Consider the following 144,179-nt stretch of genomic DNA (forward strand, 5'->3'; position numbering starts at 1 on the left):
CGGGAAATATAAAATGGACCTCCCGTTCTTTCCACGGTTTGAGGAGATTAACATGATAAATTTGATTTTCTTTCTGACGTCCAAGCTGTCGGATCTTTTAATTGACTTTACCAATCGCTCGAATAACCTCAAATGGACCCTGCCATTTAGCAAACAACTTAGATTCCGATGAGGGAAGCAACAACAACACTTTGTCTCCAGGCCGAAAGTTCCTGATTCTTGCATTTTTATTGTAGCTTTGCTGCTGCTTCTGCTGTGCCGCTTTGAGATTATCATACGCCAATCGACCGACTAATTCTAAGCGATCGCGTAACTGTAACACATATTTTACTACATTTTTAGACTCTTTTGACTGTTCTTCCCAACCTTCTTTTATGAGATCCAAGATACCCCGCGGCTGCCGGCCATACAAGAGCTCAAACGGGGAAAATCACGTTGAAGATTGTGGTACCTCACGAACTGCAAAAAGCAAGTAGGGAAGCAGTTTGGCCCAATTGCGTTTTTCTTGATCTACAAAGCGGCGCAACATACTTTTTAAAGTCTGATTAAATCGTTCAACAAGCCCATCCGTTTGAGGATGAAAAACTGAGGTTCGAATTGAACGAATTTTTAATAATTTGTATAATTGCTGAATACAGCCAGACATAAAATTAGTGCCCTGATTAGTGAGAATTTCTTTCGGGATTCCCACCCTAGAGAATATTTTTACCAATTCATTTGCTACTACTTCTGCATTCATAGAGCGTAAGGGAACAGCTTCTGGATATCGTGTTGCGTAGTCCACTACTACCAAAATATATCGATACCCTGACTCTGCTCCCTCCAGAGGGCCTACTAAATCTACACCAATCCTCTCAAACGGTACTCCAATAATGGGCAGTGGGACCAGAGGTGCAGGGCGAACTAACTTCGGGGCAGCTAATTGACATTCTGGACACTCAGATACATACTTCCGCACAAGACCGTAAACCCCTGGCCAAAAAAACTGGGCCAGAATTCGTTCCTGGGTCTTTTCAGTTCCTAAATGACCTGAAAATGGAATGTCATGAGCTAATCTCATGACTTCCGACTGAAAAGGCCCAGGAACCAATAACTGTTTTACGAGTTGTCCCGTCCCGGGAGCCCGGGTTATTCTATATAATAAGTGCCCAGATACAGAAAAATGCGGAAATACCACTGGTTGTCCTTCCTGCATATCCTTCCCCTCAACATATCTAACCCGTTTCCAAGCATATTGTAACGTGGGATCATTTTGTTGTTCATATCCCAGGTCAATATCTCGGTTCCAATGGTTAGGTACACTGAGAGGAGTGTCTTGTATTATGTGACCTTCCACATCATTAACCTCGCAGCCCCGGTCACACTGAACACCTACTCCCTTACCCTGCCGTTTACGAGATTGATTTACCTGAGAGTCAAACCCCTCCCCTTGTCGTCTCAGAGTTCCCTCATATTTTTCCACCCGGCGCTCTCTTTTTGTTTTTCTGGGGCGGATTTTAGGGTTAAACAGGTCGGTTTGCAACGGGAAAATCTCGCCAATTGTTTTCTCCCATTGCTTAGATTGTCCCCTGGTAGAAACTAAGACCATTTCCCAACCTAAAATACGATCAAAAAACAGCCAGTCTCTTCCCAGGAGAACAGGGTATGGCAAACATTGTGCTACAGCCACTTTAACGTAAGCTGAATAACCATCAACAGTAAGTTTAACTTTAGTGGTGGGATAAACCAGAGTTTCTCCATGGATACAGGAAATAGCCACTTTACCCTGTGGCTCCCAGGTTACCCCCTCCAAGAGAGCTTGTCGAATCAATGTTTGTGCACCCCCAGAGTCCGCAAATGCGTAAGAACTCTTGTCCCCGACCTGTACTCTTAATTGATAAGGGCCCTCCTGACATTCCCCAATGTTCTTACCTGTTACCGCTGACCAGGATCTTTTTGCCAGGTCCACCTCCATCATCGGACAATCCCTGGCAATATGTCCGGGCTCATTACACCTGTAACACACTGGGGTAGAAGGCACCAACGGAGTTTGTTTGTCCTGTGAGTCAGTGACCGACAGGTTAGGGGGTTTGCCTCTCGCCCAAGATGGGGCTAACCTCGGCCTCCATGGTCTAAAGGTCTGGTTACCTCCTCTGGGCTTCATTGATTGGTTGGTCCGGGTTATTTTAGGGGCAGGAGTGGGGTCAGGGACGGCGCCTTCGTTCGTGTCTTCATATGCCTCTGCCAGGATGATGGCTTTCTCGAGAGTGGTAGGTTGATTACGTTTAACCCACTCCCGGTTTCCTGGCGGTAGTATAGACGCGAACTGTTCTATTGCGATCTTCTTCACCAGTTCTTGAGGGGTGTGTTCTTCTGGCTGCAGCCACCGGGTGCATTGAGCCAGGAGATACTGTCCCGCAACCCGGGGCCGCACCCCCTCGGACAGCTGGTATTCCCGGAAGCGGCGCCGGTATGTTTCTTCTGTGATCCCGAGGCATGAGAGAATAGCTTCTTTTACTTTGGCATAATCCGCTGCCTCTGTGGCCATTAATGCCCTATACGCTGCTTGAGCTTCCCCTGTCAAACAAGGTGCCAGCTTCATGGCCCAGTGTTCCTTGGGCCACCCTGCTGCTTCTGCCACTCTCTCAAAGGTGACTAGGAAAGCCTTGGGATCATCTTCCGGAGTCATCTTTTGTAACTTCGGTTGTGTTGCAAACATCCGGGCAACCGCTGTTTCCGATGCTGGTGTCGAAATTTTCTCCACCAGCTGTCCAAAGAACTGGGCGAACTGTTCCTGGCGCCGTATTTCCCTCTCCTCTCGCTTCTCCTCCTGCTCCCTAAACATTGCCAAGACTGTAGCTGGATCCATCTCCCACAATGACACCACGTGTGAGGCGTGTGAGTAATAATGGAATTTCCAGACAGTCATTTACGTGTAAAAATTGTTTACTTTATTAATATTTACACGGAAAAAAAATAAATAAACAAACAAAAGAAGGATGTGAGGGAGGGAGTGCTGGAGAAACAAAACAAAAGGAACAGAAGCTTCTTAGTCCTCTTCTTGATATGCTGAATAAAAAAAAGAAAAGAATCAGAACCAAGAGAACAACGTTAGTAAAGCTTCCGTCCGTGAAAATAAAAACAGAGAGAACCCGGCACTGCTTCTCTCCCTTCAGCCTTTCCTCCGCCTACACTTTGTGGGACCAACCCCGGACACAGTAGCACGTTCCCTTTAGTATGCAAAGCCCCGCCCCGGTAGTCAGTGGAACACCAATTCCAACTAACAGGTGTCCTTGAACCTCACGTGACTCCAGTGGCTGGAATTTACATACTCGTACTTCCGCCCCTCACCAAGGTGCCGCCCCTCATAAAGAGGACTTTCGTCATGGTCACGAGATCTTGGTAAGGGAAGTCCCGAGTTGGTTTGATGCCTTCTACTGTCGGGAGGCTGAATTTCAGACCGAAACCCCTTTGACTCATCACACTCTGCTACACTTAATTATATCCAATATTATTCAGTTTCCTTCAATTGTAGTAAATGTAACTATTAACATTTTGGGTAACTAAGGGAAAATTGATTAATGATATTGATCATATCAATTACTTTATTACTTGATTACACTGTTAAATGCCATCTCGCTATTCTAGCTTGGCTTTTCAAATGGAAATATCACATTGTATTGAATATTGGTATTGCGAAATATACAGTATGCTATTATTGCTGCTTTATATATATTAGGATGATATGACTATTGGAATATATTGGTATACTATAGGCCTATATTGAACGGTACGCAATGAACCCATATATTCTTTACATTTTTTAGTGTTCTTTATAGAAAGCCAACTTAAGGACCTTGTTTTTGTATTCGGCATTACACATTTCATTACAAATACAACAGAACCTACTGCCAGTATTGTTCTTCAAACTACTTCCAACTTAAACAGTATAGACTATCAACTCGACTCCCCCTCAATGTGAGCACTAACACCCACCTGAAATACACTTCCACAACCACAAAGACCCACTCCATCACTAAATTAGCACCCTTAAATCCAGTCAACAAAACTTGTTCTTGTAATCAATATCACAGTGTGTGTTGATGCTGTGGAGTACTGGCACTTTTGAAATCCCATTACAAGCCTGTAAGCAGGAAAGCGTTTTGTGGTTAATAATATCATTTGCATTTATTCATTGATTATTGAACTTTTTTTTTTACTCAGAGCATCAGAAGGAAAGCTCTTGAGTGGAGCTGGCTGATTAGCAAGACGTTCCAAGTTAACAGCAGGAATTCTCACATTACTAAGAAATCTGCTTCAATTTCACCACCCAGCCCTCGTGCACAAGAACAATGTTTGATTAAAACAAGGTACCAGCAGGGGATTCACCAGCTTATTGGGTACAAGATTCACTTCCCCCTGCCCACTGGTTTTAGACATCAGTAGATGATTACATTAGATAGATTGCTTGGGATCTTATGGACAATCAGATCCCCAGTTTGGTGTGCTGTATACCACAACATGTCAAAACAAACCCCATTCATGACATCAAATGCACAGTTTCTCTACAGTATTTTGTTCCCAGTTTTAGTTAGGGCATCATTACCTGCATATCTCAGACACCTCTCGGAGTCACAATCAGACACATACCTCAGCCACCTAACAGTATTCTCTTCAGAAACCCTTTCCCATCTTCAGTGAAAGTGCCAATGGACTAAAAGGTTTCTTAGAAACAAAAACACTTATAGTTGGAATTGGCCTCTTGTATACTAACCATAAAGTAGCATATACTAGAGAAAGGACAGCCAACATCTGTGTATTGGTTAAATAGATCTCGTAGCATGTAAATTGGTGCTTGGTCACTTAACACTACTCTCTCATAATCCATCCTAAATCCCATTAGCAAGGAATGCCATTTTGATCACATTTGTACAATTGCTTTGCGAATTGTCTGTTTGGGATGTATGGCACATTTTCTCAATAGTCCAAAGAGCATGCAGGACAATTCTTGAGATCAAAAACAATATCATTATAAAAAATAAAATGTAAAAAACAGTGCTTGATTTTGGTGCTCGACCTCGCCTTTTGGGACACTTGGTGCTGCCTGGAAAAGTGTGATTGTCTTTCATTCGACAATTAAGCAGGGAAGCAGTTTGACTGTGAACACCCTAGGCAGGCTGAATATGTGAACAAGAAGTAAGCTAGTGGCTAAGTATCTGTGATGTAACGATTCCTGAAATATACACTGGTAGGTAATAAGAAATCATCTCTTAAAAGACCAAGTAGGGCTATCATACTGCCACCCAAAACTACAAAATCGTGTGTACAAGATGACATTTTTCAGACTTTTGCTATGCAAAGTCACGACATATGAAAGAAAGAACAGTAACCCTAATGCATTAATGTAATGGGACATGCAATGCTGTGTAGGCTTTTGATGTTTTGATTCAGAGTGGTTTGCAATTACAATAATATCATTCAGGCTAAGCCACCTGGAGTGCTTATTGTTGGCTTGATAATCCATGTAATTTGTTTCAGATAGCCCATCGCAGAGCTTCTCTTTGAACAAAAAAAACAGAAAATTAGTTTTTGGTATCAAAAAAAGCAGGGAAAACCTTGCCATATGTAGCACACACTTAAATGGTTGTCTTTCCATTAAAATAATAAATGTACTTATTCTGCAAAAGAGATCCATGAATTTAAAAAAAAATAACAGGAATTAGCTTTACTTGTCAGTTATGTTGAGCACTTCTGGGTTGTGTTGATCCAGTATCGAGTTACCTGTCACTGAGCTTATCTGGATCTGCCAAGGACTGCACAGAACTCAGCACCCTACTCAGGGCAGGAGGCAGTCAGTTCAGTGCGAGGCACCTTTTTCAGACAAGCACAAGGCAAGTTAAAAGCCAGGTAAAAACAGATGTAGAAAACAACTCATAAAGCATTATTTCAATGAGCTGTAAGGGTACCAACAAATTTGAGCACGTCTGTATATATATATATATATATATATATATATATATATATATATATATATATATATATATATATATATATATGTTGCTCCTTTAAGTGACCACTGAACCCAAAAGAAAGGTTTATGGGAGCTCAATCTAGCTGGCAGATAGTGGGTGTTTTGCATCTTTGCATTTTGCAATTAACTATTCGACTATGTTTGTAAGTGACTGTTATTGAGCTATTGGACAAGGATTTACTACAAATTATCCTAACAACGTACATGAGAAAATTTAAGAATGAGTGGCCATTTAACCCATCTATGCTCATTTCTCATGGATGATTGATTTCAAATCTTTGTCAAGTTGAGGCTTAAATAATCCATGTGATTCAGGATCAACAACTTGGCTAGGTAAGTCATTCCACACCATCACCATTCTCTTTGTAAAGGAGTGTCTCCTTCCCTTTGTCCTAGTCTCCACTTAATATCCAACTGCATCCCTCTAGATTCACAATTTAGTCATCTTGCAGCCTTGTTATGTCAAATCTGTGCTGTCGGCTGCCCATAGTGACTGCTACACCCTATTGACAGTGTTATGGCAGGGTTTTTAACTGGTGTTCTTTCTTACAGGCATACCCAGTGGTAATCAGGGAGATATGCTTATAATACTGCACAACGCTAATGAGCCTGCCTGCTGATTTAGATGTTCCTTGAATTTAAATGAGAATGTGTGGCTGTTTGTTTTTGGTAAACGCAGAGGAAACATAGCAAGGCTTAGGTGAGAGTCCAATTAGCTGAAAGGAGCTCTTGTGGGTTTTAATGTTATATCTGAAACCACAACCACCACCAAATCCCCTCTCTTTTTAAAACATCTGCAAAATAGTTCCACTGAAAAAAAAAAAAAAATCAATCGTCTTGAGGCATGGACAATCTAATCCAGAGTAGAAATACAGGGATGCTTTTGGACAAAAATATACTTGGTTATCAGTTTTGTATTTTTCTTATTTAGCAGACAACACAGGCCTCATCTACACAGCGATGTTGTCCCTTCTTCTAGCGCATCTTGAAGTTGACTTCGATACTCTAAAAGGTCTGACCTACTATACGACTCATGAAATTGTATGCTAACTTTGTGGATCCCTGGAGTTTCCACAGTTTTGAATAAATACCTCTTTGAAGCATGGGATTGTTAAAGTCCGTCACTATTTGTAGTTTTACACAAATGAGTCTCTCAACACAATTTACACAAGGTAATATTAATAACTACTTATATTTATCTCAACTTCCTTCTGACTAAAAAAAATAAAACATTTCCTGTCCGGAAATGTGTCTTAATTTCTCAATTGCCCACCTCCAATATCAATTTAACACACTGAGTTCTTAAACAGTTGTTTATGCTACAGATTAAGTGAACTCCAAAACTGTGCCTGTGTTGATATTGTACATAGAAATAAGAAGAAATTAACCAAAAGCTTATTTAAAAAAAAAAAAAAGTACCACATTTATTAAGGTCTCAATGTATGTATAATGTTTTATTTATTTTTGTAAAAGTTAAATTAAACTGTAAACAAGTTTAAGCGACTTGCTCAGAGACACACAGTGAGTGAGCCAGGATTTGAACTGGGGACCTCCTTGTTACAAGCCCCTTTACTTTAACCACTGGGCCACACAGCCTCCTATATATTTTGAGAGGTCTGGAGTGTCTAAGTGCAATGTCTCAATAATACACACTTGATTCGCTTTGCATTGGCAAGCATATTTAAAATTCCAATCTGGACTCACTAGCTTTGCAAAAGTCCTTAATTTCCCGGCAGAGCACTTAAGTACCACAGTGGGGTTCTTCCGTAGATGAGCAAGATTATTATTTCCCAAAGATAATTCTGCAGATGAGACTTCAAGCATGCAGGCTCTATTCATGTTCCATAGAGACGGGGCACATGCTGTGGTGGGAATCAAATACACAGTACAGGATAATGTAATTATCATGCAATCTCATTTATATATTTCCATCATGCAGCTTTCCTGGCTTGTTTAAAACATAATGGAGCCAGGTGCGGGTTATTAATTTGTCCAGGAGGATTGAGACAGAATACATAATTTTATTTAACATTGTGTAATCAAAGAAACTACAAAATGATATTGCAAGTGTCTATCGGAAGCCATAATAGCAGTTCAGTAGATTTCAAAATGACTTTCAGTTTTTGGAAAACTACAAAGCGGTATGTAATTCAATATGCTAATGTAACAATATTCAGCAGGTTTCATTCGTCTTTATGAAGAAAAATGTGTTAATTCTATAGGGTGATGCAAAACTTTTGGCCATAGCTGTACATTTGATCACCTTCGCAGGGGATTTCAAATGTGCAGCTTATACATTTAGTCTGGTAAAGTGTAGCATTATGTAATCTTAGCAAACCTTCTAGTTTAAATTACTTGAACGCAGGACTTTGTGGAGTTTGACACTATTTATTAACGTTTTTGGCACAAAACGAAGCAAAAATATCACACATAACTGACTGAAATAATACATAGATAAATACTGAACGTACATGTGAAAACAGTAGAAGTTGGTGGTGTATCTGTAGAAAGCAAGGTCACAGGGGTGTATGGGTCTACTTTCTAGGGTGTAGGTTTTTGACGCCATAAAATAAACATTTTCCATGGTTTGCCCAAGTGTAGTCAGGGAGAGGAGTCATGAATCTCCAAAATGTCATTTTAATAATATTCTTGTTATTAGAATTGTGAATGTAACATTTCTGAAACCCAAGTCCAGGACCAATTTGCCTGACAAAGAATCAAAGTTTACTATAAATCATTTTAAGATAAAATGTTTAAAAAAGCAGTTGAAAAACCGTGCCGAGTAGCTGGGCGGTTATTACGTTGAAGGAAGTTGTTCTGTTTGTGTCTTTTTTTTTTTTTTTTTTTACAGTATGTAGATTTTACTTTGGCCAAGGGAAATTGCTTTATTTTTCAGGAAGGTCCACATGTATTAGAAAAAAGCCCTGGGCTGCCTACACCCCTGTGCCTCCTTACAGATACCAAAAACCAGACTCTGCTCTTCATACTTTCTATACACACCAGCCATTCAATTACACAGGAAAATACAGAAAAAATTGTACAGTGCCCATAAGTATTGTACAGTGGCTCATTAAAAGGACGAGGCAAAACAATGCACTACATTTGACATCACAAAATACAGGTAGCAAGATAAATCACGTGACTTAACTCATTCAAACAAGTATTCAAACCTTGTGGTTCAAGATAATCAATCATTTAGCGGTCAGAATTTACTGGTATTAGTTAAGCAGATAAATAACTTGTACACTTTGTTTCACGTAACCCCGATCAGCATTACCTTACATTAGATACAACATTATGCAGTCCCAAGTATTGTATGAATCAGGGTCTGTAAACTACAGTCGATAACAATGACATATTACAATGACAATATATATATATATATATATATATATATATATATATATATATATATATATATATATATATATTTACCAGTAGTTCAAGCTAAACATGAACGATAATACATTTAGAAAAGAATATGTTATTCATATCTTTGTATTGAAATTTACTTCAAATGTTGTATTTTTTTTACCCAATTTACCCATTGCTGTGTAATATGTAGTTCCTGTGAAAATTCCCATTTCTGAAAGAATAGTGTAAATATACATATTTTTTATCACTGAAAAATATATACAGCAAACATTTTTCTTATTGACGCACTACCTGTTACACTGGTTTTAGGAAGCTGGCAGCCGTTTTTTCTTTCTGGTAAATGATTGAACACACAGCATAGAGCTGCACAATTTCTTTAAAATATCTGCAACGGAAATATTTCTGCTAAAGATCACTCTATCCGGTACAAGAAGAGGAAATTTCACGTGTCTGTTGTTATTATAAATATTAGGTTTCAAATCATGAAATGTCTTTAAATACCTATTTTTAGACTGAAATAAGCCATTTTGTTTTTACCGGGAACAAACACATCCCTAGCTATGACCTCCTTTCTGGCAGGCAACTTCTCAAACCATTTCCAACATTTTTTCACCAGTTTAGATATATTTTCTTAACTGTTCTGAAAAGGTCAGGCTCAAAACTTCTTTTCAACAACAATTTTTAGACAATTGGTGTCCTTAAAGCAAACCACAGGCCTACAATCTAAGCTGAGCACATCCACCTATTTTCTCTATTCACCAGATAACAGTAAATAGCTTCAAATTACATTTCTTCATATTTTGTCTACTGTCCTCTGTATGATTCCAAGTGGTTCTTATCACAGTGACTCAAATACAGTTTTGAAATCCATTTTTTGATATACTGTACTTTTTTTAATGCAGAGATTCAGGGTTTTTCAATTAGGAGAACAATTTACATTTGCACATGTCAATTATTGTGGTGTGCTCGAATGAGAGCTACTGTATACGGTAATGCCCACTACAGTAAATACTCTTCATACAGTACCAGTATATTAAAATGGCTATGCAGCGAACTTCACGCAAATCTTATACTAAACTGAAAGTCCTCTTGTTTGATGAAGAAAAGGGAAACCATGCAGCAGAATGGGAAGTCTGCAAGGACGTCAATACTCTAAGTACCTTACTGTAAATTAGTCCTGCTAATCTCTTTTCTCAAGCACTCCCTGCTCTCTAGTGTCACCTGGGCCAGACGAAAACAACGCTAATATAGTAGAGGAGGTTATGAAACTGTCGCCATTAAGGCGCAACAAAGGAGTCGGCAGCCAAAAGCAGAGGCGCTAAAGCCAACATGGCGGACGCCGGGCTGCAGTTTCACAACCGTCTCTGCACAAACCTGCCAATCAGAGCACATTAACCATTCCACTTTCAAGCTCCCTCCCGTCCTTTGGGGGGTGCTCAGAGACGTGGCTGAGGCAGGTGTTGTTGTAGCGGGAGGCACGCAGGGAGAGCAGGCTGCTCTGGTGGTGTCTCCGGGGCCGCAGGTAACCTTGAAGGTGGACCCGGAACTTGTGGTGGAGGGAGGCGTAGATGAAAGGGTTGTAGCAGGAGGAGCTCATGGCCACCAGGTGGCAGGAGACCTGGATGACGTTGATGCAGTGTTTGTTTAGGATGCTGAAATCCACGTCGAGATCTCGGATCAGGTTGAGGATCTGAAATGAACAAGAATCATACCATTTTACCTGATAGCCAAATAAAATTCCCCTTAACTCACTTTGTTTGTTTTTTTTCTCCCCTTCTTACTGCTTAAATTAGTCTTCCTTTTTTTATTTAACTTACATGACTGTTTCGCTTTTTTTTTTATTCCCGTGGCCGTCCTTCTAGCCAAAGTTTTAACAGTGCATTAAAACACAAAACATCAGCCTATTCGAAATACAAAACTATAGCGGCTGTTAATCTATCATGCTGTACACCATCACCATCCCCATCCCGATTAGATAAAAAAAAAATAAGCAAGGAAAGAACCAAAAGATCTTCTGCACAATAAAAATGAGGACCAGCGATGATATTGCTAATGAGAAAAACCTCAGTCCTTTACACTTCATTTTTACTACACATGTGGGTGTTCCAAATCGTTTTCATTTTTCATATTTGAATAGCCAGCTTCTAGCAGGGACGTTATGATGTTACTATCATAAGTAAATGGCTAATTACAGTACATGTGATATAAACACAGTGGTTCTTTGGGGGTAACTCAAGAACAATCAATTTGTTAGTAAAGACACAAACAACTTGGAACACCAGGCCTCTGTGAGTATGTCTCTCCGCACTCATTGCATGTTTTTATGCTACCCACTTCGAACCAATGTGTCTCATCTCTATGATATTTAATTTTTTATTTAGTGTGCCCAATTATTTTACCCCTGATTTTCTCCCCAATTTGTAATATCCAATAATTTTTTCCCTAAACCCCAGCAATTCCCCACAAAGCTCAGGATAACTGAAGGTTCAGTGGGCGTCCTCTGATCCCACGACCGAGCCAGCTTCCTCTTTTGCACCCAGGAACTCGAGAGCTGATGTCAGCGAGCTGCCGACCCCTGGAGGACAAAGGCCAACCCTGCAGGTGTCCGCTTTTAAGCTCATTGGGTACTTAACCAGCAGGGTTCACTGTAGCCGATGTAACACTCGCTTCGGAATCCCCAGCGAAGGCTGGCGACTCCGCACAGCCAGGACACGAAACTGCACTGTATGACTCACCCTGAATACCATTGAATATGTTTTTTAAGTTACAGATTGTTTACCTGCAGAGGGAGCCAGCAGAGGGCGAAGGCCAAAACAGAAGTGACCAAGAGCATGAAAGTCTTGCGTTTCTTCTTGTTCCATTTGGCCTGGTTCTGCTCCACAGCTCCTGGTAGGCAGTGGTGCTTGAGATGAACTGTGATGGCGCAGTAAGATACAGTGACGGAGAGCAGGGGGATCATGTAGGACATGAGAAGCATCAGACAGGAGTAGAGCACCCTTAGCTTCTCTGAGCCCATCCAGAACTCCTCACACACAACCAAGTCATGGCCAATCTGGTGCAGATCCAGGTAGCTGATGTGAACCGATGGAGGAGCAGCCAGAACCAGAGAAAGCACCCAGATGCCTAACACAACCATCCCACAACACTTAAGTGTGATCCGGCGACGAATGGGGTATGCCACCACCACGTAGCGGTCCACGGCGATGGCGGTCAAGGACAAGACTGACACGTAGACAGTGGCAGCCTGCATGAGCGCGACAAAGTGGCACATGAAACGGCCAAAGAGCCAGCCACGAGCCTCAAAGCCGTAGGACACTGTGAAAGGCACACAACACAGGCACATGAGCAGATCAGCAGCAGACAGGTTCCCGATGAAGAAGTTGGTGGCGTTGTGTAGCTTTTTATCGGCCACAATGCAGGCCAACAGGAAGGCGTTGCCTATGCAGGCCACGGTCAACAGGAGGCAGTAGAGAGGAATGAAGAGCGGCTTGAAGCGCAGGAGAAGCTGGTGGCCAGAAAACATGTCAGACGGGTCACTGTAGTTGCGTGGGTCAACTGTAGCGTCCACACTAGCAAGACTCCAGTTACCCTCCTCTCCCAGGTAAGCTTCCATCCCTGCTTGTTTGGTTTCCAGTTCCTCTGCAGAAACAAGAAGAATTGGGTTTGGCCTGTTTGAAAAGTCACACCATTACTATGAGATGAGAACCACCAAGAAAAGGACAGATGAGCCTGTTTTTAGCTTGTGTGAAAATTAACAATACTTTTTACAAAGTACTGTACTGTACCACTTTGCAATTGTGTGCAGTTTAATGCAACCCTTAACGCATCACTTTACCCTCCATGTTGGTGGTCTTAAAATCTTCCTAGACCCTAAAAACTGATATTTCATATGTTAAAGTGTCTTGGAGTCTCAGAGCAAGAACCTGTAAATTTCGATGACAATGTTAGAATTGCAGAAACGTCCTGCGCATGGGATTTAACAAGCACACAAACTGCCAGCTTTCGTTTTCCTTATCGATTCATTCTTTTTAATTAACATGCAACTTGTTTGACTCCTGTCTCTGACTCTAACTGATAGCAAAATAAGTCGATGACATATTTGACAGGTGATAAGGGCCTCGCCAATGTGGTAAGGCAATTAAAGGCAAATAGAATGTTAAGATATATTGCAGAACGCGTGCAATACTAGAGACATCATAGAGAGTTTAATTATTGCTAAGTATTAAGACTCGGTATTTCCACTAAACCTCTGCTACACAATTCATTTTGCACTGTCAATCAAGACATTTTAGTTAATTTAGCAGTTAACATTCTGGATAACGAAAATACGGTGAGATCTTTTTTTTATTCATTTAAATTCTGATTTCGATTTCGTTCTTTAAAAAGTTATTGCAGTGGTACATGTTCCAGGTGTTTTTCCTTTGTTATCCGGAATGTTAAATTGAATGAAAATGTATAAACTTGATTGGTAGCAGAGAATTAATGGAGGATTAGTGTCCACACTAAGTCTTAATGCTTTTTGCAAGGTCTATGCTTAATAAAACTCCACATTTCCCTTTGTTTAATCTTTTTGGGGTCTAACTTGTAATGGCTTGGTATCTCAGCCCATTGAATAGAACGGAGAGGCACAGTCTGGGCATAAAGGATGGAGATATCATATCAAAAGAAAATGTGTTGGTAATGTTAAACTAGTTTGCTGGAGGTGACTTTGGCATTTGTAGATTTTTTAAGGTAACTTTAGGTTAATACCAGTGGCACATATTGTATCTAAACAATAACGTTCAATGTAGAATGTAATGTATTTGGAACTAATAAATGGTAAACGTTAACATTTGAAAGATGGTTGCGTTTCATCCTTATAGCATAACAAAGTTTCTAATTCTATGATTACCTTAATTAATAAACCTTACAGAGGCAAGCCACTAATGGTTCAAAGACAAACGTTTTACCATTCAATTAAAGAGCAAGCTCTACAAACAAATGCATCCTCCTCGAAACAGGGGTTTAACCCAGTGATATCTCACTTTAGCCAGTATATCTTCAATTGATTACAATGCAGGAAAAAATCCCTATAACTACATAAGGGTTTAACATGGATTTGGTTGCTGGTATCATTTTAGTAACACATTTTCAGTAACACTTTACATGGTGTCTCTAAGTTCTGTGTATTTACAGTTGTAGTTTAGATGTGTACTTACACATAATTATAATGTTATTATGCATAATGTGGTGTGGTAGCAGAGGGAAAATACAGCAGTCTAAGATTGTCAAGAACATTGTTTCTATTTGAAAGTGCTAAAACTGAGGCTAAGCACTCGGTTTCCTCATCAGAGTGGTAACAGAACACCAGAGTTGTAATGAGATAATTGGACATTGATTGTTATTCAATTAAGAACTGTGTAAAAAATAGGTCATTTTTGTGTGTGTCAGAGAGCAAGAGGAAGTGGTGGAGAGAGTGGGGTGTTATACTGTGAGTAAACAAGAATTGGTGTGTTAAAATACAGGGAATCGGCTTTAAAAAGTGTATAGGCTGTGTGGTCCAGTGGTTAAAGAAAAGGGCTTGTAACCAGGAGGTCCCTGGTTCAAATCCCACCTCAGCCACTGACTCATCGTGTGACCCTGAGCAAGTCACTTAACCTCCTTGTGCTCCGTCTTTCAGGTGAGAAGTAGTTGTAAGTGACTCTGCAGCTGATGCATAGTTCACACACTCTAGTCTCTGTAAGTCGCCTTGGTTAAAGGCGTCTGCTAGATAAACAAATAATAATAATAATAATCTTGAAGTGAATAGTCAGCACTCGCATATCCAACCCTATAAACTTTTGACTTCAGTGATGTTTTAAACGAGTGTGACGCATATCTGATTATTTTATTTTGGCCCGTTCTAACCCTTGTCCACTTTTCAGGGAACACAAAAAAGTCAAAAATGTCAAAAATACACCGCTGAAAGGACTATGTTTTAAAATAAGTAGGCTTCCATTTAGATGTACTGTAATTGGTTTTGTTGGTGCAGTACTATATTTTCAACAGAAGTAGTATTTTAATTCAGAACGATATGATTCTGAAAATATCACTTGACAAGAGACGACACGTGTATTCTGTATGATATAACACTAATCCTAACCCTTTTCAGATACAATTGTAATTAGATGTAGGTTAAATGTTTACGTCCACTCGTCACTTGATTGGTCAGTGTTGTGACGTACTTCCACCCTTCCTGTTTGGGAAAGGGTTCGAAAAAAAAAAAAAAATCAGGGGGAGCTCTGATTGGCAGCCAATGCGGGTCGGCTAAATGAACAAGGAACGCAGTATCGGGGGCAGCAGGGTTTTGAACCCGGGTTGAGTGGAAACGAGGTAATAGCTAACCATGAAATATAGATATATTGACCAATACATTGAACTCCATTGGCTTTTATAAGCTTGGCTGGAGAAAGACTTTGATGCTTTGAAACTGATAATAAAACCGTAAAAGGTCAGCAGCTGAATGCAATACAAAAATGGTTTTAAGTGAGTTCTGACTAGACTGAAATTGGTGGCCTGTAACACTTTTTTTGTTATCTCTTTTTCTTTTCAGATTTACCAATTCCCAGTGTGATCATCTAGGCCAGTGATTTTCAACCCCGGTCCTAGGGGGACCCCTGTGTCTTCTGGTTTTCATTCCAACTGAGCGCTCAATTACTCAACTAAGCCCTTATTTGAATTCATAATTAGCTTAATTAGACATTTTTAATTGTTATCAGCTCCTAAAAAAGATTGCAAATTTCAAGTTATTTATAACATATAGTTTAAACCATACCATTGAGCTGAGCTAGAGTAATCCCATACTATTGTGTTTTAGCTCCTCACCCAGCAAATGTCTTTTTTTTCATGTTCTCCTTAACTAGTTCTGTGCCAGTGTCAAATTCCAACACCCTACATAAGCTACAGCATGTGTGCATTTGCCCCAAGCGACTTTATATCAGACCTGTATACACGTAGAGCTGTTCAGATTGGTGAAATTTAGAACATACAGATTATATAGAGGGTTTTTAAGCTGCATTTTTGTAATCACAAATGCTGGTATGGTACAGCAAGCGCTTGTAAGCTAGCAATAACATTTGTATATGAGTTAGCATCTCATGGGAGGAATATAATCACACACAACCACCTTAAGCGATTAACCTTGTCAGACTAAGACAGGTGGGGAATAACACTTTGATCTCTGTAATGCATTAGGGGGAAAGCGGGTGGCAAAACTGTATTATTATTATTATTATTATTTATTTCTTAGCAGACGCCCTTATCCAGGGCGACTTACAATTGTTACAAGATATCACATTATACATTATTTCACGTTATACAGATATCACATTATTTTTACATACAATTACCCATTTATACAGTTGGGTTTTTACTGGAGCAATCTAGGTAAAGTACCTTGCTCAAGGGTACAACAGCAGTGTCCCCCACTGGGGATTGAACCCACATCCCTCTGGTCAAGAGTCCACAGTCCTAACCACAACGATACCCATTCATGTATCCATGCATCCACCCATGTAGTTCTTTAGCTGCGCAGTGCATTTACAATCACTCATTAATTAAACGTACAGCATCTTCAATTTTAACGGAGAGTGGGATTTTAACGACTTGTAATTTTGCTTTTTAATTAGACTAATATATGTTAATTTATGTTTATTGGTTTTATGTTGCTTGCCACTTTGCCTAACATTAGAAGTCAAACAGTTCTGATATCAAAGTCTGTATTAGAAGGTTATTAATGTTACTGTCCACACTTCCATTACATTGTACAATGCTGAAGAATGAATAAACTATTAAATAAAATGTATTATTCTGTACTCCACAAAGCAGCATTTCTGTCCATCACTGGTTGTCCGTTATCCCTGTTAAGTAATGATGTTAAGGGTCAAACTGCACTGTCTGCAAAAAAGCAAGAAAAAAACCCAGAATTTATTTCTAACAGGATTGGATGGATCACCCTTTTTCTTAAGAGGGAGTAGTTCAATCTCCATGCCTCAAGCCTGCCCTGGACTGGAGGGAACATTCTATCTCCAAGCATCAAAACTAAAATGCCATTATTGTAGCAGTAGCTTAAAATATTTGAATTGTAATTTCTCTTTTCGCAGGAATACTCCCAAAACGTATATTAAAAATCAGTATTAGTTTGAAGTCTCTTTAAATATGCTTTGAGATGTATATAATCTACCACTTACATTATTAAATATGCATTTTTGACATCCACTTTTGCATGAATAATGCCATGTCCTCCACAATAGACTCCTGAAAAATGTGATCTTTTGATAACACACAAGATAGCGGCATATGAAAATGACAAAACAAGACTTGACATTCAATGGTACTTTAAACCTAAATGACTACAATGAAAAACAGAACAATGCTAGGAAATATCCTCCACAATGAAGCATTTGCCGCATTTCACAATGTGTATGCAAAAACGGTCTGGATTCCCCCCCCCAACCCTTACTTAACTGTGTTGAAAATGCCCCTTCATTTCATTTAAATAGCCCAGTTTTAGGAGCTCGCAAAATGAAATTAAATGTCACTTGAGGAAAAAATATAAAACAGCCATAATTACAGAAAATGCAATTGTCCGTTTGACTATACTAAATTAATCAAGTCATGCCTTATCATTACAACACTATGGAGAACGTTCATACAAACTCAAATATTTACCATAGACCAATGGAAATATCTGCATCAATTCTGTATTCATACAAAGAATGGGTTGAACAATGACATTTTCAAAACAAACGATCACAGTAATTGCAACTCTCTCCCTGGTTCATAGTTCCTTATGGTCGTTGCTCAGTACCCTTGAAGTGATATAACAAGGGCTGTTGTTTTATTTGTTGTATGTACTGTATAGTCTACATGTGTCCCTTTTGAGATGCATTTAACTAAAACATGTTTGATGGGGATGAATCAATACAGTAAGTGGTGCTGAAAGCTTACTGAGATGCATCAGTAACATTACCGTATAGGAGACATGAATCAACAAGATACATGTTGCAGCTAATGCACTGTAATCCTGGATCACAGGATCAATGTAAACAGGACAAAGCTAAGTCAATCAAGCTGTCCATACAGTTAAATTAATATAGCTAGATAGCTAGCTCGTTAGACAGACAGACAGACAGACAGGCAGGCAGACAGACACTTGTATTGCATATGTTTACTATTTAGATATGCTAAAGCTTAAAGCAGAGTTGCCGAATTAGTTACCAGGTTGGTACAAAACATTCAGACGTCAATACAGTTTTGTAAAATAAAATAAAAACAAAACAGGTTTTAAAAACACTTCAAGAATATATCCCTATATAAACACTCTGTTTGAAAGCTATTTTTATTATTAATCTTATATTACATTGTTGCTTTAAAAAAAGAACCACATTTAAGAAATCCATCGAGGAGTACAAAGAAGAAAGAAAAAAGAAAGATGGAAAGAGAATGAAAGAGTAGAATTAAGGAACAATTCTAAAAAATAAATGGAAGAAAAAAGAAAGAAAAAGAAAGGAATGTATGGAATAAATCAAGAAAAAAAAGAAATCCAAACAGTACATCAAGGAATAGAAAGAAAGAAAGGAAGAAAGAAAGAAAGAAAAAAAGAAAAAGTTGCTGTACCTGGAGTCGACAGTCAGACAGGTGTATTATGTTCTGTGCTGGACTCTCCTCTGAGCTTCTCAGCAGTTTCACACTTGATGCTTTTCTCAACACTGCCAGACTGAGCACTCACTTTTAATGGTTTCTGCTCAGCATCAGGACCAGTGAGACAGCTCAGGCACACTGAGGCAGCCAATCCGCTCTAGCCTTCGACACACAGCATCCCACCCAAACCTGACATGACTGGACGCTTTTCCTTCAGTCTTCTCTCAGTAGAAAGCAATGTTACAATTATATCAAGTCCAGGAGCACACTTTCTCTTAGGGGCTGAGGAAGCAAGTTCAGTCTCCATGCCTCAAGCCTGCCCTGGACTGGAAGAAGCACCCTTTCTCTTTGGGGGAGAGGGATCAAAGTGATTAGGTCTTAAAGGGTCTCTAGTTAAATTTGACCCTGCTTTCACTATACACTGGTTTACTACACTATGTGGAGCTGGGCTTTTCGAATCTATCCTATTGGCTGGCAGAATCCTCCCAGAAATGAATGGCACTCTGGATAAGTTTATTGTGGACGGCCTGCCAGAGAAACTACTGTAGCTATCTTTAGTAAAACTGCCCCATTCATCATAGTACAGACACCATAGGGCCATCCCCAACTGTCATGTTTGTAGAGTGTGAAGCAAGCATGTAACTGCTAAGAAAACATTAACAAGACAGACAGACACACAGTATTAAAACCAAGGACTGAGGGGAAAAAAACAGAGGTTACAGAATTCAAAACTAAAGAGCATTGTTTTTAATGAAGCACCAGCCGCTTATTATAAAATGTGAATCATTTCAAGTCCTCTATAGTTTTTGTAGTTATTAATAAAAAAGAACATCATGTTTTATGTGAAGAGGAAAAGGTTCCATCAGACTTTTTTTAAATCAATGAATCGACTTAATGATGACTTGGACTAGACATTGGATGGGATCAGCAATGTCACAAAATGGAAATTTATACCAAAAAAAAAAAAAAAAAAGTCTCGTTTCAAAGAAGACGTCAGGATATGGTAACACTACAGTATGTAAAGTGTACTTTCAGAGCAGTCAGACTTAACTGTGGTCAGGCTATAAGGGGGCGTTAAGCTTATACATTTTAATAAGTCAAGAGGATGTGATGACCAGAAGCAGTCCAAACCTGCAGATAACGGAATTCCTCGGAAATTGCAGAATTTGCAGGCTCCCCCAGAATTCGTAGTCTTCCACAGATCCGCCATATTCTATTATAGCAAAAATGTTTGCTATAATAAATTACACGTACCTAACCAATACATTATTTGATATGATTATGTTTACATGATTCATGTTATTATAAGCCTTTAATAATACAAATACTAAACACATAAGATTGTTAAGTGCACCTTTAATTTGAATGTAGAAGTTCTTACTTTACAGAATGATTTTTGAGATACACTGCCACTGCAATCCCGTGTTTATTGAATTCATAACACATGTGGCAGACTGATAAATTGATTAAAAGGAAAAGGAAAAATGCAAAGCATATATCAGATAAATCGTGGCAGTTTTGTGTTTTGCAATTTAGTTCACATGATTCATAATTAAATATACAGACTTCTTTTGAGACCACCAAGCTACTCAAATCCACAATTGTCCACACTGCAGAACAGCACTTTCTCTAACCACTGAGCTACTCAAACCCATTACCTTCAAAAACAAACTGTTTTGATACTTTTCCCTCGAGATACGGTCACATCCATTAATGTAGATTCGCACAGCACGGATTACCGTAATACAATTTCGGCATGAAAAAAAAAATCAATTTACACATTAAGTTGTCCTGAAGAGCAAAAGACGCACAGGTTGAATGACAGCTCCTCCCCTACTCCTGCCAGGACAGTTTTCTGATGATCCAAAGATTTTCTTCATGTCATCTGCTGCAGTTATTTTCTGTTTCATTAATTTGACATTAGCAGAATGTTTTTTTCCAAGATGGCATTTGAAATTTAACAGTTTCTCTCCCATCCTATTCAGAGAGCTCTTTTTGTGAAAGTGTTGATGATACCCGATTCAGTTCTGAATTATTTTCAAACTCTACATATTCACTAGAGTGGTTCCAATTTGACTCATAGGATGCACTACTTCTGATCCCAGGAAAATAGAACCACAAACAAGCAGCAGAACATTGCTCAACATTTCAATTATTATGACAGGCCATTAAACTCTTTCAGTCTGATCCCAAGTGACAACAGTAAAGTAATAAAAAAAAAAATCCAATCTTTCATTAGCAAAACACAGTTTTAGCAAGTTCCTAATCACTTTTCAGAATTTGTATATTCAGATGAGGGCTGTCAAGCGATTCCAAAAAAAATGAATCTAAAAAAAAAAAAAAATTCTTGGTTTTAAATTGCATATTTAATTATACAATTACTGCATCCATCTCATTCAAATTTGTTTTATTAATGATATTATTATGACTATTATTATTATAAATATTATTATTAACATCATCCAAAAAACAGTGTATCAGAAAAAGCCTGTTTTCTTATTTCAGGATTCATTTTGTTGGCTTCCCTTTATGGTTTTGTATTTATTTACACAGAATTATACAGAGAAACACCAGCATTTGCTGTTAAATTGTTTGACCCAACTGCTCAAATCACAACAGAGTCACTTAATTACTCACCTTTACTGCATTTCAAATTAAACTGTATATTTTTTTCTTAGTTTCCTTTAAAAGGGTATTCAATAATTTTTATATCTTAAAATATCTAACGGTTATATGTTCCTTAATTGTAAACAATATATTTTAAAATAAATTTGACAATAGAAACAGCATTTAAAAGTCGGCAGCTATCCACTTTGCAACAGCATTGGTTATACAGGGTGTCCCACTGAAAGTAGCCCAGAAAGTAATACAAACATTACAATGCACACATAAATAATAAATAAATAAATAAATAATCCCATGATGGAGCAGCACAGGCATGTACAAGAATTCTCGTATAATTGACAGAACTGATGCTATACCCCATTTTTGTATTTCCTCTTCCCTAATGTGTATTTTCATTTGAATTTCTTTTCAAAAAGATGTTTAAAATTATATACTGTATATATATATATATATATATATATATATATATATATATATATATATATATATATATATATATATATATATATATATTTAGCTCAAAGAGCCAGCTGCCCTAACGTTTCGATATGTTGTACATATCTTTCTCAAGGGATATATATATATATATATATATATATATATATATATATATATATATATATATATATATATATATATTTTTTTTTTTATGTAGATTAGGTTTCATCAATTAACTCCAGGGCTAAAGACATTTAAATATATGAATATTTTATTGACCTTATGTCCACCAAGTTAATGGAGCTGACATAATGTGCCCAGTTTATGTGCTGAAGCACTGCAGATCCTCCCAGAGCAGGTAGCTTAAATACTTGCAAAGCATTTCTTACATAGACTAGTGGTGTTAGTCATCAGCTTCCACAATACAGAGATCCTGACAGCAGAAGGGCACCAGTTAATTCTAACAGTCACTCCAATGTCGTGGTGTGAAAACCAAGTTCCTCTACAGCCCAATTTACCCCGAGAGCTTATGCCAGAGGTGTGAATTGAATGGACTGCAACACTTTAGCAAACAGGCCTTCACTTCAGCGTGAAGCTTCAAAAAGGGCATTTGTCATGCAGCTTGTGAAGTACAAAACAAACTCCACAGAAATGTACAGTAAAACTTGCCTTAGCGACCATCTCTGAAGAGAGACCACCTGTCACGATCAACTTAGAGACCACACAAGGTTTTTCCCTTATAATTTAACTGTGAAGCGACCAGCGAGCACAATTTCTTACTCCCAGACATAAAAACAAACTTGTAGGAGAAACTGATCTCCGTTTATCAGTCTGTGTTTCTTTGAAGTTTCCAGCAAAAGATTTTTTCTTTTGCTCGTTACCATTTCTGCATTATACGGCTTTCATACTCAACGTGAACTGTAACCGGAACTTGAACAAACAGGAGCTTGAACTTGAAAGGAAGACGTGAACGAAAGGTGTACAGTACTGTAAGTTAAAGTTTAAAGCTAAAAGAAGTCAACATGGAAGCAAAAAAAAGCAAACCCAAAGTGTTTCTTACTCTTGAGCAACGTCTTAAAGCAATATCACAGCTAGTAGAAGGCATTACCAGTTGTCTGTCAAGCCAGTACCAGCTGCCAAACAGTTCCCTTTCAATTCGAAGACGACCACCAAAACATTACTTATGGGATATGCCTCCTATTGGTAGGTATTTACTGAGCTCTTTATATCAGAGCTGCCGATATGCCCCTTCCTGGGGTGACGTCCTCGATCTCGCCTACTGAGGGATTAAATAAAGGAATCTGCTGTCCCTATGGGCAACGCATCTTCCTGGAGTGGTGAACTGGGCAACAGACCTCCTTTCCAGGGAGGGTGCACATCCGTCAAAGTGGCAGGCGGTGGAGCGCATTTGGGAACGATTCGGGAAGACGCAGCTCGATCTCTTCGCCTCAGTGGAGATGACACACTGCCCCCGGTGGTTATTTTTCCACCGCTTAAGCGGCCCACTAGGCGTGGACGCCCGAGCCCACGAGTGGCCCAGGACGATCCTCTACACATTCTCTCCGATACCGTTGCTTCTGGCCTTTCTAGAGAAGGTCCGGTTAGAGAAGGGGACAGTTCTCCTAGTGGCCCCCAGGTGGCCCAGTAGAATTGGGTCTTTGACCCTGTGCCAGCTCTTACAAGGAACCCAGGGAGATCCCGCTTCACCTGGATCTCCTCAGTCTGGCGAGAAGGCACTCTCTGGCATCCGGAACCGAGCAGGTTCCAATTACGGCCCCTGAACCCACCAAGAGATTTTAAATACAGTACTGTATACTGTATGTAAAGTTAATTTTTTTTTAAAAATGACAGTGTAGTAGGATGGACACTAATATATAATATAAAGTGATTTTCACTCACAGTTTCAGTGCTCTTTTCAGATAAGCAAAGACCTGACCCCCAGCTCAAAAAAAAAAAATGGTATTCATATGATCAAATGCCACCCTTATCTTCAAAACAACCAAATAGATATACAGTATTAGGTAGACAGATAGAATAATATGAGTCAGAATATATTACCACACAATAATATGTCTCGAGTTGGTTTTGAGCTGTAATGCCGGGGAGCAGAAGTATTAGTATATTTAATTAATGTCTCAAAGAGAATCACAGATAAGAGTTCAATAAACCAGCTGAACTCAGACATTATTTTACTGCCAGATTAGATCAAGGCATACGGTCTTGGCATTATTTTCACTGTCCATCCTGCTACTTGTTAAGATGAATGCTGACGTACAGCCGAGGCAGAGGACCTGACTGAGGCCATGTTCCAGCCTCCACCTGGGAAAGAGAATTGGCTACCTGCTGCTGGTAAACCACACAACAAATGCAGGCAAGTACAGGACAAAATATATAGGACTGTAAATTTAGGAATATAAAGCCCATGTCATGAAATGCATACCCTCGTATGAATGAGCAGTTACATTTAAAATCCCTTGTATTACGCCCATCAAGGTAAAGCAAATAATACTGAGCAGGATCAAATCTACTTTAAGCTGTTTCACATATATATATATATATATTATCAACTATAAGCATAATCTATACATTGGTTATAAAATCAGACCATCTAAATATACAATCTTCTGGTTTTAGCTGTATTCCCCCCCTTCCCCCAGCTATAAGGAAAATGAGTCAGTATTCATGTGGGTTGTGTAAGCTGCACTCAAGTACACTGTATCGTATATAATGTGAATCCTGTGTATAGGGGCAAGAATGAGATGACAAAGGATTTACTGAAGGTAGGGCTTGTCTGAGTCTCCTAGCACCACAGCTGTGTTTGAATTTATAGCTACCAAGCTGTTTGAACTGTTATTTTGTAGTATATTCCCATTCTTTCTTTGTTCAACTTTTCTACTCAATATTGTTTTTCTCCCTACCGATCTAATTGGCAAATTTGCAACATACTTGTATTATTCTAATTGGTTAGACTGTCCCGCAGTCTCTTTTAACATTGCTTTGAAAATGCATCTTTTCTTGGCATGCATTCTTCAATTATTTGCTACGGAACAAGCAGCCTTTTATAGTGTATGTGTTTTTTTTTTTTTTTTTTAATTAATGATGCTCTTAATAGCTGCCAGGAATGTGTATATAACCATTTGCACAAATTATATCTTATGTGGCAGGTGGGAGATAGAAATACAACAAAGGCATTGCCAAACCGTGACATTACAAAAAGCTTGGGGCAGTAAACATTAAAAAACGCCTTCATAAGAAGGCATTACTGTTTGGCAGCTGACAGCATTGAGAAGGTAATTGATAGTCTTCAGTGCACATAGGAGGTCATCTACCCAGTTCCAAGTCAGGGTTTAATTGCAATTAAATGTGTCTTGAGATATTACTATGGCATCACATAGCTCATTGAAATGAATAGAGGGACAATCCGTGCCATTATGAAATATATATACAGTCATGTGTAAATGTATTAAACACCCCATTGCTTCTGTAGTTGATTGGACTTCATTATTGACAAACATATCAATTGTACAAAACAGAGTCTGTGGATACAACTTCAAGAATAAAACAGAATCAAATTACACCAGAGATTTTGAGACAGTACACAGGCACAATGCCCCAGGAATGCCACGAGATGACACAAATTAATGACACTTGATTTAAAACCGATTGTTATTGATGGACCCTTCACGCGGATGCTGGACCCTGCTCTTTCAGTGGACTACAATGGGTGCTTCAGACAAAAAAAATTAAAAGTTCTATGATAATAGAGATCATGCCATTACTGTGGTGTGTTCTTCGGTAATTATGGAACTCTCTCGTTCAAATAAAGCATTATTGACCGAGTTCCATTGTCACACTGTACTGTAGTATACTCATATTGTACAGTATCCAAACAATAGCTCTTCAAACGGTAGGCTCTCGACGTTTGTGTCTTTTTAGTTGTGCAGTATTCTGCCACTAGAAGAGCATGCTGCATTATTTTTAACCTCTGCCTAGTGTGGTAAAATCCCTGCAATCAATCAGGAGAGTGCATTATTTATTGCAGAGCTGAATTACATGCATTGCATTTACAAACATTTGCACCACAGAACCATAAGGCTTCTGTTTGGATTAAGAATGCATTAAACATAACAAATTGCTGTTTGATCAAAGGACCTGGGCAATAAAATACTAGGACGTTCCATTCCTTAACTCTATAGTTCGATCATTGTCATCCACCAGGAATCCTTTCAACCAGTTTAGCCCTCCCTAGCCAGTTCCCTGATTCAAAAGACAGATCAGATACCACAGTACTATATTTCATTTCTACTTAATGCAATATACATCATATTATTAGATTACAATAGGAACAGTCCTTAACAAAATGAAAGCTGATGTTGGAATGAACTTACCGAATGAACTTTTGTAACCAGGAGGTCCCCGGTTCAAATCCCACCTCAGCCACTGACTCATTGTGTGACCCTGAGCAAGTCACTTAACCTCCTTGTGCTCCGTCTTTCGGGTGAGATGTAGTTGTAAGTGAGTCTGCAGCTGATGCATAGTTCACATGCCCTAGTCTCTGTAAGTCGCCTTGGATAAAGGCGTCTGCTAAATAAACAAATAATAATAATAATAATGAACTTAAGTGAAAGCTTATCGTCTGAGCTGCCTGCTTTTATTCACAATTGTTATTGACCCAGATTAGGCTCTGTAATACATTTCTGAATAGTAATACATCTGTACAAAGACATTTTACAGAAATACACCCAATTTAGGGGAGGTGCTCAAACCCATTATTCGGATCAAGCTCTCGACAGAAATTCGATTCTGACAATCAGACGAAGGTCGTTGGTGTTGATGGGCCAAATTTACCATTCAAAGCGAAACAAGTGAAGTAACAGCTGCTTGGATTTGTGTTGATTGCTGTTTCACAAAGTCTCATATCACAAAGTATCAAAATCAAAACCAATGACCCTCACCGGATTGTCAGCACCTTAACCCGAATAAATCTGGTTTGTGGAGCACTAATATTTAGTTTTACAGAGGCAACAGGACTACACATATTCCAAATGATGTCACATACTTATCCCAGAGTTCAGATTAAGAGATACACATTTCATCTCTCTCAACTTGAAAATCAAAGATAATACATGTTTCAGCCAATAGGTATCTACAAGAGGATAAAATAACATACAATTACAGTGGTCATAACAGCCTGCATTTAAAGCATTTAGAATACCATCTTTTAACAAATTCAAATACATATACTGAGAATAAACTACGAACCTTCTTTAAAACAGCTAACCATGAAGACATTCTCCACTTTACACCTGGGTGCTTGACAGCCGGCAAACTACCGGCTCCTGTATTGCCAATCTTGCTGGTGTCTGCATCAGCTCAATGGGCGTCTGGGCCAGTAGTGGCCTTCGTAGTGCAGTGAGGAGAAACAGTCGCTGATGATTTTGCCTCCCTAACCAGCGGGAGTACCAGTGTCAATATCATTCTTACTCCCTGTGGAATCTCCAGCGAATATCGGCAACTTTTTACAGCCAGGATGCTCCCCTGCTCAACCCTGGCTGTATGACTCACCCTGCACACCATGTAGTCATGCCTTTACCTGTGAGCCCTTCGGGACACTTTGCAGGCTATTTTCATTCAACTTCTCTTGACTGTTTCACTGACACTAAACTTTATTTACTGCATACAAAACAAGGAAAAGGTTATTTAAATAATTCATGAGTTTCATGGGCACCCTCACAAGCACTTCAAAATTAATGAATGCAAGTGTAACACAGAGGTTTGCTTCTTACTTCTTATTGTAAGCATGATAAAATGAGGTTTATCATGCTTACAATAAGACAATTAGAGAATTAGCAATGTAAATATGAAGGTGTACAAATGAATGTTCTGAGTAATTGCTTTTAAGAAATTTGAAGTTGTTGGGTATTAATTAAATGGAATAAAACACGTTAATTACTCAACACAAAACAATGCGGTCCCTTGGTTTCCCTTGTCTACACAATCATTGAGTAGCAATCAATACCAAGCTGGCAGTGTAATTTAATAGAGAACCTGCTGTGATCAAACTAACTAATATATAAGCGTTATTGGTCTAACCTTTCTTTTATCCATATGATCGCATTGAAATATATTTTTTTCCATAGTTTTTACAAATATCTGCAGTGCATTGTGGGATTGTAATCCTGGGCAAGGTGTTACCTCTGATTAAACTCGACAAAGAAATACCGGTAACACTTTACATAAAGTGTCTCGAATTACTGTGTCTTTACATAGTAGTTACTTAGTAAATACATGTGTACTTACACATAATTACAATGCATAGTTACAATACTTAACATGTACATTTGTGTGCACGATATAACACTTTTCTGATCCAGTTGTGTACATGCATATATTGTGCAAAAAGATTTACACATGAAGTACATTGTAACTATGCATAATAACATAATGCAGAAGTTAATTGCGATTGGGGGGGGGGGCAGCTTTTCTTGTTTTGAGATCAACACATTAATAAATAGGAGTGTTTTGATTTATTTAATATCTGCTGACAAATACTTCTTAAAGACAATTACTCTGAAAATATGAGCGAGCATCAGCACACCCATAATCCCTCCATTGAATAAAATAAACTAATAAATAGGTGACATCAATGCAGTATCTCTCCTGGAGTGTCAATCCTGAAGCAATTAAACCAATTCGTCACTTCCATTGCTAGAGCTGAAAGATGCTGCCAGCACCTTTCATGTGTGAGTAATTCCTCGGATAATGCACTCAGATTTGAAATCTCTCACTATAAGTACTGAAAGAACTGCCCCTAAAAGACAACATCTTAAATGACAAAGAAGCAGTCGGGTTACAGTGGTGATGTACAAGGGCAGCTACAATGGTATGAGGCCAGCATTAGTGTAACAGAAGTGTCTATTTTTTAAGATTAGTATCAGAATTGTAATTTCAAATATAGATTGCTGGCAATCTCCTGCAGTGCGCTAATACTGTATCCCAACATTTGTTTCAGATCCAGTACACTGCTGGTAATGTTGGGCTCTTAATGGTTCTGCTAGGATAAAAAACACGACATACAGCAATTCTGTCTTGGGCTGGATAGCATGACATATTGTGCTTTATGCTACGAATATTGACTTGTTATAAATAAAGTAATCTATGACTTTTTACAAGGCATTGCTATAGCATCTTCTAAGTTGTCTCCAATCACCTTCCTGGCAAATGCCGTTGAAAATAAAAAGTAAAATTATATTAACACGGTCATGAAAAGAAAGCCTGGAAAATATATGCAGTATGTTTATAAAGAAAAAACACTCGCTGGTTTCTATTAGCAGATGATAAGAAAATGCTCTTTACTGTATTTTTGTTTTTTTTAATAGGAGAGAAAAAAAAGCCTTGCTGAAATGTTTCTCAGCATGTACAGGAGAGAATGCTACAGAGAGCTGCAGAGTGGCACAGTCTTTGTAGTGCAAGAACTGTATAATAACAGTATCATTAAAAATGCAGGTTTAAGAAACAAATACAGCGCTTCTAGTACCACGCACTGTTGCTTGCTTGTGTCGACTGTCTTCTTATTATTCATATTTTGTTAATGCTGTGCTCATGAAAGGTAAAAGGTAAAGCATAATGGCACTGGCACTACAGATATGGCTAAATGTTTTTTCATCACACTGTATATATATATATATATATATATATAAATGAACTAATTTTGCTTCCTAAAGTCAAATGAAACTTGCTGAATAATGTTATGTTAACATATTGAATTACACACCGCTTTGCAGTTTTCCATATACTTAACCAAAAACTGACAAATTGAAAACATTTTGAAATCTAACATGAAATACTGTACGACTATTCTGGCTTCAAGTATATTTTTGTGATGTCATTCTGTAGTATACTTTGATTACATGACATTAAATTAAAAGATCTAAATTATGATCATATACGTTTTTTTGTTTTTGTTTTGTTTTGTTTTGTTTATTCTATGTGATGCAAAACTTCTGGCCATAACTTTTGAGCCAGGCACCATGAGAGCTTCCCCTCACAGATTTGTAGACAGTGCAACGCACCTCATCTGTGATCTAAATAACCCATGTCTGCCATTCAGTCCTCAGCCTCTCTCAAATCTCCTGGCTCTGGCTCTCCCACAGGTTTGGGATGCAGAATCTCCAGGGACTTTCTCCTCACAGAGCTACAGAGAACCCTAGCAGCCAGGTGCCTGGTGAGGTCTTGAGCCCTGGGCGTAAATACTGGTTAGACAGTAGCAGGGAGCAAACATGACCTTTTTAATGTGATGATAATGCCTCCCCGACCTGGAAAAGAATACAGGAGCTGGCAAGCATTCAACTGATTTGCAAGACCGGAGCTTGCAGGCTGACAATTAATCCAATCCTTCCTTCAGGGAGAATGCGTTACATGAATTTGTGCTTTTCAGCTTCATTTGTTCTCTGGGCTGGGATGGAAAGTCTATAATATTCTGATAATGGGTTTTAGATTCACTGTATTTGGGGAAGGTGTTATTGATCGCTCGCTTTAAACACCTTCAGAAAGGTTTTTTTTTAGCTTCTTTACACGTCTGTCTCTCCTTGTGCTGCAGAAATAACAGGCTTTGCAACAGTGATAGGAAAAAGTTGTCTCAGCCCCAAATGATCTTTAATGACAAAGCAAGATTTGACACTTCAAATGGTTCTGTACTGAGAGCAGAGAGCACCACAAGAGCATCTACAGTGGTGTGAGGCTGCCATTGGTAGAATGGTGTAATCAAAATGGTACAAGAACACACTGGAGTAGCAAAATGCCCAGGGCTCCAGATAAGGTTGTGGATCATTGAGTAAATTACTCTCCAATTTAGACACAGGGTAAAATGTATTTTGGGTGAGTAAAATGCAATATCATCTTGAAGTCACGAGTACTTCCAATAAATACGTTACATACTTTAATGTAAAGTTATGGGATATGCATAAACTACAGCCTTACATTTTAACTGTAATGTTTATTAGAGGGGAGGCACGGTGGCGTAGTGGTTTGCGCTGCTGCCTCACAGAGCCAGGGTCCTAGGTTCGAATTCAGCCATGGTACTGTCTGTGTGGAGTTTGCATGTTCTCCCCGTGTTCGCGTGGGTTTACTTCAGGTACTCCGGTTTCCTCCCACAGTCCAAAGACATGCTGTCTAGGTTGATTGGTCACTATGAATTGCCCTCTGTATGAATGTGAGAGTGAGTGTGTGTGTGGTGCCCTGCACACATTGTCTTGCTACAGCAATATAAAGCATCCCGATTCTCTCCAACCACATAGTAAAAACAGTTAAGGCATAGTAATGCATATTTAAGCCTTGTAAATCCCAGACAGGTATGGTAAAGCATATTAAAAACATGTCAAATCACAATAAACAATGTTAAATGCATAGTATATATAACCATGGGGAAAACCATGGGAAAACTTCCAAATTACTGTGCAAATTTATCGTGATAAACTTTTATAAGGGAGTGCAAAAATAAAGCATGTTGTTTTTTTTTTTAATAACTTTTCTGTTTTCTAAGAAGCAATCATAGTACACAATTCTGAACTGCACAGGTCAGACAATAACATATCAAATATTAACATTTCAGCAAGCAGCTGCAAATATATGATTATCATGGATGTTGCTTGTAACTCTATAGCCGTTTCTGATTTCAAAATGAACATTTTTCAGGCTTATACTGAAGGTATTGCTTTATCTATTATAGATAAAGCTATCTATTTTTTTCCCCATTTTATATTTTGCTAACTTCTTGTTATCTTTAAATTCTTACATCTCTGGCTACTACAGACAAAACAATCAAATAGTTTTTTTCTTTGTCAGAAACAATCAAAATCCACTTACTGTAAAACCCAATAGAAACCATTCCACACAATCATCAGGCTACCAAACATTGAATACACTACTAGAATTTCAAGAAGTCATATTATTAAATGAATCAGAGGGGCTATTGTTGCAGTGAGCTAATCTACTTTGCTTAATCGACTTTAGTCTAAATCAACTTTATAATACATGGGCTTAGGTCACGAGAGAAAGGAGTCTGATGGTTTCAACCTATCCCCCAGTGGACATTAGTCCTTATCACAAAACCACCACATAGTTCAGCATTATTGGCCATAAGCATGTGTCCAAAACACAAATGCAAAAGAGACAGGCTTGTCTGCATTCATAGTTATAGAGCCTTGAATAATTGTGTAACAGGGTAAATCACACAAGTGAGCGTCTTACGACTATGCAAGACAGTCCTCAGGTGTGGTTATAGAGCTTTGAAACCTTGTCAGTGGAAGGCAGAATGGGGTGCAGATGCGGCCCACACACATAAACTTATAAGCTTGTAGCTTATAAATTCAAACACAAAACATGTTTTTAGAAATGCTTTTTAAATTTTTTTTTATTGACCAAACACAGTTTTGCTCAAGAGTCAACTTCTCAGTGTTTTGGTATGTTTAAAATACCTTTGTCAAGGGAAAGTGTGCTTGAAAACAAACAGTGAAGGTACTTGCAGGCTTTTGATGCCATGGCAACGGCACTCACTTATTTCTCTTTAAATCTATTAATGTGCTTGGGATGTCATTTCTTACATAGTTGATGATGTAACAATCTACTATTTCTTTCTACTTAAACCTTCGCGCTTTATGGTATTGAGTCTATTTACACACACACACACACATTATATATAATTTAAATTATATATATTTATATTTTGTACCAGTAATATATATGCATTGTGCTTATGCAGATCCATACTGTATTGTAATAAATTAAAACATATAGTATCCTCTTGCTGTAATTCTGTAAGGGTTGTAACATTTGTGTCTCTTAAATAATTGTTTTATGTATTGCATTTGATGGGAGTAAAAACGCATATCTAATTGCAGTAGCATTCGTAGCATTACGCAACATGAAAGGAAAAACTTGGAGGAATAATTTATTCAAATGTAAAAATAAGCTTCATATTCTTATGTTTCATTCATAAAAGAAGCAATTGTTTTTTTTGGACTCATTATTCATTCGCCTACTTGGTTTATTGAAATGAGCCCAGCTGCAATTCTCACTCCCTAACTCAAGACGCACTTAATATGATGAGCTGTAATTAGTCCCCTAAAAACACTGAGTGCTTATTTATCTTGCCTGTTCCTTGTATCATTGCTAATTGGGGTTTGCACATGCTCAGTTCCAATGGCGGAGGAAGAGAAAGATGGGCCATGAAAGAAGCAGCTTTTCCACTCCCCTACTTGAATTGCATTTTGCATGCATCTTTACTTCGAATATTACACTCTTTTTAATCACAAGCTAACAAGTTTAATCACCAGTCCCTCCAGGATTCAACCGAAATTATCTCACACAGAAAATAGTTTTTTTCCCCCCCAATCGGAAATACAAGCATGTTAATTTCTTTTTGTTTATTTTGGTACCCAGAAGCACCCGTTAACAGCTTCAGCCTAAACTACAGGATGAATCGTACTGCACACTGAATATAACTGCAAAAGACTGCTGAGCAGTACCCCCCAAAACCTTCCATGAAGACAGTAGGAAACCGTTTTGCAACATTGAGAGACCACTAGGCTAAAGTACAAGTGGTCGCCGAGTTTGATAAAGAGAAGTCAACTATATAAAACAGTGCCTCAAACCAGCCTCAGTGCAAAGACAATTATGAGGAAAGAAAAAAAAATACAGTAGGAAGCTAACTTTAATACAACCATTTAAAAAAACAAAACACGTTTGGAAGGTTCTGTGACCTGGGGTCACACGTTCAATGGCAGCAGGTGTTCAGGGAGGTCAGAGATAGGAGAATCGCCACCAATCAGGGGTTCAGCTTGCCACACGAGTGGTACCCATTTGCAATATTGTTGGCATAAACCAAGGGACAAGATGTTGCAACCACCAGGGGATCAAGAGTGGGAAGCTGTGTCTGGTTGGGATTGATGGCTGGTGCACCGGGTGCTGGGCCAGATTAATTAATACGCAAATTAAACTATAGCGTAGGGCCACCAACAGAATTGGGGCCAATGCGAGGTCACTGTTTGTTTGAGACATTTTTACAAAAACCGTATGTGGGCGGGCTCACACACACAGGAAGAGAGGCTCACAGAAGCTTGCTTTGAGTTAATTTTTTTCTTTTATGACGGCTAGGCATTTATTTCTTGATTACAGCATACCTGGTCTCCGAGTCTCTCACGCAAGCCTGCTAATGTACAGTACCAAACGCCCCACGCCCTCTACCTCCTGGGAGAGATCCGTCCCTAGTTCTACGTAAGTCTATAGGATAAAATGTATGAAATCATGCTCAATTTACGTACTGATTTATTTCAGTTTTAGGGCCAATTTAAAAACCTGTCCTGTCTCAAATAGTATGCCTTTACATTTTAGAAACTTAATTTGGGGGTTGGAATTCTAGAACAAAAGGCAGGTAAATGTAAAATCTGTGTTTTCACAAAATAAATATTTATTTTGTCAGCTAAATCTGAAGCTAACATGCAAATGAGCCCCCCCCCCCCCCCCAAGCTTCCCTTACACTCCTAGAACCAATCTCTCCTCTTCTCTGCATACAATGTCAAAATTATTATTATTATTTTTTTTTTTTTTACACATTTCAGAACTTTGAAGAATGTGTTTGTTCACATTTATGTATTTTTAGCGAAATCCAGACTTTTTTCGGACTAAATCTTTCTTTTCTTTTATTATTTGTCACAGTCTGAGTATCACTATGCTGCTCAGCTGTAGTTGTACCACTGGCTGGTAAAACAGCACGCTTTTACCTGCCTGGTATAGAGCCTCTGCTTACTATAAACCGTGAATTCAAGAACCCGCAAATCCTGTGTGAGCCTCTTTAATTTTCCCATAAATGCTACAATGTGAACGTAACATCTGCAAATATAAATTTAGGATATTATCATTGTAAATGTAAATGTTTCCCCAAAACTTTTGGACTACTTTAGGGCCCTCTGATTGCATGAGCCCCTTTGCAGTTAAAAATGTTCCAAAAAATTACAAAGTAGCCTGTCCTCAAATGAGGACAATGGCACTTACTGGATTAATGATTATGGGTTATGTTGCTCCAATATTAAATTGTCATTCTTTTTTAAATGTTGCTTCTATCTGGCTTTGAGCTTGTGCAATACATATAAGGGTTATAGGTAGAATGAAACGTAATTCTCTCACCTGGATAGTATTGATGTTATTTGGTTCCCAATTGCAGTTTACATTCTTCAAACTTGAAAAAAAGGGTTTTAATTCTGCATGGTTCAAAGCAATATGTTCTCAACTAAGACCATTACAATATGCTTCTAGTTAGTTTCATACAATGGCTTTTTTCACCATTAATGTCAGACTTAAGGTCTAATGTGATTATTAGTCCCACATTCAACACCTGTGCAAGCTTCCCTACAATGGAAAAAAAAAATAAAAAATCAGGCTCATTGCATCGCGTTAGCAGTGGCAATCAACTTAACTAGCCCATCACAATGCAATTGTCAGTAGGGTGTAGATTGTAGAAGGTAAGACAAATAATCAAATTAGTCTCACTTTCTAATCCAGGAGTGTCCAATCAGTCCTGGAGGTCCATTCCATGCCAGGTTTAACAGGTAACATGATAAAATTAACTACTTCAGGATCTGGATGGAGGTTTAATTGGTTCAATTAAACAATTCAGAACATGTTTGGAACAAAGACCAGGACTGGAAGGGCCAACCACTGTTCTAATCTTTAGTCAGGGGTATCCAACCCCTGGTCATGGAGAGCCCCAATCCTGCAGGTTTTATAGGTCTTGACTAATTGTATGAGTTTCTTTAAATAGACAATGTAAAACTGAGCACTACTGACAACTACCTGTATGCAGGAACAGTGCATCAAGGGCAGCAGTGTGGAGTAGTGGTTAGGGCACTGGACTCTTGACCGGAGGGTCGTGGGTTCAATCCCAAGTGGGGGCACGCTGCTGCTGAGCAAGGTACTTCACTTAGATTGCTCCAATAAAAACCTAACTGTATAGATGGGTATTTGTATGTAAAAAAAAATAAATGTGTAAAAAAAAAATGTAATTGTATTTAAAAATAATGTGATATCTGGTAACAATTGTAAGTCGCCCTGGATAAGGGTGTCTGTTAAGAAATAAATAATAATAATCAAGAACCTTGAATGGCCATTATAAGAATGCTCAGCTGTATTAGTAAAAATAAAGGAATCAACAGTTAAATCATTTTTATTAGAAAATTATTGTACATCCGTACATGCATAACCTTTGGCAGGTAACTTGGAGGACCAAGTGAAGGAGTTATGAACATTTATGAATTCGTATTCCTCCATGAAAACACCTTGCAGTTACAAGACATCAACGCAATGACTTTTAACACTACTGACAGTGTTATCTTCAGTTATCTCTGTCCCATGTTAACTCTGTCCAAGGCAGTATTCCATTTCAAAATTGACCCTCTCTTACCAGACCACTGCATACTTCTTTCTATCTCTCTCCAACCAGAGAAGCGGGTTGTGTACAGTATAACAGGATGGAGACTCAGAGCGAACTGGCAGCCGCAAACACTGCAACACACTTTTCAAAAGAGCGAGGCTTCTCTGAAAGTGCTTTTTAAAACTCTTTTACAGAATCTGTAGCAGTAGTGCATCAAACAAAAATTGCCCTTTGAAAAAGGCTTGCTTTGGTGCACTTTGCCACAGTAGATCAAGGAGGTTGTGTTCATAGCTGTGCACTGACGATTGAGAAATAGGACTGAATCTAATTCTCTTCTTGCCTTTACCCTTCAGTTAGAGAACATCGGAGGAGACGCAGGGTGGTTAGACACCCTGCAAAATGGCAGATAGGAGAGGAAAGGTCATTTCTTTAGGGTAGCTACATTTGTTCTGTTCGTGAGATATTTAGCATCATTGGTTATCCATGAATGGTGATGACATCCAAGGTTGACAGTCCATTGATAACCATTATAATGGACCTTGCACAATACATGATCACTCTTTTGCTATGCAGAAGGATGATAGTTTTCTTGACCACAGTTAATATGAGGTACTATTGAGGACCCAGGTTGGAGCAGAATACCCAGCTTCTACACCCATCATAAATTATCCATGAATAAGTAAATAGGTTATTTAGATAACAAAATAGGTTAATAAATACATTCACTGCTTTAGCAGCTTGGGAAACTCTTAACAAGTAACCAAATAATGACCTACAGGTAAGTACAGGAGAACCCCAGAGTTATGAACACGGACTTAAGAGCTGGCCTGTCACTTTCAGCTAGAATTATGCAAATCATTCAGCCATGTGTGCAATGCAATCAGATATGTGCTTTCATAAGCGGCGTGCTGGTGATAAAGAAGACAAGATTACTATACAAACAACATTTTTACTAGGAGCATTTTAGTTTTAAACTGACCCCCTCTTTTTATTCAATCCAATAGAGGCTGAATGACTAAGCAAGCTGCATGAATGCATTTTGTTTGAAAAAAAATGTAATACACGCACTATGTTAACCCAGGTTTTCCTGGGCATTTGAAATCTGTGTTTTTGCTACTTACAATTTTAAAATGTAGTCTTTTTCCATTTATACTAACTCTTTAATGTCTTTAGAACCTTACTAATATGAGCATTGCATTAGTGTGCTGTATCCTTGTATTATTCACCAGCTCGAGGCACTAGGTGTACACATTGAAAAACCATTGAAAACTCACTTATGGACATTTCAGACTTAAGACTCTCCATTCCCAAGGTATTCATAACTCTCTGGTTCTACTGTAATAAGTGTTGATCAGTGACAGAGAGATGGAGGACATGAAAAATATGGCCAGATTGCACTTCCTTATATCGGAGATCACTTTTCACATTTAGGCAGAGCAGAAAAACTCTTCAGGAAGAGGAAGAGAACGGTGGAGCATCATGATTGCTAAACTGGCACAAATATACAGAACCTAAATGCGACTGTTTCTCTGCAGCCCTGTTGTAAGGTCAGTTGCGTGACAGTATGGTGTTTACAGTGGAGAAGGTTCTGCTCTCTTGTCGTTTCCTTCTGAAAGGAAACCTGGCCATATTTTTCATGTCCTCCTTCACGCCGTTGCTGACCAGTACATAGAGTATAGGGTCCACCACACTGTTGAGGATGGACATGGCCAGAGACACTGTGAAGTATTGGTAGACCTGAATCTCGAAGGGACAGGAGTTGGCCTGATCCTGGTAGAACACAACAGTCCTCAGTAACAGGATGACGTGGTACGGAGTGAAGCAGAAAGCGAAGATGATGATGACTGCGATGGAGAGCAGCTTCACTTTGCGTTTCCCCCGGTCCTCCACACTGATGCTTTTCTGCACACCCTGGAACATCTTGAAGTAGCAGAACGTGAGGAGAAGCAGAGGTATGAAAAAACCAAAAGCCACCCGGATGAAGTTCACGCGGGCCACGTGGACCGTGAGGGGGTAGCTCTCGTAGCATCCTTCCTGGAATTCGAAATCATCATCAAGCAACGCAGCTACAGCGTGAGTCCCCATCACAGCCAGGACGACTACAGCACTTAAAATGCAAGCGTACCTGCACTTCCGAAAGACTTTCGCATGAAGAGGATATCTGACAGCCAAGCAGCGGTCTACAGAGATGCAGCAGAGCAGACCAATGCTGACGTACATGTTGGAATAGAAGAGGAAGCCTGCAATCAAACAGGCAGGCCTCCCCAGTGTCCATACATGGTCATTGTGATAGTAGTGGATCCAGAGAGGCATGGTCAAGGTATACAGGAGATCTGAGATGGACAGGTTCAGCAGGTAGATCCCAATGACATTATGGCGACGTACCTGCTGGATGATAGGTCCCAGGGTGATCAAGTTGACTATCAGGCTGATGACAAAGACTACAATGTAGATGGCCATCAGAGGATCGCTGCCTCGTTTGAAATTGATCCCGCAGTTTGGGATGGTGGTGTTCATTCTGCCTGACTGTTGAGAAGTCCTACATGAAGGTTTGTGATGTTTTACAGATAGAAGCTGGAGTGAAAAAAAAAAAAAGTTAAAGGCTCATTTGTGTTGCGTGAAAGTGGAATTGAGACAGCTTGTAGACATTATGCAGTTAATCGATTAAGATGTGATAATTAATTGAATGTATTTGTTAATGAGACTATTTTACTTTGACTGTTTTATTATTGTAGAATCCCAGCGTTTCATTTCCAGATTATGTAATAGTTATATAGTTTCAGTTTAACTGCCAAAAAAATACAAAAACTCCCTCAAGCCTAACAATGGCAAACAACAAAATACCACAACAGAACAAAACCACGTCAGTACCAAAACTACATCTGTTTATAAAAAAATCACTTCCAATCTACATTCAATGCTATACCAAGAAACCACAGACACATGGAATTTTTTATTTTTTTTGTATTGAAACTGAACCATGGAAATAAACGTTAACCCACTTCAGCACTGTATGGGGGGGGGGGGGGGGGGGGGCACAAAAACAATCTAGTCTATTACTATAAATTGAGTCTCAACAAGTTGTATCCAGTAATCATTGTCAAAAGGTACCTTTGTGGAAATTCACACTTTATTCCAAGAACTAGGCCCCGTTTCCACTGCACGACGGTTCAGACTACAGTTGCCCCTGGCAACAAAACAGGGTGTTTTCACTGCTCACCCGAGCGGCTGAGCGTGGTTCTCTGGTCAGATTTTTCAATTTCATCTTCCATTGCTCGGTCTACTTTGTTTTAAATGCAGTTTTTCTTTAGAATAAAACTCAATCCCACAAACCCCCAATAACTTTTGACGCAAGGAACAAATTACCGAGGTTGGCCAGTTTTGGAAAAAAAGCATTGAAACGTCATTTGATTTTGACAACTAGCTGGAGGCACTTTTGTTTTTACATATATTTATACTCTACCAACAAGGACTACAGCTGTAACCAAAAGCTTAGCATCACCTAGAATTTTTGGATTGAGACAATTAGGGCTTCTGATTTTCGGTGCTTTAACCTGACTTTTCTACTCTGCTTTAAGAATTCAACTGATACCCGCTAAGCCATTTGTGTATCTCAAATCACAACTGAGAAGCATGTTAATAGTAAAATTGATTTAATTTACTTTTTTTTTTTCTCTGTGAAACAACTAAATTGGCTTTTAAATTGTCCGAGCCCTCATTTTTGATTAACAAGCAGAACGTAAAAACGAGATCGTAACATGTTAATAAGTGACTAATCTTTATTAAAGCTATAATGAAAAATAAAGTATTTTATGCTGGACACAATATTACAATCATTCTGTGTGACATTAATAAAGAGGAGCTGCTTCTGCTTTGAAATGAAAAAGTAAGTCTTACCATTTAAAAGCCAATTTAGTTGTTTCAAAGAAAACCCCTGCAAATTAATTGTAATATTATTATTAGGGGGCCAAGCAACAAAGTTGTTGGAACCCTATTGAAATTGTTAGGATTATTATTATTAGGCTTCCAAGCCAAAAATGGACAGGGCTGGGCTTTTTGTGTATTTATGTGGCAACATAATTTAGGTGAAAACATGTGAATGCATTTATTGTATTAAAGGAGAACTAAACCAAAAAAAAAAAAAAAAAAAAACAGGTCCTCAAAACATCACGGGTGTCGAATCATTTTGAGGTATTTATCACATCGCATAAACCAGGTTTATCCTGTCACTAAATCATAAATGTCAGTGTGTCCTTGAAGTGGCCAGTCAGAGACGCAGACAGACCTCTGCATTTACCACGCGATTAAGATTACAGCATATGCAGATTTATGAAAAATCAAAATGATAGGACAGACAGTAAAGTCTCCATACACCACAAAATGAATGATGATACACTCACATACTTTTTGCAAAAGAAACTCCTTTGAAAGTTGCATTACACACTTTCCCATGACAAAGGTATGTTATAGATACTGAAATGTTGGAAAGTAGGCTCTTTTGAGCATATATATATATATATATATATATATATATATATAGATAGATATATATATATATATATATATATATATATATATAGAGAGAGAGAGAGAGAGAGAGAGAGATCCTTATATATTTGTATATCTTTCTGTGTATATATATATAGATAGATACATAGAAAGATATAGATAGATAGACAGACAGACAGACAGACAGACAGATATATAGATAGATAGATAGATAGATAAATAGATAGATAGATAGATAGATAGATAAAAAATACAAGCTTTAAACAGAACATAGTACTGGTACATGTATACTACTTACCAAGTTATGCTCAATACAGCATTCCCACGAAAATGCACAACTTCTTAATTGCTGTATATAAAAAAAGCAGGATTGTGTCACAAAAGTACAGGCTAATACTGTACAGCATAAAAAGAAAGCACAAATAAATAATAATGATCGAATTCTTTGCGTCTCTTTACCTCAAAACCATTGGCGCCGATTGATCTTGTTTAAAGTTCATTGGAGGTCTGACCGGACTTATGTTAAGGAGCACAGTTTAGTAAATAGTGGTAGCAAGTGAAATCTATTTGTATCACTGTAAAGAACGTGGATGGGTGGAGTCATGTAAAAATAAAAAAAAAACACACACGCAATGGGGGGTGGGGTCATTATCTGTAAAAACATTTTCTGTCTACAGAGGAAGTGCACCTCTGATAACGTATCTCTGTGTATCTTTATATAAACTAATAAGTGAACCTCAGGAAGCAGCGATAACTCCTCAACATGTTTAAACCGTGTGCTCATTCTGCTGCATTTCATTGCTTTTTCTTTGCTGTTTTCTGTGTTACAGTACCAGCTCTAACAAGCTTGTCCTTCCTCTGAAGGGCTTTAGTTTGGTTGGCATAGCACCAATAAATATTTGTACAGGTGTTACTATTTTGTGAAGCTACAGTAGTACAATGCTCCCACCTTTAAGGGTGACACGTAATAATATTGAATATGGCGATGTGTTCTTGGCTCTCATTTTGCCAATAATGCTGCCAGTACTCTAGCATTTATTATAAGGTGGAACAGTTTAAAACACGGCTACAAGGCTACAGTTTAAAACACTGTTATCACACAATTGTGAGCTTTTAGTGGGATTATTTTTACAGCTTTTATTATTGGTCAGATTTAACCCCTCCCCTTCCGAATTTCCCTAAAAAGGGGCATTTTTTAAACACATCACCTGTTAACAACCACCTTACAAAGATAATAAATGATATATTTTCTTAAATGTTTTGGTAAGTCACAGTAAGGTATGTATAAACGAATAAAAGCAGCTAAAACTGTTCAGCAAATGTACAATCTCTACTTTGGGATTATCGATTCGTTACTGAGGAATGTAAACACTTTGCAGCAATACTGTTGTGTTAGTGCCGCCCTGGCTGCTCTTGTTGACAGTGGTATAGATAGTATCTACCGCCCCGCCTGTTGTTATATATGTATCTCTATGTGTGGTGTGGCATGCGTGGGTGAGACACTGTAATATTGAACCGAGAACCTTTCCAATGAATAACACAGAAAACCCCTAATACAGCAAAGAAAGTCCATTTTTTTTTTTTTTTTTTGTAAGTTTTTTCCCCTCAGACACTAAAAGGCAATCTGTGAGCTCACTGCTTCAGATAAAGGGTTAGATGTTCTCTAAGTTTAGAACAGGGGTGGCGACAGTTAACCCTTCCACTCCTGGTCTAAATTGTTTAATTGAACAAATTAAACCCCTTCTAGACCCCCTTCTTAAACCTGGAGTGAAATGGCCCTCCAGGACTGGACTGGATACCCTTGGTTTAGACCAGGGCTTCTCAAACTCGGTCCTGGGGACCCCCTGCGGCTGCTGGTTTTCAGTCCAACTGAGATCTAATTAAGCAAATGATTTGTTTAATTAAGGGTCTAGTTAATTGAGAGCTCAGTTGAAATGAAAACCAGAAGATACAGGGGGTCCCCAGGAACAGGGTTCGAGAAGTCCTGCTGTAGTGACTCAGCCTCCCTTTATCTGCTATCAAGAAGCCAGTTTGTCTGACACTTGACCAGGGACTCCTATCTGTTCACCTGTACAGGAAAGCCACACTGGACATATTCAGTTTGCTGGAGGTGTCTGGCATACGTAGAGCTGCTAACTTAGGGTTAACATGATTGGAGAGATAAAGCATGTGCTGAAATGTATGGGAAAGGAAAATATTGTAAAACAATTTACCATGGAACCTTGCAAAGGAGAGTAGTTAGGGGTTGGTTGCATTTGAATGGAATAACAGCTGAATGGCTAATTTCTATTGATAATTAATAAGATAACAAAAACAATATTGTCACCGATAAATACCTGGCATAGAGGCATACAAAGACACACACAGAGAATCCTCAAATACCTCCAGGATCATCGGTGAATCAGTCTGAGTGCTCTCTCCAGGGATTCAGGTAATCTGATCAATTGCTTATCTGTTAATACTAGTGGCACGTATTGTATCTAAACAATAACATTCAATGTAGAATGCAATGTAGGTATTTGGAACTAATAAATATTAAACATTGTTAATCATATGTTGAAATATGGTCTGGTGTCATCTTTATAGTGTAACAAAGTAGTTAATTCCATGTTTACCTTAATTCCTAAATCTTACACAAGTAAAGACTGATATATAGAACCCAATAAACTCAATATTGGAAAACATAACCCCTCAGAATCACTCCCATCTTGAATATGAAAAAAGCAAATACAATGACATTAGAAGCTATTTACATCAACAGCAGTTCCTGTGGAAAAGATACTGTCAAACATGGAAGGAAACCAGATCAAATAGATTTAGCCTGTCTCATTTCAGTAATTACCAAAAACAGGACATCTACAAAATAAACGCTGCTATTTCAGGAATGCTGCTGACCTGGTACAATTATACCGAGATCCATCTGCCAGTTAGATGTACTGCAACAAAATAAATAAATAAAAACTGCACAGAAACAGTTGCACCAAGGACAAAACATACTTAACTGCCTTTACCAAATAATATTCAACAACATTTATTTTACCCTGATTTTCTCCCCAGTTTAGAATGTCTAATTATACTTCCACAACATCTCTGGAGAATTAAAAGGTCAATCATCCCATGACCAAGCCAATTTCCGCTTTACACCCAGAAGAGCGGATGTTGGCAAGCTACTGGCCTCTGGAAGACAAAGGCTAGCAGATGTTCACTTTAAGTTCACCAAGCACCTGGCCAGTAGGGACTGCTGTAGCATGGTGAGGAGAAACAGTCCCTAAAGATATTGCCTCTCAACCATGGTGGTGTCGATTCGACTCCCATGCGAAGATTGACGACTTTACACAGCCAGGACGCAAACCTCCTCCCTGACTTAAGGCCTTGAAATGGTTTTGTACTGTGATGCACAATTGTAAGAGGCTTCCATTAGTGTAATAGTGCCACAGTGGGAACACATTTTGACACACCAGTGGTATCATAATAGTAGGAACAGGCAATGCCACTCAGTGGGCTAAATATATTATTATTTAGTCATTTAGCGGACCCTTTTTATCCAAAGCGATAAAGCGAGACTAGGGAGTGGACTCTGCATCACAACTGCTGCTGCAGAGTCACTTACAACAGGACCTCGGTTTTACTTCTCATCCGAAGTACGGAGCACAAGGAGGTTAAGTGACTTGCTCAGGATCACGCACAGTGAGTCAGTGGCTGAGCTGGGACTGAACCTAGAATCTCTGGTAACAAGCCCCTTTCTTTAACCACTGGACCACCAAGCCTCCAAATATATCAGGACTACTTTACATTTCTTATTGCTTGACCACTGTCTTCTTGAGTTAGGAGTATTTATTTAATTTTTTTAACTTTTCTGTCTGGTAATGTATAGTGATGCAAACAGCAAGTGTTTTTGCCATTAAAATAGGTAGTGGTGTTGTATAGCTTGCAATGAACAGCATACAGGAAATAACACAGCAAAGGTAATGAAGGCACAATGCCAAAATGATAGTAAGATATATCAGACTGAACCGAATTTACTCAATAAAAAAGGAGCAACCTGTTCGAAAGATAGATAACAAAAACATCCTTTACACACTTAAATAAAAGAAATGCAAAAATAGTATTTAATCTATAGATATCTCCCAATGGTTTAGTTTAAGCATTTCACACAAAACAAAAACAAAAAGAGCACTTGGGATATATCTAAATATATCACCAACCTGAATGACAGTTACATAATACAGTGCATGTTTGATTATTATATTTTAGTGATCAGGAACGTTGTTATTTGAAATGCATTCAGTGTCTTTGACACTAGTTCTTGTCATTTTACCTTTGAAAGGCAATTTTGTCGACAGAGGATGTGATGTGTATTTTAATGCCTGTCAACAGTAGAATTCTAAAAAAAAAATAGGATCAGAGATCATTGATGTAATAACGAAGATAAAGACTGTGTGGTCCAGTGGTTAAAGAAAAGGGCTTGTAACCAGGAGGTCCTCGGTTCAAATCCCACCTCAGCCACTGACTCATTGTGTGACCCTGAGCAAGTCACGTAACCTCCTTGTGCTCCGTCTTTGTGCTCCGTCTTTGAAACGTAATTGTAGGTGACTCTGCAGCTGATGCATAGTTCACACTCCCTAGTCTCTGTAAGTTGCCTTGGATAAAGGCATCTGCTAAATAAACAAATAATAATATATTCCAGCACAGTGTAGTAAGTTTTGACAGTTTAACAAAAAAAAGTACCTTAATTATCATTTTGAAAGTGCAAGTTTGCATCAGTTTCATTGAAATGCAGACAGGGTTATCTCAGGATCTACAGACCCTATACTGAGTGGGCATATCATATCTATAGAAGGAAGTAAAGCAGTCATTTCCACTGTTATATAACTTATAGTAAAAGCCATGGCTGAAAAATAAGACACAAGTGTATTGCTGTCAAACATTACTGTCATCACCATATCTCCTTATTCAAAAACCCAGACTAACAAGACTTAAGATCATTTAGAGCAAAAGGACCTACTTTTTAAAAGGCCTTCCATATTAAATACATTGTAACTATGCATAAAAACGCTGAAATTATGTGCATGCACAGATGTACAGTATATACAAAGTAACTACAGCCATGGTCAAACGTTTTGCATCACTCTATAGAATTAACTAATTTTGCTTCTTAAAGTCGAATGAAACCTGCTGAATAATGTTGCGTTCACATATTGAATTACATACTGCTTTGTAGTTTCTCCACATACTTAAAGAAAAACTGACCAAAATTTTAAAAATGTGACATTTCAAAATCTAACATGAAATAATGTACTACTATTATGGCTTCTGGTAGACACTTGCATAATCCATTTGTAGTTTCTTTGGATTACATGATGTTAAATAAAAGATCTAAATTATGGTCATGTAGTTTTTAAATTATGTCTCAAATTCTAGGGGCATGCAAGCTTTTGGCCATAGCTGTATTATGTAAATACATTGGAATTAGAGACACTTAATGTAAAGTGTTACCCAAGTCTGCCCCATAGTAACCCTGTGTTACACCCTCCTGTTTTATAAAGACTACTGTGATGGAGGTCCTTCCAATTGTAAAACCAGCAATGGGCTTGTCTTTTAATTGTGCTTTAGTTAAATACTGTAACTTTTAAAACAAATATATAACTTGACCACAAAAGGGAAAAACGTGTTACTTATCTGTTGTGTGTAATTCACTGTCCTGCAGCAGAGAGGTCTCTAGAGACAGAAAAAAAAGAAGGGATACATTTTGCCACTTTTGAGGGAGCCCAACACACTAGAAATTTTTAGTGCATTGCGTGGATCTAGCTGTTAGGATGGAAACCTTCAAACCTTTTTCCCTGTTACTGTGTATACTATATCTTCTGTAAAATGGTTTAACTTACCCGAGTTGCATAGGGTAGTGCTGTCCTCCATTTTGTGTGAGAATGTGGAAAACAGCCATCTTGGATGAGGAGACCTTTGATACATACCTCTGTGCTGACTTCCTTTAGTCAGGACTGCACCAGAAGGTAAAAATAAAGGGGAAGTATTTTACAAATTGTTTATCTTGTGCTTGCTTAAAGTATTATTTATTTGATAAACGTGCGTGTTTGTATGTTTTTTTTTTTTAATATTTGTTTATTAGGATTTATTGAATATATTATAAATATTTGACACTTTAACAGAAGCAACCGCTCACTTGGCTTAGTCAGGGGTGAGGTATATACCTATTCAGGTATAAATGCTGGCATTTCTGGTCAGTCGGGGTGAGAAAGGCCAATGGATAGCTTGAAGCCTTGCAACGACGTTTGGTGTTTAGTTTTTATTGTTGTCTGCTTTATTATTTTTATTTCTTAACAGACACCCTTATCCAGGGCGACTTACAATTGTTACAAGATATCACATCATTTTTATATACAATTACCCATTTATACAGTTGGGTTTTTACTGGAGCAATCTAGGTAAAGTACCTTGCTCAAGGGTACAGCAGCAGTGTCCCCCACCTGGGATTGAACCCACGACCCTCCGGTCAAAAGTCCAGAGCCCTAACCACTCCACTGCTGCACCTTTAGATGCTAATAGTTAAAGTTCTTAGTAGTGTGTATTATTTTTTATTTTTGTTGTTAATAAAAAAAAAGTGAGTTTGCACCACTTCCTTTTGTTCATTCCTGCATAACATCAGACACCGCTGGCTGTGACTTCTACAACCACAGTCATCAGTCGCATACACACCCACAGAAGGAAATGAGAATACGTCAGTTGCTGCTCCATGATGCGATCATATAAACCTAATTTATCAAGCATTGGAAATAACAGGAAATATTAAGACACGTGTGTTGTTAGTTGATGAAAACTTGATCTAAAATGGGATTTGACCAGAAGAGAGCTACACCTTGACATGACTTAACCAGGAAATCTGTTTCAGTGTTTACCTCTTGTTTATCAAGTATTTATAGTTCCTTACAAGAAGCTATATATATATATATATATATATATATATAAACAAAGTCTTACTGTTGTTTACTAATATTTATTACAATTGGAATGTGTTCCAAATCTAAGTTAAAAGGATAAAGTAAATTTGAATTACTGTTTTTTTTTATATTTTTTTTCTTTCAGTTTTTATGGGGCCACTAACATTGCATGGTTCTGGGCTGCTCCAATAAGGTATTGTTTTCAAAATCTGCCCCCTGTCTGGCAGTGTTGTGTGATAAGCTGCCGTTACTGATTCGGTCCTGTCCCCTGTAGGTGAGATGAGATGAGGTTAAAAGGTTGAAAACCCAGAATGCAGACGAGCCTGGCTCTTGCATTGTAGTTAAGACTCTCTCTCACTCGCAGTGCACAGAGTTGGTAGTTTGGTGCCAGACAAACTCAAAGCTAGCTCAATTCAGATTTAACTCAATACAGTACCCTGAACCACTCAGTGTTGGCAAACACCAAATAGGAACATGGAATATAAAAAGTAACGTTTTAATTTAAAAATGATAACATTATAAAATAAAAAGTAAAAACAAGTACAATGATGAGACAGAAAACTTGATTTTAACTAGAATTCAGCTGATATAAACCAGGGAGGTTAATGCATGCTGATTGTGTCCAGGATTTGGTCTTACGGATATGATTATATTTTGATTAAAATGTGATTTTGAAAGTTGTTCATCTTCTAACTGTGGTATATCACATACCATAGATGTGATGCGTAGGAGAGCAGGCAGCAGGTTGTCAACTGGTATTTCCTGTAAAATTACAATTTCTACAAGTTATAGAGAAACAAAAGCAGCGTACTACTTAGAACCAGACTTGGGTGACGTCTTAGTGGTTATTTATGCACAAAGTCAAGATCTAGTTCTGGTTTGTCAGAGTATAGCTACGTGTAGTTACTGCAGACCGCTGCCTCTCTTTACTCATGTTTACTGCTTGCACTTTTCACACAATTCTGTGATTGCGAGTGTGGAACTCTATGCAATAACATCACAGATAATTCAGTTATTTTCCTGATACATAAATCTTTGTTACAAATACACGGATTAAATACTGTATCAAAAGTATAAGTAGTGTAGCTGCATTATAGTTAATATATCTCTACTTTGAATTGTATCCCATATAGAGTAGGATATATTTCCACCCAGCAATGTCCTTCAGCTATCTGACCTCTCACCTCAAGCCTGCCCTGGACTGGAGAGAACACCCTTTCTCTTAGGGGGTGAGGGAGGGAGCAGTTCAGTTTCCATGCCTTAAGCCTGCCCTGGACTGAAGGGATCACCCTTTCTCTTAGGGGGTGAGGGAGGGAGCAGTTCAGTCTCCATGCCTTAAATGTGCCCTGGACTGAAGGGATCACCCTTTCTCAGGGGTGAGGGAGCATTCTTAGTATTTGCCAGTGGGACCACATATTAGTATAAATGACATACAACAGTAGTTAATTATTCTAAATCTAGCTACAGAAGCATCTGACTTTGATCACTTCAACACCCGAACCACATTGTAGTTACTGAAATTCAAACGTGCAGTAAACAGTCGAACAGTTTCTCATAACTCCAGGATCTACGCCAAGCACTTCCCAGTATATACAAGCAATACATGGTTTACTGAGTCCAAAAATCAGAAGGTTGTTGTTTGGCTTCCTTTTATGGTCTGATGCAATAACTACATAATGTTTGCCATTGCTGGTAATGCACAGCATTACCAGCAATGGCAATACAATGGATTTAGAAATCATATTGCACATTGGTCCCAGAATGGCATCTCTCTGGTACTGTTATTATACAATGGGTTATTATTGTATATAATGTACAACATCAGACGATAATGTGAGCATTGTGGTGCCATCCACCATTGCTAACACCAGTGTAGTTAGCAGGCTAAAATGATTTATACAGAAACAGCAATAAAAGACATATATTAGAACATGAAACATGTGGTAAATGTAATTGAAAGTAAGCCCTACCACAAACACAGGACTGTTTCAGGTTATGAGAAACTTACTCACATTCTGGAGAATTTTAACAGTCAAAAAAAAGTCCAATGATTATGAATCAATGACTCAAAATATGACTAATTTGCAAATCTTTTCAGTTACGCATGGCAAATCAAGACCCTTTTAATTTCTGTCACTGTTGCTGTATTTGACGACACAAAACTCCAGTAAGAACTGCTCAAGCAGATCGAAGACCTTGACGAATACACTTTATATTTTTAGCACGCCAACGTTTATATATAAAAAAAAAAAGAGAGGTTCAGCCCTCTGCCCTGAATTACCAAACGTAGCAGATATGAGAAATTAATTCTAAACTCATGTCCATTGCATTAAACTTACAACAGTTTGCAAATTAAGATTGATAACCTTTTTTAAAGTGATTTTGTATTCTGCGAATATTATTATAAAAAGTGTTTTTTTGTTGTTTTTTGTTTTTTTGTTTTTTTACCTACCTTGTGCAGTATAGGGTTACGGTACAAGTTTTAATTTAAAAAATGAAAATATTTTAATAAATACAAATAGTGTGTTATGTATGCTACGGTAAACTATAGATTCTGACTGACATTAACTTCAGACAACACAGACCACTAAACATAACTCGACAGTCAGTTTATGTTGTTAAAATAAGTTTAGATTTTAAAATAATTGTTGAATCTCTTTTATAGTTTCTAAAACAGGACAGAATGAAAGACATGTTTTATAACACAGACAGGGCAGAAGGGTCTTAGCACAGCCCATCCACTGACACCCTGCTTCATTTTGAACTCCAGGAGTCCTTCTATCAGGTAACATCGCATTCCTCTTGAGGGCAACCAACTTCAAATACATCTCTTTTCTTCTTTGAGCCCTGGACTACTTGGATAAGAGTCAAAATCTAAGATTAATTTTGTATTGAAAATAAATGTATTTAAACATCTATAGCATTATCTCAATAATGCATCTTTACTAGAAAACAATTAAACATTGGCTTAGTAAAAACAATGCTTCTCGTAGGGTTACTAGATTACCAGTGAAAAACTGGGGGCGTTTTTTCTAATTCAATGAAGCTGTTAAAATAACAGTATATAATAACAACAATGAATGACATTAAACATCAGGTGTATTTATTGCAGATCATAACATCCAATAGTTTTTTTTTCTATTGTCATCTAATCAAAACATGTTAAAATGTACAAAAAGCAAGGTTAGAAAAAAATAGGCCAGCTATTACCTTTTAAACATGTGCTGTCCATATAGGCAGAATTATTAAACAAATAATCAATCAGATTGTTTATTTTATTTTTGAATGGTGCTAACACAACCCAGTACAATCCCAGACAATCCCAGTTTTCCCAGGATGTCTGGTAACCCTAATTTAGAGACTTCACAGCTATTATAGGAGATTCCTTGTCATTTCCCATGCATGTTGATTCCAAAATAACAGGAAACATCATCTAATGCTTGAACAGCTGTGACCAAAACACAGAATGTTTATTAAAGAAATACTCAGAAAGAGTCACATATTAAAATTAGGTTTGACAGAATGAAATTTCCAAGCTACAGTATCCCACAATCTTGTTGAGTTTTATAATAACGATTCTTCTTTGGCGACTTTTTTTTTTTTTTTTTTTTTTTTTTTTTTTAAATTTAGTCGTCGCCAATTATGCTCCTTCCAAGCCGTCATTTTTCGCACTGCAGATCCACAGCAACGCCACCAGACCTATAGTGCCGGAGGACAACACAGATCTGGCGGCTCCGCTGCAGAGCCACAGGCGCCCTATCGGCCACAGGGGTCGCTGATGCGCGGTGAGCCGTGGATTCCCCTGCCGACCTAAGCCCTCCCTACCCGGGCAGCGCTCAGCCAATTGTGCGCCGCCCCCTAGGAACTCTCGGTCACGGTCAGCTGTGACATAGCCTGGATTCGAACCTGCGATCTCCAAGCTATAGGGCACATCCTGCGAGGAGCGCCTTTACTGGATGCGCCACTCGGGAGCCCCTCTTCTTTGGCGACTTAATCTTCCACAGGTTATCCTTTGGAGACTGCAAGTAATCAGAAACAGGACCTTGATAGCTTTCCAGTTTGTGTGCATTCCCTAAACGTACAGCAGTGTGCAAATGTATTAGAACACCCCATTGCTTCCATTTTGATTCATAGTGCGTAGGAAATGAAACCACTGGAACTAAATCTTGGAAAAATTGTCAAAATAGGCAAATTAGTGTTTGTTTAATTTAAATGGCCACATGTGCAATTAATTTAAAATAGTAAGAGAAAGGGAACACGTAGCCACACAAGATAAAATGCATGAGACTTTTTAGAAGTTGTTTAAGATGCCTAATTAAAGCACAAAGTGGTCTAACATTTTCACTCACGAGTGCCTATTGTTTCTATGTAACAAATTACTGACTGAAAATTCACACAGCGAGACAGTTTCATGTAGGTGGGTATATACAGTAAAGGATACAAATGACAAATCATGAGGCGTTTTAATAAATTTGCACACTACCATATATTCAGCAGCAGATATACAAGTATGGCTTCGCAAACCATTTGATTCGCTGACCACTACAGTTGCTATGCAGATGAGTTGAAAGGCACAAGGTTTTTTTCTCATTTTTTTATTAATAGCATTTTATTTTTGTATTCATTTTGGTATTATTCCCTTTTAGATTCTATAGATATTGCCCTTGTGGACTTACTTACACAAATGTAACATGAAATATATATCCAGCCTTTAAAACGATATAAAATATATAGCATTTAATGAATGTCTGTTTTACTTTTTCATTTTTTTTTTTTTTTTTGTTCAACCTTCACAGCCATTATAGAAGCAACTCAAACACACTGCAAAACCTCGACCCCTACCGGATTAGTCCGACTGGAGCAGCAGCAGACCCTGGTCAACGGTATACTGTACAAACACGTGTAGTCACACATTGATACAATGAAGTTCATGATCCCCTAGTTTAGCTTAATCTGTATGGACTGTCAGGCTTGGGGATTTTTAGAAACTCCATGGTATTTTAAATGTGTAAAATCCGAGGCTTTTCTTTATGCTATTACAATTAGAGGTACGAAAACATTTATTCAAAGCACTTAGGTTATGAATAATTAGATATACAATGGCCCCAACATGATGATGAAGAGTTTCCCTCAGTTTCAATATCCATGGTGTGTATTAAATTTACATTATCAAGCGATTAATGTTGTGATTAAAAATGTTCACCTTGGTTTTAATCGCATATTTAATTGATACAATTACTGCATCCATCTCAAATTTGTTTTAGTACTGATGCTATTATTATTATTATTATTATTATTATTATTATTATTATCATTTTAAATTTCTTATTACCTACAAGGCCTTACATGGTCTCGGACATTCTTACCTTCAAGCTCTGCTGACCCCACATGTCCCTGGTTGTTCCCTAAGATCGGAAAATGATAAATCTTCTGACAGTCCCTAAAATTCTTTTGAACTCTGTTGGAGCTGGGGCATTTAGTTAAAATACCCCTGGTCTTTGGAACTTGCTCCCGATTCATATCAGGAATGCTAGCACAACTGAATCTTTTAAATCCTGTTTTAAAGCGTATTTGTTTGGGTCTGTTTATTTGTAGGTGTTTATTAGACACAGACTAATAAATAGTTAATATTGTTGTCCCTTCTTTACAGTTTTATATTTATTTACACAGAATTAAATAGAAAACCTCCAACATTCTCTGTTAAATTGTTTAAACCAACTGCTAAATGACAACTGAGTCAGTTTATTACTCAACTTAATGCATTTCAAATTGTAAATTTATATATATATATATATATATTATATATATATATATATATATATATATATATATATCAACGTAGCTTGATTCATGGGCTTGAATTTCTAAAAGTGTACTCTGTCAAAACTGACGGGTTTTATTTGTTGTTGTGTTGTTGCTAGGAAGTGTATTTTGAAGAAGTGAAACCCTGTTTAGCACGCAGGTAGTAAACAGGGTTTCACAGATTACATATAGCCTACATGCGTGATACTGAAACTGAATTCAGTAGGTAAGTTGGAATTTTTTCTTTTTTTTTTTTAAAATAAACTTCCTATTCATAACGAGTATATTAAAATGGTGACTCAGGGAATGACTGACGCAGTGGCAAGACAAAGAAATGTGATTAATACCAAAAAAAAACTCCAAAAGAAATGAAGGCGTTTATTGCAGAAGTTAACTGTGATAAATTGACAGCACAAACATATATATATATATATATATATATATATATATATATATATATATATATATATATATATAAATTAGTGTCACACAGTGAACGTATGTATGTTGCAGGATGTAATAATGGAGACTGGATATTTGTTTCCCCACAACAAAGACATGTTGTTTATTGCTTCACAATAACGTAACAAAAACAAAAACCTAACTTCTCTTTGGAGTGCTAACCATACACAGACTCCCTAACTAACAGTCGGGACGGCTAAGCCGTTTATCTGACACAAACAGAACGGAAGATGTTTCGCTTGTTATTTTCTCTTCATCTCTCAGTTGCTTCAGCAGTGTCACAGACACTTCCGCTCCATAAACTCCTACACGCCTTCCCCAAGGCAAACACACAGAGCCTCTTAAACAGGGCGTCTAAATGAGATAACTAGTGTTCAATTAAAACAATAGAGCACCCCTTATTTAAACATTGGCCTTGTTAAATTATATATATTATTTTTTTATTTGAATCCTCTTCAATATTGGACACATTTAGAAATACTAAAAGAAACATATAATTCAATGGCAAATGTTTCTTTTTTTTTTTTACTTTCCGAAACTGGCCTTATATAAAACTTGCGCCATTTACACCTTTGCAAGGTTAAATATTATACAAATGCACATTTCTAATGGGACCATTGAAAGATCCTTCACATCACCCAGTGGACACAAGAATAATAAAAAATAATAATAATTCAGTGTTTCAATCTTGAAAAAAACTGTCAAAACTTTTGTCATGGTTTCTTTTCAGATTTCTAAATGTATCAATACTGAGTGTTTTATTGTTACAGATTATATATTGGGCAAATGTTAAACAAATTAAATTACCCAATATTGTGGTTTTACACAACTTATCCAAATACTTATATATAGCAACATACTGCAAGAAGTCTTTTTTTCCTTTGACACAACAGTTGGTTCACTGACATCAAACATCTTAGATACTGCAGTTCAAAATGTACATTTGGAAGTGTATAAGCTTTCATTCCCTGTGAAGTTTTCTGTGGAATTGTAATTGTCACTATTTCTGCTCTTAAAACATCAGAACCATTTCTCCAAAATGTACGTTCAATTTTTTTTCCCTAAAAGTTGAGTGGTTGAACTGTAGCCAAAAACATAATTCCTTGAATCTTTCCTGTCGTACAGTTTCCTTCACTAAATACGTTTGCTAAAACATGTGTTTTTCAACTCTCCTCCCAGTGCATTCCGGTATGTTTTACCCGAGATAGCTTTCACAGCAGGACTACACTAAAACACAAGTTAAAACACCTGAACTGTCCCAGTGTACATGAAGTAAATGAATTTAAAAAAAAAAACTGCATTTTCATTTCCTTACATTGGGGTTTGCTAAATTCGTTTGTTGTGGATCTTTCTATAAAAGAATACCCTTCTCCCAAAATGAACACAAAGAAAGACAATTAAATCTACTTTACTTGAACTATATTTGAAGAATACTTGATTTCTTGTTTAATGTGTTATTATGTGCATTCTGTATCATACTTTCTGCATAGACCATTATTTGTCATGTTTACTAACTGTGGCAAACATACTGAGGCTGCTTTTCTGAAGGGAGTGAGGAAGTATGTTGCACAGTGAAGCCCATAGGTGAATCTCTGTGAACTGTAGCCTGTGCAAATGTTTCCCAACCTCACTTTGGGGAATGGGGGGGAGCCTTTTTTTAAACTTAAATAGTTAGTAAGCCTGGTAAACAATGAAAACAAGATTAGAGACTGATAGAGAAATGCTACAATATTAAATCAGGTATATTATTAAAATATTAGAAACAACGTTATCCCTTTAAGTCTAAGCTTGGTGTGGTTGAAAGTGGCACCTGTCTTAGACATTGCAGAACTGTGTGTGGTGGTGGTGGGGGGGGGGGGATTGTAGAACAAATCTCAGTCATACTGCATTTAGTAAATGAATAATGTTTAGGCTTGCTCCTTAAAAATGTCTTGTGTAGATATGGCGTAGAATGGGCACTGCCAATAAATAACATTGACTATATTTGGGTTTTCAAATTAAAATCTATCAATAATTATCCAATATAAGACAGACCGTGAACAACAGTACAGCTCAAACTGGATATGACCACCTCATATTAAGTTATGACTACCATGTAGACATATTGCTTTAAAAGTACTGGTTAAGGTGCTTTCATTTTCATATCTGCATTATGCTTAAAAAAATGTATATAAATGGTAACTGGGGAGACGGATCACCACTAAACATAATGGATTGCTGTCCCTTTATAACAAGCGTGTTGGTGCTCACAAAATATGCACTGTCAAAATGGACAGCACTCTAAGGAAATACTAGTACGTTCAATGGATCTCAAGATATATCTAAGCAGGGGGTCTGCTGAGTGGGGTATAGAGAGGCAACAAATGCCCCCAAACCCAGTTATTCTGCATTGTCCAAATGCCGTCTGCAGAAAATGTTAACCAGGTCTGAGCGTAAACTTAAAGCCAAGTCGACCAACATTTCTGCTCCTGCCTTCATCCCAGTGTGCTATGGTATTTGCTGAGAAAACCATAACTCTAAACATTACAGGTCAGAATATAATATTACAATTATAAGACAGCTATAGCCTTAGCAACCCAATATAATATAATATATAATATAATATAATAAATAACAGGTTTCTAATGCACTACTATAAATTTGATCCAGCTCCGACTGCCAGACTATTTTGAAAAGTGTTTTTCATTCCAGGATTTACCAGGCATGTTGTATTGCGGGTTTAATAGCGTGTGGACTGTCATTTCACAGGCAAAGCTTGAGAGGGCTTTTACTGTAGTGAATGGCATTAAGAAACGAAATAAAGAAGTTTTTGCTGGGATCAGCGCTTTTTAAGGCTTCCATTTGAATTGCATACCAGCCTGTGTAAGCATGCGTTAATAATGAACTTTAGACCAGTTGTGCAGTAGTCCGGTGCAATCATTATTATTTTTTTTTCTGTCTTAAAGGTAATCTGCAGAGGCAATACTGTACATTGTCACAATACAAATCAACAGCAGTCTCACTGTTGCCAGCACAGCTGATTCCCAGACCAAAGAAGTTTGACTGCAGATCTACAAAATATCCTGTGCAACAACTGCTCAATTGTCAAATAACGACTGCAGCCACGATACAGCCCAAAACAGTTTCTGGAGTGTGTGGGCAGTTCTTGCAGAACAAGGTCTACAGAGGGCGATAGAGAGCAGGGAAAGGGATTTTTGTTCCGTTAGCAGGAGCCCCCTCCGGGTCCCTTTGTGGAGGCGTGGCGTTTAGAGAATGCTGACTCTCTCTGTAAGGCCGTGCAGGTCACTGTCGTCCGAGTCCTCGCTGGACGCTGGCTGGGCTACGACGAGGTGCGCTGGGTAGGGGAGAGTGTGGTCCTGGGCAAACTGCTGCCAGCGGTTATCGTCGCTCTCATGGGTGATGTAACGCCCGCCCATCTTACACTCCAGCTCCCTTAAGTCTAGCCATGTCTGGTAGTCCTAGCGGAGAAAGACAGGACACGGGGAACATTTATATTGCTCCTGTATGCATACATTGGAGTGTGTGTCATACTCAGGGCGCTGAAGATCACTGGGAATCTTCCGATCCTACAACCCTATTGCCTTTACACCCAGGAACTCGAAAGCAGATATTACCGCTGGAGGATAAAAGGCCTTGCAGGTGTCTGCTTGAGCTCTCCAGGTCACTGACCAGTAAGATCCGCTGTAGTGCAATGAAGATAAACAGGCCCGGATAGTTTTCTAACCCACAGGAGCGCCAGAGACAATGAATCGCTCTCTCTATCTCTCTCTGGAATCCCCAGTGAAGACCAGTGAATGACTTTGCACAGCCAAGACATGAATCTGCACTCCTCTGACTGCAGGACTCACCCTGCACACCATCCGCCCATGCATTTAACTAAGTGAGTCACTCAGGGACCCCACACTTTGACATGCACCTACAGCAAAGTGGAAGTAGGCTATGGTAATCTTTTCCAAGATATTAATAGCTCTATGTGTGTGTACATGTGCAATCTTTGCAGGGGCTGCCTGCAGATGAAACTTTGCTAGGTATTTCTTTAGATGAAATGCAGGAAATGAAAGGCACGTCCAATCGCATTGTGATTTTAGAAGGTGCTCTTCACCACACGATTTTTTCCTTCAAAGCAAAACTTATTTCACACACACACACACACACACACACACGTACGTGTCACGATGTGGAACATAAGTCTAGTTTGTGGTTGAGGACTATGTATAGCAAACTGTATAGCATACATATTGTTGATGTGAACCTCCAAATACAATAATAAATGTCTTAACTGTGCTCCTAACATGTATGTGTGGCATCATAGATCTAGATAAATGCGCAGTGTAAGAATTGGCACCATGGGGAAAGTAAAAACAGTTTTAACAGGCATCGGGCCTCTTCGAGGACTGTTTTGTTCAGGACTGTTTTTTAAAAGGTCATTTTGATTATTTAAAAGTTTGAGGTTGATGAAAAAGTCACATTGTGACAGGTTTTAAATTGAATGAGGAAGTCTGTTCAGTCCCAGGTAAAGGCTGACTCAGAAAATGAATGACAAGCATTTAAAAGATCAGCCCTCATTTAAAACACATTTTGTGTGTTGTATATCTAACAGAACTAAACAGGGTCTTGATCCAATTTGGTGCCACACTGCAACTTACAGTAACACTACAGTAAGTACCGTATGTAAAGTGTTGACCCACCTGCAAGAGAATTGATTTGCTATGAACTGTGCTTCATTAACTCAGTTATCGCTGACAGTTAACTCAATTCTACCGACTAGAAGCAAAATATCACCCTCTGGTGGTGGCAGCAGTTAGTGCAAATCTATATACAACACTAGAGTAGACTTGCCATAGATTTACAAAAGAAACTACAAACAGATTTATTATCTATGATTAACCCTTCTAGTGAATCTATGGACTTTGCTACATATCTCTCCGACCCTCTTTACTGCACACAACAACTTTGCAATATTTGTTTTACATTTATTTGTAAGTTTCCAAAAAGCAGACAAGTTGAGATTTTTACCATAACACCAGTGGGAAAATAAGGTTAAGCTGAATGCACCGGAAATGTGCGTCCTTACCTGCAACCATGTGTGGCTGAGGGACTTGTCTACGCTGTAGCGCTTTCTCATCTTCACCTGAAGCAAATTGTTGATCAGGTCAATAGCTGTAAAAGGAAACAATGTAATCAGTTGCAACATTGACTCAGACACAGTTTCTGATCATTCCCAAGCAAGCGACAATTAGCTGTCCCAGCATTTCTATGATTCATAGCTACCGCATACAGTATATTCACCCAACTGACCATTGAGATGCACGCGGGAACCGATTAAGTAGAAGAAACTTGATAGCATGCAGACTCCAGCTGTGCAGCACAATTGCAATGTGTATCTTTTGCACATTAAAACTGCAATACCATACGTAGCTCCTATTTTTTTTCAATGCGTGAAACAGCCAGCACGGAGCAGATCTGGAGTGCTGGGTAGTTGTGAAGCAGCAGGTTGACGAGTACCTTCGGTGGAGATGGTTTTCCAGGGGTTGGGAGGGTACATGAAGGCTGCGTTGTGGATCTGGTCGTTGATGTCCTCGTCCTCATTGAAGGGGAAGGTGCCGCTCAGGCTCACATACATGATCACCCCCACAGACCACATGTCCAGGGAGCGGTTGTACCCCTGGTTCAGGAGCACTTCTGGGGCAAGGTACGCAGGCGTGCCCACCACAGAGCGCCGAAACGACTTCTCACCGATGATCCGGGCGAAGCCAAAATCGCACAGCTTCACCTGGGGACATGGAGGGGGGGACGGGGGACGGGGGGGGGGACGGGACAGCCGGCTTAAACAAGCATGCTCACGCTTCATTAACTGCATTAAAAAAAACAGGGCTCCATAGGTGCTGAATGTGTCCACCCGTCTGTCTGTCACACAACTGCATTGATTTTACTCCATTTGTATCATACCGTACACTCAAGTCTCTTATAGATGTTTCAGATTGCGTTTTGCTACAATCCAATACACTCTCAATTTTATATGACTTCTCTGCGTGTGTGTGTGTGTGCACTGGTTTTTACTATCCAAATACCATTTTTTTATGATCATTCCGAGTGGATCGTATTGCAATTGATAAAACACTTTATACTTTTGTCATTTTATTTAATGAAAGCATTTTCAGTGGCGTTGCTATTCAACGTTGAGTTTTGGATACCTGAGGAAAGGGGTCAGCCGAGGCCAGCAGGACGTTTTCTGGCTTGAGGTCACAGTGCACAATGTTCTTGAAGTGGAGGTGCCTCAGCGCTGACAGAATCTGTCCGGGGGAGGAAACGACAGTGAGAAGAGAACACAGCAGCAGCAGGGGTAGGATCACTTGTGGTAAACACAGTACAGCTACCCCTACCCTACTCTATAGCTCCATCTACTGGACACTTTTCAATAGTCATTTTCAGAACTGCCATATGTAAAGGCAAAAGGTATCGTAGGAACACTTAAGCGGAAGGCTACAGTTTGAGGAAAATGTATTTTTCAAAACATACATCTACTGTATGGCATGGTCTTTGAACTAGACATCAACACTTAATTAAGGGTCTCTAATTGCACCGTATTGAGATAGTAGTTGCTTAGTAAATACATGTGCACTTACACATAACTACAATGTTATTATGCATAGCTACAATGTAAATAAAGAATTGCATCAGAAAATGGTTAGAGTTTTTGTTAGGTTTGCAAAAAGATTTGAAGTAGATTGTAACTAGGCATAATAACATTGTAATTATGTGCAAGTACACATGTATTTACTAAGTAACTACCACTTAAACAGCCAGGATACCTGTGTAATAAGGAACTTGGTGAGTTTCTCAGGAAGCCGCCCTCTCTCACTGGACAAGATCATCTCCAGCATGTCGCCGTGGAGCCTCTCCATGACAACGAAGACCTTCTCCGGAGTCTCGAACATGCACTCCAGGTTCACGATCCCAGGGTGGCGCAGGCTCTGTGGGTGAGGGGAGGGGGGGGGGGAAAGAGACAGGGGGCTGTGATGGTATCCGACACGCCAGTGACCAAACGTGCTTATCGAAGGCTGCAGAATCACTACAGGAGTCTCTACAAGACTGCAAGAGTAATTATAGTGAACACAAGCTTACCTTACATTGTGTACTTCCAGTAGCTGAATAGGCCTCAAATGGGCAGTTTTGAAAGAAACACATGTCATAACAAACATGTGTTTGCATTATAAAACAGACATCTGGTACGACAATAAGGTAAAGGTTCCCCGTTTGCTTGCCTTGCCCCCCCGGAAGTCTGTTACTGGGTCATTTCACCTCAGCAGCGTCTTTTGGGTTAAGGAATATTACTGGCTGCAAAGCATGTCAGTCAACAGGGGAAGGAGCTGATTGGTTAATGACAGGAAAGAAGCCATTTAAAGGGTGGGGACAATTTCACCCTGCAGGTGAATTGACCAGGCAAATGCAACACTAAACCAAAATCATGGCTGACAGAGATTTCTTTAAACGAGTGTAATAACATATGTTATCATTTCAAATAAAAATACAAAGTTTACTAGAGAAAGTTCTCATTGAACGAATGGAAGTCCACAACCTGTAAAAGAGTTATGGAACTTTTTTTTGTTGGCTACAATCACTTTAATGCCACACAGTGTGTACAACAAGGCAGAGGTGGGAGAGCCTATCTCTTGCTTCTCTGTCTCCACCCCTCCGCCTGTCTGATTACCTGCAAGATGGCCACTTCGTTCCTAAGCTGGCTCTCCTGTTTCGTCGGGAATCTCAGTTTGTCGATAACCTTCACCGCCACGTCTCTCCCGGTTTTCCGATGTTTTCCTTCATAAAATATAAAAAAAATAGTTCGTTTTCAAAATCGAGAAAAATATCTCATTTAAAAATTGACAAAAGTGTTTTATATTGTACAAGTCTAGAAATGTATGATAAGGCTATATAATGCTGGATTCATTATTATTATTATTATTATTATTATTATTATTATTATTATTATTATTATTATTTATTTCTTAGCAGACGCCCTTATCCAGGGCGACTTACAATTGTTACAAGATATCACATTATTTTTTACATTCAATTACATTATTTCTACATACAATTACCCATTTATACAGCTGGGTTTTTACTGGAGCAATCTGGGTAAAGTACCTTGCTCAAGACTACAGCAGCAGTGTCCTCCACGGGGATTGAACCCACGACCCTCCGGTCAAGAGTCCAGAGCCCTAACCACTACTCCACACTGCTGCCCCCACACTGATTCATACCCTTAACGGTTTTGGTCAACCCACTACAAAAAAAAAAAAAAATATTGCACTTTAGAAGGAACTAGGCTGATCCCAGGACTTAATGGTAAGAGCTTCGAGGACAGGGTAAAAATCTCATTAGCCTTGGGAAAGAGGCAATTTAACTGAAGGTTTTAAAAGCCTAAATGGTATAGATAAAAAAAAGTTCACCCAAGTCACTACTTCAAATTTAGCCCGAGAGGGTATAAATAGATGCAAAGTAAAAGTAAGTTTGGAACAGAAGAGTTATAAATGCATGGAATAGCCTACCAGTACCATGTAAAGCAGTAGGAACATTAACTGGCTTACCTCCGTACACCACTCCAAACTGGCCAGAGCCCAGCACCTCATCTGCAAAGATCTGATAGACCATCCCAATATCCTACAGGAGGTAAAAGCAGAATCATCACCAGCTTACAGCAACTACTGTACACTTAATTAAACACAGGGTCTCAAGATGTGAACTTGCATCCTTCCCACTAAAAAGCACTAGATCAGGGCTCAGGTCATTTTTGCAGAATCTATGGAATTATATGGTACCTACTGCAGAACCATAGTGTACTGCAGAACTGTTGTATTATGGTAGATATTTCAGAGCGTCCTATACCGTTTAGTACCTAATATTGTACTTTACAATAGCATATACTGTAGGGCTGTATTTTAGCAGAGATCACAATAACTAATATAGAACCATACTTTTGTACAGTGTAGTATTATTGCAGTACTGTATACAATAGTGGTGCATACTACTGTGCACCACAAGGCACACCCAGGGGGGGGTTTGAATGGTAGTGCTCACTTAAGGGTGCTATGATGTTTCACACAGAAAACACACTAACACTCAAGTTGTTTCTGAATATGGCTCTAAACATCTTCCAGGTGATACGTTTACAATTTATTTGTGCTAGTTATTGGCTATTTCGGACAAATGCAGTTGGACAACTTTACTGTATATTGATCTACCACAATATTTCCAGAACACATTGAAATTAAATATTTAGACGCTTTGAGAAACTTGTACAGGAATCAAAAATGTATTTACTTTAAAACTTTGAAAATAAGAAATGCGTGAAGCAACTTTTTAAAAGAATATCAACTCTTAAATTATGAATTCAAAAAATAATACCTGCTTGTTAACACAGATCAATTTCAAACTTATCAACATATTTTTATTTTAAACAAAGTACGGTAATTCAGCTGCATTTAAACCCAGATGCCCTTCACCTCAAACAAAGCACAAGAGCTCTCCACTCACCACATTCTCCTGAATCTGGCTGTTAGACACAGATATACTGACTGAGGCTTGTCCTGCAACATTAAAACACTGCTGTTAATGTACACAGAGAGGAGGTACATATATACAGCTATGGCCAAACGTTTTGTATCACATGTTGCTTCATGAAGTCAAATGAAACCTGCTGAATAATGTTACACTAACATATTGAATTACACACCGCTTTGTAGTTTTCACTTAACGAAAAGCTGTCAAATCGAAAAATGTGACATTTTGAAATCTAACATGAAATACTGCTTCTGGTAGACTTTCGCAATATCATTTTGTAGTTTCTTTGATTACATGATGTTAAATTGTTTAATTAATAAATGGTCTCAATCCTAAAATTCTAGGTGATGCAAAACTTTTGGCCAGAGCTGTAGAGATATGAAAATTAATTCACAGAAAAAATAAAATATAGTATATGTCATGTTACCATTCAGTTTAGAAGACAAAAAATAAAATGTAAAAGCACTTATACCCTTAAATAAGCCTAAAGTATTTTTGTTAGAAGTAATACTGAAGTAGCTGTCTTCGCAGTTAACGTTAATCTATTGTGTGATAATATATTCTTCATTGCCGATATGAATTCCACCCAACTGCTAGATAGGGGAGGGGCTAAACATGAATAATGTATGATGGGGGTGGGGCTTACCAATACCCCTGCTGCGTACTCACTGTGAGGGGTGTGTCCTTGCGGGGTGGGTGCGTCCTGGAAGATGACTGGCATGAGGGCCTGGCGAATGGCACTCTCCCAGGCTTTAGCTACCTCCCCACCCACTCCGCTGTTTGGCAAGGTGCAATTGGGGGAGCCCGGGCTGATGGAGGGCTCTTCCCCGACAAAGTAGCGCATGTTACCAGTGATGATCTCGAAGCAGTGGGGACTGGTTCCTGCCGGGACCAGACTGAAATTTTGGGCTGTCTCAACAGACAGGATCTCTGATAGCGGGATTTCCTGTGGGGAACAACACCTGTTACTGAATCCCGTTAGAGCAGTGCTAAGGGTTAGGAGCACACCCATCCATTGACGTCTCAACGAAGGTTGTCCCTGTTTTCCTTGGATCATGCCGGTTTTGAGGAAGGTGTCCCGGGATTTCAACACGCCTTCCCACTAAAAGAGCCTGGTTTTCAATATTACCCCATTTTTAATCGTATGCCTCCATATGATTAAAAAAAATATTACATATAATATATATATAACAAAACAAAGTCCTAACTCCACTTTGGAGTGCTAACTAAACTAAATATCGGATGGCTAAGCCATTTCCCCCCCCGATATACAAAACAGTGTAACAAAACAAATCCAAGAAAGTTTCAATATAAAACTTTATAAAATATAAAGACTGGGTTTTCCTTGGGTCTATACACAGGACATAGCCTTCCAACAGACCACTGCCACACTGCCCTATTTATATACACCTGTGTCCTTAATTATTGACAGGTGCGCCTCATTAAGAAACTCTGTGTTTCTTTCTGGTTAGCCATGTTTATATTAATTAATCCAATCAGGAATTGGCTTAATTCCAGCAATACATTACAAGTCTGGAATGTTTCAATACGGATTAATAAACAAGAATTCCACCAGCTAAAAGGAAAGGATTTCATTGGTTTACCAGTCAGGGGAGTAAGTGAAGTTCATACCTTGTAATACTTGCTGGTGGTGTCATTCTGAAACAGGATGATGCACTTGCAGTCGAGTCTCCAGTAGTGACGCTTCCGCTGGTGGAGAGGTCAGAGGTCAGAGGTCATGAGGGGCTGAACAAGAGCCAAACTAGCCAGTAAGGAAGGAAAGAAAGAAAGAAAGAAAGACCAAAAGAAAGACCAGGGGAGTGACAGGCAAGGAGCTGTAAGAAAAAAGATAGGAAAAAAGTCAGAGGAAGGAAAAAAAGTCAGAGCAAGGATAGCTCTTTTTGTTAAGACAAAGTTGTTTTTCTGGTGCCGTCTGGTTTTGCTCCATTAGAAATTCAAACTTTTACTCCACAATGTCATCACTTGGGAGGGACACCAGATCAGTGCGTCGATGGGGAATCTGTTATACATTGAGCTGTGGAAGAGGTTATTACCAGTGTGTCCTTGTTGTTGTAATGCACCATCCAGCCTTCTTTGATGGTGGTGCTGGACTTGCGTGTGGTCTGCCGGATTGACTGCACCACCCTCATCAGAGGAATGTAACCCATGGAGCTGCAGAGACACAGAGAGACACAGCTAACACTCCTGTCTCACACTTGGCTTTCAGACAGAAGCACTGGACTCGCTGCTGTTCATCTGCTCACCAGTGGAAAAAACAGAGAGCACTTTCACCTTCTGCAGCTGCTTAGTATTGAAAGTTGTAACTAAATCTGTTGAAATGGCCCATCATGTGCTGAGTTCTATTTCCTAGACAGATTTCCGCTGTTATTTTTCCTAGATCTTTAAACAGGCCTCAAGAATCAAAAGTTATAACTCATCATGCAAAGTCGACGATCAAGGCCTTAATAGGAATTGTGAGACATATGGGGATCTGCATATTATGAATTGTCATAATGTGACCTTAGTTATTACAAGAGTTTGGGTTATGCTTTATTTTAAAGGGCCACCTATTAATCATTAACAACCAGCTAATAAACATTTATTTTTCTTTTAATTGTTAGTTAATATATAATAGGCCAGATAAAACTGCAAACATCACAGCCCTATGGATGACCAATTCCTAGGACGATCACATATTTGAAATCGGGCTCGTCTGCATTGTGGTTATAGAGCTTTTAACCTCATCTCCCCGTCGACAGGAAACAGAATCTCTGACGGCAGTGCATCACACAACACTGCCCGCTACACTCGTTTATGTGGAACCCTTAGCTCAAAAAGAACAACGTTAATAATAAACTAAAAAAGAGGCCCTTAAAATAAATAGTCATTGGAATTATAACTTATTTTTTTTGTTTGTTTTAAAAAAAGACAACATGCTTTGTAAATAAAGAGCCTCCCGCTTTACACTCCCGCACCTCTCCGCTCCACTCGAGCCATTGGGATTTTCCTCTGGGAAGTTGTTCTCAGAGTGAGATCCTGGGATGATTCCGGAATCATCCGAGTCGTCCATGAAAGAGGCCTTGTCTCCGTCGCTGTACTCGCTGGAAAAATCCATTGGCATCTCGGCATCCACACTGGGGCTCAGCAGATCTGAGGAGAAAGGAGCCGATCACAGCCCTTGAAAAGGGTACCAGCCACAGCCCACAAACACTGAACAGATGCCAAGGGCAACTTCGTCAAGTGCTATAATTTAATTGTCTTCATTTACGGAAATATCTGCAGCCATCGAAATAATGAAATCAGTCCTTCATATCGCACAAACTAAATAAAATTTACAAACGTTACTGTTACACAGCCAGTGACACTTTACATTGTGTCTCAAATGACTGTGTATTTACATAGTAGTTACATGTATACACATAATTACAAAGTAACTACTATGTAAATACACAGTAATTAGAGCCAAACTAGGTCAAACAGAAGGATGGTGGGACATAGGTTTGACCTTCTGGTCAAATTCACAGACTACCGATCCTTTTAAAAAATTGACAACTTTACCATTTCCATTTAATTTCCTAAACTTTAGGATTAAACAAGTTTCAAATTGTTTAAACTAACACTAAATTGTGAATGTTTGTAACCAGTTGGTAAAAGCCATTTTAAGAAGCCTTTTTACAATGGCAACATGTATTTGTGTATGTGACTGTATGTTTGCAGCATTTAGCTGTATATGGAAATGACGGTGAGAAATACTGAACAGGATATAGATTGTCCTGTATGCACTTTTGGCCTGCATAATTTTGATGAGCATTTAGATGAGATTCCTAACTTAACACTTGTCTAGCATTTAAAGTCTAAACTGTAATGCCCTGTAATGCCCATTTCTGTTTCACCTCTAAAACAATGCTTCTCTACCCCTTTATATTGTTATTGTTTTTAAATCCAGCCTTGCAAGCCAGAATTTTTCATATAGATTACATTACGTGTTGCCGGACAGGGGAAAAAAAATGAACCCGAATCTAGTTACATAATTAAAAGTAGCTTTTCTCATTTCAAAAATGCTTGGGCATTACAGTTGAACCTGTCCAGACAAGTTCACGTAATGCAAGAAACCTATAAATACGTGTGGAGGGTAAGTGGGATTGTACAGCTATGGCCAAAAGTTTTGCATCACCTAGAATTTTAGGTGAGTCCAAAAAAAAACTGTACGATCATAATTTAGATATTTTCTTTATCACGTAATTAAAGAAACTACAAAATGATATGGCAAAAGTCTAGCTGCGGTATTTCATGTTAGATTTTGAAATGCCAACTTTTTTAAAAATCTGTTTTTCGGTAATTATGTGGAAAACTACAAAGCGGTGGTATGTAATTCAATATGTCAACGTAACATTATTCAGCAGGTTTCATTCGAATTCATGAAGCATAGTTCATTCTACAGGGTGATGCAAAACATTTGGCCACAGCTGTAGTAGTGAAAATGATGAAACAACCAAGCCAGTAACTCAACATACCCCCGTTTATTAAGGTTTCTCCCAAGCAGTCGTTTGGAACCTTCAAAGCACAGCGCTTGTGGCAGTTGAACTTGCAGTCTGGAAGAAAAGAAGATTATAGACAAGATATGTCATTAACGTACATGTCCAACCGCCAACAGCAGTAGCCATTGAATTCACAGCAATTTACCAATGATGTGAAGCTTTGACATCAATATTTAAAATACCAAATTGATAAATTCCACTGTTAAAAAAAGAAAAGAAAAAAACAATTCAGGAGGTCCCCGGTTCAAATCCCACCTCAGCCACTGACTCATTGTGTGACCCTGAGCAAGTCACTTAACCTCCTTGTACTTTGTCTTTTGGGTGAGATGTAATTGAAAGTGACTCTGCAGCTGATGCATAGTTCACACACCCTAGTCTCTGTAAGTCGCCTTGTATCTGCACAGTATAGCCTTACATTACTGTCCTGCAGTTAACATGTCGTTCTCAACCTTGTTTCCAATTAACCTAGTTCAGTTTGTCTGGAAACCAAAAAAAAAGAACTTCTTAAAAAATTACATCATACTTTAAATGAACTGAGGTCACTTGGTGATTCACTTCCACATTTTTCTGAACTAATTTTTCCTTTTCATTGCACTGAAACAAACAAGCCAAACCCAGTCTGTCAAAATAAAGGCGTTTTCAGTTTTCCACTAAAACAAACAGAAGGGAGCTTTTCTATACTCTTCAAAACAAAGCTAACCGCCCTTGAAATAAACTGTTAACCGAATTCTGGCCACAGTCAGTATTTACTGGATTTGCAACCCTGGTCAGATTTAAAATCCATATTTATGAGAGATTTAAAAAGGTTTTGTGAAGAGGCTGTTTTTATATTCAAAAGGCAATTCCAAATATGAGATGCTTGATATACAAAGGCACTTGGCCCATATTAGATCTCAATCTAGGGATTTTAAAAAGTTAACTCTTAATGGCTAGGCAGAGATACATGTACCTAACAGAGATGCAAGGTAACTTGGCGCATTTCCAGTGTACACCTCATCAATTAAACACAAAAGATCCATCCATTATCCATACTGAGCCACCCCAAAGTTTCACAGAGAGTACAGTGGTGCTGGTTGTATGTTCTTACCTTTGCACTGCAAGCCTTGTCTGAACAGGCCCTTAAGAAGCTTTTTGCAGAACTGACAGACAGTGGGCCGCGTGTAGGAGTGCACTTCAAAGGTGTGCGGGACCTTCACTTTGGACAGGAGCATTTTATCCAGCTGAATGGGACGTCCGGAGTAGAACCGGCGGGCCGGGTTGCTCACATCACTGGGGGTCCGAGGCTGGGGCAGGAGGAGAGAGAGAGAACGTTTATGATTCAGTTTAGTTTAGTCTCGGTTACTTTGCATTATTATCAGAATCTGTTGGCAGCAACACATTCTTCTTATTGATGAATTACAGCAGTGTGCACATGTATTAGAGCACCCAATTGCTCCAGTTTTGATTTGTTATGCATATGAAATCAAACCACAGTAACTGAAAATCTTGGAAAATTGTCTGGCAAATTAGCAATTGTCTAATTGAATTGATGACTTACAGGCCACACACGCAATTCACTTAAAATAGTGAGACAAAAGGAACTTGCATGAGACTTTTTAGAAGTTGTTTAAGATGCCTAATTAAAGCACAACGTGGTCTAACATTTTCACACACAAGTGTCTAATGACCAAAAATGTAAATCCTCACACCCAGAAGTTTTCATGCAGGTAGGTATATAAATGATTTAAATGACAAATCTTGGTGTTCTAACATATTTGCACACTAATGTAGAATCTAATTGATATATTTTTGGCATGAACTGGACTCTTACCACGGTTGACCTTGGGGTTATGATTGTGCCAATAGGATGGTGAACTTTCAATAACCTTTAGAACAGCTCGCACATTCTGCAGCCTTGCAATACCTGCTTCTGCCATCAGAGGGGGGTATTGCAATGCTAACAGATGGAACAAAGGGGCTTAACTTCATCAGCACAGAGCCCAAGTAGCTATGAAAAAGTTAAAGGACATACAGCTACATTTTAATCACATCCCCCCGTCTCTTTTTTATATATTTATTTGCCATCAGAGTTCTATAATATTGAAATCCGTATCAATTTCCTATTGTTTTACAGCTGGTTACCATCTGGCTTGGAGATCTAAGAAATCAGGTGACATTGGGAACTTTTATGATATAGAAACAGGGGGAGCCATTAAATTACAGTATTGATATGCATAGGGTAGGCACACAAAGAATAAGGGACACTCAATACTGTATTGCCATGAATATAAGCCTATATCCCGCTATTCAACGGTGAGCCTTTGCACCAATATCGCAGACGTTAGATAATAACGCTTCTATGTATGGATTAAAGTGCATGCTCATCTGTGAACAAAAAACAAACATACAAAATTACTTCTATATTTATGATAATACAATAAACTTGATCATGTCCTCACAAAGTTTCAGCACAATTCGTACAGTATTTAAAACTAATGTAGCTTACAGGCACCTCCACAAAATCCCTTTTTTAAAAATGTTATTTATTTATTCCGAGTGCATAGATTTTTAACTCTCACCATGGTGTCCTCTACAGTGGTAACTGACGAGATGGACTCAGAAGTGGACAGACGCAGGGAAGGAGTGCTGGTCAGGGACGTCGTGGACAGACGTCTCTTGCGTGCTCCGCTGCAATTGTTGGGGATGCTGAAGGCGCAGCGCTTGTGGTAGTTCAGCCCACAGCCTGCAGGGGGAGACAGAAAGCTGATGAAGGGTTCCTTCAATTGAATGTGCACAGAAGCGGTAAAGGAGATATGTAGTCTGGTCAAACAGCAACAGAGGTCGACCAACTATGGTCTATACCATGTGCTTGTGCTAACGAACAACAATATTATGCACGTTTGCCATACAATGAACTTGGAGGACATGGAAGGACGGATTAAACAGAGAAAACTGACTTGCATTGCAGTTTAAAAATCGAGCAGGATTGGGCGACACTGCAATTTACAGCCACTTGGCATTGGAGCTTCTGCACTGAAATACGACAGGCAGCGCTGCCCTCTAGTGGACAGAATGGTACTGACCGTCACACTTCAGTCCCTGCCGCACCAGGCCGAACAGCATCTCCCCGCAGTGATCGCAGAACGCCGGCGCGCGGTACGAGTGCACATTGAGCGCGTGTGGGCGAATCTGGAAGTCCTCAAATGTCGCAGCAGCTGCAAGAGAAAGACGTAAAACAGACTGTATTCGACACTCCAGATTTGTCACGAAGCAACAGCACAAATCCAGCCCAAACCACATAAATATCCCCTAAATTATGCAGTTACCGGTACCACTTTACATTAAGTGTCTCCAATTACTGTGTATTTGCATAGTAGTTATTTAGTAAATGCATGTCTGCTTACACATAATTACAATGTTATTATGCATAGTTTCAATGTACTTAATGTGTAAATCTTCCATAAACAGTTGAATTTGACAAAAAAAACATGGGTGTCATCTAGCAGGTAAAATATGTTTTAACCAAAAGATATTACAAAAACAAAGTTATATATTTTTTATTTAGAAAAAAAAAAGTCTTAAGGGAGTCTTTAAAATTACAAACACACCCTTCTCACGGAAATTGACAAAAATAAAGTCTCTTTTTGCAAACCCCCTTGCACAGATGGTTGGTGACAGTCGTGGGGGGAGGGGGGGGGGGTCTTTATCAGAGTCCCCTGGGCTCTCTCATGGTCCAATATAGAAGGGGACTCCCCCAGGATTTCATAAACAACATAACCCCCTCCTCTTATAATGTTGAGGACAATGGCACTGGCTACTACACTTAGTCACATCATAGTGCTGCACTGGCATCTGTTGTAGAGATAAAAGCGAACAAAATACCAATTTTGTAATCAGCTTGTAATCTTTATGGTTTGGATAAATTTAAAGGTTTGGGGGGTGAGACTGTGATTTAAAGTAAATGGTAAAGTAACTTCATAAATCTTGCCCGTTATGCACTTTTGAAAGAAAGACACTGCAAACCTCTATTTTAAAGTTCTCAGTTTCCTTGCCTTGTCTTCCAGGAAGTCTGGTACTGCTTTACTTAATTGGTCATTTCACCCCAGCAGTGTCTACAAGGTCAAAGCATCTTACTGGCTGCAAAGCATGTTAGTCATTTGAGGAAGCAGCTAGGATGCAGGCGCTTGTGGAAGCATTGATGCTTCTCAAGCATTTTCCTACAGATAAAACATGCATGGCATTTACAGTCGCAGTTGTTCACCTTCACACTGAATGAAAGGAAGTAATTGGCCCCACCCATTCAACAGCTTCTTTCCAGTCACTAAGCTAACCAGATGTTTTCCCTGCCAACTGCTTTTCGACCTACTGACATGACTAAGGAAGCGCAAGTGTTTTCTGCGAGAGGCATGGAAACTGAACTTTCTTTAACCTTCTTTAAAAAAACTACAGGAAGTGCAAAACAGGTAAGACTTAAGGAATTGAGACCTAGTAATAATAAATGACAATAAAATGGCTAGAGAGCAGACGTTCATTATTCTGGAACAATAAGAAGCAGATTTAACTGAAAAGCACATTAACACTGCAATGCCCATTTCTGTATCACATACAATGCAATGCTTATCCGTCGCTCTTATTTTTTATAAATCCAGCCTCACAAGCAGCAGTACAGTATGTGTTGCCAGACACTAGGTGAGGCAAAACTTTTGGCCACAGCTGTACATACTTAAAGTAGCTTTTCTCATTTCAAAAATGTTTGGGCATTACAGGGTTAAAATGGCTTTTTGAAGCTATGGTTCTGCAATGGAGGGTTGTATTGCTTTGCAGTGCGGTGCATGTGGTCGGGTGGCAGGGTGCTGTGCGACAGTGCTGCAAGCTAACAGAGCAGCACAGTAAATCTGAATGCAAAGCACCACACCAGTGGCAGCACAGCAACCTCAAACCAGCAAGAGCAACGGGGACTTCCTCTTTCTGCTTCTGCACTCAGCTGTCTACACCCCCGGATACAGTGGCACTTTTACCATTTAAACTTGTTTATAACTAAATGTAACTTCCATTACCAATTCTCTTTTAAAATCAATTCCCCCAATTCCAAATTCCCTTTTAAACTGTATCCCAACACATCACTGATCACAATTGCAATTAGCAGCATCGGGTTAAAATGAGCGTCTCACAGTGGAAACATTCATTTGAAGTCACTGTTAGTCAATTAAATTGGCTTTGAGAGAAAGCAGATGAACAATAACAATTATTAAATTGTTACCGTTCTACTGTCTAGAAGGAAGGTACCAGGCTTGCGGGCAATTCCTGTTTTTCAATTCCAATTCCTTTTTTTAAAATTAATTCCTTCAAAAAGAAATTGGGAATTGATTTTAAAAAAGGAATTGGAATTGAAAAAAAACAAAACACAAAAAAAAGTCTACCAGGATCCATAATAGTAGCACAGCATTTCATGTTTGATTTCAAACCGTCTCATTTTTGTCAGTTTTTCATTAAGTGTATGGACAACTACAAAGCGGTATGTAATTCATTATTTCAGCAGGTTTCATTCGGGGGTTTGTGAAGCAAAATGTGTTAATTCTACCGGGTGATGCAACACTTTTGGCCAGAGCTGTACGTCCAAAATGTTAAATTGAATTTCAGTACATCATAGAAGGCCCTTGTCATACGTTTATTTAACTGTGTATTGAAATCCTAGTTAACAGAACCATTAGCAATCACAGCAATTGCAATAAATTGATATGGAATAAATATTGCACAGCGATCACGATAGTATACCGACATGGAAATGCATTCATTAATTAATCGATTATTGATTAGCATGGCTTTTATTGTCCGAGCCTCAATCAAATATTCATTCATCGATTAATCAGCCTGGTGTCTTACCGTAGTTGGAGCCTCACTTATCTGGCTACCCTGAAACACTTGCTTTCCTTATACAGTTTTAAACTAAAGCTCTCTAACAATATGCACATGTATGTTTTAGGTTGCATTGCTTGGTTCCATTAATAGTGTTCAAATGCATTGTTGATTATTATTCATCTGATATTGGATTAGGCATGTGACTGCTGACTGCACCTACCAGTGTTATTTGTACCTGTGGTACAGTATGTTTAATAATGAATATATGGAATTGGTCCAACTTAACTTAAATCTTGTATTTTTTCCCCAGATTTATAAATGTTGTGAAAATATATAGTATATATATATATATATTTTTTTTTAATGTGTACATTCAGATATAATTTATAAATCTCTTAACTAAATTTAACATTTAGCTAAATATTTAACTGGCCAGCTAAATCTTGAGTTTGTATGCAAATGAGCTCCGCCCGCTTTGTGTTTTCACACAATTTGATTGGCTTACAAGAGCCAATCACATCACGTGATTTATTTATTCATTTATTTTCACACATGGCACCCCATACCAACTGTGGTATTGACCAATGGCTGCCTTACAGCCAGGTACAGTACAAAACCATTGCCATTGTAGAGTCCCTGCTGCATTACCAGTGAAGTTCATTCCGGAATGGGATTTGGTTGCTATGTTGCAAAGGCTAAGGAATAGATGGGAAAGAGACGTACCGGACAGTACCACTTCAACCAGGTCTCCTTCGTGGATGTCTGACACAGTTTTGACCAGCTGGAGAATGTTGTTGGTTCCGGGGTCATGTTTGAACAGCAGGATCTTATCGTAAATCCCATAGAAGCCACATTCAGGAAACTACAGAAAAGAAAACATATTATACGCTATGATTTGATATCACCCATTTCCTGTTTTAGTCAAACTGTCAATAGTGAAAAATTCTAAAGAATGTTCATTTTAAAAAGGAATTTTAAAAAGGAATTTGCCTACGTGTGACGGGCAAAAACAAAATTTCCCATGGAGGTTATTTCACCTTTAAGGAAACCTTGGTATGAAATGTAAACTACCAGTAATCTATTAGATCTAAATAGATTTAAACTACCAGTAATCTAAATAGATTTAAACTACCAGTAATCTTACATACCAAGGTTTTAAATAGATTACTAGTAGTTTAAATCTATTTAAACTACCAGTAATATATTTAAAACCTTGGCATGAAACCTTGGTATTAAAGTGATCTTAACTAATGTATTTGAGTTGCTTTTAAATTCACGGTTCAGTTTCTGTCATCACATCCTGGTGACTTAGAAGCACCCATGTGGTCTGATGAGCATTCTGAATCATATCTACCCTCTAAGTGTGTCTGCTACCCCAGAGTGTAACCATAAACCTTGTCCCCCCTACAACACTGCCTAGAGTCAGGGTCGGGATCAACCCTGTTTTTCAATTTCAAATTCCTTTTTAAAATCAATTCCAACACATCATTGATCAAAATTGCATTTAGCACTATTCTGTTAAAATGAGCTTCTCACAGTGGGAACAAATTACTTCAATTGAAGTCACTGTTAGTCAATTAAAACTGGCTTAAGGTGAATTCAGCTGAACAATCACAACACCTATTTATGGCTCTAAAATATCAATTCTGATTAGTATTTGAGAGACAAAATACTTCTTGTGCTTGTTCAACCTATTTCATTTGATTTTAAAATTTGACTTGGAACTGGAATTGAAAAACAGGAATTGACCCCAACCCCACCCCTAGTAGATAAGAAGTATGTGGTATTTCTTCTTGATTAATTTCTTAAATACACTAGGGGTGTTGCGGGGGGAGGGGGAACAGATAAATGGTTACACCCTGGTGTACCAGCTCTGCTTAGATGACATGTTTGAGAGCCATATGGAGGTCACAGGTGTGCTTCAAATTTCTTAGTTAAAAAACAAACAAAAAAAAACAGGATATGATGAGTAAAACATTACTGATGAATACATTAGTTAACTATTTTAAACCTGTACCAAGTTGTTCTTTAATCTGACCCTTAGGGCGTGTTTTTGAAGATCTCTTTTGTTTTGCACCACAATTCTTCCAGTCATCAGTTTCTGCGCGTTATCCACCGGCAGTGGCGTTTTCATTAGTCATACTTGTTTTCGGTTTGCTACATGTTCACTAATTGCTGCTCATTCCCTTTGAAGTTTCGGAACAAAAAAAGCACAAGTGGTTCCATTCAACAACTAATGGAAACCAGTCGAGTGGTTTTATTCAGAGAAAGCATGAGTATCAACTGAATAGACACAAACATGTGTTTTATACCTCCGCACTCTTGATGAAGGGCAAAATAAGTGCATAACGACTCATGCCCTATCCTTCAAAATAGCTGTATATATAATTTTTAAATAATATCATCATCATCATTATCATCATCAACAAAAAAAACGCATACACAATCATTACCAGATACTATATTTCTTTGACATCAAAAGCAACTATATTGTGTTGAAATACACTTGGTTTTCATTTTTACTTCACTGGTCTTCGTTCCCATACTTATTTATTTTTTAAACTCAAAGCCCACACAAAGCGTTTACTTCTACCTCTGTCTGAGATTTCACTTTTTAAAAAATAAATAAATAAATAAACTTTTAAAAATGGCATGGACACTTGTCACAACAGCTATAGGGCAGGGAAAATCGTCTCCCTCGCTACTACTGTAAGTTTTGGAAGAGAAGTTCAAAGAAACTTCTAAAAATGAAGCTTTGGCAAGAGAATATATATACAGTGCCTTGCGAAAGTATTCGGCCCCCTTGAACTTTGCGACCTTTTGCCACATTTCAGGCTTCAAACATAAAGATATGAAACTGTAATTTTTTGTGAAGAATCAACAACAAGTGGGACACAATCATGAAGTGGAACGAAATTTATTGGATATTTCAAACTTTTTTAACAAATAAAAAACTGAAAAATTGGGCGTGCAAAATTATTCAGCCCCTTTACTTTCAGTGCAGCAAACTCTCTCCAGAAGTTCAGTGAGGATCTCTGAATGATCCAATGTTGACCTAAATGACTAATGATGATAAATAGAATCCACCTGTGTGTAATCAAGTCTCCGTATAAATGCACCTGCACTGTGATAGTCTCAGAGGTCCGTTTAAAGCGCAGAGAGCATCATGAAGAACAAGGAACACACCAGGCAGGTCCGAGATACTGTTGTGGAGAAGTTTAAAGCCGGATTTGGATACAAAAAGATTTCCCAAGCTTTAAACATCCCAAGGAGCACTGTGCAAGCGATAATATTGAAATGGAAGGAGTATCAGACCACTGCAAATCTACCAAGACCTGGCCGTCCCTCTAAACTTTCAGCTCATACAAGGAGAAGACTGATCAGAGATGCAGCCAAGAGGCCCATGATCACTCTGGATGAACTGCAGAGATCTACAGCTGAGGTGGGAGACTCTGTCCATAGGAAAACAATCAGTCGTATACTGCACAAATCTGGCCTTTATGGAAGAGTGGCAAGAAGAAAGCCATTTCTTAAAGATATCCATAAAAAGTGTCGTTTACAGTTTGCCACAAGCCACCTGGGAGACACACCAAACATGTGGAAGAAGGTGCTCTGGTCAGATGAAACCAAAATCGAACTTTTTGGCAACAATGCAAAACGTTATGTTTGGCGTAAAAGCAACACAGCTCATCACCCTGAACACACCATCCCCACTGTCAAACATGGTGGTGGCAGCATCATGGTTTGGGCCTGCTTTTCTTCAGCAGGGACAGGGAAGATGGTTAAAATTGATGGGAAGATGGATGGAGCCAAATACAGGACCATTCTGGAAGAAAACCTGATGGAGTCTGCAAAAGACCTGAGACTGGGACGGAGATTTGTCTTCCAACAAGACAATGATCCAAAACATAAAGCAAAATCTACAATGGAATGGTTCACAAATAAACATATCCAGGTGTTAGAATGGCCAAGTCAAAGTCCAGACCTGAATCCAATCGAGAATCTGTGGAAAGAACTGAAAACTGCTGTTCACAAATGCTCTCCATCCAACCTCACTGAGCTCGAGCTGTTTTGCAAGGAGGAATGGGCAAAAATTTCAGTCTCACGATGTGCAAAACTGATAGAGACATACCCCAAGCGACTTACAGCTGTAATCGCAGCAAAAGGTGGCGCTACAAAGTATTAACTTAAGGGGGCTGAATAATTTTGCACGCCCAATTTTTCAGTTTTTTATTTGTTAAAAAAGTTTGAAATATCCAATAAATTTTGTTCCACTTCATGATTGTGTCCTACTTGTTGTTGATTCTTCACAAAAAATTACAGTTTCATATCTTTATGTTTGAAGCCTGAAATGTGGCAAAAGGTTGCAAAGTTCAAGGGGGCCGAATACTTTCGCAAGGCACTGTATATATATATATATATATATATATGCTGACCTATATTTAACTCATTGGTATATATCGTAAGGTGACACCTTGGTGATAAGCACAGTGACCTGTTTGACAGAAATTGGTTTATGGCCCATTTCATTTCAAGAATAGATCAAATGAAATAGTAAATGGGCCCCATCTTATTTTGAACGACATGTTTGCAGTATAAATGCAAGTGTAGTTATGAGACACCCTGACACGATTCAAAGACCTCCAGATCTCCTACCCACCTTCATATACAAAAAACAGGTAACCCAGCCATTAAACATTAGTGTAACATTAACTCTTAACCCGAGTGCCAGTTGTCAGAACTCGGAGCTCTTGGAATCAACCACTGGGGCATTAAATTCGATGTTCTTCCCTCTTATTAGCATTGCAAACGATATTGCTGTCCCTCCTTTTAAAGCAATGCTAAACAGGCACTTACCTGGCCTGATACTGCTTGGTCTGACTGCCCGACAGTTATCCGAGTTCATAGTTTACACATCACAGCTTTGAAGTAACTCATTCACAAATCCTTGATGAAGAAAGAGCCCCCTCAGCAGTTACATATGCATGCAATGCCAAAACACATTGCAAACGTTATGCACACAAGACACAAGGGTCATTACTCTGTACCGAAAACAATGACTTAAATACTGCTGCTACAGCATAGTCCTGCATAATACTGTTGCTATAGCATAGTCCTGCATATTTCCCCAAGTTATCAAGAGTCAGTCCTAGGACATAAATAGGGGCTGGTGTGCTATCCCATTTTTTGTCCACAGTTCTGTCACATACATAAAGAGTGATTGCGTAAACCAGTCTTCTTTTTTTAAATTAAGAATTAATCTCTAATGAATTATTTATCTTCAATAACGAATCGATTGCTAATTTGCTTGTTGTGGAAATGAATACCTTTGTCTGCTTCGTACCTTAATGAAGGCAATGCTAAACCGAAACATGTCAGTTTTTTTAATTTTTTTATTTAAAAAAAAAAAAAAATTTTAAATCAGTAAATAATTTCTCATATGCGAGTTGCAGGGTTTCCTTTGCTTCCTTTTAATAATGTTTTTAATGCTACGCACCAACGTTGACTTTTGTGATGCAGCGCCATGTTTGTCTCTGTCTTACTGAACCACTAAATCTCACCAGCCATCCTGTCAGTAAAATCACTATAGCAACAATGTGAGAGCATGATGTATAAAACACAGCACCCTAACACATTAAACTGAAGGACTTTTTTTCTACTGCATGGGTAGGACAACAACAATGAGCTATCTACAATATATAGCACATACATGTTTAAATAAACTACAAGACAAAATACCAGCACACAATAAAAACTATCCAAACGTTTTGGCTAAAAGACTTAAGCTGGTGTACAGGCACGGTAGTTCTTGAAGACTAAAAAAACACAAGACTGTCCAGCCTTCATGTCTCAATCAAAAAAGCCATCTGATGGGCAGTCTAAATGATTTCTGTGATGAATATACTTGCCCTCCAGGGATAAGCCACATTTAGATTTTATTTACTGTCTGCAATTCTAGGCAACAGAGTTGGTGTCAATTCCTGTTTTTCAATTCTAATTTCATTTCCAATTCCTTTTTTAAAATCAATTCCAATTCCTTCGAAGGAATTGAAATTCAATATTTCAGAAACACAATTGTTGCAATTGTTCAACCGCTTTCATTTGAAGCCAATTTAATTGACTAACAAACAGTGACTTCAATTGAAGTAATTTGTTGCCACTGCGAGAAGCTTCTTTTAACAGAATACTGCTTAATTGCAATGTTGATCAATTATGGAATTAAAAGAGGGAAGGGGAATTGGAAATGCTCCATCTATGTGTATAGGTTGAACAAATCAGCCCCTTAGTTGTACCTGTAAATATTTATTATGCTGTTTTACCTTGAATGGAACAACCACAGGGTATTTTTATTTGCAGAAATCAACCAGTATCACAACAAATACAGCCCTATTGCACCCGTTTAGGCAAGTTGCCCCCTCCCTGCCACCCGCCCATTAAAAAAAGAACAGAAGTATAGTTTGAGATAAAAACAGAACACCTAGTTTAGTTTAAAAAAAAAAAAAAAAAAAAAAAACTGGTCAGACAGTTGAAGGGAAGTTGTCAAAACAGGAAATGAAATACGCAAACAACAAGGTAACACAGAGTCAGGTGGGGCTTTCCCAGTTTATCTGCCAAATACTGTCAAAATAAGCAGGCCTCTATTTTCAAACAATGTGAGGAACCCAGGCTAAAATTAGACCGGCTGACGACTGTCGAAAACAAAACTACAACTTTCTCTCCCATACAACCAGGATATTAAACTTGGAGGGATGCCAATTTCACTTCTCTCCCAAACCCACCCACCTACACGACAGGCAAGGCACTGGGACTGCAAGGCCGGACCCTGTGGACAGGCAGACAAACAAGCTTGTCAATCCATCAATTCACAAGCTAGCAAACTCATTCTGGTGCTGTGGAGCATTGTACTGGCGTTATAATTAAAACAGAGATCCATCTATTGCCATGGTTACAAGCTTCCAGATAAGAATGTTTCTGAAAAGACTCCTCAAGAGGGATTGTGGGTAGGTTGGGGAAGCACAATAGCGTTGCGCTGTGCACTGAAGCCCATAACATAATATGCTTCCCCACAGTCAGTTTTGCTGGAAGAGTCAGCAAGCATGGCAAATAACAAGGACACAATAATATATCATTTTACACAAGACACATAATACAATATTAAACAGGTAAGTATTAGGAAAATGGTGGTGGTGGTAAAAAGCATTCCTATAAAAAATTCCATAAGGTTTCTGAATTATTTGGTAAGTGTCTAATTCCTAATTCTCTTTCACTCAGTCTCCAGCAATGCAGGCCTTTCATAGACACAGAATTCCCCCTTGACAGTGTAAAAGGAAACAGGAATGTTTCTAGAAAGCTCTCTGTATTTGTTACCGTGGTAAAGCGAGCTGGCCTCACTGTTGCCTGATATTACATCACCACAATTCAGGTGTGCCTTTTAAAGGAGCAGTGCACTCTAAAACAAACCCGTGTTTAAGCCTGAAGTTAACCCGTGTTTAAGCCTGAAGATAACAGCCTGAAGATAACTGTTCTTTGCTGTGCTCTTGAAAATACTGCTTTGACAAACCTGGTTAATTTGTCTGCTTTTAAAAGGAAGTGCTTGTCAGATGTAATCATTTCAGACCATTCCGAGGGGTGAAACTTTCCCGGGCACCATATATTAACTAAAAGCAAAAATACACAGTTTTTAGGATGCTTTTTCATTCCTGATTTGCTTCTATGGATGATAATGTAAAGCCCACATCATAATCAAGACCATCTCTTCATTCAATATTAAGGCCATCATCGCCAGTCCCAAACATATCACTGTTAAATTACCTCTCTAATAACACAGACATGCTGTAAATTACCAACTACCCTCTGAAAACAGAAGAGTTTTCAGTAAACGCCTTAGTAAAATTCTTTAATAACTTTATTTAAACTATGTATCTTTTATGGCAAGATTTGGTTAGTCCCTTGACTGTCCTTATGGAGAGTTTCACGACATGAAAATAAAACTACAAATCGTTTAACTTCTCTGAAATAGTGTTAGTAAAATATTTACTTTGAAAAAAGTGTCCAGAAAGACTTTTGGCTTTTAAAAATAAACATTTTGGAAAATACCATTTGATGTGCGTCTACTGATGTTTTTTGTATTTCAAAGCTTGGCAAGCCAAACTGGTTCTATTGCAAAACCAAAATACTTTTGAGCAGATATTTGAAGATTCCCTCAATGGATAACAGACCAGCGTCTGTGTTATTCAGAGGAGACAACCCAAAGCTTAAACAAGACAGTTATTTCCCACTGAATCAATGTTGAAGACAGGCTGCCTAGTTTAATTAAATGGGGACCAGCTGAAGATTGTATCACTTTTGTCATTATCATACTCAGTTAACAAACACATTTCCAACAACTCAATTCCACCCCAGCACTGCAAAAACAAGTTGTCAAGTATTTAAATGTTCTGACGTTTAAAGCAGCACAATATATCAAAGAACGTGTGTTTGTTTACCACATTTTGATCTATAAAAAGCGCATTGTGTTATATAAAGAGTATTGTAACAAACACAGCAGGAGAGGCTGTGTTTAGCAAACCTTGTTTTCCTTACTCCCTGATTATTGTTATCATTTTTTTCTCAGTCCCTTTGAAGGGATATTCCAAAGGTTTTAGTTGTACAATACTTACATATATACAGTGCCTTGCGAAAGTATTCGGCCCCCTTGAACTTTGCGACCTTTTGCCACATTTCAGGCTTCAAACATAAAGATATGAAACTGTAATTTTTTGTGAAGAATCAACAACAAGTGGGACACAATCATGAAGTGGAACAAAATTTATTGGATATTTCAAACTTTTTTAACAAATAAAAAACTGAAAAATTGGGCGTGCAAAATTATTCAGCCCCCTTAAGTTAATACTTTGTAGCGCCACCTTTTGCTGCGATTACAGCTGTAAGTCGCTTGGGGTATGTCTCTATCAGTTTTGCACATCGAGAGACTGAAATTTTTGCCCATTCCTCCTTGCAAAACAGCTCGAGCTCAGTGAGGTTGGATGGAGAGCATTTGTGAACAGCAGTTTTCAGTTCTTTCCACAGATTCTCGATTGGATTCAGGTCTGGACTTTGACTTGGCCATTCTAACACCTGGATATGTTTATTTGTGAACCATTCCATTGTAGATTTTGCTTTATGTTTTGGATCATTGTCTTGTTGGAAGACAAATCTCCGTCCCAGTCTCAGGTCTTTTGCAGACTCCATCAGGTTTTCTTCCAGAATGGTCCTGTATTTGGCTCCATCCATCTTCCCATCAATTTTAACCATCTTCCCTGTCCCTGCTGAAGAAAAGCAGGCCCAAACCATGATGCTGCCACCACCATGTTTGACAGTGGGGATGGTGTGTTCAGGGTGATGAGCTGTGTTGCTTTTACGCCAAACATAACGTTTTGCATTGTTGCCAAAAAGTTCGATTTTGGTTTCATCTGACCAGAGCACCTTCTTCCACATGTTTGGTGTGTCTCCCAGGTGGCTTGTGGCAAACTGTAAATGACACTTTTTATGGATATCTTTAAGAAATGGCTTTCTTCTTGCCACTCTTCCATAAAGGCCAGATTTGTGCAGTATACGACTGATTGTTGTCCTATGGACAGAGTCTCCCACCTCAGCTGTAGATCTCTGCAGTTCATCCAGAGTGATCATGGGCCTCTTGGCTGCATCTCTGATCAGTCTTCTCCTTGTATGAGCTGAAAGTTTAGAGGGACGGCCAGGTCTTGGTAGATTTGCAGTGGTCTGATACTCCTTCCATTTCAATATTATCGCTTGCACAGTGCTCCTTGGGATGTTTAAAGCTTGGGAAATCTTTTTGTATCCAAATCCGGCTTTAAACTTCTCCACAACAGTATCTCGGACCTGCCTGGTGTGTTCCTTGTTCTTCATGATGCTCTCTGCGCTTTAAACGGACCTCTGAGACTATCGCAGTGCAGGTGCATTTATACGGAGACTTGATTACACACAGGTGGATTCTATTTATCATCATTAGTCATTTAGGTCAACATTGGATCATTCAGAGATCCTCACTGAACTTCTGGAGAGAGTTTGCTGCACTGAAAGTAAAGGGGCTGAATAATTTTGCACGCCCAATTTTTCAGTTTTTTATTTGTTAATAAAGTTTGAAATATCCAATAAATTTCGTTCCACTTCATGATTGTGTCACACTTGTTGTTGATTCTTCACAAAAAATTACAGTTTCATATCTTTATGTTTGAAGCCTGAAATGTGGCAAAAGGTCGCAAAGTTCAAGGGGGCCGAATACTTTCGCAAGGCACTGTATATTAAATAAAAAAGGTTTACTTTTTTATATTTCTTTTTGCAGGCAGTTGCTTTAAAAAAGGGCAGGGAGCCAGTAATCTGAGACAACAAAGACAGTGAACATGATCTCCGGACATGTGGAAGTAAAGTATTTGTTGCTGTTCTTGTGGTTTCCAGATACAGCCAGTGTAATAACATGTCAGACAGTCCCTCAAGTCTACTACCTTCAAAAGAACACCAATGAAGGGGGGCAAGGGTTGTAAAAAAACAAACAAACAAAAAATTGTAATTAAGGGGCAGCTGTTAAAAGTTGAAACTCTAGAAATCCTATAGTCATGCAATCGGCACCATAGATAATATTACTGCTATAGTACCCACAACCAAACAGTAGTGTGCGTCTATTGCAGTAATATTATCTTGACTTTAATTTAAGATCAATTTATGTTAGTGGTTAATCTACATGGTTGTGGATGCATAAGATTAAAAACTGGATAATAATAAAAATAATAATAATAATAATAATAATAATAATAATAATAATTCAGGTCTTTTAGTGTCCCGGGAAGGCATATTGAAATCCCGGGACAACTTCGTCAAATCCAGGATGATCCAGGGAAAACAGGGACAGGGGGCAACCCTAAGGGGAGCTAGAGTGGCACAGTAGGCTAATTCATTAGACTTTCCCTTCCCTGGACCTGCAATGAGGTTTGAAGGGTGAGTTTAGTGGTTCTTGTAAAGTTTCTGCACTAGTGTCCAGGACTGAATGGGGGGCAGGTCAGGATCGAGGTGAGCACTCTTGCTTGAATACAGATCATGACACCTGCCTGCCAGTCCTTACAGACCATGGCTTACACACTCCCACTAGCCCTGCACCCAGTCCTGGGCTTCATAACTTCAATTAAGTATATTAATTTAAAGGAGCCAGGAGTTTGAAGTTAAATAAACAGTTCCTGCATTATAGCTACAACTCCTAACAGTAAACATAAAAGCAAGACTTATTCGTGCTGTAATGCAATCAGTTCAGAGCAGATTTAGCAGTGGTCTGACTGTTTAAACTCCTGGCACCTGGAGCTTTTTGGTCAATCTGATCATCTGTTAACTGAACACCCAATAGCAAAATGTATAAATGCCATTTGCACTATAAAAACAGCTGCTTCTACTTTTGCTGCCTACTAGGATAGCCCATTTATAGCTGTTAGTGATTCTGTCACCTCTCTAGAGCTAGCATGGAAATGTTCTCTTACACATTGGTAAATGACATCCTACCACAGTGCTTGATAGACGCCGCTCTGGACTCTAAAGGTGTCATATCTAGAGGAAGTTATCCAAAAATTGTACCCTGTATATCATACTTTATGAGCAGACAAAAAAAAGAATTCTAGGTGATGCACAATTTTTGGCCATATCTGTACACTGACTTGCCTGTTACTCATTGTTAAACTAAGTGGTGCTTGTGCCCTGCTGAAGGTTTCTAAGAATTAGGACCACAGAAGCATGTCACAGTATGTTGTACATGTCTACAGGCTAACCTATGCTGAAAAGTACAGTCTTCTTAGGAAGTAATGGTTTTGTGAACGGCGAACCTTTTTAAATGTCGGATGATGAGTCAGCTGGAATTCAAGTATCATTTTCTTGTTTAGACTCGAGTTGTTTTGTCATCAGGCAAGTCAAGAAAGACATTCCCACGGAATTAAAATCAGGTATACCGAGTAGTCAGCTGGAACCATCTAGTTTTCAATATCATTCATTATTAAAACGCCACCGGAAACCACGCTAGTATTTTCTGTAAGTGAATAAAAGTACAGTACATTAGGATCTCTTAATGATACAATTAAGAGGAATGCGTGTATTAAAGCGAGGAAACAAAAAAACACTTTTTCAAGAACAGTGGTTTGAAAGCTGGTTCCAGGAGACCTAGTATGAGACAACTTTGATGAATCAAACCCCTAGTCTCCCCTGGTGTGCCGTGCAGTGGCCTAAAACCTAGTCTCCTTAAACCAAGTTCCAAGCCACAAAGAAGCTTCGTGTTCTCTCAGCTTTAGACCGTGACTTTGTGAATGGCCCTGGCTACAGCAGGTCAAGTACGAAAGGGAAAAAAAGGAAAAAGTGACATATTTATAAGAACATTTTACACTTTAGGTCAGTAGTTGTTAAAAAAAAAAAAAAAGAAAAGTCTCACAGAAGTATATTGGATCATTGGACATTTTTTTGGCATTAAAATAATAATTTCTGGTTAAGAAATTTACAGACACTGAAAGACACTTAATAAATACAATAAATGTTTCTTGAGATTGAAAAAAATGGCAGCAGTGTGGAGTAGAAGTTAGGGCTCTGGACTCTTGATCGGAGGGTCGTGGGTTCAATCCCAGGTGGGGGAGCCTGCTGCTGTACCCTTGAACAAGGTACTTTACCTAGATTGCTCCAGTAAAAAAAATAAATAAATAAAAAACTGTAGAAATGGGAAATTGTATGTAAAAATAACGTGATAACTTGTAATTGTAAGTTGCCCTGGATAAGGGCGTCTGCTAAGAAAAAAAATAAAAATAAATTTAAAAAAAAAAGACTTCTGGTTGAAACATTTGTCATTCTTGAAGTATTTACAAAATGAGTGTTTAATAGTTATGAATGGGTAAGAAACCTACCGAATCAAACTGTAAAATGATGTGTCTTATTGTATAATGAATGCCCTACTCAAAAATATTCATGCATAAAAAAAATAAAATTAAAAAATGAGATTTGCCCCAAGATCCTATCTCTATGCAATGCACTACATATTTGCCACTACCAGATAACAATCAGCAGCATTGAAACTGGTAGAAATGTACTCATTTAAGGTTTTAAAAAACAGTTTCTTCCTTTGCATTAGAGGAACACAGATATCTTCTTTATTTCCACTTTCAGAGAGGACAACTATCGACCAGATTTATCAGCATCTCCACCAAAATTCAATTGGCAACATTTTCTGTGAAAGAAAAAGAAAACTGGTAATATTGCTGGAAACAAAACACCTTAAAATCTTTAAAAAGAATCTTAGAAGTGGTCTGTTGTTTGTTTCAAAACAAACTTAAGGAGTGTTGTAGCGGGATCAATGCGTTTTGCCAAGGTGAAAATAAACCCAAAGATTGACACCAATTAAGGCGTTTTTTTTTATGCTAGTCTAAAAGGAACAGATGTTTTTTATAAAGCTTTGGTACAAAACATCAGTTTAACCCCAGTGTAAAAAATAATGTAATTTTATGTAAAAATACTGTGATATCTTGTAACAATTGTAAGTCGCCCTGGATAAGGTCATCTGCTAAGAAATAAATAATAATAATCTTAAAATGGATGCAGTAAATATCCATATCAAATGTGCCAGTGAATCAGTCAATGTTTACTGGACAACGCTGGTTCTTCACTGAAAGAATCAACTGGATCTCAAAGCACGTGCATCATTGATATAGCCAGCTATGCGGCAGTGAAATGGTTAAATTGTACTAGACAAGTATAGCCTTGAGAAGCTGACCTTTAGCACTGAGAAAAGGGTTTCTGAGATATTAGCAGGAGGCAATGTTGGAGAAATGATAAAAGCATACAAGCACCCCTCACGATGAAACACGAAATAACTGCATCACGATTGACCTTTTCTAAAAAAAAAAAAAAACTCCACCGTGAACAAACGTCACCAAGGAGATATTTTCATCCCACTCACCCATTGATGTCATAGGATGACCAGCAATGCCAGGATTCCATTGTAGCAGGTGATGTTGATAAGACTCGGGTAATCGGTGACATCACCAGCAGAATGCTTCCACACCTGGGGCCAGGTTTAATAAACATGCTCACCTGGCGGGACTCCAGCACTCCGCGATGGCTACCGCGCCACAGACGTGACTGTTTGAAACAACAGTGCTCCTGTTCGGCTTCAAACACTGAAATATAATTCCTTGGCGCCCATTTACCATACCCTTCTATTACTATCATGCTGTGCACTGGAATTCCTCACCAAGAAAGCAGGCCTTGTTAGCTGTCCAGTTTATAACAGCCCTGTTTGAACCACAACCACAACAGAATTCCTGCTGTTGTCCTTAGTATGAGGTTGTTATTTTTTCATATTCAGTATTTATTTCTTATACACATTAGGGGTGTACTCAGGCAGTCTCGTACACATTTAGATTATTTACTTAAACTATATGGGTTATCTGAGTGGGATCCAATTTTCTGTATGTAAGTGTAAACAGATTTAATCTTAAAGTTCAAATGTTTATGACATTAAACAGAATCTAACACCCCTAAAGTGATTGGTTTCAATGTGTGTGTGTGTGTGGGGGGGGCAAGTTTACTGTAAGTATGATAAGTAACTAATATATTACTTTCTCCATTCCCAAGGTGTTTAAAACTCTGAGGTTCTACTGTACTTGCTTATAGTTCTACCCAAGAGGGTCTTTTCAAACCCACTAAAAACTTAAATGGGATACTGAAAGAGCCATATAGTAAGAGTTTATAAGTTGCTGTACAGTATTGAAAGGTTCTTACCAAGTATGGTAAGGCAGAGAATAGAAAACTTTCTTTATAAGATTTAAAAAATATACATATTTTTTATATATTACCTCGTTCCCAAAGAAGTTGTTGAAATATGGAAAAAATAATTGTCTAGTGCAATACTTTAACCCCCTCGCCCTTCCCCTTCCCCTTCCCAAATAGAAAATAGGTTGCACAGTTCCACTTTAAACATACATTTTCAAAGGAAACTTATGTTTTTCCATAACTTGAATTTCATTTCAGTTTGTATGGGTTTGGTTAATAGTAAGCATCCAACAGTGGTGACACGCATCAAAATCGTAAGATTTAGGATGTTGCATTAAAGATTAACAAAGCCACTAATTCACCTGTTGGTTTTATAACTTCACCTTTAAAAAGGGGGCATTACTGTATCTTCAAGGCCTTTTAAAATTCAGATTTTATGTTATTCAAAAATTCCCCAGAATTTCTGGTACTTTAATGGCTCTCTGACTTTTTTCCCGACGTACTGGAATTCCAGTATGAACAGACGCATTGTGATACCTCCCTAACACAGTGACTGGCTTAGTGTGCACAAGAACCCCCACACCCACACCCACCACATTCCCTGACTTGAGAGGCTGGAATCCAGACTGCAGTCCCTGGCTCAAACATTGCTCCAGGCCCACACAGGCCTCCATTCAGACCAGCATCCACCCAAGATGAGGTCATTTATTTGTTTTACAGAGCATGGGCCCTGGCAAAAAGAACTTTCATCAGAGAGTACAGTGTTCACTCTCAAACTCAAAGTGTAGTTAATATGGTTTGAAAATCCCTATTGGTACATAATTTATAACATGCTAGCAATCTCCAGCCAAGGTTAACAACAAATGTATCCATAACTTATTATTAATTAGTCATTAACAAACGCTTTAAGAGAAAGCGACTTCCAAAGACAATAGGGGGGGGGGGGGGGGGGGGGCTGAACTATGCATCACAACTGTTGCTGCAGAGTCAAAATAGGCAAATTTGTGATTGTCTAATTGAACTGATGACTTTAATAGGCCACACATACAATTCATTTTAAATGGTAAGAGAAAAGGAACACGTAGCCACACCTGGTAAAATGAAGGAGACTTTTTACAAGAGGTTTAAGATGCCTAATTAAAGCATAAAGTGGTCTAACATTTTCAGACGACTGCCTACTGATTCTATATCAACGATTACTGTCCAACATGTTTAATTCTCACACCCAGAGGTTTTCATGCAGGTAGGTATATAAATTACATCTTCAGGTGTTCTAATAAATGTGCACACTACTGTGTGTGTGTGCATATATTTTACACACATATACATATATACACACACACACAGTTGTCGTTATTTGACTTGCTATAGTAAAACACAGAATTATTTCCAGAGAAATGATGCTTGATGTTTGCACAGAGCTGAAAACCGGTTTGAATAGAGTGCAATGGATTTGAATAAGTCACTGGACGGAAAGTTACTGTTAGTTCAAACCAAATCAATGCACATATGTAAATGCAAATGATCACATGAAAGCAGAGAGAACTGCAGTGTGGCATGCAAACACACACGTACAGTTACCTGCTACAGATCCACTAGCTAGTAACCGGTATAAGAAATCTAGCATGTATCGAAGGGACTGTATACAAACTTGTGCGCAAGTCAAGCAGACAAACAGTTTGGTTAGTGCCTTCATCAGTGTACTCAGATTTTTAGTTCACCAATGAAGGCACAAGTTGAGTCGGCTTGATTTAGTTTCTTATGAGCTTTACTCTACCTGGTATGTTCATTGAGAGTCTTGAAATGAAAGAAGAACAGAAAAGATTTAAGATGCATATAAAATCCCAGACGAGCTTTACAGCATTTAGAAGTGTAGATGACACACAATTGACTGTAGAACATTATAGTCAACTAGACCAGCACCTACACCAGTCTCCTGAACCAGTACAACAAGCCGGAAACCAGTAAACCATCAGCTCAGACCAGCACCCACTAGTCTGAGTCGCAGTGTAAAGCTGGTGCAGTTAACCTGTATCAATATCACACTACAATTGCAACAATAACTACAATTTCCAATTGCCAACATCAGAACACCATTTCTTTTTCTCTGTACAACTAAATGACAGCGGCACCTTGAATGAGTTACCCTGATGTTAAGTTTTCCCTTTTGTGACTACTGTAGATAAATTCATGTGGGAGGAATATCTACTTGCTAGAACATGCTGGAAAATGTTGACTCTTGTATATATATATATATATATATATATATATATATATATATATATATATATATATATATATATATATATATATATATATATATATTTATATTAAAAAAATAAATAAAAAAAACCCCACCAGAAATCAACCAATCACAGTGTTTGCCAAAAGTCCAGTAAATCTTATCTTTTGTACAGATGTCATCCCGTGCATAGAACACCACGCCTAATTCCCATGTTCAGAAATCAAAACAATTTAATGTGTCTCACTACTAGTAAAAATAGGGATTACAGTTTGTTGCTTTATAATAAGTTCAGCAGTACATAACTCTGCAGGTGCTATATTCAGTAGGTTCAGTGTTTTATGTAGAGAAACTGAAACGATAACACTGTTGTGCGGACTGGAGTTATTTTCCTTAGCCCTCTTTACAAGACTGCAGTATTGAAAGATTGATATCACACTATATAGGCATGGCACTTACTGGCGAATGGAAAATAACAAATCTTCCATTGGCTAAATGGGAGAAATATGGACCCGTTCACACTGTATCTGCATTGTACTGAGCGAAGTGAAAACAATAGGCTTATTAAGACCGCAGGATTTAATAGCACTGCTAATCTCTATTTTTCACTTCTCTGAGAAATGCTTTAAATGTTCTTCTCATTTCAATCCAAACAGAGTAGGTGTCTCAGATGTTTCTCATACAGCGCAACCACCTTTTGATTAACAAATGACATATTTTGGAATGCAGTAACAGAGAAAGACATTTGCGCTACATGTGGAAAACAAGCAACTTCTCCCATATACATAAAACATTACCAGCTGTATGGAATGTTGCACATTTTACAGAACATACATATTTATCTGAAGGGCTTGATATTCACTTCATAAAGTGTAACTTTAAGCCATTTGTTACATTGAGACCAAGCCCTTAAAAGATAAAATGCCGGAGGACACATTTTGATATTATGTGGATGTGAAGAACCTCTTCTGGTATGTATTTTGAGTATTTCAAGTCTTGGCTTCTTCCCCCCCCCCCCCCCCCCGTGCATTTCAGATGTATTTCTCTTTTACAGCTGCAAACAACATTCTTGCATATGTTTGCTAACACAGGACCCCATGGCAACAAAATACAGCATCTCCCACCAATGTGGTCATGACATCACAAGAGGTTAAATATTAAATGTAGTACATAATTCATTCATTACTGGGGGGGTGTGGTAGTAAAAAAAAATGAGGCCGTAATTAATCTCCTTTTAATTTAAAAAGTAAATAAAAAAATAAAAAAACGTACATGAATGTAATTTGGTTTTCAAAAATGTTTACTAGTATTTATGCTGCTGTCAAAATACTTATCCTTTTATTGTATAATATACATCCTTTGGTCACTTTATTTAAAATAGTTTGTGTGAACTCTATAGGACTTTTATACATGCAGTGACCAAAGGGGATACATAAAACACATTTTAAAAGGTTCCTGTTATCAAACCTGATTAAACACAACATTAAACAATTTATACACACCACAGCTCAAAACACAACAACCAAAAAACAAATAATGCTCTTACCTTCTGGTCCACAATGGAACAGGCCAGTTGTTTGACATGAGCCAGGTCCGCTGATAAAGGGAGCAATACCGATTCCCTGGTGAGTCCAATTTGAATGATGAAAGACACTCCAGCAGGTGTGGGAATAGAGGGGGACATGAGCCCACCTGACCCTGCCCCTGCCCCAAAATCAGCAGCCAAACACCCAGGACCAACGCTCCCCCCGTGTGGCCCCATCACAGAGCCTGCCAAGGAGGGTCCAGTCGAAAAGAAGATAGGGCTGGGCAGGGAAGAGGCTGCCGAAAGGCTGAGGCTGGCTGACACATTCATCCCTAAACCCTAAGCAGCCGGTCAGGAGCTCAGGGGGTATGGGAGAGCCAGGGACCAACCTGGGCTTGAGAGAAAGTAGCAAGAGCAGCTTTTACAAAAAGAATCAAAGTCCCTTTTTTTTTGAAGAAAAAAAAAAAACACCAGTTCTAGTCTTATAGAAGTCCAGAAACAAAAATACTGCTTCAGAAGAAAAAACAAAATAGTAAAGTAACAAAATGGCCTCCTGGTTGTTAGGCAGGAAATTGAAGAGTGAGCCTGGTTTAGCTTGCTTTGCAGGCAGCCTTCTGTTTCTGTGTGAGTGAGTGTGTGTGTGTGTCTGACAGACAACCAGGAACCTCCCTCCTCTCTTCTTTCTGTTTTACTCTCTCACTCACTCACTTTCAGTCTCCTCTACTTTCTGAACTTTGGTTATGAGAAGGAAGTGTTCCAATTGGCAAGCCTGAGCCAATCAGATGATGGCAGTGGTTCTGTCATGAGCCGGCCCCCTTTTAGGTCTCTCTTCTTTTCTTTCCTCCCCTCCCCTCCCCTCCCCTCCCCTTCCTTTTTTCTCTCTCTCTTAATTCAATGATGCTTCATTAGCATGACTTCAGCAGAAGTATTGCCAAAGCAATTACAAAATAATAAAAAATAAAAACATCACACCAAATGACTACAGAAAATAAATCTATATAAAACGATACAAACATGTTTAAATCAAACAAACACATATACAGATATTTCTTTGTACATACATGTATGAAGGAAGGGAGTTTCTGGAAGTGACGTGTAATGGGAGCAGATAGCCCTTAATGGACTCTGTTTAAACATTGAAGTTTTACTGGTCCCGTCTCAGCTCAGGACACTGTCTGATATATTCAGCAGCTGTGAGGGCCGTGTCGCTGTTCTCACCCAGAATAATTACCATCTTATCCTCGTTCTTCAGTGTCCTAAAGTTAGAGATATTTTGGAAGATCTCAAGTCATGCTTCAATCTGATTTCAATCTGATGTCTATCTCAGCCTGAAGGCTAAAGCTGTTTTTATTCAACAGACTTAAATAAACTAGGCCTTTAGGGAGGTTTACAATGAATTAACTCAGTGGGCACACAAAAACACTTACGAGGCAAATACTAGGAACACCATGTTGTACTTCCTGTACTGTGAGTTTTCAACTGTTTAATAAGACGGTTGGTACATATATACCCATTTCAGAAACATCAGCTCATAAAAATAACAATAATGCAAACAAAAGCGCACATTGCCCAACAAAAAGATGTTGTTAATATGTCCTGCAACAACATGTTATATCAAGCAGCGCCCAAGGGAGAGGAAACTTTTTGTGGTTAAGACCTGGGCAATGTAAACTAACTGGGCTGTCAACAAAGTGTAGACGTTGTTCCTTTAAAATAAAGCAAGGCTAGCACTAATAAAGTGCAATAAAACATATAGCCTGTCGTAGGTTCACAATACCAAGACTGTAGCTAATTATTTAACTTCATAAATCTTACCTGACGAAAGAAATGTTAAAGCAAACATGTATGCTCTTTTAACAAAACACACCCTACACATGACTTATTAACTTATTATAAACCACAGAAAAAACAAGACTGTACTGAGGAACTACAGGATTAAACATGAGAACATTACCTAGAATTGTTCCATTGCTCCATGTTCCATGCCCAGGACCTTCTCACACAGTATGTGATTGACATTAATTATATTAGAGAAAGAGTGAAAAGCTACAGCAACTAAACAAACTGGTACCTCTGCCAAATTGAACCTGATTATTGTATTATGCACATGCATTGGGTTAGCCTTGTGGTATTGTTTTAGCTGGATTCCATTCAACTGAAGCTAAATGAAAATCAAGCAGATTAAATGAGCGCAGGTGAGGCTGGTTAAGTCCAGAGAGAGAGAGAGAGAGAGAGAGAGAGAGAGAGCGCTTGCTTTGTGATTACCATGCAGCTGCTGTTACTCAGACATGTTTTTCCTGCCTTAAATTAGTGATTAACACCAGTGTTGTGTATCAGTTTGTCCTTCCTCTTTTCAGCTTCAGGTGCAACTGCACTTTAGAATCAAGCACTTATCCCGTTGAAAAATACCATGGTGTCAGAATTGTGATTTTGCAGATTTCCAGTGCTTTTTCCATGGTTATACAATGCACAAACGCACCATAGTTTAGTAGATTTTGCCTCGTTTTTAAAAAATGGTTTACTACGTTGCTGTGATTTATTACACTTTGCTACGCTTTTAATATGGCAAACTTTCATAAGAAATGTTCCCTTGTAGAAACTGCTTACAACTACTGCTAAAACTCAATAAATCATCAGCGAACTACAGCAAAGCAATGGATTTGGGATCAGGTTTCCAGGTTTCCAGAGTGGAAAACTGGAGAATATATAATTAAGTCAGTTATAAAGATGCCAGTGTCAGAATCAGGGACTAACTTAAAAGGCTAACTTGGCTGGTGGCACTAGCAAGATTAGTTTTTATAAAAATGTAGACATGGTCCAGGACAAATTATTAATAATTAAACACATAATCCATAATATATTATTATATATTATTATTTTTATTATTATTTTTTCTTTTGAATGGCGCGACGCTAACACAGCCTTATGAACTTTCTGAGCACATGGCTACATGGCTAAAAATGAAGGCTTAAAACAGAGACCATTCAAGTTTTCCCATGATGTCTGGTAACCCTAATTTGGAACAAGGATTGTACAGTGGTACTGCTGTGGATTGCCAGAGTGTGTTAATTCATATTGTCCTAACGTTGGTACTGCATATTAAAATATCATTAACACTATAGTACCATGCTCTCAATGGCAGCCTCGTCCTATTCTCTCTTCTTGTATTCTTCCATTGTATAGAACCATTGCATTGTCATTGTAGTGACACTGCTGCATAGAAAGCAGTGTGGAGTAGTGGTTAGGGCTCTGGACTCTTGACCAGAGGGTTGTTGGTTCAATCCCAGGTGTGGGACACTGCTGCTGTACCCTTGAGCAAGGTGTTTTACCTAGATTGCTCCAGTAAAAAAACAACTGTATAAATGGGTAATTGTATGTAAACAATAATGTGATATCTTGTAACAATTGTAAGTTGCACTGGATAAGGGTGTCTGCTAAGAAATAAATAATAATTGAAAATGGTTCAGTATCATTCTGTCTACTGTTAAAGTACAGAGGGGTACAGCATTGGGGCTCTGAATACAGTGAGGTATACAGGGGTACACATTTGGGGGGGGGGGGGGGGGGGGGTTGAGGGCTCCATTATTGTGTTGACTATATCAAAGAGGAGATGTACTGCAGGATAAACTTTAAAATTCCACTTGGTTAAAAGTCTCACACATATTTGTCAGGTCACAGCTCGTAAAATCTTGTACCAGGAATGGTTTTATTCCAAACCAGGTTGAATTACTTTTAATATTTATAAGGGAAACATTTTGAGTCATCGTTATGGCAACGTAGGCTTGAATGGCTAACCAGATTACATTGCTCAAGAACATAAATTAGTTTGCATGGAACCTATCACCACGACGACAGAAAGAGGCCTAAAAAAATAAATGTGTTCATTGTGAAACGTGTCATAGTGATTAATAACTTGTGCCAGTATCTGTTTCAGCATCTACTTTCAGCAAGCATACTGGCAAACAAAATAACTTTGTGTCAGTGGAAAGAATCAAAACAGCCCTCTGTTGCCAAATGGAGGCAATCATCTGCTAAAAGTGATGGATTAGAAAAAAATAGGACACGGTCTCAGCGACAAACCTAACCTTTTTACAAAATGTTGGCCAAAGGCAATGAAGTATAAATGTCAAAGACTCCCCATTAGATGAATGATTTAGCCATACAAAAATATATTTTGAACTCCCAGGGTTAGATACACTGCTGTTTGCAGGTCACTATGTTTTAAACACTCAAATACAAAATGCAAACATTTACTATAGCAATGTTTTTGTATAATATAATGAACTAATGGATTTCCTTTCTGTATTAAAAATGTAATTTAAAAAAAAAAAACAATCAAATATTTTAATTAAATGGAATGTCTATTGAGTACAATATTTATTTTTTAAAAACATCAATCACAATGACAAAAAATACAGTTTTCTAGGGAAATTGAAAGCTAGAAATGGTCATTTATATTTTTTATCGTAGCTTGTTTATAACTTTGAGTAAGTGCAGAAGATATTCAGGTGTTATTCCTGTGGTATTCAGCCAGAATTCATTATGAATTTGCAGCTGTTAAGAGTTTACCTAAAGTTATAGAACATATAAACCATTCTCACTCACAGTAGACACAGCGACCGGAAATGGCCACCAAAGACAGTCTCCATTTAGCTCCCATTGCGGTACCATTGTCTTTTAGTACAGGATCATTGTCCTCCCGTTGCCAACCGTGAATTGGGAGCTGTATTGCAGCTGGGAAGAAGAGCAATCTCACTAGTATGTTTGCAGTATCGTAGTGCATTGTTGGCCTGTTTCAAGTGGTTTTCTTTGTCCTTCAGGCATTAACCATGTTTATATTGTGATCAATTAAACCCCTTACAGGGAGCAGTGAGAGGCGTTTATGGGCTATTGAATAGCCTGCGCCCTGAGTGAACTCAATAAACTGGAAAAATGAGAACCTGTTGATTTGCAATTCTTTAGTCTCAATTGCGCAACAGCTGTGGCCAAATGTTTAACATCACCTAGAATTGTAGGATTGAGACAATTAAACAAAAAAAACAAAACAATATGAACATAATTTGGATCTTTTATTTAACATTGTTTAATCAAAGAAACTACAAAATGATATCGCAAAAGTCGAATGCAAGCCATAATACAGTGTTTCATGTTAGATTTTGAAATGCCAGATTTTTCAATTTGTCAGTTTTTCGTTATGGAAAACTACAAAGTGGTATGTAATTCAATAGGTTAACGTAACATTATTCATCAGGTTTCATTTGACTTAATGAAACAAAATGTGTTGATTCTATAGGGCGACTCTAAACTTTTGGCCAGAGCTGTGTGTCTTTAGGAAGACTGACTGTAATATAATGGTACAACTACAATCTTTTCTTACTATGGTTTTAAACACAAGCATCTTTAACTTTTAAAAGAGGTAAAACAATTGTTAATTTACACAATTTGAACCAAACAACAGTAATAGTAATATTCTCTCATTTTGTAACATTTACATGAGAAAGATAACAGTTAATAATTAAAGACTGGAGGTAACACTTTGAATATATGGCCCTACATGCTTTGTCTTATACACTGTAGCTTTATGGGAGAGTTAACTAATTGGAGTTTCTAATTTTACAAATACTTGTAACTGTCCCTCATTGCCATATTTATTCATAAGATTACCAGATTTTCATAGTGAAAAACCGAGGCATTTTCTTCTTTCAGATCATTGATGACATAGTGACTCTGAAGAGTTAAAATAACCTACACACCATCATGACCAAAAACACATTAAAATGTACAAGAAAGCCAGCTTTGAAAAAATTAGGTCAGCTGGTAGGAGGCTGTGTGGTCCAGTGGTTAAAGAAAAGGAGTTGTAACCAGGAGGTCCCTGGTTCAAATCCCACCTCAGCCACCGACTCATTGTGTGACCCTGAGCAAGTCACTTAACCTCCTTGTGCTCTGTCTTTCGGGTGAGACGTAATTGTAAGTGACTCTGCAGCTGATGCATAGTTCACACACCCGAGTCTCTGTAAGTCGCCTTGGATAAAGGCGTCTGCTAAATAAACAAATATTTTAAGAGTTATAAAAAAATGCCTGTGCTAATCAAGACACAGTTGGGACCAACTTAAACAGCCTAACTTGGCTGGTGGCACTTCCAGTTGGTTTGCTGAGATCTCCAGCGTGTGTTGTATAATGTGCTGCCCTAAAGCCATACCTGTGCCCTGGACTCCACACCATCTTATTTCTCTCCTCACATTTTCTTCCCAGCAGCCAGTAACTGAAAACCTGTTTGGTGACATTCCCCCGAATCAGGCTACAAACAAATGAGCAAGCGAGTCTGCGTGGGTGCATTACAGAGCTGCACAGGCTTGTGTTGTTAACAGCTTCTTTTGTCTTTGCTGGAAAGCTGAGAATTTAGTCTAGACTACTGCTCGTTATTAAGGTGCTGGGTAATGACAGCGCTGGACTAGTGCTCATTATTAATATTTACTTATTAAATATCTTGGTAGCCTTGAATAGTTAATCATCCCATCTTTAATCTCACAAGTGCAATTTTAGTTACGCAGAACTATATGTTGTAGGGCTTTTATTGCCCAGTTACCCTCACTCAGACCCCTTGCTCATTGAATATCGTAGCATTGTTTAACAGATAATTGCCTCCTTTAAAAATCAATCCCACAGGTGCAGTGCTACCCCAAATATAATTTATGCTGAATGAGTGTGCAGGGTAATTCTTCATTTTGCCAGACAGGCGCAACACGCAAGGTAGCCAAGAATGATACCACATTGAATTTTGTTTAAAAAAAAAAAAAGTGTTTCATCATATTCCAAAGCAAACACGCAAACAAAGTAAAGCCAAGTACAAAATGCTTTTATTTCTTTTTAATAACAAACAGTACAGGACAAAAAAAGAAAAAAAAATATACAAGCTAGAACACATTATAAAAATGTGAGGTTCTTATACTTAAAATGAAAAGATTACAGTAAATTACTTTGTACAAAATATCACAGTGATAAGTTGTAAATCTATAAAAAAAAAAAAAAAAAACTAGAGCCCTTTTATTAACTTGGCATTGACTTATTTTTACATCATTTACAAGCATCTCTAAGTACAGAAAAAAAACACTGCTAAAACTACTGTAATCAGATATTCTTTTAAGAACATCTAAAACAAATTGACAGCTACAAAACACTTGCTAACTCATTAACTTTTTTTAATGTGACATGATTGCAGTTGAAATAAATCTTCTGACATATATTAAGATCAAAAATGATCTGTGGGTGTTATTTTAAATTCAGTAGCCATAAAACTCACCAAATCCCTTTTTAAAATTTCTGTCGCTTCAGCATATATCATTTATAGCCTCATGTCACTGTATGCAGCCAGAGAAACATGCCTGCTTGGCTAATGACACAGTGGGTAGCAGATTTCAAGGGAGTGTCTCTCCAGCCAAAACTAACAGAACCTTATCAACCTGGATTGTCAACTTTTCTTTCTGATAAGGAGCACACTGAAAGCTTAACTGCAGAAGAACGTGGTAATGGGGTGTGTGTGTGCAAAACTGAACTCAATTGAGGGATGTTACAGATTTAAATATGTTACAATATACTTAAAGCTGCTTTTGGTTGCAATAGAAATGTGACCACAAGAGAGGGCCAATGAGAAGTCTGAGGGAAACCTGAATACTTTTAGTGAAGCACCATAACTTCTTACAGGAGCACACAATTATTATTATTATTATTATTATTAATGAAGTCACAGTTAGAAAGCGTACAGAACAGTGGTTCTTATCCTTTTTTTTTTTTTTTTTACACATACCATAACTTTTAAAATCCATTTTCTTACCTTTTAATAACAATATTATCACTTGCTCCCCTTATTCTGGAAATAATTTTGGTCTCCTTTTTTTTTTTTGTTTGTTTTATTTGCAGATATTTCAAAAGACAATCCTAGAGGTGGAAGGTTACTACCAATACCTGATAACTGGTCACTTTGTGCCGCAGTTCAAACTCACATCAGTGGTCTAGGTGCAGACCATGTGACCTACAGCAAAGGATACAGCCATTGTCTATCTCGTGTCATTTGAAATATTTGCAGAATTAACATAACCAGAATATTATCAGCACCATTATTATTTTTAGCTAAAGCTAATAATGTGAATTAGGCTGAGAAAGTGGATTTTAAAACATTGATTAACGTGCCTTTCGGCTCAGCACATTATCAAAGAACACACAACAGCACACAGCTCCAAAGTTCTGTAAACGGAGGGTTAATATTGGATTGAGAAGTGCAGTGGTGTGATAACACATTATACAGACATGGGCTGCATACAGATCTATCATACTATGTCTTGCATAGTCACCTGATCAATGAGTGTCGTGCTTAAAGAATTGTCCAAAATATTTCCACAAACATAAACTCCTTGTTCCAGCATACTCACCGAAATTAGGAATTAATTTGTGTGTCTGTGAGTGTATGAAGTGTTTTTAAAGTACGTTTAATGAAGCATAAACAACTGCACAAACCGGCACATCACTGTTCCATAATAGTCTCTGTAATGTGTTGCACTATAACGTTTTCCTAATAAGTTTTTTCTTATGTGAGAACTTGTTTCTCGCCTTATAAAAGTGCTTAATTCTAGCAGTGCTTGGTTACTGTTAGTTATTTATTTCCCAGAGGTAATGGCTCCGTGTCTGCCCAGTTTACTTTTTTTATAAACGCCAGCATGCAGGTTACAACAAATGTGTTTTCCATAGCCGCTGGGTAGGTTATTCCATCTATAAAAAACCCTTCCTGCACCTCCCCTAGTTTCCTGTTTCCCTGTTTCGCTTGGAAACCAAGGTCAGGGGTCAAGAATGGAGGTCATGATTTGAGGAAATTATTTGCACTCCCAGTCCTGACAGGGCCACCCGAGGCTTAATAAAAGGGCTTTTTTAAAAAAAATGTCAGTGTTATTATTGAAAAATGATTGAAAAGTATTGAGAGTTTCCTAACGCACATCCCCTCTATCCGATTATTCCTCCAGTAGGAGGCAAACCCCACATAAAACAAGCTACTCAAGCACAACAAACGACTAAAACGACCAGTGATCCAAACATGTGACTATGGAACCTGGAAAAACAATACAGTCCACAATTAACAATGAATCACATTGCTGACATCACAAACATTTAGAATGCATTCCCATGCTGTCTGTACTAGCAAACCTGTTCCATGTCCAGGGTTGGTATAAATCCCTGCTTTTCAATTCCAATCCCTTTTTAAAAATCAATTCTCAATTCCCATTTAATCAATTCCAACACATCACTGATCAAAATTGCAATTTGCAGTATTATGTTAAAAAGGAGCTTCTTACAGTGGTAACAAAGTATTTCAATTTAAGTTACTGTTCCTTCGTCAAATGAAAGCACTTGAACAAATCACAAGTATTATTAAGTCTCTGAAATAGCAATTCCAATTCCTTCAAAAAGGGAATAGGAATTGAGAATTTATTTTAAAAAGGAATTGGAATTGAAATACAGTATTCTTTACCATGCTATGATTTTACTGTGGGAAACTTTTATAAGGTCTTATTCGCAAAACTTTTACACATGTACTAAATTTGTAGCAACCTAGGAGAATGAAGGATATCTTAAATTAACATTGGTGGTAAATGGTTTGATAATATACCCTATGTAGACCAACAACAATTATATTAAATTAATGACATTTATTTATTGCTGTTGCACAACAACAAATATTTTGCACAGGACAGAAAGCTGCTTCATTCATTTCCAACAAAGTCCCTGTTATCCAGAAGGTTTACAGTAAAATACAATACGAAGATACATCAAAGACACACATTGCTGCCGCCTGATTAGCAAAACAAATGTCTCCCTTTAAAGTATTTATCATTAATAATTGCTTCTCTGCACTGTATTGTTTATATTAAAAAAGCAAAAAAAAACTTAAATGGTTGGAATGGATGGATTACTTATTAAACCGTTTATTATTAAATGGTTAGATTACTTTTAAAAAGTGATACGATACTGTATGGCTTTGAACAGGAAATATGGCAAATTACTATAAGTAGAAGCAAATTTAATACAACTCTGAATACCCAAGGTAAACAAAGCTCTCAAGTGATATACAAATACTAACCTGTTCTGTTTCTTATTTAGTACAACAAAGAAGCTGAAACGTTGGTCTGCTTGGCTTAATATCATATATTTACACCTTAGAATTGTTAAGTTAGGGATGTTAACTTGAATGTTGAATATCTAAAAGCAAACACGATCGGACCAAAATGTGTGCTGTTAGTCAAAGGTGTTTGAGACATTTGAGTCTGTAAAAACACTTTAAAACATGCCAGGCGGTTCTCAAGATTTAAATAACGACTGCACTCAAAATCGGGGGAAAAAACACACACGGTGTCTAAATATCATGATTCACCTTTTTTATTGAGTTCTCCTATGCTTTCTGAGTAGGAGATTGTAGATAATCCCTGTCTGGCTACACATAATGCTCTGCAGAAATGGGCATTGCAGGGCTAAACCAGCTTCAGTTGTGATTGAAAGAAGCCCTTTTTAGAAAACAGATTTCTTTCACTTTTTTTTTCTACATATTGCTGCATAGCGCTCCAAATACCGTTGGATGCGATGACATTGTTTTTGCCAATAACACCACGATCAGCAGAAGCAGGAAATCCTATCTCAAGCATTCCGTTTCAGATAAGTAAGGACATTGTGCGGGAATGCGATGGCAAGTTTAACACAAACACAACCAGATTCTAATGTGAAACGGTGGAGACAATGAAGATTGCATGAATATTTATTTCAGTCTGTGTATTGTTTTAGGCCCCTTCAAGCTGGCCCCATTACTGTCCCTGATTAAAATGTGTTTTAGCACCAGGAATAAAGATATGAGGAGTTTAGAAAGCGGTGTCCATATGCAAACAGCAAGACAGGATGACACTGCAAATAAAACAATCAAAAAACAAGTTCCTCTTTACAACTTAATAACTCAGCTATCTGAAATGCATTAAACATGTAAAGTTATTTATGGGCAGCCCTATGCAATGGCTATACAGACTCCAGTCCACTTTGTGCAGCTGCTGTGGCAAAGCCATTCAATCTAAAAATACAGCTCAATGACCAGGAAGAGTATCTTGTTAGTGTTAGTAGTCTAGTGTTAGGTCCCCTTTACATAATGATGGGTTTTTAAAAATATATTTAATTAAATTTGGGATATACAGATACGGTATATATACACACACACACTGTTGAGTTCTGGTACCTACCCACTTCCTGTAGTGTAAATCACATGATCTGACTGCAGCTAGATCATTGGCTTACAATGGAGAGAGACTGGAAGTGATCCGGGACTATACCAGGAAAAAACAGCAACGTTTAACCGGATTTTAAATATCTGCATATACCTAATTTAAAGACAAATTAATTTTAAAACCGTTGTTACCATTCCCATGTACACTATAGGCTCTTGAAAAGGAAGCTGATGTCCCAATAAAACCAAAAAAAAATGGGGCTTTATTGTTTTGTAGTGAATCTTTGCCACAGCGAAGCAAAGTGGGACTTTATAACCACCCTATATACATACAAAGAATGCACACGTAAAACGATCAAAGTCACACAAGTGACTCCATAGGTTGTAGGTTTTTGAAAGCCTAACTCCACAATACCTCTTCCTCTGGAGTTTATTTGAATGCTTTACTGATCTACAGCGGCAACGTTATTGTTTATTGCATGTATTGGGTTATATTGCATGTTTTAACCACGCATACAGTCATTTAAAATGGCTTGATAGCAAGCAGGACATGAACGGATAACCTTTAAACATACAGCTATGGCCAAAAGTTTTGTATCACCCTATAACATTAACACATTTTGCTTCATAAAGTCAAATGAAACCTGCTAAATAATGTTACGTTGGCATATTGAAATACATTCCGCGTTGTAGTTTTCCCATATACTGAAAAAACATGACATTTCATAATATTACGTGAAATACTGAACAACTATTATGGCTTCCGGTAGACATTTTGTAGTTTCTTTGATTACATGATGTTAAATAAAATAAACACACACACACATATATATATATATATATATATATATATATATATATATATATATATATATATATATATATATATATATATATATATATATATTTAGTCTTAATCCTAAAATTCTCTGTGATGCAGAACTTTTGGCCATAGCTGTATACTTGAAGTATTAAAACAGACCCCATGTATATTTCCATGAGTCAGCCTTAACATGTAATTCAGACAGGGGAATGACTTTGATCTCTTCACATGGTTAACCCAAGCATATAGAAGAGGTCCATATCATCTGCATTACTCTGGTCCCTAACCAATAACCTCCACGACGACCGTCTCCCAGAGAGACCGTGGTGTGTGGCTCTCAATCAAAACTGAGAGGTTTATTTTAGTATGAAATGCAGCAGGCAACAGCTTTAACACTGCAGTGCTGTTCTGGAGTGTATGGTAGCCCTGAGCTTGGTTTGCTTTATTCATACGGTTGAAATGCAGCGCTGTGATGTTGGTTCAGTAGACCAACCTGCCCTTGTGTGGTTCGTTCTGCTTGTGAGCCGAGTGCTACACTGTGTACGCAAGAGCCCAGGTTGAAGTCCTGTCACAGAGTGCTGGGAGGACGTCAGCCTGAAAGCACAATGAAATGGGGGTAAAAAATATAAAAATGGGCTGAACTGAGGCAAGTGGGAACATGCTTGAAACAAATACATCAAACTTACACTGGGAGCTTCTTAACCCTTTCATGCACAAAATATCTTGCATTTGCGTTTCCATATGTCCTCATATAAAGACAAGAGTGTTTTTTTTTTTTTTTTTTTTTATCTCGTTCCCAATGAAACGTGCAAATCTTTATTCTAACCCTGTTCCGTACAGTTTACAGGGTTCCTTAAATAGTTATTTTATTATTTCTAAACAAACATTTAATAACAAACAGAGCCCCTGCCTACCAACTGAAAGTTGAACTTGATTAAAATGAAAGACGCACTGGTCGACTGGACTAAGAAAGTTTTAGGCTGAGGTGGAAACAAAGCCACTTTTTCAGGAACAGTGGCTTGAAACCTGGTTCCAGGAGACCGCCAACCCTAGTGTGAGGCAACTTTTCAGGAACAGTGGCCTGAAACCTAGTCTCCTGGCTTCGTGTTCCCTCAGCTTAAGACACACCCCTCAGTTGCTGTGTGCGAGTGCTAGGAGGCATGTGGCTCTCACCCGGACGAGGGTTTTGCGGGGGTGGGGGGGTGTTGAGAATGTCAGACGAAGATCTTGGCGAGCGCGTCTGCGCCCCCGCTGGCGATGTAGGGCTGGCTCGGGTGGAAGGCCACATCATGGATCGCCTCATCGTGTTTCTTGCGGTGAGCCGTGATCTCCTGGACACAAGTCCGGCTGTCCAGCGTCCACAGACGTACTGAGCAGTCATGACCTGAAAGAAATATAAAAAAAACAGGTGCCCAGTATTAATGACCCATATAGATTGTAGCTAACAAAATAATTCCATTAATCTTGCACTTTCATCAGGTGTAGTTTTGAAAGAAACACGTGTTATAGAAAGCATGTATGCAACACATTTGGTGCTACCTTAGGTTAAAGAAATTTCTCAGTTTCCATGCCTTGCTCTCAGGATATCAACCAGATTCTGGGTCAAAGCATGTCACTGGCTGGAAACATGAAGGACAATAGGGGAACAGCTGGTTGGTTAATGGCAGGAAAGAAGCCACTGGAGGGGTGGGGGTAATCTCACCCTCCAGTAGACCCAGGAAATGCCTTTTAAGTGTGGAATCAGCACATCTCTATAGCAAAGGTAAAGGCTGTGCACTTACTGCCAGAGATGAGGTAAGTGCCTTTGGGGTCCGCGGCCAGACAGGTGACAGCATCCAGATGAGCCACCATAGAATGGATCACTTTACCTGGAGATACAACCGCACAGAAAAACTGAAAACAAAAAACTAGCATTTTTCAGATTCTAATGTGTGAATAGCTTCACTTACAACATTGCTGTGCTTTTTATTGTACTTGCTAAAGAAAAGCACTCTTCTTTAGCTGTTTCCAACAAATACAAAGCTAAACTCACCCCGCTGGTGAAATCTAAAACCCATTGTCTTTGATTTCCTCATTCCAGAAAGTAAGTGTTCTATGAATTTAGCTGAAAACTAACTGTAGGGAAATAAACACAAATACATATCTACAGTGCTGTCTTTGAGATACACAGTATTCAAAATTGAAGTTTAGAAGACAAGCAAAGATCCGAAAAGATCTTCAACAGAATTAAAAGGGGGACCAGTGATGAAGTTGCTTGTGCCAATAAAAAGTAGAAATTTTAAAATTTTTAAAATTTTTAAGTGTCGGTGGAAACAGGGTTGGGGTCAACTCCAATTCTTTTTTAAAATCAATTCCCAATTCCCATTCCCATTTAATCAATTCCAATTCCAAATCCAAGTCCTTCAAAGGAATTCCTTTGAAGGAATTCAAATTGGAATTTATTTTAAAAAGGAATTGAAGATGGAACTGAGAAAAAAGGAATCGACCCCAACCCTGGGTGGGAAGGAAAAAAGTGAGATTTCAATAGGCAATGGTGGTTCCACACTATCCGCATGTAAAGAAGGGCTGTACCGGTTTTATTGTCCAGGAATCGAATGCTGCGATTCTCATGAGCAGTGATGGAGATGGGCAGAGAAGGGTGACTCAGCACACGGTTAACGAGCGCGCTGCCTGCGAGGAAAAAGAGAGACAGACAGAAAAGCCAACTAAATATCAGTCTGGCTAAATATTAGGGTTGATCCTAAGGCCGGACATACACAAGCAATTTTTATTGTCAACTCTAGTTGATAACAAAAAATTGAAAACGTTATAGCTGTTGCTAAATGTGCCACACACACTAGAAAATTGATTATTTTAAGCAATTTTAAGATGACGCCTGTTTGCCCACTGTCTTTGGAAAAAGTCCAGTACTTCAAAATACTTCCTCTGTGTTTGTCTGGCGATTTCCCAAAAATATTTGCTAATTCTTACATTCGTCTTCTTTTTTCACTGCGGTCTTTATATTCCGCACATATTGTCAATTAGCAACACAGGCAAATTTGTATTGCAAATTTGAGCCCCCAGAAAAAAATTGCTTGTGTATCTCCAACTAAATGTGTGTTGTCGGTCTGTTAATATGCTATCTTGTTGAAACGCTGTCCCGAGCGAGCCTCACCTTCCTTGCTCTTGGATTCCAGCTCCAGGATGCTCTGCTCAGTGTTGAGGTCATAGAGCAGCGTCTCACCCCCTCTGTAAGAGACCACGCCCTGCGTGGGGTCAGAGTTCACAAAGGCCACTGAGGTAGGGATCCCATGCTCTGAAACAGACACACACAGTAAGTACAGAGGCAGGCCTTATTTTATACCAGTTCTGTGTGGACCACAACACTGCTTCTGTAACCCCCTCGGTCCTTTCAGTATACCAAATGTTTTTCATTTGAAATTGCCCAGGCTACAGTCAGCCAGCGCGCCCCATCGGGTACGGATGTTCAGAATACTGAACATTCAATACTTCGGGGTCCTAAATATTGATCTCATATTTTGTAAGTTTTTCTGGTCTCATGTAAGCAAATAATGTGTTTCATGTTAAAAATGTAGTTCTCTCTTAAACCTGGTATATAGGGTTTGGGGATACCAACCATTTATGAATATTGAAAATTCTTCAGGGAGTTTATAGGTATGCCAAGGATGTGTAAAACATACAAATTTAAAATGATGAAGTGAAATAAGGATGTGGAAAAAAAAAACAACTAATTTATAGCCGAATTACTTAGAATATTCTGATACAGTATCTCTGTATTTTCGTGCTGTTTTGCCATAGTGTCATTTCCACGAAGCAGTGCAAAAAACACGCACTATCCTTGCAGACAAAAGTGGAGGTTTCGAAAGCGGTGGATAATGCACCACTATACAAGAAAAAGAAAGATGTTACTGCAGATTTCTGCATTTCCGCTAACACTTTTCTATGAACAGCAAACTGTGGATGCAAGTCGTCAGCATTTCTGATTTGCTCAGTACCTGATGATGTTGAGAAAACCTTGCTTTTGTGGTTTAAAAATGCCTGTGATCAGAATGGGACATGCAGATTTCATGTCTCATTTGCAATGTATACTTTTTAAAAGTTCTCTTACAACTGTATTTTCAATATAATGCACAGTGCTTTTGAAAATGTAAAATACTTTCCAATGTTTTATAATTTAAATTTGATTTCAGTGTTACTGTAACTTCAATAAAAACTGGTCAGTTTGCATTTGGCTTAGACTCCTGAATTTTTTTTAACCAGACTCTTAATCTGCATTAACAAGAATTGACTGCATATGTACAAATGTAATATGGAAGTAGTTTTATGTACTTAAGGGCAAATCATTGATATGTACTCAATGATTTGCAACATCTCATTTCCTATCCTGGAGAACAGAAATACTGAACAAAGTCATGTAATATTTTACAACAAAAATCATCAGGGTCCTGCATCCCAGCATTGTTAATAAGCCCTAGCTGGCCCTCACCCTTGTCCTTGTTGAAGACGCTGAGGCAGGCGGGGGTCTCGGAGGTGTCCCAGATGCGGATGGTCCCGTCTGCGGAGCAGGACGCTAGGCGGTGCAGAGCCGGAGAGAAAGCCAGACCCCACACTGCATCCGTGTGGCCAGCCAGCACGCTGTTCTCAATGCTGGGGTCTGAAACACACAGCAGCCACGCATCACACAATCATAACACAGAAAAAAGCTGAATGAGCGACTATGGCCAAGTCTTTCATAACCAGACCTGGTGTCAATTATAATGATATAATTACAATAAAAAGTAACAAGTAGCTACTCACATTAACACATTTACTCTGTTTATTCGACCACACAGTAATCAGATACAAATAGAGAAACATACTATATAAAAAAAAACATTACTGTGGTTGACAATACGAGAAGAATGTTCGCTCAATGTAAAGCAACATGGAACTGTGAAAGATTAACCTTGGAAAGGTGTGTAATTTAACTGTAATTGTAAAAGTTTCAACTACAATTCCATTGTAATTGCAATTAGGTCTGCTACACACCGTAGTTATCGTAGGGGTCCACGTTCAATTCAGGAATCTTCCAGCAGCGCACGCTCCCGTCCAGACCCCCACTGTAGCAGCAATCCCCACTGTCTCCCATCGCCAGGGACAGCACGGCACCACTAGACAGAGCAAAAAACTATTATATCCTGCAAGAGAGCATCTCAACACAATGTAATGTGAAGTCAACAGGGGAAGAACACTGCTGAGACTGGAGGCTAAAGACTACAGCTATGGCCAATAGTTCTGCATCACCCTGTAGAATGAACTAATTTTGCTTCATAAAGTCTAATGAAACCTGATGTGTAATGTTATGTTAACATACTGAATTAAATACTGCTTTGTAGTTTTCTATATACTTAAACGGAAAACTGAATGTCACAATCCTAAAATTCTAGGTGATGCAAAACGTTTGGCCATATCTGTAGTGCCCATTAAGGTACAGGGTAATGACAGCGCTGGAGAGGTGCTCATTATTAAGGTGCATGTTAATAACACTGCTCACAGTGTTTGTGAAGGTTCTCACCTGTGTGCTCTGAAGGTATAGATGGGTTCCACATCCAGAGTTGCATTCCTGAAAAAGTCAAACAGAAGGATTCAGCCTCTGTGCACAATGGTAGAATTATTGACTCCAGCTGCAGTGACATTGTCTTTATTGATGTATTAAATGTTTTGTTTTTATTCCAATTTTATAAAAAAAAAAAAAATCATCGTTTTAGACTCTAAATTGACAGATTTGTACAAGTTTATTTTATTTTTTCTAATTTTACAATTAAAACCATATTTTGTATCTCTTTTTTTGAATTTCTGTTGATTACCTTTTGTATCTGACTGTGATTTAATGGCAAAATTGCTCTTTTTTTTCTTTTCTTTTATCTGTGAAGCGCTTGGGGATCCTTGTGATTAAAAGGCGCTATAGAAATGTGAATTGTACTGTACTGTATAAAAGGCTTATTCAAAGTTCCAAGGTCAGAAAGTTTCCTGGACACAACTAACAGCTTCCTTTTATAAAGCACAGATGCTAGTTAACAAACCCTTATAGGAATTGCCCCCCCCCCCCAGTGGAAGTTGTAAGGGACTTCATAACAAAGTGGCAGTGTTCCATACTGAAAAGCACTGCCCCAAGCCCCCCATGCTCACTTCTTCGAGGAGATTGCCTTGTCCAAGTTCCACAGTTTGAGGGTCCCATCCTCGGCTGCAGACAGCAGCACAGCCTGGCTGGGGTGGAAGGCGAGGCCCCGGATCCCATCGAAGTGGCTGCGCAGCGTGAATCTTGCGTTCCACGTCTTTTTGAACTCCTCCCGGCTGTCCTGCAGCTGCCAGCCCAAAGACAAACACAGGCACCTCGTTAAGCAGAGGGAAAACGAAACCACTTTTTGAGGAGGCCATTCGGCCCATCTTGCTCGTTTGGTTGTTAGTATCTTATTGATCCCAGAATCTCATCAAGCAGCTTCTTGAAGGATCCCAGGGTGTCAGCTTCAACAACATTACTGGGGAGTTGGTTCAAAGTCAACTATCTGCTGTTTGTCCTACAGCCACCAGATGTCAGTTTTGATAGTGTTAAGGCATTACATTAACCTGCTTTAAAGATATCGTTTAATTAGGGTATGAGATGAGACTTAAGTCAAGTCCTGTCTGTGCCTGTTGAATCCTAGTGGCCGGCTCCTCTTGAGTACTTCATGAGACGAAAGAAACCACATGATGCTATCCTGCATTTATTTTCAACGGGTATCTCTTTCATAACCGATTTTGCCGAACCCCTGGTCTCTTATTTTAAAATGTGACATGCTCTTTAGTGGTTGTAATAAATTACTGTATTTACATGTGAATATACAGTACATATGCCCTGAAGACCCTAATATACAAATTGATATGAAATGACTGAAGTAGAAACAAGTACTCAGAGAAAAATCGCATAGTAGAATTACTTGTTATAGGAAAGGAGAAATGAAGTACTGTTATATATGCATTTACTGCTGCAAATGTACAAAAAAATAGGAAGGGAAGTGTTTTCAGCATAATAACCTTCGCCACACCCCTTTCATACTTACATCAATGGTGAGGTCGTTGTCATTGGCGACAGTGAGGTCAGCAAGCTCCCCCAGATTCATGTCTCCACCTCCCACAGAGTCCAGAATGAAGACATCGGAGGAGAAGCCCAGAGCGCCCCCTAAAGCACAAGAGTGCAAGTGCAGGTAAAAGACAGGACATTAACCTAACCCTTTCAGTCCTGGCAGGACCTCATCTTGTTATCAATTGTATTGATTATCACAACACTGAGACATTTTTATTTTGATTTAATTTGTCAGATATCTTCCCTTGTATATTAAAAAAGTTAGATTTGTATTTAATTTCACTTTCACAATTGATAACATTGTGAACCACTGCATGACACCCAGAACTATAAAACAATGGTAAGATACACTGTAATACTAAAAGAAATTATTTGAGACAAAACCATTTGACTAGAAGTATAAATACATCAAGCCAACAGGTTTGCATTACAGCATACAGCATGTAAAGTTTAACAAGGGGTAGTTTAATTGAATAGTCATCTTTTAAAGCTGCACTTCCTCCCTGTGAATTTTCCATTAACTGAAAATGAAATAAAGCAATATTGGAACGCGAGATAAACAGTGAAAACCTCCTGCTGATTAAAAAAAAAAAAAAAAGTTTAACAAAAGGAAATACATTTTTAATTATAATATGTGCTTGATTCCAATTGATCAGGCATTCTAATACAAATAATATATTTTGAAGCCATCCAAAACTTCAGAATTCTAAGGCAAAACTTTAAGAAAAGAAGTCAGCTAGTGCCTGTAGTTCATTAACATTTTCCTGAACAGAATTCAAACCACTGCCCAGTTTATTCACATGTATAGTTTAGCACAGTGTACCTTCATTAACTCGAGACTGGCCAGGCCCTGTTGAAGGAATGGATGCTTTGGCAGAGAGCCCATCCACATTTCTGTAATCAGACAGCATGCCCTGCAGTTTATTCCGTTGGTTTTCTGAGAAACAAGAAATTAACAAACATGAACAGAGTTATGAACTGTCCTCCGTTTACAAAACAAAGCAGGGATAGCCCAAGCTGTGACGATGTGAGCTCCCCACATTGCTTCAAGCCTGCCCTGGACTGGAGAGACCAGTCTTTCTCTTACGGGGTGAGGGAGGGAGCAGTTCAGTCTCCATGCCTCAAGCCTGCCCTGGACTGAACTGGAAGGACCAGCCTTTCTCTTAGGGGGTTTGGGAGGGAGCAGTTCAGTCTCCATGCCTCAAGCCTGCCCTGGACTGGAGGCAGCACTTTTTCTCTTAGGGGGTGAGGGAGCTGTTCAGTCTCCATGCCTCAAGCCTGCCCTAGACTGGAGGAGCAGTTCAGCATCAACCAATTCCTGCTTTGAAAGTTTCAAAATTAGGAAGATGTATTAGAAAAGCTGAACTAAACAATAAATGTGGGGCGATGAAAGGGACAGCTAATGAAATGGATTAGAATAGGTGGTTCGCCTCGCTTTACCGAGCTCTCTGCCATCCCCGGAGATGCACGCCTCGCCAGCCCCCTCTCCGTCCTCCCCTGACGCCAGGAAGTCAAACTCGCTCAGGGCATCTTCTGAGTCGTCTTCATCCTCCTCCTCATCCTCCGGCTCCACCTCTGCTTCCAGGGACTCTGCTCCCATCTGCCAAGAGAGAAAAAACTGCATTCTCAAACACCTGTGCTATTGCGCAGTCCTCCTACACCCATCAGAAATGACCTTTAAACTGTCGACCCAATAAGAACATATCTTATACAGGGCAGCAGTGTGGAGTAGTGGTTAGGGCTCTGGACTCTTGACTGGAGGGTTGTGGGTTCAATCCCCGGTCAGGGATACTGCTGTTGTACCCTTGAGCAAGGTACTTTACCTAGATTGCTCCAGTAAAAACCCAACTGTATAAATGGGTAATTGTATGTAAAAATAATGTGATATCTGTATACTGTGAAATAATGTATAATGTGATATGTTGTAACAATTGTAAGTCGCCCTGGATAAGGGCGTCTGCTAAGAAATAAATAATAATAATAATAATTATTAATATAGAGCCGCGGACCCATTACTGTGGCCTTATTCAGACAAGGTAAACTTAAGGAAGGTGCAGAATCTTGTACAGCTGTAAAAAAAAAAAACATGCTGGACATGTTATATGCTTGTTAAGTTGATGGGAGAAAATAACACACTTCTAGCAAACTAGGTAAAAAAAACACTACGACGTCTCCCACTCAGTCACTCAGCTGAAACCAAAAAGGCCACAGTACTTCCTTCCTTTAGTCCGTCACTCCAATCTACCAGACCACACTGCTTCCCTTAACTGTAACCACTAGCCACACTACGTCATTCCACGCCCCGTCCCATCCCTCAGATCTAACCACTAGTCCAGTGGGACGCAGACTATATCCTGGGGTGTGTTTTTTTTTTTTTTTTTTTTTTTTTTTTTTAATTACAGTGCACATCCTAACCTCTACTGCTGACACCTCCTGGTATGTTGTTTATTGACTTACTGCGTTGTGTGTGCATTACTAAGCATTGGACACAATAGGTAATCATTTGCAGTGTCAAGTTTGCTCTTATTACGATGGATCGGTGACTGGCTCGTGCAACAGTCCACGAACTGTAACCCACTAGGCCACACTATATCCTTCCCTTCTCAATCCCTAAACTACACACTGTCTACCCCCTCAGCTCTAACCCTGCCCTGAGAGACTTACCTTGGCTCTGGATTTCTTGTGCTGCCGGGACCCATCGAGGCAGTCTGTGGAGATGCCCTGGAAGTCATCCTCTTCATCACTGTCATCCTCCTCCTCACAGCCCTGCAGGAAGGGGATCTTGTCCAGGACAGAGCTGGTGATCCGGTCCTTTGACTCCTTCCCAGCATTTCTGACAAACACCACCAAGGAATGAGACACACAGCTCTGTATTGCCATCTAAATTTGTTTTAATACCGTTCCACCGAGTAGCAACATACAGTATATGTTTTTAACACTGAAGTTCTTAGTCCATACACTAGACTCTACAGTAATGCAATCGAGCATTGCTGGACCAAGTTAAAGATGTCGGTGAAAAAAGATGTTAATGAAAAATTGAACGGTTGAGGAGAGTAGCAGAAGATCTCAGATCTGTGCAAAAGGCTTATAAAGCAAGCTCTGTTTTAGCTTAGAACATAAGAACATAAGAAAGTTTACAAACGAGAGGAGGCCATTCAGCCCATCTTGCTCGTTTGGTTGTCAGTAGCTTATTGATCCCAGAGTCTCGTCAAGCAGCTTCTTGAAGGATCCCAGGGAGTCAGCTTCAACAACATTACTGGGGAGTTGGTTCCAGACACTCGCAATTCTCTGTGTAAAAAAGTGCCTCCTATTTTCTGTTCTGAATGCCCCTTTATCTAATCTCCATTTGTGACCCTTGGTCCTTGTTTCTTTTTTCAGGTCAAAGAAGTCCCCTGGGTCGACATTGCCTATACCTTTTAGGATTTTGAATGTTTGAATCAGATCGCCGCGTAGTCTTCTTTGTTCAAGACTGAATAGATTCAATTATTTTAGCCTGTCTGCATACGACACGCCTTTTAAACCCGGGATAATTCTGGTTGCTCTTCTTTGCACTCTTTCTAGAGCAGCAACTGAACACAATATTCTAGGTGAGGTCTTACTAATGCATTGTAAAGTTTTAACATTACTTCCCTTGATTTAAATTCAACACTTCTCACAATATATCTGAGCATCTTGTTGGCCTTTTTTATAGCTTCCCCACATTGTCTAGATGAAGACAATTCTGAGTCAACATAAACTCCTAGGTCTTTTTCATAGATTCCTTCTTCAATTTCAGTATCTCCCATATGATATTTATAATGCACATTTTTATTTCCTGCATGCAACACTTTACACTTTTCTCTATTAAGTCTACTTAAAGCTTCTTTAAGTCTACTTAAAGCACCACTGATAGGAATACATTTCGATTGTTGGATCAGCTGATTTGTGAATCAACTGGGTCACACAGCTTTATTTAAAAAAATGGGAATGGAGAAACTAATTTGACACTGTACAATAATCTGACACACCCACCTCTTAATCTGCTCCTCGATTTGCTTGACCAGGAGAGACTCTCCACCCCCAACCCCACCCCCTGCCCTGGGCTCCTCTTCTGATTGGCCAGGCTGTGGAGCCAAGCCATTCACCTCCGGGCTGCTCCGCCCCAGAAGGGAGCGCACTCTCTTGGAGCGCATGTCTAGGATGGTGTCGGAGTATCCCACTTCCTCCAGGTACCTGTAGTGCGTAACAACATCAGCAGCTATTGATTTAGGCTGTTTCTTTGCCCATCAACCAACAGCGATTAAAAAAAAAAAACACAGATTATACTCAGGGGAGGCATTGGGGTCTATTTAATTGATCTAAACTGCAACGGATCAATAAGGATTCTGTCGCTGAGGAGTCACTTATTGCACTTACTTGCGTAGAAGCTGCCGTCCTTCCTTCCAGGACATCTGATTTCCCTGTTCCGAGTCCGACTCTGCCGGCCCATTGGATACTGTAAGAAAACACAGGAGTCAATCAGGGAAGGACCAGCCTGCAAGCACCACACAAATCTGACCTAAAGTTACAGAGAAGAGCAACAAGGCTAATCTCAGAACTTCTTAACATGAGCTGTTGAGGCCAGGTTCAAAGAATCAAATCTCTTTGGCTTAAATGGGAAAAGGGGGACTTAACTGAAGTTTGTAAAATCCTAAATGTTAACCCAAGTCACTAGTTCAAACAAGTGGCATAAGAGGGCACAAATGAAAGTTGAGTAAAAGCAAGTTTCGAACTGGGGGTTCTTTCTTTTGCAAGTTAGAAATCCATGGAATAGTTAACCAGGTGATTTAGCAATATTACAACAATGTTATTCCATCAGAATGTTGTGGCTTTATAGGTAAAACTGCATATATTTTCTTACATTATGTCCTTGCACAGCCTGATGGAGCCACACAGGGTAGATTATTGCCCTATAAAGCTGGCGACCTACTTAAAAGTAAATTCCCTATAGTTTTAAATCCATGTTTTTACCTATTCATAGCTTGAGACCCATTTTCACTGTTACCTTATTGAATGGTTCTCATTGTCCTCTACTGTGCAGCATTTGCTGGGCAGAGCAAGAACTGTACTCTGCTACACTGCTGAAAGATTTCACCATTTCCTCTGAAAAGGAAGGGGAACTTTTTTCCAGCGCAGAGAACAATGAGGTGGGGACTCTTTTTTACCAGCGGACCAACATCAGGAGAGGGCTGTTCTGTGTATTGTACATTCAGGAAGTTTAAAAGAAAACTAGACAGTGTTGAGGATCAGTGTAAAAAAACAAACAGAGGCTAATTCAGGGATGTAAAAGAGTTTTTAAAACCTTATACCTGATATCTTTAAGCCATTGGTTGTCAACCTTATTTTGGTTCGAACTAGGTATTTAATATCTGTTTGTTATACTGTACACAGAATAGGCTGCATATGGCCAAACGTTTTGCATTATCTAGAGTTTCAGGATTGAGACATAATTAAAAATAATAATTTCTATCTTATTTTACCAGGAGCCATAATAATTGTGCAGTATTTAATGTTAGATTTCGAATTTAAATGTTAGTTTTCGAAATGTCACATTTTTCAATTGTTAGTTTTTCATGAAGTATATGAAAAACATTAGCAAAATGAGTTCATTCCATTTGGCCATAGCTGTACACTCAGGTATACCTAACTTCCATTATATTCCCTGCAAGGGACAGCTTTACATACCGTAGATTCATTTGAGAAAACTAATTTTTGTAATACATTATCATGTCCTTATATATTTTAGAGTCATTACAGTCACATTGATTAGGAGCAGTCTACATCCGCTGATCTGAGCAGAAAAGCTGAACCTTTTCACATAGTTTGCATCTGATCCAATCCTGTATTTCCCCAAACCCTGATACTCTCAGAATTACTTTTGCTCTGGTTGTAAATTCCTTTTTTGGACTCAAATTGCGATTGTTTTGGTATTTTTTCATCCACACGCATCTTGAGTTATGTTAACACATCCATGTTGTATTCTAAACGTGGGCGGCGCTCTCCCATCGAACAAACTTCTCCCGTCACAGCCGAAAACACAAAATGAAAGCGGCACACCGTGTAAAAGTAGATTGCCATCAATCGTATGGAAATGTAAAATGAATGGATTAAATGTGTATTAAATGCAATTATGTGTAAAAATAAATTAGCAATCATGCAAAGCAGAAGGAAGGTTAGAATTAATTTCTAATGCCGATATTGGGTAACTAATAGCAGGGGGTAGCTTACATTGTACTTTTCAAGATCCAGGCTTATAAAGTTTGGGTTTTTTGCTGCAGCAAATGACTGACAAACTACAAAAAAGGAATGTGTTAATGCAATTTGAAGCAGATTTAAAAACAAAAACAAAAAAAAAGTACCAATCAAGGAATACAAAAAGCAATTTTATTACCTAAAACGTACTAAAAATCGAACATTTGAAAAAAAATCATGTGCTACTTATTGCTGTTGATACACACAAAAACAACATCTGATATACACAAACAAACAAGATAAATGAATACATTACATTTAAAAAAGTCACTAACACCCTGCATAATAAAACACGCAAGCACGCACGGAAACACGTTTGTTTATAGTGTTAATGAGGACTCCCATACAGTGTAGATTTCTTATCTTAAAGTCCAGAGCGTCCTGGGGAAGGGGATTCAACATAATTATTTTAAAAAGTTACAGGGTCTAAAAGAAATACTGCTGCATTTTTTGTTTGAAATAACCTGTGTCCATAAGGCAAGTTTGTCAGTTTCCTTCCTTGTGGGGACTTTTTGTGAACCAGCAAGCACTATAAAACAAGCACACGTGCAAACAGACACACACAACACATGTGAGGTAGGCTCTAGAGTAGGGGACGGGGAGGGCGGGGGGGAGGGCGGTAAACACCTCTAGGTTCACCCAACACTCTCTTGGTTGGGAGGGGTCCGGATCGCTCCAGTACCTTGTTCTGGTTCTGTCTCCGGCTTCTTCTCCCCCTGGTCCGGTTCATTTCCCGATTTGAGTTTCTGATGCTTCGCTCTGTTTAAAAAAAAAAAAAAAAAAAAAGAGCATGTCAGTAAGATACATCACAGGCCACTGATGAAAAAAAACAAAAACAAGCAATGACACCTAGCTGTAGTAAATTAGAGCAATCAGTAACATATATATATATGGTCCAACAGTAAATGCAGTTCAGCACGGCTTCCCACCTCTCTTGTTTGAGTGCGTACTCCAGCATCTTGATCCTGCGAACCAGGTCTTGCTTCATATTCTCCTGCCCTGTCCTCTCGCCTTGCAAGAAAGCCACCTGGGCCTGCAACAAAACAACACACAGGTCTTATTACAGGCAGCACTGAATTGCAGTGGCAGCAGAAGCATTTTACAAAATCAGGAAATGACAGTGAAAATTATGAAAATTGACCGTGAAGTTGGTAGGGCCTTAGTTATAGCAGATAGAGTGTGGATTTCACCCCAGTGAGAATTAGCCTAGGCTAAAACTCACCCCTGATTTGTTTTCTAGTATGCACTGCAGCCAATCTAGACATACTCTAATCTTGTACATAGTGTTTCTCATGAGCATGAATTCCATGCACTGAAACATCTCCAAATAGTTTTACAAAGAAAGGGCAGCGACCTCAAAAGACACACGGCAAGCAATATGCTCTCAGTAAGAGTCCCACCTACCACTGCGAATTCTGTAGGCTCACTTGTTTTTTTGTGCTGATTTTAGCATTTTTATTCCTACAATTATTTCTCTCACTAGCCTCCGACTCCAGTGAGCACATTAACATATTCATTTTAGAAAATATGCCATTTCCCCAAGCCTTACAGACACCGCAAGGAAATTGGGTTTACTGGATTTAACTTGTGCTACATCTCCAAACTTATACAGCCTTGTAAAATAACAATAAATCACAAACAGTTCAAACATGTAGCTGCATTATACATATTGTGATGGGACAAATATCCGAATATTCAAACGAATATTTGACATGTATTCAGATACAAAAACCAGATGTTCGTATTCGCTAGAAATTACAAAAATACCTTGCATTTATTTACCACCTAACCAGAAGTTGCGCGACAGTTTAAAAAATGGCAAATGAAAAAGAGCTCCACGTGATATGCAAGATTAATATATTTAAAACAAAAAACACACAGAGGATCAACAGAGCAGCCCTTGAGCCTCTATTTCAAGGTTTTAGCCAGCAAAAGGTAACCAAACCATATTAGCGTGCGCAAGCATAGTGATTTCTATGGAACGCCATCTGGGACAAAAATGCATTGTGCTACTTTAGAGCGAGTCAGAATCTCATGGGGACAAAAAAAAAGCAAGCATGTAATTCTGAAATACCTTGCTTACAGTGCCCAACTTGCAGGAAATGTGTAGTGATTTTTATATAGATTTTATACATTATATATTTATTACATTCCACATAACTTTGTTATGTGGAATGTAATAAATGAGAACCAAAACAGTGAGCTTTCCCCCCCCCCCCCCTCTTCACTTTACAACACCATTTGTTTAAAGTTAAATTTCAGTTTTCGTTTGCTTGTTCAGCTACAAAAAGGCACAAGTAAACCTTGTGTTATTACTTTATGAAAACGTGTCGATGGCCCCCATTTACTGTGAAGAAACGGCAATGGAAAGAAATGAAAAAAATAAATAAATAAAATGCGGCGTCAACTTCATACATTATATTTCAGGAATAAACATAACAACATTTAACTTGAACTGCTAGTTGGCATCCTTTGTTTTGTAGTTAATTCACTGGGGTGAAGTAAGTCCTACACAACTTATTCTTTACTCCTGGGATATTTTTCTACTTTAACGTGTTACATATTGTAACGTCTTGCTGTAAACTAAAGGCACACACACAGGGCCACGGCCACGCCCCATGCCCGTGCGTCTCTGCCTGCTGTCACAGCAATATAATGGCTTTTATTACTTTTTGAAAACGAACGAATATCCTAACATGACAATCCCATGTTCGTCCCTGCAATCGGACCGATTAATCAACTAAAGATTTGATTTACTTTACAATTTAAATTGTGCATTCTGGGTAAACTGAGAAATGCTTGCTGTATTTAAGTGTTGAACTGAAGTACATGCTCTCTCCCTGGAATTGGTAGGGCACTGTAGTTTTAAGTTTGTATAAAAAAGGGGTTAGAATTGTGTAAAAATCATAATTGTCGTCTTGTTTTGTACAAGGATTGCTGATAGTGTGCTACAGATGTACATATGCATTTAGAACTGGAATGTTTATCTGCCTTGATTTAAATGATTGCCAAACATGTGTCTGCAAAGTTACTCGTGTGACACTCTGTTCCTGGATTTAATACGACACACGCCCACTGTATCAGCAAGCTCCAACACGAATCCTGTGTCTGGTATGCTTGACCTAAAACTCAGAAAAAAAATACCACCTGGTCCTGTGTTCAGGATTCCTGTTTTGCCAGAGCTATCATATCAAGCTCTTACTACTGAAGCAGGAGCAAGTCTGTACGGCTCAAGGACATTACATTATGAATACAGGTTTAAAAACAGGAAGCTTGTGCCCCTACAGTTGAAACTACCTTTTGGTAAAACCTGAAGGTCAGCTCTCCTACCCCTTGTTTCCATGCACAACCCGGGTTCAAAACCCTGCTGCCCCTGATACTGCGTTTCCATGTTCATTTAACTGACCCGCATTGGCTGCCAATCAGAGCTGCCCCTGATTATTTTCAGACCCTTTCCCAAAGCGGAATGGGCGGTACATCACAACACTGACCAATCAAGTGACGAGTGGGCGGAAACATTTAATCCACATCCAGGTTGAGCAGGTTTCTCCGTGCTTTAATATTCTTGCAAACTTTTTTTTTTTAAGTAACAAAAAGCTCCAAAGAATTGTTAAGGATTATCAGGACAAAAGCAATAGCGTCCATCCTTCAGGTTTTAAATGAATGCGACCTTAGCCGCAAGGCTTGCTGGGAAAGAACCGCCAACATCCATTGAAAACGGAGTCATTTCACTCAGCTGGGGTAGACTATCAGTGGGGGTTGAGGAGGAATGCGTGACAACCCGGATCAGCTCGGATTGGCGGTGAATCCTTGCTCATGGAAATAAGGTATTGGTAGAATGCACAGAAGGAGGACTATAGTGTAAAACTGGATTGTAAGACACAAGTTTTAACCACAGGAAATATCAATAGCCAGCTGTTTTATACAAACCCTGCCCTGTTTTACAACAGGAAATATCAGTACTGTACTTTAAATTTAACTACTGCGGTACTGGCACAGATGTTTTTTTGGTTGTGGTTTCTTAAAAGCATGAGCAGTTCTTGAACAAGCTTAAAACCAACACTATTTGACCAGTACTTGGTCATAATGGGATTTCAAGCAAGATAGTAATTCTCTGGTAGTAATTAACTAGATTACTACTGGTCTGCATATTCCTGTTTAAGAAAAACTAATCCTCAGAGTTGGGGGAACATTGTCAGAGCAGAAGGAAGCAAGTTTTCTTCCAGGACAACCTTGTACTTGGCTTGATTCATGCGTCCTTCACAAAGACAAATCTGCCCGATTCCAGCCTTGCTGAAGCACCCCCAGATAAGTCCAATTTTCAGCTTTGCCCAACACCTGGTCATCTAATGGTTAGACGGAGACCTGGAGAGGCCTACAAGCCACAGTGTCTCGCACCCACTGTGAAATGTGGTGGAGGATCGGTGATGATCTGGGGGTACTTCAGCAAGGCTGGAATCGGGCAGCTTTGGCATGAATCAAGCCAAGTACAAGGTTGTCCTGGAAGAAAACTTGCTTCCTTCTGCTCTGACAATGTTCCCCCAACTCTGAGGATTGGTTTTTCCAGCAGGACAATGCTCCATGCCACACAGCCAGGTCAATCAAGGTGTGGATGGAGGACCACCAGATCAAGACCCTGTCATGGCCAGCCCAATCTCCAGACCTGAACCCCATTGAAAACCTCTGGAATGTGATCAAGAGGAAGATGGATGGTCACAAGCCATCAAACAAAGCTGAGCTGCTTGAATTTTTGCGCCAGGAGTGGCATAAAGTCACCCAACATCAATGTGAAAGACTGGTGGAGAGCATGCCAAGACGCATGAAAGCTGTGCTTGAAAATCAGGGTTATTCCACCAAATATTGATTTCTGAACTCTTCCTAAGTTAAAACATTAGTATTGTGGTGGTTTAAAAATGAATATGAACTTATTTTCTTTGCATTATTCGAGGTCTGACAACACTGCATCTTTTTTGTTATTTTGACCAGTTCTCATTTTCTGCAAATAAATGCTCTAAATGACAATATTTTTATTTGGAATTTGGGAGAAATGTTGTCAGTAGTTTATAGAATAAAACAAAAATGTTCATTTTACCCAAACACATACCTATAAATAGTAAAACCAGAGAAACTGATAATTTTGCAGTGGTCTCTTAATTTTTTCCAGAGCTGTATATTATATATATATATATATATATATATATATATATATATATATATATATATATATATATATATATATATATATTCATAGACTACCTATCAATTTATTCTTTAAAACAACAGTCCATCATTAAAATTATCATTTGACTTTATGGATCATAGAAATAGCCCAACAGGACCATCACATGTATCGTGACATTAGTACTATTGTTACCAACCTAATTATAATATTGGGAAGCCGTATGTCAACTTTATAGATATATATATATGGCAGCTGGCTCTATGAGCTAAAATATATATATTTTGCAAACATTGGAACTATATTGAAGACAACTTTATCCTTTAATTCCCACGTAAACATGACACTCTATATTAAGTGCATTTCTGGTTGCTGCACGCAGAATTTGCGGAAGGTATTATTTAGAACACAGTACTAAACCTATACATAAGTGAGAGAAATCGATTATTTTGTGTTATTACAAATGTAAACTATCATTTAAAAAGTTACTGTATTTTAACTTCTATTTATTTATTCACCCCCTTATTTATTTACTTGATACTAAATGAAAAAAAAAAATATATATATATATATATATATATATATATATATATATATATATATATATATATATATTAAACATATTTCCGTCTAACTATAAAAACGATAAATGTAGCTGTATTACTTATTCATTTTGTATGCGTTTATGTTTTTAGTTAAATAAAAAGATGTATAATGGTACAGATTACTCGCATCCGGTTCTTTTCCATGTATAATAATTATATATCGAGCGTCCCAGAAGAGGCGCTATTGTCTAGTAAACATCCAACACAAAAAATACAACACCTCTGATGAATACTCTCCGCATGACCTGAATATATCACACAACCCCCGTCCCTGTTTTATTATAAAGTAAAATTGCAACTACCCTCAGCTCGTCTCTCTCGGACTCCCATCTGTATTTTTCGGACTGAAAACGGCTCCATTCAAACTGGATGAAATGTAAAATCCCGGGCAGAGACAGGCCCGGTTCGCCCTCCTGAAACTCTGGAGCTCGGGCAGACGCGGCCATCGCTCCTGATCCCACAGTCTTGGGCCCGTTCGGGTTCCGACCAGAACCATTACCGCTGTGGTTCGAGTTTAATCCACCAGCTCCTCCTCCGGGCCGATCCGCCTCCATCACGGAGACAGATGAGTCGCCACCACCAGAATAAACACGGAGAATAATATATAATCCCTCCCCTCCCACCGTTCACCACCACACAGGCAGCTGTTCTCCTGCCAAATAGTGAACTCCTTGTTAACGCTTTAGCTTTCCAACCAGCCGCTTCCAGAGCGGTTATTTCCTGCCACATGGTGAGACGTCTCTCTGGTTCTTGTCACTTCCTAAACAGAGATTACAGTAGCAGATTACTGATACTGTACATCTGGAAAAGGGGAATGTGATTGTGTAGGGAAAATATCCGTCTTTCTGAAAGCTATTCTCCTGCTTATGTATTTATAGAATATGCATCTGGGGTCATTTACGGGGTTAGTAGATACTACTTTATTTAGGTAAACAAACCCTAAAAATTAACTTATTTTCATGTAGCATAGGATGCAAGGAGGTTTATAGAAGCGTTTACTAAACAAGCAAAAAAAAAAAAGTGTTCTAGTGTTTGATAAACTGCATTTAATGCCGAACATTTCTATAAAAATGACAATAACGGACACAATTCCCACCTTGCGTTGCAGTGTCACAATGCTGGTGATAATTATATGAAAAGACTGCAACTGTATCATATTTACGTTACTGTTGTAATAAACTCGCGCAATATGCACGCATTGATACACATCAATAATAGCCTTAAAAAAGAGAGAGAGAGAGAGAGATGCCCACATATGGTCTTTTGGCACAATATAAATCGAAACACTTGCGTCATTTACAATTCTGTTTTTATGTGATTTTGAACCGCGAAATCCGGCTCCGGCATATGAAAACAATATTCTAATGTCACCGTGACGTTATTTCACATGGAAATATGTATTATATTATTAAATTTTTTAGCAGACGCCATTATTCAGGGCGATTTACAATTGTTACAAGATATCACATTCTTTTTTTATAACATAATTGATTTCGATTACACGAGAGTAGATGTTAAAACTTCATGCTGATTTGAACTCGGCTCTCGCCAAGATAAGCACCAACTAAGACGTAGCTTTACAGTAAACAAATGTGATCCATATGTGTCTCCATCCATTTACGTTTCCTTCCATATGATGATGTAGATATCCTTCTGTCTGGTGTTAATGGCTGAAGTGTAATGCTGGCTCCAGGGATCAGCTTATTTTGCCTCCCTGGCGCATCAGCACACACAACGGCTGCGATGCTGGCTCCGGGGATCAACCAAAGTGCGGCCTCCCCTGCGCATCAGCATGACAACCGTCTGGATTGAGCTAAGTAGGGTACATCTCTGGGGTTTTCAAGTGGGCACCTTCCATCCTCAGTGTTTCGTCGACTAGCCCACGACACCTCAAGAGGGCTCGACGGTGATTCTGGCGTCCCAGCATCACCCCCCTCCGTCCCCCACTCAACTCAGCCCAGCTTACTTACCTGTACATCAGTGTTTCTTTCTTTCTATTGTGCTTGAGATCCCCAGCCAGAATCTTTCCGTCTCAACCACAGCCAGTTGCTGCTCCTCTCTGCTGCTTCAGATAAGTTCTTCACTGTGCGACGCAACTCTTGGCCTCTGAATCCGACGTCTCTGAGAAACCGGGTTGTAGAGTGTGCCACAAATCCTCGACAACCCACTTCCACTGGGTAAACCCGAACTCTCCATCCTCGCTGTTCCGCTTCAGTGGCTAGTTGAGCATACCGCAGTCTCTTCCTCTCATACGCCTCATCTACAGCATCCTCCCATGGCACTGTTAACTCTACCAGGTGAATAAGGCGTGCTGATCCAGACCACAAGACAATATCTGGTCGAAGGTTAGTGGTGGCAATCTCAGGTGGAAAAATAAGCCGTTGACCAACATCTGCCAGCATTTTCCAGTCTCTAGCAGCTTCCAGTTGTCCTGGCCGAGGGTTGGTTTTAACACCTTTTCTTGGTGGTTGCTCTCCTGGGCGGAGGAATGTTGTCTTTTGTGTGTAATGTTTTGATGGAACAGGTGACAACTTATTGGTCATGTTACGCTTGTCTTCCAATGCTAAGGCCAAACATCGCAGCACCTGGTCATGGCGCCAAGTAAACCGTCCTTGGCTAAGAGCCACCTTACATCCTGTCAAAATGTGCCTTAATGTTGCAGGTGATGAACACAAAGGACATGAGGGATCCTCTCCTACCCAGAGGTTTAGGTTCTGTGGTGATGGGAGAACATCATATGTTGACCTGATGAGGAAACTGATCCTGCTCTGTTCCATTGACCATAGGTCTTGCCAGCCAATCTTGCGTTGTTCCACACTCTCCCATCTCATCCATTCTCCCTGCTTGGCCTGGGAAATGGCCTTTATACACCTCATCCTCTCCTCCTGCTTTTGCACCTCGTTGACTACCAGCTTCCTCCTTTGAGCTGGGGCTGCCTTGTGCCATGTAGGAGGAGCTGAACTGAAACCAAGACCCCCTCTTCCATGCTGAACTTGCCCCATGATATCACCAATTCGAAGGGCAGCCTTTGCATCTTCCACGGCTTTCTTTGCCGCCCACTTTCTTCCAGTTTTCAACACAGGTGCTGCCTCCCTTACGCATTTATCGCGTGACTCTACTAATGTCATTTCCAGTCTGACCTTGGCGCACTTAAACTCCTCGGTTAGAGCAGAGACTGGTAGCTGCAGTATTCCTTTACCATAAAGTCCCACTCTGCTGAGGCAGCGTGGAACTCCCAACCATTTCCTGATGTATGAACTGATTAAAGCTTCCAGCTTCTCTACTGTTGTCAAAGAAACCTCGTACACAGTCAGTGGCCACAGCAACCTCGGCAGTAGACCAAACTGAAAGCACCAGAGTTTTAGTTTACCTGGTAGAGCGCAGCTGTCTATGCTCTTCAACCCTTCCACTGCTTGTTGTCTAACTTCTCCCACACGAACTGTGTCCTTTAGATCCCCGTCGTACCATCTCCCAAGACTCTTCACTGGCTTCTCAGACACTGTTGGTATTGCCTCACCATTAATGAAGAATGTTTTATCTACTACTTTGCCTTTAATTATAGAGATGCTCCTTGATTTAGTGGGCTTGAATTGCATTCGTGCCCATTCAATGTTATTGGTTAATTTGCCCAATAATCGATTAGTGCAGGCTACTGTTGTAGTCATGGTTGTCATGTCATCCATGTATGCTCGAATTGGTGGTAGTCACATTCCAGAAGCCAAGCGCTTTCCTCCTACTACCCATTTTGATGCCCTAATGATTACTTCCATTGCCATGGTAAAAGCCAGTGGAGAAATGGTGCATCCTGCCATTATTCCAACCTCAAGGCATTGCCATGTAGTGCTGAATTCTGAAGTTGAAAAACTGAATTGCAAATCTCCAAAATAGGCTTTCACTAAATTTGTTATTGTCATCGGTACACTGAAAAAATCAAATGCTGCCCAAAGTAGTTCATGTGGCACTGAACCATATGCATTAGCCAATTACGTTATTATTATTTTTTACATTTACCATTTATACAGTTGGGTTTTTACTGGAGCAATGTAGGTAAAGTTCCTTGCTCACGGGTACAGCAGCAGTGTCCCCCACCTGGGACTGAACCCACAACCCTCCGGTCAAGAGTCCAAAGCCCTAACCACTACTCCACACTGCTGCCCATGTAACAAGGTGGTTCATTAAGTAAAGATATTTTGAGCAGTTCTGGAATTGTTCTCCCCCATTCTAGAATGGTTCAGGTTTTCCCCAATCCCAATTTGCTTGAAACATTCCAGGGCCCTGCCTCATCTCTAAATGATTTAATTTGGTGTAAATACTGCCTGGCAATCTTTGCCTTATTGTTTCAGAGTACTGCAGCTGGACCGGCCATCAGGCAGGTGACGGGGAGGCCCCATTGGGTCTTTCAGGATCTTGATGGAGACAGTTGGCAGGTCCTGCAATGATGACAGCACCAGAAACTGAAAATTCCTTCATCCACGCCTACAAACAGAGTGATAGTTCTGAAACCATGGGGCGCAAACCAAAAGAGAAAATGTTCATCCTCCTGCTGACTGGTAAATCCATCTCAGTTACATATGTGAGCAGGAGGATGATGGGAAATGTAGTTATGCGGGTACATGGGAAGCCATCTTGAGGCAGGCAGGGAAACTACCTCTGCAGTGTCTTTGGGGGGGGGGGGGGGGCAAAAGCATGCTGCTGACTGAATCAGTCAATAGGAGAAGCAACTAACAGGATAATGACAGGAAAAACCCTGTTGAATGGTTAGGTACAATTTAATCCTCCAGGTTAAACGGCAAATAAATATACACTACCGGTCAAAAGTTTTAGAACACCCCCATTTTTCCAGTTTTTATTGAAATTTCCAGTGAATAACCTAAAATGGTACAAAGGTAAGCGGTAAACAGGTTAAAAAAAAAAGTTTAGGTTACCAAAAACTGAAAAATAATGTACATTTCAGAGTTATACAAAAATACCTTTTTCAGGGAACAAGTAATGGGTTAACAACTTACAGCTGTTCTGCAGCAGTGGAAGTAAATTAAGCCTTGAAAGTTGATGCTAACAATTCCTACAGGTGTCCCAACTTTTGTTGATTACTTACAAACCCTCTGTCTGTATAAAAGCAGTGTTGGAACAGACTGTGTTACTACACCCTCTTAAGCATTATTTGGACAGTATTGTACTGCAGGAAGTAGTATATTGCTCTCATAATGGCGAGAAAAAGGCCATTAACAAAGGAAGACAGACAGACCATCATAACCCTTAAAAGTGTAGGTCTTTACTTTAGAGAAATTGCAAAGAAAGTCAAGGTGTCAGTGAGTACAGTTTCCTACACCATCAAAAGGCACTTGGAAACTGGAGAAAACTGACAGGAAGAGGTCTGGCAGACCCAAAGCCACAACAGAATCAGAAGACAAGTTTCTGAGAGTCGACAGCTTGCGTGATAGGCGGCTCACAGGACAACAGCTTCAAGCACAGCTTAACACTGGTCGAAGTAAGCAAGTCTTAGTTTCAACTGTGAAGAGAAGACTTCAAGCTGCAGGTTTGACAGGTCGAGTGGCAGTAAAAAAGCCATTGCTAAGATGGCAAAATAAGAAAAAGAGGCTTGCCTGGGCCATGAAGCACCGCCAGTGGACTACTGAAGACTGGAAGGAGGTCTTATGGACCGATGAATCAAAATTTGAAATCTTCGGTTCATCACGCAGGGTTTTTGTACGCCGTCAAGTAGGTGAAAGGATGGTTCCTCGGTGTGTGACACCAACTGTCAAACATGGAGGAGGAAGCGTGATGGTCTGGGGCTCTTTTGCTGGATCCAGAGTCGGCGACTTGCACAGAGTGAGTGGTACCCTGAACCAAAACTGCTACCACAGCATTTTGCAGCGCCATGCAATACCCTCTGGTATACGCCTAGTTGGTCAGGGGTTCATCCTACAGCAAGATAATGACCCAAAACATATCTCCAGGCTATGTCAGAACTACCTTAGAAGAAAAGAATAAAACGGTAGGCTTCAAATCATGGAATGGCCAGCACAGTCTCCAGACTTAAACCCCATCGAGCTGGTTTGGGATGAACTGGACAGAAGGGTGAAAGCAAAGCAACCTACAAGTGCAACACATTTGTGGGAACATCTGCAACAGTGTTGGGAAGAACTTTCCGAACAATATTTGATTTCCATTGTAGAAAGAATGCCACGAGTGTGTTCGGCTGTTATATCTGCAAAAGGTGGCTACTTTGATGAGTCAAAAATTTAGATTAAATTTTGTTAAACAAAACGATTCCATGATTTATTTTTTATCTCCAATTGTTTATTTGTTCTATGCTTTAATTTCAGAGTACATTGAGACATTAAACTGCATAAATTTCAATAAAAACTGGAAAAATGGAGGTGTTCTAAAACTTTTGACCGGTAGTGTATGTGTTTCTTATAACATTTGTTTCTTTCAAAACTGCTAACGGAAGTGCATAACAGATAAGAAATATGAAATTATTTTAATGTCATTAAAAATCTACTAGCTAAGCTGCAGCTTTTTAACATCTACAAAACATTAACTTAGCACAACAAGGTAAAAGCTTTGTGAATGTGGCCCACAATGAGAAATCTGATTTGATTGAGGGCTGCTTGCAAGACTGTAGGTCCAGTTTCAAAAAGTGGTTCTGGAAAATAGACATCTCTCCAGATTTCCAGTACCAACTTAACTGAAGGAATTGGAGGGGATAATCATTGAGAAATAGGCATGTATCCCTCTAGAACAATTTAAACACCTCACAGCCTCAATAGGTTCCATCCTTGCTTTCCACGGTGGCGCTACACCCTTTCATGAGCGCTACGGCAGGCATTTCCAAACCTTGCACACTGTTAACTCTTATTGGTGATGTAAAAAAAAAAAACACTCAGTGTGCAACCAAAAGGGAATATTTCCTACAACTCTATACAATTCATTTTTTATTTGACATCTTCCCTGATGCACCAATAAAAAGACTACAAAACAAATGCCAACGTTATCTTTTTTTATATTATTTGTTTGGTAGTGGTACATTTTAAAAGGTATACAGTACCTCTACATTTTCATATTTTATTTGCAACTTTAAAATGAGGTGCAAATCAGCAAGCAAATCACTAATCAAATAGCAGACGGGTAGTAATCAATGCATTGAGCAAAATGCTTTAGTACACATTTTTCCTTGCTTTTGAGTGCCTGACTCTTCACGAAATACAGCTGTTAACATACATGTGAGTGTTATAATACCTGCATTGAGAAAGCTGCTTTACTATTAAATAGCAAGAAGACATCCACATTTTTCATTACATTCTGATGTTTTTATACAATGCAATACAATCAAATTTGTTTTTATATAGCGTTCTTTATGAGGAGCATCCCAGGAGCTTTACAATAAAAAAAAAATTAAATTAAAAAGCCATTGCCAATCAGTCCAGCTCAAGAATAAGCCAACGCATATAAATATGTTTAGTTTGATTTGAAAGACTCGACTGTGCCAGCATTCCTGATGTGACTCGGGACAGAGTTCCAAAGGCAGGGAGCACAGCAACTAAAGAACCCTCGCCTCTCCTGACTTTAGACGACTCCTACGAACCACTAAAAGTTCAGCATTCACTGATCTCAAGATCTCAACTAGGAGCATAAGGTGCCAACTGTTCCTGTAAATATAAAAGACCCAAAACCAAAGGGCCTTATAAGGACTAAGCAAAATCAATCCTTGATGAACAGGAAGCCAGTGCAGTGATTTAAGAACCGAATGTTATTATGAACGACATGTGGGAGTCACTCACCACTCTGGCTGCAGCATTTTGAACCAGTTGCAGCCGACGTAATTTTCCATCACAAAACAAATGCAAACTAAAGAGCTTTAGCAACGTGGAGGAATGTGTTACTGGGTAGCCAACTACGTGAGGCTCCAAATACTGTAGTACACCAGGTGTGATTAATCCTTGAAAAACCTCAATGCTAAAGATGGCTCTGCATTACCTTTTTTTCCCCACCAACAGCAGATGGCAGCAAAACCTTATGAAACAATGTCTACGTGTCGCTGGCGGCATTCCAAGCACAGCTAACTGGCTTTAATCTTGAATGTGTAAGCAGGTGTTGCTATCAATGCCCTATTTCTTTCTGGCTGCAGTATATTTTATTGGCCGTTGCTCATGCTGGCAAACCTGAAACGTACCTTATAAGACTGGATAGGTTACCACTGCATCACAACTGAGTCAAATTGTTTTTCTGCTTGTACTGCTTGTAGCAGTGTTTAGGAAAATTGGCTCAATTTTAATGGTAGTCCAAACACAAAATCTGATCTATTCAATCTATTAAAGCTGCAATTTTTTAGGCACTGCTGTATTCTTTGTTTCTGCCCAGTATGTCCAATATATCCATAGGTGTTCAATGCAGAAATATTTGTAAACCTCATTCAATCAGTTTAAGCTTACCAGCAATGTCAGGGTGTAGCAGTCAAAAGCGTCCTCTTCCTTTTTTTTTTTGTTCCGTATTCAACTTCCTCAGGTTGAAAGGAGGGGGACTCCTTTAAGTTCTGCACCACCACAGAGCTGTTAAGAGGCACTCACAGATACTGTTAAAACAGCTCTGTTAATGAACAGGAGATGCATATTTGTAAATGAATTTGCATGAAATGAAATTGTTTAGCCTAGACTGCAGAGTGAAATCGATTTACATTAGTGTCATACTTTTACTGGGAAAAAAACTTTTTTCCAAATCAGAAAACCCCCCCAAAAATAACACTTTTTTTTCTTTTGTGTTCTTGTTCTGCTGATACTATTATATTATAATATATTATATTATATTATATATTAATAGGGGTGCTGGGGTCGGTTTAAATTCCTCATCGTTTAAAAACGTTTCAACATACTAAACATAGTGGGAATGTACACACATTAAATAATTAAATAATGTACCCAGATCAAATAAATAAATGACTACAATAGTAATGTGTATAAGACTACCTGAATACAACACTTGTACATGGAATAGACAATGAATAAATAGTATTACATAAATAACCCTACGCTTTAGCTAATGCTATAGAAGGCCAACATTTATAGTTCACATGCATATTTGATGTTTGGAAACAATTCTAAATTTTAAACATTTAAACTCTGAACTATTGTACAAGAAACACTGATATAGTTTCTATTTTCCTTACAGAAATCCACACAGTAAATAAAAACAGCAGATTCATGATGTACCTATAGGTTTTCACTATTTATTACATATATATTCTTCATTTGACCGTGAAACACATAAGAAATATTTACTACAAAACAATCTCCTATTACAGTACTGTACTCAATTTTTAAAGTACAACTATATTATACATATTTTAATCATCAATATACAAATGAGATGAAGAGATTATTTGTGAAAGTGACGGTTTTTACAACATGGCAAACTCTCCACTGTCTTAGACATGTCATTTTTTATTTTTAAATGTTAAACACATAATCCCTGGTCCTCAATGAACAAACACGAATACATGTCACAAGAAACATTACTTCACAAGTATCCCAGACAGTTAACCCCTGTTGCCCAGTGTCCATATTTGACATTGAGAAAATAGGCATTACAATAGGTATGGGGACATACCCTTGGCAGTAAAGGGTTAAACCAGCTTCATCTGTTATTATAGCAGCTTCTTTAAATGCCCTCAATATTTTAGTTTGCAATCATTCGGAGTGGTTGTGGGTTCTGTATCCTCAATACTGAATTGATCATTTTTTTTCTATCAATCTGTCTTTAAATCATGGCTTTATTTTTTGAGTTTGTCTGGAGAATCCTAACTGCCAGGACTGAACATTCCTCATTCCATTCAAATCATGTGACAATGTGACCTTTAAACTCTATCAGTCCCACCCACTCACTCTACAGTCACATACTGTAGACAGAGAGTAGGTTGGGCTGGTGGAAGTTCACATTGGCCAGGTTTCAAAACAACCTACAAACTTTGTGGAAACCCAGTTTAAGAAAGCTGCACGATATCAGTAATTGTGACAGACCAAAATTGGACAGAATCATTTAAATATACCTTCCCGTACTTTAATATTAATTTGCATTTGGAAGGAAACTGCATCGAAACACAAAATTACCCACAAGGTACTACCAACAAAATGACCTTACAATCTACATCCCCATCGGTCACAATTTTTTTAAGTTGCCCTGCCATAACTTTGGGGGGAAAAAAAAAACACACACACACAACATGTGCATTATAAAATAAATACATATATATGAAACTTAACATGGTACAATTGTGCACACAGTGACTGAAGAGGATTTATATATTTTTTTGTTTGCTTGCTTGAAATATCGGTGCTCCAATATTGATTTAAAGCAAAACAAAGCCAGGTAATTGATGACTGATCCAAAGGCAGGAAATATATCATAATAGCTGTTACTAAAACTGAATCCTGTATTGTTAATGTGTAGCCAACAGTGTTCTGAAAAATAGAATGAGGAAATCAAAAATATTCATACATCCACTTCTATAATTTAAACAATCGGGGTTGAGAAAACACTACTGGCAACGTTAAAGTTTTGACACACCCACATACCACTTTTAAAACAAGGCACGCAATTTGTCTTCGTCAATTTCAAATACGCAGCAGTATGTTTGTTAGAAAATGTGCTTCCACGGCAGTTAACATTGCCAAGCAGGGACCATCCTGCTGACTATGAATATTTAAAATTACCCATGTTTCCAAGAAAATAAAGCTACAGGCCAAAAATGGGGTGTCCAATCACAGTCCTGGAGGGCCATTCCACTTAATAATTACATAATTAACTTCTTCAGGGTCTGGATGGAGGTTTAATTGGTTCAGTTACAACATTTAGAACAGAGTTGACACAAAGAGCATAAGGGCCCAGCTTTGGACACCCTTGATTAAGCTAAGAGAGAAAAAATAAGAATCAGATAATATTTAGTGTGTTCAACTGACCTGCACGTGATTTTGTAAGTAACCCTTATATACAATCAAAACCATTTTATGGGAAAAATAAATACAAATAAACAGCAGGATTGGGTGATACTGACATTTGCAATGATCAACATTATAACAATATCACAATTGTCTTAATGGTATTTCTTTCAGCCAGGCTATATCACCGTTTTCTCCCACAATAGAGGGGAGACTGAATTTGTTTTTGAAGTCCAGTTTGATGAAATGGCTCTTACTCCCACAACCATCAATCACTTGTCTACAGGAAGAGAGAGGAACATGATTCTTAAAACAATCTAAAAATAATCTATCATCAATTATTGCTCCAACGCCTGGGGGGAGGTCCCATTGAGTCTCTGTAAGTCGCCTTGGATAAAGGCGTCTGCTAAATAAACAAATAATAATAATTTACAACTAAACCCAGATTGCAAACTTTTGAGAACTATTTTTAGTATCAATTAAGGACAGGATATTGGAAATGCTGTCAATTCTAGAGTTGTGAAATAAAGTGTTAGCAAACTCCGAGATGGTACGGCAAATTTTACAGATCTCTAAGCTAAATGCAATGCACTCAGACAGAAACCTATATAGACATTCAGAGTTTAGTCTTCACGCATGTCCAGAAATACTTTCGCACCTAAGTATTTCACCTGGAGTGGAAATCTTGCCAATTGGTTAGAGAAAGCCTTGCTGTAAGACTGCACAGTTTACACAATTATAAAAACTACAGTACACGACACTTTAAAACTACTGTATTTGGAGAGAATGTCAAAGCAATACCCCACCCCCTCTTACCTAACAAAAAAAAAAAAGATCTCAACATATCTGACAATGACTGAAGCTAAAAGCTAAAGAAAATAAAGGGTGAAACATTTTTTAAAAACAGATTGAAATGGCACACCCACAATTAATCAGTTTATCCATGATCCACTTACATGAAATCAAAGACCACAGGTTCTATTTTAATAATCTAAATTGTGGCGGATCTTAATAACGTCACCGTAAAAATGTACAGTATACACCTCATTTCACTACGTCTTCATGTATGCAATACTATGTGGGTCTATAAAAATCACCATAGCATTTGTATTCAGATCCGCCACTGTTTCAATCATTAAAAAAAGACTGGCAGAAGAACTGGGAAATGGGACAATATCTGACATTTCCAGTTTGACATTACTGGGATTCAAACCAGCGACCATTAGGCTGCAGAATCCCTGTAGCCTTGTGCGTTTTGCCACTATCCCAACCTCTTTGTGCTGTGTGTAACCGTTAAAACAGTCCCACTGGTCCTTAACTGCCAATGTTGACGTAGTTGTCTGTCCAGTAGCATCATCAAGTCTCCCACATCTACTGCTTCAAGTTTTCACAATGATAGGTGTTTCAGTGTTTTTGCTTTTGTTTTCAGTGAATGGATGCTGATGCAGGATACAATGTTTGTTTCAGGGATGAGTTAACAGTTATCTCCAGGCTCTTATTAACATCTACTTTGAAAACTAAAACGTTGACATGGATTAATTTAAATGGCAGCTTGGGAATAAATATATAAATTTAAATAAAATATGTTTTAAATAATAATAAAAAAAGAACAATTGACTTTGGGGGACAGGGGACACAGCAGGACACCAATATACGGTTTAATCTAGTGGCCCCTAATAAACATGAACACTTAATAGATATCATAAACTTCTGTTGCTTTTTATGTGGGTTTTCTTCCCCTGGTGCTCGGTTTTTTTACAATATGTATATCTTGGAAATGGCGGGAAAGAAATTGCCTTTCAAACGGAAAAGTCTGAGTGTGTATTTTTCTCTTCGAATGTGATCCACTCTTTCCTCTGGATGTAATAGCCTTCATCGAGTTACATCACTGACTCTTTATCACATGCTGCGGCTAATCCTTCCACAGTGACTTTTGTGTTCTTCATGATTAGAGGGGTGCCCTCTTCCTCTTTGAGTGGGGCCGCCCCCTTGTACTGGGTTTCCTCCTGCCTCACTTCGGTTAGCTCCGCCCCTTCGTCCTTGTCTTTGGTCCGGTCCACGAAGTTCTGCAGAAGCCCCGCCCCGTAGGCGTCGCCCTCTACATTGATAACGGTGCAAGTACGATCCCTAAAAGAATGACAGACAGGATGCTGTATTATTTATCATAGACTAGCAATAGTAACACTGCTTGCCTTTTAATTGTTTCAGATCATGTGATTGCTTGTAGCTGATATGACCTACAGAACAGGAAGTGATCAGATAGCAGAACGTTTGATTTTTTTTTTTTTTTACTTGAGAAATCTGTTTTATGCTGCAAAGAAAAGTGGAGAGAGGGGTGGGCAGTGATAATGATGCTAATAAGAGGTAAGGAAATGTACCTTTAGAGAAATAACAAAGCCATTGAAATCAATTTTCCTTCAAGTCTTTATATTAGTAACATTATAACTGGCCCCCTTATTGGTGTGCTGAATTTTATTGTCTTTATTAGCGATAGCTGTGGCCTGTGGTCTTTGCATCAATATAGTAGACCACGTGAGGGAGTTTACTATATTAAGGGTACTATATTTGGTTTGTGGTTTGTCAAACTTGTACTTTACTTGTTTTATTGTATTTCTTGCTCTTATTGTATTACTTGTATTGTAACGCTTGAAATGTTTTTGCTTACGATTGTAAGTCGCCCTGGATAAGGGCGTCTGCTAAGAAATAAATAATAATAATAATAATAATATATTAAGGACACATTAAAAGTAAATTAAGGGGTCACATCCTATACTATAGCATATTGTAGTATAGAATACTTTATTGAATCCTTGGATCGAAACTCGCAATCCTATTGGCTAATACTGTCACAGTAGTGCTTTGCCCCCAGACTGTGTAACATTCACTCTCGCTCTCAAGAGTCAAGGAACTACTGATATCACACAGCAGTCAATAAATCACAACACTCTTGACCTCTGACATCACAGGCTTATTAAAACAGACTAGTTTTCACCGTACTGTGGAAAACTGTAAAGGTGAAGCCATTGTCTTGTTTTGTTGTCTAACCTTCGGGGCAATAGTTTTCTACCATGAGCCTCGAATCCAGGTCGATATTTGTATACCAATGTGCCTCTGTCAGCCCCTCCCACAGTATCGCCCACACTTACACAAGCCAATCAACAGCCAGGATGAGGGAGATGTCGTTAGTGGGCAGGCCCACAGCCTCCAGGATGATGGCAAGGGTGAGCACGCCCCCTGCTGGAATTCCTGCAGCACCTACACTGGATGCAGTGGCAGTCACCCTGCCAAGAGAAAAACAGCACAAGTGAGACAGACATCTACGGACACAGTAACTCATTTTCCAATAGTACAGATCTAGACTTGTTCAAATCTCTGCTCAAAGCTATGCTGTTTTTCCCCCATAGAACCAACATTAAAAAAATATACTGTTTCAGTTTTTCCAGAAATTCAAGTCAGGGCAGGGGTGTCCAATCAATCACTGCCCTGCAGGGCCATTCCACTCCAGGTTTAACAGGTAAAATGAGATAATTAATTACTTCAGGGTCTGGGTGGAGGCTTAATTGGATAAAGCCATCTGCCAAACAAATAATAATTGGGTCAGTTAAACAATTTAGAACAGGGTTGGAACAAAGGCCAGGAGTGGAAGGGCCCACTTTGGCCACCCCTGCTTTAGGGGTTATGAACAAATGCTGAGAGATAGTTACCAATTGTTATAACAGCAGTTTCACAGGCACTGATCAGCACTAATTTAGAACTACCTACTACAATATTATGTCCAATATTAGTGCTAGTCTTGGTCTGGGAAGCAGCCACATGAAAACAGATAAGAACTGGCATGAAAGTCAACTGTGGTGTGTTTCGTTAAACAATATCAAAATAAAGCAAAAGAAACCAGATCAGAAAATACTTTAAGGGTTAAAATATATATATATATATATATATATATATATATATATATATATATATATATATATATATATATATGACGCATTTCAGCTTAGCATTGCCTTGATCACAGTACAAAGATGACAAAGGACTGGCAAACGTCTATCCATTCCCAGAGCAAGCAATCAATGAGTTAATAAAGATAAACCCTTAAATCAGAGATGAATACTCAGGCAATCCTCTCGTATTAGGAAGACCCTGACAGGCTGTCCACTCACAGGATGGTGATGACCTGGATGAAGTTGAGAGAGTAATCATTGAGCTGAGCGATGAACACGGCGGCCACGCACTGGAACAGCGCAGCCCCGTCCATGTTGACAGTGGCTCCGATGGGCAGGATGAAGCGGCTGATGTGCTTTGAGACGCCATTCTTCTCCTCCACACACTTCATCATCAGGGGCAGGGTGGCTGAGCTGCCCAGGACAGAGAGGCAGAGAGAGGGTCAGGATCAACGCAGGAAGGGAGTACAGGAGATGGGGGGAGACAGTTCAATAAACATCTCCTGTCGTAAATTCAAAATTAGAGCTGACAGCATCATGAAGCTGATATATATCAAGAGTATGCACAGAATAAGAGTCTGCATTCAAATGATGAATCAGAATTTGATAAGCAATATTAATACAGATGCAAGAGTGATATACAGACAGATGGATGAATAGGACACACAGACGCTCTCAATAAACTAATATATGTTTATACCAAGTTTCATGGATTAGCGGTTATCCAGATATATACATATGGATGTACATATGTACGACCGTCTGCACTGCATCCCCTTCATAGAGAATTTCATCCCAGCATGAGTTTAGTAAAATAGCATCCATGATTGTACCATGCTAAGTTTCCTATTTGTATATCTATTTTATAAAGCATTTTCAAAGCCTGTACAGTTAAAAAAATTCTAAAAATCTAATTAAAAAACCATGACCGACTGAGATATTGGAAAACTGTTGCCTGCCTTAAAAAAAAAAAAACACAACTGAACAATAAAGCCTCTGCAGCTCAATTCAAGCATCACTGTCTGTTCAGCCCTTGAGACAGCAGTCCTGCTTTAAGCCTGAACTCCAGCCAGTGTGCTGCGTTACCTGGAGGACGTCCCAAACGCAGTGGCCAGCGCAGTGAAGATGCCCCACAGGAAGCTGTAGGGGTTCTTGCGGGTGAAGATGAAGTAGATGAGGGGCAGAACTAGCAGCCCGTGGATGGCGTGGCCCAAGACACAGCAGCAGATGTACTTCCCCAGACTGGCAAACAGCATGCCCACATCCTCCATCTCCACGATCTTCCCAGCCACCAGGAACATGATACCGAAGGGGGCGTACCTGCAGCACAACACAGGGTGTTACTGGAGCCCTGCAAATTACCATTCCAAGCTATTGCCGCTAACTGAGGGTTTTTTTAAGAGCAAGTAGCGTTACATTTTATTATTTATTTTTTATTTTTAAGTTTTTATTGCAATTAATAAAAAAAAAAGTATATTTTATTTTTCAATAAGTTTCTATTTGTTTTGCTGGCAGAGTTGGTTTCACAGGTCCTGATAAGCACTTATCTTGCACTTCTTTATCTAAAGCTGAAGGAATACAAAGGCACTTTTTCAGGATCAGTGGCTTGAAACTTGGTTCCAGGAGACCGGGAGACCTAGTTTGAGCCAACTTTGCTGTATCAAACCTCCAAGTCTCCCCTGGTTGGCCGTGCAGTGGCCTGAAACCTAGTCTCCTAAAATCAAGTTCCAATTTTTATCACGTGCTGGGAATTCTTGCACACTCACTCACCACATGATCCAGGAGACGAGGACCATGGTGGCCTCATTGAAGGAGTTGAAGAACTTGATAAGAATCTCCCCCTCTTCCCCCAGCTTCCTCAGAGCGATGCCGAACACGATGGCGAACACGACCAGGCCCAGAATATTCATCCCATCCACTTCCTTTCCAAACGGAACCTGCCAGACAAACACAGCTCATTAAAACATGAAAGTACTGCAATGCAATGGCAGCAATAACCAGCCACTGAACAGCCGATACATACAGCTATGGCCAAAAGTTTTACATCACCTAGAATTAAGATTGAGAGTTTAAAAAACTAAAACTACATCAATAATTTAGATCTTTTAGGGCAGCAGTGTGGAGTAGTGGTTAGGGCTCTGGACTCTTGACCGGAGAGTTGTGGGTTCAATCCCCAGTGGGGGACACTGCTGTTGTGCCCTTGAGTAAGATACTTTACCTAGATTGCTCCAGTAAAAACCCAACTGTATAAATGGGTAATTGTATGTAAAAATAATGTGATATCTGTATAATGTGAAATAATGTATAATGTGATATCTTGTAACAATTGTAAGTCGCCCTGGATAAGGGCGTCTGCTAAGAAATAAATAATAATAATAATAAATAAAAATCTTTTACTTAACATCTAAATCAAAAAGCCTAGAAACCAGTCTACCAGAAACCATAATAGTAGTACAGGATTTTAAAATATCACTTTTTTCAATTTGTCAGTTTTTCGTTAAGTATATGGAAAACTGCAAAGCGGTGTGTAATTCAATATGTTAACATAACATTATGCAGCAGGTTTCATTCGACTTTATGAAGCAAAATTAGTTCACTCTATAGGGTGATGCAAAACTTTTGGCTATAGCTGTACACAAAGTGAGTTTAAGATAGCAGGCTGAATTTTATGTAATTGGTGTGGCAGGGATGGGTTTAAATCTGTCTGAACAATCACAGGTGTGGTAATGACCTAACGAGGCTTGGTGCAAACTTGGGAATGACCATCTGTTTGGAGAAGGAAAGCCAGTGAAGGCAGAGCTCAGCCTGGCAATTGTATGTTTTGGGTTTCAGTTCAGTTACATGTTTTATTTGTTTAGAGGACAGTCAAACAGAAGCCGATTTCATGGATTTTTCCTCCTGTTTTCAAGTTTTAACCCTGTTTCTTCTTTTAAACAAAGGGGGGAAAAAAATTAATAATGAGTACAACCACCAAATCAGAATCCCAATTGAAGTTGCACTGTGCAGAAAGTTATATTCAAGTGCACTGTGTTATGTAAACTTGGTCTTTTAATTACTTAAACCTATTTATTGTTAGATGCTGGTTTTAATGATGTTTTTAAAAGACAAGGGTATTCAGATCACTCTTTATTTGAACAGCACCCATTGTGTTTTATTCTAACATTTTATTTTTGTATTGTGAAGTTATTTCAATAATATATTGTTACGGAAGAGGGACACGGTTCACTCAAGTCAAATCAAACATCTACATCTGCAAAAAACTTAACAGGATGTAAGCCTGGCAAAAAAAATAAAACAGGAAACAAAATGCAATTTTGGATTTCTGGCAAGATCCAATGACAAATTAATACCAGGTACTGGAGCGCTCATCTATCAACATTCCTGGCACTCAAGTTAAAGCAGCAGTTATTTCTCATAAATACAGAAAAAAAAAAAAACTTCTTGTGGAGTAACTCCTGCTATAGAGAAATATATATAATACCATAATACCAGCTAAACTCTTCTCGTGACTGTGGTTTGAATTGGAATTTGTAAACAACTGCCTTCCAAGATCCAAATCAAAAGAACACTATGTGCGAGGGCGGAGGAGACCAGGAGGAGCGAATGAAAACAGGAAACAGAGTGGTCCTGAGCACACTGCTGTTACTGGAAGGCTTGCAAGCAGGGAATCCCTGTAGGGCAAGGAGGGTCAAACAACTAGCAGTCAATGGTTCTGTACAGAGGGTTGTATAGGAAGCTGCAGCGACATGGTCTGTGTCAGACATGACTGCTCGAAAAAAAAAGACTAACAAAAACAAAATCAATGAGATCCCTCGCTGTTATATTTGCTAGGGTTCCTTCAGTGAAATATATCCGGATTACAGTGGTACAATATAGCAAAGGGATTTTGCATAAGGATTTATGTGAAGCAGGGGCAACCATGTGACAAAGAGAACAAGCAGAAAAGCAGGCCAAAAAAAAGGTCTAATTAAGCAAATTATAAATTTAAATTAAGAGTCTAGGTAAGTAATTGAGAGCTCAGTTGGAATGAAAACCAGCAGACACAGGGGGTCCCCAGGAACAGGGTTGAAAACCACTGAACTAGATCATTTTAGCCGATAACGCCAATGGAATATTTAATTATCGTCCTACCTTACACAGGACCAGAATTATCTTGGTCTTTACACCAATGATTAGTATTCATGGACCTCCTTGTTCTAAAGGAGTTTGGGAACCCTAAACCTTCAGCTTATTAAGAGTGGCAATTACTGTGCCTCAATTTCCTTTTTGAAAGAAAGAACTCTTTTACTAAACATTGTCAGTCCTGACAGAACTCTGCTTTTGGGTTAGTTTCCCTACATTTTCCTCACATACAGCCAACCAGGGCAACTAAATTATACCTTTAGAATAAAAAACGTAAAGCACTTTGTGCATTGAACCCACTAACAATGACTGTGCAATCTATAAATCATGTTAATTAATGAACTGTACACAGATTCAGATCTGAAGATCAAACAAGTTTCTAAATCTGTTAGTAAGAATATGACACGAACAGCCATGTTGCCTTTGAATGATTTCAATACGTTACCAATTTCGAAATGTGACCTAAACTCTGTGTTTCAACACTGGCACAGAAGAACATGGACCAGATGGAAACAGAAAGGTGTAGCACAACAGAGTCTCCCATTTCTTCAGCTGAAGACCTTTTTGGTTCTTTGTATTTTCAAACTTCAATTTGGAACACGCAGCTATTTCCTGGTACCTAATCACTTCAGGTGTCCTACTTCAACTCCTTCCATGTGATCTGCTGCAAAGGTACCAGGATGCAGCAGTTTATCTATCGTGAAATATTTACCCGACAAACAAAAAACAAACAATTTATAATAAAAGATCAGTTATAAATGTTATAATGCTGTTGATATGCTTCTAATTGTTATGCTGAATCAGTGACAATAAAATAATTAGAAATCATGGATCTTACCTTTTCCACGATGTATTTAGTAGTGTTTGTTGACACCCCCGATTCATCAGTGATGTTTTTCTGTATCAGTTTGTAGCTTGTGGCATACTATAACAAACCAAGAACAGAAAACATATGTATAAACAATTCAAGTGCAGAGCATATAACCGTTATTTTATTTTTTTTTTTTTTTTTAATGTTGCATTTCAGACTGATGAGGAATGGGCATTTGTTACCCCTTTTGCTCCTGAATATTATTATTTGTTTATTTAGCAGATGCCTTTATCCAAGGCGACTTACAGAGACTAGGGTGTGTGAACTATGCATCAGCTGCAGAGTCACTTACAATTACACCTCACCCGAAAGACGGAGCACAAGGAGGTTC

At 38.8% G+C, this 144,179-nt stretch overlaps 5 protein-coding genes across 6 annotated transcripts in view; all 5 read right to left on the bottom strand.

The window, feature by feature from the left end:
• Window positions 1-9,447: 9,447 nt before the first annotated feature.
• LOC117416054 (prolactin-releasing peptide receptor-like) lies at window positions 9,448-35,459 on the bottom strand. Of its 2 annotated transcripts, none has more exons than XM_059026690.1 (3): window positions 35,291-35,459; window positions 12,165-13,024; window positions 9,448-11,075 (listed from the first exon to the last, which is right to left on the bottom strand). In XM_059026690.1, the coding sequence occupies exons 2-3, from the start codon at window positions 12,996-12,998 to the stop codon at window positions 10,767-10,769; spliced, it is 1,143 nt and encodes a 380-aa protein (XP_058882673.1). In that variant the 5' UTR covers window positions 12,999-13,024; window positions 35,291-35,459; the 3' UTR covers window positions 9,448-10,766. The 2 variants fall into 2 exon arrangements, with proteins under 2 accessions (XP_058882673.1, XP_033882976.1); XM_034027085.2 differs by lacking the exon at window positions 35,291-35,459 and adding an exon at window positions 19,022-19,120.
• An 861-nt stretch (window positions 35,460-36,320) lies between these two features.
• On the bottom strand, window positions 36,321-41,713 carry LOC117415206 (G-protein coupled receptor 4-like). Its single transcript, XM_034025242.3, has 3 exons — window positions 41,502-41,713; window positions 41,341-41,391; window positions 36,321-39,107 (listed from the first exon to the last, which is right to left on the bottom strand). Exon 3 carries the CDS (start codon window positions 39,048-39,050, stop codon window positions 38,082-38,084), a length of 969 nt encoding a protein of 322 aa, XP_033881133.1. The 5' UTR covers window positions 39,051-39,107; window positions 41,341-41,391; window positions 41,502-41,713; the 3' UTR covers window positions 36,321-38,081.
• Window positions 41,714-54,773: 13,060 nt separating this feature from the next.
• LOC117415899 (serine/threonine-protein kinase D2-like) lies at window positions 54,774-93,536 on the bottom strand. Its single transcript, XM_034026816.3, has 18 exons — window positions 92,772-93,536; window positions 74,923-75,061; window positions 71,424-71,555; window positions 70,920-71,083; window positions 69,449-69,644; window positions 68,338-68,415; window positions 66,799-66,973; window positions 65,878-65,995; window positions 65,456-65,533; window positions 64,493-64,769; window positions 63,797-63,849; window positions 62,851-62,923; window positions 61,974-62,080; window positions 61,075-61,236; window positions 60,457-60,555; window positions 59,768-60,035; window positions 59,337-59,422; window positions 54,774-57,720 (listed from the first exon to the last, which is right to left on the bottom strand). Exons 1-18 carry the CDS (start codon window positions 93,078-93,080, stop codon window positions 57,508-57,510), a joined length of 2,727 nt encoding a protein of 908 aa, XP_033882707.1. The 5' UTR covers window positions 93,081-93,536; the 3' UTR covers window positions 54,774-57,507.
• An 11,346-nt stretch (window positions 93,537-104,882) lies between these two features.
• LOC117414971 (striatin-4-like) lies at window positions 104,883-124,676 on the bottom strand. The gene is made up of 18 exons (XM_034024847.3): window positions 124,280-124,676; window positions 119,123-119,226; window positions 118,876-118,952; window positions 116,319-116,397; window positions 115,935-116,135; window positions 114,588-114,756; window positions 113,364-113,523; window positions 112,747-112,860; window positions 111,901-112,019; window positions 110,990-111,165; window positions 110,376-110,423; window positions 109,850-109,971; window positions 109,308-109,475; window positions 107,976-108,116; window positions 107,393-107,491; window positions 106,603-106,689; window positions 105,995-106,205; window positions 104,883-105,415 (listed from the first exon to the last, which is right to left on the bottom strand). Exons 1-17 carry the CDS (start codon window positions 124,529-124,531, stop codon window positions 106,036-106,038), a joined length of 2,286 nt encoding a protein of 761 aa, XP_033880738.1. The 5' UTR covers window positions 124,532-124,676; the 3' UTR covers window positions 104,883-105,415; window positions 105,995-106,035.
• Window positions 124,677-133,183: 8,507 nt separating this feature from the next.
• Window positions 133,184-144,179, bottom strand: part of LOC117415736 (neutral amino acid transporter B(0)-like) — a 16,500-nt gene continuing 5,504 nt past the window's right edge. The window contains exons 3-8 of the mRNA XM_034026460.3: window positions 143,816-143,902; window positions 140,626-140,792; window positions 139,942-140,175; window positions 139,075-139,269; window positions 138,058-138,192; window positions 133,184-137,038 (exon numbers count right to left, since the gene is read on the bottom strand). Of these exons, the coding sequence (XP_033882351.1) occupies window positions 136,792-137,038; window positions 138,058-138,192; window positions 139,075-139,269; window positions 139,942-140,175; window positions 140,626-140,792; window positions 143,816-143,902 (1,065 nt within the window). The 3' untranslated portion in view covers window positions 133,184-136,791. The remainder of the gene's footprint in view (window positions 137,039-138,057; window positions 138,193-139,074; window positions 139,270-139,941; window positions 140,176-140,625; window positions 140,793-143,815; window positions 143,903-144,179) is intronic.

Source organism: Acipenser ruthenus, chromosome 7 (assembly GCF_902713425.1).
Source record: "Acipenser ruthenus chromosome 7, fAciRut3.2 maternal haplotype, whole genome shotgun sequence".
Lineage (NCBI taxonomy): Eukaryota > Metazoa > Chordata > Actinopteri > Acipenseriformes > Acipenseridae > Acipenser > Acipenser ruthenus.

Excerpts from the sequence above, each read along its gene's own strand:
- LOC117416054 (XM_059026690.1), bottom strand. The coding sequence starts at position 12,998 with ATGGAAGCTTACCTGGGAGAGGAGGGTAACTGGAGTCTTGCTAGTGTG. Across the intron at positions 11,076-12,164 it reads TCTGCTGGCTCCCTCTGCAG|ATCCTCAACCTGATCCGAGA; the intron begins GTAAACAATCTG and ends TGTTCATTTCAG.
- LOC117415206 (XM_034025242.3), bottom strand. The coding sequence starts at position 39,050 with ATGAACACCACCATCCCAAACTGCGGGATCAATTTCAAACGAGGCAGC.
- LOC117415899 (XM_034026816.3), bottom strand. The coding sequence starts at position 93,080 with ATGAATGTGTCAGCCAGCCTCAGCCTTTCGGCAGCCTCTTCCCTGCCC. Across the intron at positions 75,062-92,771 it reads GTTCCATTGTGGACCAGAAG|TTTCCTGAATGTGGCTTCTA; the intron begins GTAAGAGCATTA and ends TCTTTTCTGTAG. Across the intron at positions 65,996-66,798 it reads GGCTCGAGTGGAGCGGAGAG|CTCCATGGGTTACATTCCTC; the intron begins GTGCGGGAGTGT and ends GTGTCTCTGCAG.
- LOC117414971 (XM_034024847.3), bottom strand. The coding sequence starts at position 124,531 with ATGGAGGCGGATCGGCCCGGAGGAGGAGCTGGTGGATTAAACTCGAAC. Across the intron at positions 112,861-113,363 it reads CGGGGATGGCAGAGAGCTCG|AAAACCAACGGAATAAACTG; the intron begins GTAAAGCGAGGC and ends CTTGTTTCTCAG. Across the intron at positions 107,492-107,975 it reads GGAATCCAAGAGCAAGGAAG|GCAGCGCGCTCGTTAACCGT; the intron begins GTGAGGCTCGCT and ends TTTTCCTCGCAG.